Source organism: Seriola aureovittata, chromosome 16 (assembly GCF_021018895.1).
Source record: "Seriola aureovittata isolate HTS-2021-v1 ecotype China chromosome 16, ASM2101889v1, whole genome shotgun sequence".
Lineage (NCBI taxonomy): Eukaryota > Metazoa > Chordata > Actinopteri > Carangiformes > Carangidae > Seriola > Seriola aureovittata.
The window spans coordinates 21,545,774-21,689,952 of NC_079379.1; the positions used below are offsets into that span (position 1 = coordinate 21,545,774).

A 144,179-nucleotide genomic window follows, 5' to 3' on the forward strand; every position below is an offset into this window, starting at 1 on the left:
TTGTGTTGCTATGGTAACTGCAGGAGATTCTCTCAATGCAGAGAAAATGACAAGTCAGAGGAATATAAACATGAATAAATGAGCACTTTTGCTCCACCAGTTATGCAATAAGTTATAAATTCATAATGAGGTTTTTAAAAAAAAGTCACACAGTGAACATCATGGTGCTGGTTATCTGCATAAACAAAAATTATATTTCTGCATCAACATAACCGTACGCAGGTTTGTCTGCAGCTGTCGGAGACACAGTGGAGTGACAGACATTATACCCAATAACAGCTGCCTCACATTTCCATATGCACCACTCAGACTGGTCGGTTTCTTGTTTTGTGTTGTCTCATTTTCCGTAGCGTCCGTTCTGTCTTGATGGATACTGAATGAACACACTGTAATGGGCGGCTGGGGGACATGAAATTGGATGAGCGATAAGAGCCACTGGTGACAACTCCACTGTCATGAACAGAGTCATTACGGAATCAAGTCAACCATTGAAAAAGGAGATTTAAGAAGAATCTGTAATGAAAGAAAAACTCCAGTATAACTATTATTACAACAGTAAGAATGACGAACTAACATTTGATAATACTGCACTGGGTTCATGCAATAGATAGTTCAGCCAGTGGTTCCTCTGATCAACAGTTGGCGGTAATACACAATACACACCGATGCACCTCGATATTGATTGATTGATTGAATGACTGGTGATTTATCTAACATCCATACCTGTTGAGGTTCATGTCATGACACAATAAATGATTTAAACAGGAAGGAAAAACTCAACATTGTGTGACAGGGTGGAAATTTAACTTAAAGTCCGTCTCCAAAGAAAAGTTTTGCTTAGTGTGAATAAAAGGTCGGAGCCATCGCCGCTCAGTGCGGTGAACTATCAGCTGCTATTATCCAGCTTGCATCCGTCACACTAATTATTATAGCTGTTGGGTGCAAAAAGCCTTTCTCTCTATGACCCTAATGTCACATTTTGAATCAGAGGTTTTGTCACCTCGGCATGAAAAAGACAAATACAGAAATACAATACTTCATACTGATGTACTGAGAAATGGAATAAAATGTTTTAGATTTACAAAGAAATCTTTTTTATTATGTGTGATGTATTAGTCTGTGTCTGTGGTCTTTACAATCCTGACTGAGGAAAAAATGCTGCATAACAATGAGAACAAACATTTCTATTAGATTTTATTCATCTTATTACCTCTTAGAGTCTGAGTCGAGGCTCTGATGGAAGAACCTGACAAAAAAAGGATAATATTACTTTGACTGTTACTCATCAGTTCACATTATCGCCTCTTACTGTCTCCACAGTGGGTCTGGACATAAATTCTATCTTGACAACTTAACTGAAATCTAACCATTAAATATAATACACAGCTCTTTTCAACCCTTGCTGCAGGAATCCTCCAAAACTGAGACAAAAAAAAAAAAACATGATCAATGTGACTTTCAAACTTTCAGAGATTCAGATTTGCCCAGTTACGAACACAGCTACAAATAACTTAATGTGAAAACACTAAAAATTCAGGTTATACTAAATATAGTAATTAGGCAAGAGGCAGCTGCACAACACATGTGCATCACTTTAATTTATTCATATTTTCATTTGTCAAAGACATTCAGGCGAACAATGAATCGTGCGTCACTCGCTCAAGTGTCACTACGACGCTTTAGAAAAACCTAGGAAACAAAATATAACCGGAGAAATTATAGCTCCGACTGTGTGTGCGTGCGGCTCGCTGCTCCTTTCTTGTTTTGCTGCACCTCTGTGAGGCAGCGGTTCAACGGGCCGCACGCATTCATTAGAGGACACTGGTTTCTAAAGTCTGCTTTGCATAATTGAGGCACGGTTGGAAAGTAAAAGTGTAATTATAAACACAAATACAAATGATACTGTTCTCACTCCTCGGTGGTCACGTTTAATTTGCTCAGCGTGCATCAGAGAGGAATTATAAATAACACTAAGTCAATAACGCTGACATGATTTGATTTCATGACATCTGCTTTAATAATTACATTGCTCGACAGTTAATGCTTTCCTCTTTGTTCTGCAGTCGTTGTTTGACATTTTCGGAACCACACGTATGTTAGTGATATTATATCCAGGGGTCATAAAAAATTAACATTCAGATTAACAGCAGATGGGTGAAACAATATATAATGTATGAGAAAAATATTAATTGCGTTCTCTAAAATGTGAACATGTTTTAAGCTTAATTTTTTCTTCCGGCACAAATTAGACTCAGCGTTTGGACTGCTGAAACCATTATGATTTATTATGTATTTTGGGCAGCAGCCAAACGTTATTATGAGCTTTTAAAGTGTTTGTTCAGGAAGTCGCAGTGACATTCAGAGTTTTAATGTCAGACTTGTGTTCAGGCTTTAGTGCAAATACCTGTTGCCGTTTTAATGTTACCAAAAAAGGAGGCGTGTGATCGGGTGCGGGTCTCTTAAATGTGGAAAATAATTAGTTCCGGTGGCGGGTGGATGATTTATGCAAGCATGTGGATTTGGATGAGAGAGCCCAACATGCATCACTAACGTATGTGCTTTTTTTTTTTCCTGAGAGTTAGATGAGAATAACAACCACCTTCATGTCCGTGTGTTGAGCTAGAGCTGGGAGTCGATTAGCTTAGTTCAGCATAACGACTATAGAAGCAGAGGGCGACGGCTGGCTTCTCTCACCTGTTACCATGTTGTATGTCTTTGCATTACAATCCGAAGGGGTGTTAACATGCTGGAACTGGTGTCTCGTCCCGAAGCAGCGCCTCTAAAGCTCAGTAATTGTTACACAAACTCAGATGTAACAACAAGATGTTTTACAGGGAGTTGGACACTGTGTCTCGACAAGGAGCAGGACAGCGGCACATCCAGGAATCTTGTTGTCATTGTGAGGTTGCCAGGTTCCCACAACAAACAAGACACAACATGTTAATTATCCAGCTCTAGAGGTGCTGGTGAAGTTTTTAAGTCTGAGCAGAACCAGATTAGCTCTTAAACTAAGCTAATCAGCGGATCATAGTCTCAATCATCTTCTCTTGTGTTTCCTTAAATGTGTAAAAATGTTGTTGTTTTGTCATTTTTTGTGTATAAATCGTCTTTGCCCGTCTGATCCAGGCAGATTCTGACTGGTGATGTGTAGTGGAGTTGGATATGGTTGAATCCGGCTCGGCTAAACCCTGCTCATATGTTGTATGAAGAAAAAAAAAAATCAATCCATCTGATGAAGCTCTGTGAAGTAAAACGTCTCTGCCAGCGCGTCCGTCTGCTCTCTCCTTCCCTCCATCCCTTCATTCCTGTATTTGCCCACACTTTTATCCCCTCGATCTCTGTGGATCTGTCAGTGCTTAGCAACATGCCTCACCACTCTTTCACTGAGGTGTTCCCCTCCTGGATATGCACACACACTTCATGTGACACGTCTGTTGCACAGCCTGTGTTGTAATCGCCTCAGGTGTTTGTAGGTGGTCCTGCGGATGCCTCAACACTGTCTATACCTGTATGTATCTGAACAAATGTAAAGCTGCTGTTCTTCAAACACTTACTTACATTTACTGTTCGGTAAATATATGCCTTTTCCTAATTTCCACTTTTCACTTCCTGTCTGCCTTCGCATCCTCCTTTCATTGCCATTCTGTGGCTCTCAAAAACCCTCTTCTTCTTCCCCTTCTTCTTCTTCTTCTTCTTCTTCTTAACCTTTATCCTCTTGCATCTTTTCCCTTCCTTCCTCAACAATGGATAAGGTCGCCATGGAAACAAATGTATTGGTGACAAAACAGATTTTGTAAAGGCCAATCCATGTATTACTACTTACCTCAAACACACACACACACACACACGCACTACAACTTTCGTGTTCCCATCTCAGCTCTTATCTCTCTTGAGGAATAGCCTTAATCTGTTTCTATGGATACCGACATGGGGGGATGAATCCTGCTAGAGGAAACTTTGAACCACTTAAAAAGACATAAGCATGAAAGAGGAAGTGTTTTAAGGAGATTGTGCCGTTGGTCATATCCTCTCGCTGATAACACTCGTGTCAGGTGAGGGTTTTTCTTATCATCGCTCTGTTCCACTCCAGGTCTCTATTTCACCACCTTGAAGTCAAGTGTTCCCACCGTTCTCCAGCAGCCCATCACACACCGCTGCGCTAACACATCATAACCTATCATTTTAAATACCAGATTTTCGAAGGGTACTGTACAAAGCCTGAGGGCACAGCAGCGGCGGTCCTATCACAGTCAGTTCCACCCTGACGGTGCTGGATGTGAAAAGGTCGGTACACGTTTCCAGCCACAGGTCACCTCCATATAAGTACTGTATTATATTTGGAGGTAGGTGTTGTTTGGTAGCCGGTGTTTTTTTTTTACTGTGATTTTTAAAAATGGGGCAGAAAGTGCATAGAAACGAGGTCTGCAGGGGAGCTCACGATTCACCTATTGAACAAGGTGTTCCTTCAGTTGAACACTGAGAATCTGATTAAAACGCCTGAAATAAGTCTGTGACTCAGACAGTAAAACAGTTTGTTCTGGGAGCCAGTAACCTATTACACCATTTTGGAGCTTTCAGTGCCTTATTAAAAACTTACTGGCTCACTTTTTTTGTTAGAAAATAATGGTCCTTACAGTGTCTTTTGTCATATGATTACATAATCTCAACTATTTGTTTCTTTAAAATCTGCAATAAAAAATCTGATGAAATGGAAATGATTTAATTAATCAATTTGTTTTCCCCCGTTGTGGCTCTGGGATTAATGAAGATTATATTATGCATTAAAAAAAAAAACCCAAAAAACCAACCCAGAAAACCAATGGAGTGTGGAAGCTGAGTGATTAACATGCACGTCATTTCCTGCTCTCTTTCCCTGTCACTATCCAATAATGGCAAATAACAAAAAGACAAATAACAAAAATAATAATAATAATAATAAAAAGCTCATGAATATATTGTTTCAATTTAAAAAAAAATTAAAAGCTTAGTAATTTGCTAAAACAGCTGGGTGCTGTAGTTTTCAGCTCTAACGCACTTTTAACAGTGGATTAATGCACATTTGGTGAATATTTACAGCAGCAGGACGGACGGATTAACTCGAAATAAACTACAGCGCCCGAAGTTCATTAGAGTTCATTAGAGTTTTGTCACGGCACTTGGTTCACAACATGAAAAACGCACCAGATTTATCCTTTAATCAACAGCAGCTGTTATTTGTTTCTTGAGTTGAGTTGTAATTTCAGCTCCTCAGTCCTAACACACAGATAGCCCAAATAAAGACACACACACACACACACACATTACATTCCTGTCACCAGCTGCTTCTCTGAAATGCAGTCTGTGATGAGTTAATGAATACCAAGGCCAATACACTCACACACACACACACTTTTTGAAGCGGCTATTGATTTCAACAAGGATACTGCACATTACAAACCTGATGGAGGGTTTAAATGTTAAATTAACATCCTCGAGCCAGGTTATTAACTCTCACCGCTTCCTTTTCACTTTTAGAGAGTAACACTTGAGAGAGAGAGACAGAGAGAGAGAGAGAGGGAGAGAGAGAGGAGCCTCCTGAAAGGTGTTGACAGCTCAATAGCTCGTTAAAAACTTTGCAGCACTTTTCAGAAAAGTGTGTGCTCAGAGCTTAAGGAGCTACGGCGTGTATGGCAGACAAAAAACAAGTGATCAGATCAAAAACATCGTGTTACTGGTCTCACACGGGACACGAGTCCCACTGAGTCTGACCAGCGGCTCTGCCAAGACTGAGTGAGTCACCCATCTTTTCCCTCCACGGGTGCCGCTCCGCTTTGTAACTGAGCAGAAGGAAAACAACACTCCTCATATCTGTGTCTTTGGGGCAAGCCCATCTGTCTCTCTCTCTCTCTCTTTTTGCTCTGTCTTTCTTTATTGTGTTGTTATCCCCCCCCCCCCAGCACCGCTCAGCCTCTGCTCTGTAGGTCACATCTGGCAGTAAGACAGCTTATATTTGAGCTTATGGGCTGTTACATAACGTCTCCCATTTGGTCATCAATCTCTTGTCAGTGGAACATATCCCTCATCTGTGAAATTGCTCCTCTCTTCTGGAGAATCTGCTGTGTTTCTTTTCCTTTGCACTCCTGATTTTTGAAGAAGAGAAGCAGTTGTGATGAATGAAATGAAAATACACCTCAGCAATTTCCTCCTGTACTTCACTTGAGCTCCTTCCAGCAATTATCCACTGACTGCGAGTTGTTATGGTCATCTCAGTCCCCAGGCGCTGTCTCAATCTGGCATTCTCTTTCACTACTCTCCATCCGCAATGATGCTTATTGCCAGTTTATGGATACAGCTGGCATCCTGCGCATGTGTGCCATTATGAACCGTGCATAGGCTTTGCAGGGTCTCATCTCTCTGCCCCCTGCAACGCCACTGTATGCTGCTGGAGACATCATCTCGCTGCTGTTTTAAAGCTTATAAAATCCACACCAATGTCAATCCATCAGCGTTTACCAGCAGGGCCCGTCCCTGTGGTGTTGTTAGCAATACGGTGCCAGGTAGACCAGCGCTGGATGTTGGCGCTTTCTGGCTTTTATCACCCAGACTCTGCTGGGAAGATCCAATTCAGCTCTGAATGATTGGGAATATTAACCCATTTATCATAGATATGTGGATTGGGGAATGAAAGTGTGGGTAGTAATGTGATTCTGCTCAGTGCGACGAGAGTGAAATATTAGAGTGAAGGGAGAAGAAATATGAAAGGAATGAAGAAATATATATAAGTAACTTTAACGTGGATGAAGCTGCTAATCATTTTTCATCCTGAATAAAAACAACATGCGATGACTGAAGACCAGTTGCTGCAGCAGATCATTCATCACTCTGGTGCTGCCACTTAATGGTGGACCGAAGGAGTGCACATCAGTGACTCCTCATACAGGACCTCTGTGTTTATCCTCTTTATAGACGTCATTCAGTCTGTGGCTGTTTTCATTAATGAGTAAATACAAGCACTGTAATGTTTTTATTTTTTTTATTTAGTTATTGTTCATTTACATTTTCTTATTGCAAAGCCATTTTTGCTGTAGTCGTCGTAAACTTGTAGTTGAAATGTTCGTACATTGCTTCATTAATGTTCTCCTGAATGTCACCCTAAAGTCCAAACCGCCCCGACTGATTAGATCACCCGGCTGAAACTTCATCCTCCGACAACTCAGCCGTCATTTTAGGGCAAACGCCTGCCAAAAGACGCATCTGTTCAATTATGTGTTTTGGCTGTGAAAATGCTCGTCTCTGTGGTCCTCCGGAGCCTGATGAGGCGTAATGAAGCGTTGCTAAATATACACTAGGTGGAAGATTTCCTGGGCCCTGCCAGCAGTAACAGAGCGAGGTGAAGTGCACTGACATTTTCAAAAGGCCACCGCAGCCATTTTGCCAATGAACGAAAAATTCATGTTTTTCAATTGCACATAAATCATACTGATAATTAGTTATTGATTACCAATTGGGCATTGATTGCCAGATGCTGTTAAATTGGGTACATTTTACAACATCAATCACCATCTTAGCAGTGTAAAACTTTGTATTAGCCTTGGCATACAGGAGAGGGCGGTAAAATCACATCTGTGTTTCTATATTCTAGGTTCTATATTAATATTGTGAAAGTATCAAAGCGCTCAGTCCACAGAGAAATGCACACAGCTCATATTCAGAGACTGAGCCTTCAAACGGGCTGTCAGGACTTTTGTAGCTTTGTGATGTCACAACAAAGCAGTCACTGCCCCCCCGAGGCTCAGATCCTCTCTTCTGATTGGCTCACCGACCTGTTGTGCCTGAGAGAGGAGATGTAAAACAACATTGAGATGGTTTTTGGTTTTTAAAACCACAAATATATCTTCTGATGGATCAGCACTTCAAATAAAACACAGAAGAGGAAAATATGGGATCTTTAAACAAGACAAGCCATGCTAGGCCCTAGACTTTAATTAACTTTAAATTTTTGTTGGATATGGTAATATGGATGGAGTATAAAACTTTACTTTGCTTACCACGAGTTGAGTAAAACTATTGGCCTGAGCGAGCAAAGTCAAGTTGTTATACACATGAAGAGCAACAATATTTTAGGAACATTTCAGAACAGAACTCAATCGACTTTAATCAGTCTACCAAGTATTTTGTTAGCCTCAGGTGCACATAGGCTCAGATGGGCTTTGAGAACACCAACATGCTAACGGCGATGCAGATAAATTGTGAATTTTGGAGGTTTCATTGTCTGGCGATCATCAATGTCTGTACTCTACTTTACTGAATTCAATGGCGTTGCATCCAACAGTTGTCGAGGACCCAAGTGCTGCTCCACATGGCTGAAAATAGTGTCTTTGTTGAAACTAAGGCACCAACTGAAACTTATGGCTTCATCTATTTGTTCTGCACTAACACAACAGTAGATTATATTGCTATCTTCAGTAATATACAATACAGTTTGTATAGTTCCAAACAAACTCTGTGAAACGATTGACACTTAAACTTTAAATTATGACTCTCATGCTACAGCACAACACTATAACTTTAAACCTTATAATATCACTGCATTGTTCTTATGGCTCATTTGTCGACAGCATACAGTTCAGTCTCTGTGCTTTACTTGGACAGGAGTCAGTGAATCTATTCATTCAGTATCCTCCAGCAAACACTGAAGAGGTGTCATCTTTATGAAGACGAGTGGTAGTGAGTGAAACAGAGTTAGGTCACAGCAGCAATCAAGCACCTTTTGAAATTCCCATATAAACAGGGGTGCACATAACTGGTGGGCAGCGTGGTGGAAATAAAGGATGCGCAGCAGATGATAGGAAAAGAGGTGTTTTTGTGTACCAACACTTTTGGGTTTGGCGTTTTTGGGACACAGTTAATGACTGAAACATTAGGATTTTTCCACACATTACTGGTAAGATTATGACAAATGTGTTAAAGGGGCTATTTTTTAAGTTTTCTCTGCTGCTGAATGTAGTTTCTTGCTTGGGGTGGGTGGTGGTGATTGTCGTCTGAAAATAACTTCGGCCAACATTGGGGTTTACAAGACAAAAGGTCATAATACGCACTCTGAGCAGCGCTACGTCTTCAGGGGCAGATTGGATGCTACAGTGAGTCGCTATCGGAAAGTGACAAGACTAGCAGGGGCTAGCTGGTTAGCGTGCTATCTTCAGTGGAAGAAAAGACGTGATAGAGACAAGAGTTAACATTGGTGTTGCTTTCCACCTCTGGAGACAGCTCTTAGAGAGTAAAGCAATGAAGTTTGATTCTGAACTCGCACAGTTTCTTAGTAAGTAAACAGCTGTTAATGCTAACACTGGTTATGTAGCAATAGCAAAACTTACAGGTAGCCCCTTTAATGTTAGTAATCAGTTGTTGTGTGGCTTTTAGCCTTCTTTTTTAATTAAGTAGATGCATGTGAATTTTCACATCAAGTAAGTGCCGATCCTGCCTGTCAGACTCTTGCCTTCCATTCCTGATGCACATCCACTTAAAAAAGTAGGACTACATCATCACCTACCACAGACGGAGATAGTGAGGAGAGCAGTCAGGAGGGTAGTAGGATAACTGTGCTGCATACCAAGCAACATCTACAGGTGCTCCCTGGAGAACCAGACCAAAACAGTTATGTGCACCCCTGCATATAAAGACAGATCCGACAAAACACTTCAGTATTGAGTATATTGAGGCTTTGAAACATCATCTCAGGTTCTAGACCTCTACCTGACATCTATCCAGACCTGTGTCTAACTCCTAAGATGATAGCATTAAGCTGAGACAGTTTGATAAAACAGACTTACAATACAAATGCTACAGTGTGGAAATGATGCATTTCCACATACAATACAGTACAAGTTCATCTTTGCAAACTCTCCAAACTTTCTCCATCCCATCCTTCTTCTCTTGTTCCGTTTCCGGCTGAATGACTGTACCATTGGCACCTGAAGTCCTGCTGTCTACTTCCCCGCACTGGTTTTCTGTTTGAGGTTATGTTTCTGTGCAATGCCATAGGGCACATGGGCAGCGATGGTGCCCATCTGTGCTGCTCCCTCCACATGAAACATCTGATCATCGAAGTAGATGTGCGGCCTGATCTTCTCCAGCATGGGGCCCTTCGGTGCTCCTGCTAGGAACAAGGCCTCGTCGATCTCCAAGCCCCAGGCCCTGAGCGTCTTCAGTGCCCGAATCCCAGAACTGGCTGCGCTACGAGCTGTCACCAAGAAAGTCCGGATGGGACAGTCCAGGCGGTGGCCTTTAGCATAAAACTTTTTCTGGAGCTTCCCCAGTGCCTCCAGGAAGCCCTTCAGGGGACCCTGCAGGAGGGGAACAGATGATGATAAAGCAGAGCTGGTGATATTACGTGTTCCCTTGTGTTGCAGTGTCGTGTTTTGTGTATTTTATGCATCATTAGTTGTTATTGCTTTGTCATGCCACATCTTTAAGTGCATGCGGCACAAGCAAACCTTGATTGAATTAGCACCATTTTATTTTAATATAGCACAGTATGAAGCCTGCACAAGCTGAGTTTATAAATTGCTGGCTGTCTGACCGAATCACACACCAACTGACAGCATTTTGAAACCATTTATCATCCTATCATATAATTTATCATTTTGCATAATTTATTCATAGAATAATCAATTAATGAAATGGATATTATATCGTGAACATCTGCATAATTATTCACAGGTGATTAGGGCTACGTGGAAATGGCAGTGTGAAGACTGCAGAGGAGATCAGGGTTTAAAACCCACCTACCTTTAGTCGCCTCTGTTTCTATTATAGCCACGTTTTACTTTTTTAATAAATGACAAAAAAAACAAAAACAAACCTGATCCTTTCTTGGAAAGAGTGAAATGCAATTTGCACTTATGATTATTCAGCCTGAGGTACATCAGCACATTAGCTACTGTTCAGGAGGGAAGTTGTCCCCTAGACATTTCCAGTAAAAACTACACACATGATCCAATAGCGTGTCCTCGTTTGCCCTCTCGTGTTCGAAGAACTTGTCCAGGCCGTGGGCCTTGAAGATGCGCTCTGACTCATCAGAGAATAAGACGGCGTCACCGTCAAACGCCACCCTCAGCTGGGTCTCCGATACCTCCGTCTGCTTCTCTGGCATGAACATGGTGGCTGCTGCGATGCCTGAACACAAACACACGGAGAGATATTGGTAATAATGTGTTCAGCAGTACGTTAGCTGAAGGCGCGGAAGTTGTACAAACTTTTCTTTGTCTTTCTTTACTTCACTTCATTTCACTCAAAGCCATAGACACTTTAATACATGTAGATAAACACACGTTGATTGGATCAGAATCACTTTTATCACTAACTAATCCCTAATCCTAACCCTGATTTATCACTTCTAACACTAACCCAAAGCAAGAGACTGACTGACAGACTCTGATACCTGCAAATACTTTTTATTCAAAATTTGAACTTTAGTCAGAAGTGGTAAAAATTAACTTAAATATTGAAACTGTATTACCTTTTTGAATTCAAAATTTAGTTTATAAGCACAACAAAGCGTTTGAAGTAGTTTTCCCTCTGGTCCAGCAGAGGGCATTCACGATCAGTTTGACCTATCGGATGTCCTATTGGCAAAATGGATCTGAGAAATATTTTGGACTCCTCAATGGATGGTAAAAAGATGAGACTGTGCTGGTTGTCAAGTGAAGAGAAACACAGGAAAAGCAGTTCACTTCAGTTCACCACTTCATTTCCTGCTACAGCTAGAATGAATCAGGACGGTTTTCACACTCGGCTGCAGTGCTATTAAAAAAACTTATACTTATAGTGGCAGCTTACAGGAAGTATTAATAAATGGCTTTGAAACTAATTAAAATCGTTCAAGTTAAATGTCAAAGACACTTCCTTTGTTTGACTGTGTGTGTGTGTGTGTGTGTGTGTGTGTGTGTGTGTGTGTGTGTGCGTGTTTGTGTGTGTGTGTGTGTGTGTAGAGGAGGAGGAGGAGGGTTGATGGTGGGCGTGTGCTTCCCACAGATTCTCGTCATTAGTGACCTTAAGCTTGTAAGTCACATGAAGAACGTCCCCGAAGTCACCTTGAGAGGTTTGTGGTCACGTTGTGTGTGTGTGTGTGTCAGCACTCTTCTAGTTTTCCCTCTGGCTCAACATACACAGAGACAGAAGAAACAGTCGGTTGTTTTCTGGTTCTTACAGTGAGAAAGTGGAAATCTGGAAAATTTGAACAGGGTCAACTAATCCAATTCAAATTTTTTTTTCAACCTGGCACTGCAGCTGAAGAAGACACAGGCAAATACACACAACAAATCAACAAAAGCAAATACAGAAAACGGGCTGCAAGACTGCGCCCGTGTGGGACGCACTTGTTGTTCAATGCTTTTAACTCCATAAGTCACAAAGCACTGAACAACAAGCGTATTGTGTATAGTGAACGTTTCTGTGTTTGGATGTGTTGTGTGTATTTTGCAGAACGTGTGTTGTCAAATTGATGAAGATGTTTTCTGAATTTGCTTGTTTTGTATTACTCGCAGTGCGTTGAGCTGTCAGGGCCACCGTAGTCCGCCTATTTCACTGTGTTTTATTCCTCTTTGACAGCAGTAATAATGCAGCATGAAATGTTCAGCACTGAACAAATTTAAATCTTCCGAAGCGGTTGTCACTTTAAGTCTCAAAAATTTCACATCAGTATATTCTGTTCCCAGCTCCTTGTCAGCTGAGCATATTACCATCCTGTATTTCTTTGGCAGAGAGAAGCCACATGTTTTCAAATATTGATACACACTCAGAGCCACAGACAGAGCAAATGGGATGTTACTTCCTACAGCTGTTCCCTTTAGTGTGTGTCTTGATATGCTGTGACACGCAGGAGTCAATCAAGCAAATACAAAGAGAGGAAAATATTAATATGGTGATTTATGGTAATGTCACTGCAGCGTTGGAGAAGATGTCAGTCAGTGGTACTTATTATGCAAACAGGAGGGGAAAAAAATCACAATGTATACATCCAGAACAGTGAGCTTTGTGTGTGTGTGTGTGTGTGTGCGTGTGCGTGTGCGTGTGTGTGTGTGTGTGTGTGTGTGTGTGTGTGTGTGTGTGTGTGTGTGTGTGTGTGTGTGTGTGTGTGTGTGTGTGTGTGTGTGTGTGTGTGTGTGTGTGTGTGTGTGTGTGTGTGTGTGTGTGTGTGTGTGTGTTGCCTTTTAAATTGCAGTTTAAAGGCAGGACCGGAGTTTTATTCCATTAATCTGACATCGAATAAATCTGCCAAATCTGCCAACCATTTTTAAATTATTCTGCACTTACACTTATAATTACATAGACAACAGTAAAACCAAGCAGCCACGATGTTTGCTGTGATGGATTACCCATGTGAAGCAAGTTTATGTCTGTGCAAATACATTTCTTTGCAATAAGGGAAATGAATGAAAATCAGTGGATGCCTGGAAGGAAAGATATTCTCCAACTCCACTGCAGCTTTGTCACATGTAGTGCAGTTGTATGTAAAATAAATGAACTAAAACTTGCTAAAACAGTTGTTGCTGCATGGACACTACTGTCCTGGCTATGATCAAGTTCACAAAATCTAAATTGGTTGTTCGGCACTTGAGTAAAGCCTCATCAAGGTCTCTGAAACCAGAGGCCTGTTTGATTCAATTTACAACATGAAAGCTATTCCTTAAAAAAAAAAAAAAAAAAGTCAAACACTGTGCGAGAGCATGTTCTTTAATCTCCAACCCCCAGGATATCATGTTTTTTTAGGGTGACCAGACGCCCTTGTTTGCTGAGGCTGTCCCCGGAAATGTCTCCGTTTTTAGTTGTGAAGTCTATTTTTTTCACACATCATGAATGTAAATAAAATTAATTCAAATTAACTTAATGAACTAATAAAATATAAATCACACTCGCTTTTACAGTGGAACATAACTGACATAATTAATCATGAGATCACTTGAGAACCATTCTTAATGGTTAAAAGTAAGACTGTTATTCTTCACCTGTAGTAAGGAATCTCTTACTGCTGTATTCTCTTTACAGAATCCTTAAGTGTAATTCTCCTCATTTTTTGATAATTACAGACCACAAGTAACATCATTAACATTTATACAGGAAGATCAATAACATACACATAGTCGGCAGTAACAAAAGTTAGACTGTATCGTCCACACAGGTGTGTGTGTGTGTGTGCGTGTGCGTGTGTGTGTGCGCGTGTGTGTGTGTGTGTGTGTGTGTGTGTGGTCGTCACCTTCAGACAGTGCCTCCCTGACCTTCTCGGCATCAGCAGACAGGTAGAGGTTGGTCTGCCAGGCCTTCAGGTAGCCAGTAGGACTGCTTCCCCCCGTCATGCAAAACCTCTCAATGAACAAGTCTGAGGACCGGAGAGACAAACAGTGGTGAGGTTTTTAGTTTCACTTCGGTGTTTAATAGAATTTTAAAGGGTGATAGAAATAAAACACAGAAATCTTAATTTCTCCCAGAGACTGCAGATTGTTGAATGTGTCACAGAGTTTACGCTCAGGAGTCATAGGAGGTGAAGTGGGAGGACGACGGGGTTAGAGACAGGGTGACAGGATAAACTTACAAGTACAAGTGGAGAAGGGGTTTAACTAGAGGGGGAAGGAGGGGGCTGGAGGAGAGGCGAGGGGCTGTGCAGATAAGAGCTACAGGGATAAGACTGGTGGGAAAGTGTCTGTTTGCATTTTGGCTGAGGGAGCCTCTTAATAATGTGTGGTGGCCTGATCCAAAGATTAGCAGAGAGACGCTGTGTAAAGAACCCGGGGAGAGTGATATCAGGTCATTACATCCATGATTACAGAGCGATAGACTAATGCTGTGATGGAGACGTGATATAATGAATTTGAGCAGAGCTAAAGGTTACAATAGGTGGATGACACCCAGGATAGATGGAGATATAGTAAAAGAGAAGGTTAGTGGGAGGGAGACTGATTATTCATTATTAAAAGAGAAACTGCAAGGTTATAGTATTTATTTAAAGTTATATTAGTCTTGGCAAGAAACTTGACAATGTAGTTTGTATCTCAATGTAGTTTCACAGGCTCTGAGCCTCTCTTCTGATTGGCTGACTATTTTCCGAGTGATCAATTAAAAAATTTAAAATGGCTGAGGGCGGTGACTGGTTTGTTGTGACATCACAGAGTTACAGAAGTCCTGATGGCTGGTTTTAAGGCTCAGTTTCTGAATACAGGCTTTGTGCTTTTCTCTGTGGACTGAGGCTTTGATACTTTCCCAGTATTAATGTAGAAACTAGACCTGCTTTATAATCAAAAAAAGTCATGGAATTTTTCACTTTTTACATCATCATCGATACAGCTAAAGCAGAGGAGGGGAAGCGAGGGAAGAGCAGCAAATAAGTAATCGATTGATGGTCTGCTGTGGACTCATGACGATATTCACAACCTGGTATACTTTTCCAAGGAACCCTTTTGATTTTTGTGACCTGTGGACCATTACGGGCTAAAGGAATATAAACAACGGAGGAATGGAGAGAGAATTGGAGTTCTACATGTTACGGTAAGCAGTCACCACAGTCTGCTGGTACACCATGCTGTTAGATATTTATGTGCTTATAATTAGTGCAAGACAAACTAAATATTTGAATTCTTGAGCCTCTAACCGAGCTAACGAGGTACAGCCTGTGTATATTGACAAATGTTTTTACTCCCTCTGATTGGCCCGGGGACGGGCCGGTGGGCCGTATGACATTAATCACTTCGTGTCTGCGTTGTGTTTGGATGTAGAGGCCAACACCGGAATATCTTCGGAGGCGATCTCAATTAATTCTGACAAAGAGATGTCAATAACAAAATTATATAATATTTAATATATATTATATATATATTTCACACTGTCACACATATTATTACTGTATAATTTACTCTGTTATAAAGGCCCTATTGGTTTTGGGGATGTTGGGGGGAGGGTCTGTGACTTTTATTTTCATGGTTAAGTGTCTTTGGTCTGAAAAAAATTGAGAAACACACAAAAACAACAACGGGATCTTGTGGAGAAAACATTTACTGTTAAAGAGTCTCCACATTAGCATGAGTCAGTTCTCCATTCAGACAAATCTAATGTCAGCGGTGTTAAACTCTTGTATCCACTGGTATGAAGTGACAATACAGGCGGAAACAAAAACAGTTATTGTGCAGTGTGACTCATGGATGTGCTGGAGGCGGATGGAGCTGGAGATAGAAACAGAGAGACAGTGTTGCTTTAAACCCCCTGAGTGATCTCTCCATCATTCAAAGAACCGACTGTCCTCTTCACATTTCCTAAATGGTTTATTTAGCTTTGTAGTCGGGCCCTCGTGGGTTTGACCCCCACACTACCTCATCATTTTAAACCTCCCAAGTGTCCCCTGCCTTTAAGACGGGCGCTGGAGCGTGGGAGTCACTAGAGGGAAAATGTCCTCGCCACTGATGTCTTTGTACACCCCCCCCCCCCGCATAATGTTTTGATAGAATCCATCTTGTATGATTTATTTACTTGTTCCGAAGATCTAAAACATGGTAATAGGAGAACAGGAACTCAGCAGGACCTTGAAGACACTGCTGTCACGTCAAAGTACGAGCAGCTTCATTGCACAGTTTAATATTTTTACTCTCGTAGCCGCTACAGCAGGTATGTGCGTCCATGTTCAATGTTATGAATATTGATGCTTGTGTGAGTCCATGTAGTGGCTCCAGGTCTGATTTCCATAGAGAATGATAATGTCATCACATGAACTCTCAATTTACTGCACACGAAGCACATTACTTAGCCACCGGGTCTTACCATGTATACATGCTAAACAGATGGATGAATTGCTAGCAGTCACCTATATTTGTCATTCTGAGCTATGTGTAACTGTGTAGTTGTGCTCGGTCATTCGAACGCAAGGAGAGAAACTTTATACTCCATCCTGCAGCTGTTAAAAATAGCAAGTGTAAGTAGATGATGAGAAATTAATGTGTATTTAAGTGTTTCTCTGTGGCGATCATGTTGCACTTTCGAATGGGAAAAGCTAAAGGAGAAGGTAATATTAATCATGTCTTGTAGCTCTTATTTCTGTGACATCAGAGAGACCATGTTTTCCTTTCATTCTGTTGCAAAGGTCAGAGGTCAGGGGACTGTTTGAATGCACTGAGCCCTTCATACAGAGAGCCACCAAAGACATCTAACATGGAAGCATCTGGAAGGCCATCAGACCTGTTTTTGTTTCGGGCCTCTTGGATTATTCTTGCGTCCCAGAGGACGTCATCTTGAGCTCAACCCCGGCCCGGAGCTCTGAGGAACAGGAAGTGGTCTGTGAGGACGATGTCATAAGAGGGTCTAAGAGTACCCTGGGAAGGATCATGCCAGTCAGCTGTTCATACACTTTGTTGTTTGTCCCTCAGCTGAGCTTGCGTCAGCTTCGGTATCCGGACCGACTTGGATTATGTTATCTCTGTCTTAAAGTTGCATAAGGAAACAGTTCAATAAAAACTCACACGGGATGGACACAACAAGGTGTGCTAAAGATCTGAATACTAGTAAAAATAAAACTTCAGCCACTGGTTTCTTATATTTCTATTAGTTGTTGTTTCTGTCTTTGTGTCTTGTAGCTGCTAGCTGAGCAACAAGTTGTCTTTTAGCTTAAAAAACCTAAAACAACAACAAATATGTTGGACGGTGGTTCTGGGTGGCTGAGGGTGGTAACTGTAAAGTTGTGACATCACAAATTTACAGAAATCCTGACAGCTCATTTTAAGGCACAGTAGCTGAATGCGGGATGTGTGCATATAGAGGGGCATATGTTTTGTTTGGCTCATGGAGAGAGAGATAATGACCTTGTCAAACGGAAGTGTATGTGTGGGTGTAGAAACTTGATATCTTACTAACCTATCAACGGGCCGTTACCCTATGACAGGAAGCTATTTAAAGGCACTATCACTGCCTCATTGTGTATTTTGTCAGTGTCACTGAGGGTCACCAATGTCGTAAATTCTATAGTGGCTTTAACCTGATGCGTCATTGCCATTACTGTCTGCCACGCTGGGCATAAAGCACCTGATATCCCTGCATGGAGGCACTGAAGCTCGTCTCCCTCTTGATTAGATCTCTGTAAGACTCACTGTGATGGTTGATGGTGTTGATTAGCCGTATCCCTACGTGCGCATGGTTGTACGTCACCAACACGATGTCGAACAGTTCTTCACTTTGTGGGTACAGCTCCCGCAGACGAGTGTTGACGGCCTCCAGAGCCTGTCAGAACACAGCAGTCAGCTCAGGACAGCAAAAAAAAAAAAAAAAAGCAAAACCACCCGTCTGTCAGTCAAAGTCTGTGCTGTACGTCTGTTTGTTTGTGTGACTTTTACCTTGACGAAGGGGAAAGCAGGTCCAGGGGCGAAGGGTTCGTTCTCGTGTTCGATCTGGAATCTCAGATACTCCTCCACTCCTTTCTGCTCAAACACCTTTTGCTCACGCTCGGTCCGAAACAAGACGCGAGAGGAGACGGCGATGGTCACTGCGTTCTCAGGCTTTGGCTGCGGGGGGAAAAAAAAAAGAGACAAGATAGAGAACGGTATGATGAAGAGGAAGAGAAAAAAAAGGGGGAGATGAGCGAGGAGTAATGATGACTGGAGAACACAGGGGGGAAAGTGAGAGATGACGATCCTATTTTCTACCTGCGGTGTCCCACAAAACTGAACCCTGCTAATAATACTTTGAATGTCCAATTTTTACAAGAGCATGCAACTGCTGCTGTGACCTTTTTTTTTTTTTTTTTTTTTTTTTTTAAAGGGACGGTATGGAGAACATCATTAAAACTTTCTTTGGATGCAGTTAAAAGAAACTCTTCACGTCACAATACATGCTGGGCTACATGCTTATTGTCATGCCTGTTATCTGTTGTAATGTCATTAAAGTATCATGGAGCAGCAACATACTGTATGAATGGGGATCTTGTCATTAGTGGAACGGTGTCATCTCTAATCATGAGATAAGAAGACTACGTATGTTCATCCACGTGGTGACCCATAGTCCAATGCAGTTCACTACAGCTGAGAGCAATTTACAAATGTGTGTAAGTTCTTGTCAACTCTGAGGGAAGCTTAGCCCCACCTTTCACATTTTCATAAGCATTGTCGTCGGACGGTAACTTCAAAACCCGCCCACCAATATCTTAAAATAACATAATGTTATCGAGTTGGTAAAATTACTTTAATAATAAAAAACTAAAAGAGCAGAAAAGCATAAAAGAATTAAAGATCATGTATAACAATTTAAGCATTTAATTTAACTTTTTTTTTTTTTTTTACAACCAAAAATCATGGAAATGAAATTGAAACTGACAAATTTTGGAAAGATTTAAAGTCATCCATACAGTCAGTTAGTGAGGATCAAATGCATTTGTAATTCTAGTCACATGCTGAAGATCGCTGTGACTGTTTCGAAGTGAGGGGATGTGAAGATGCATTTCTGGATAAAGCGATCTACTCAAACCTAGTTCTAGTGATACCTCACATATTACACTATAAATATGGCTTATCTGACGACAGCTGATAAAACACGATCGTGGCTTGGCATTTTAATAGTCATAACAGCAGTTTGAGTGAACTACATTACATGGAAACTGAGACTCTGAATATACCACGGAGCAACAAAGACAGAATCCCTCATTCCCATTGGATTGAATAAGGAGATCTGAGTGCAAGTGATGTTGTTTTTTCTTTTGTTTGTCTTTTTATTTCTTGTTTATAAGCTGTTTTTTAGGTTTCAGTAATTTACATCATGTGAATGTGGCTCCCCCTGCTGGGACAGACCTGTTGTTCCAGCTGGATATCTATAATTAACCTTACCTGCGTCTATTGATTGTGAATTGGCCTGTACACACAGTGAGGAAGGGCGTCTTTCCAAAAACGTCTGTGTGGCAATTAGTGCTGTCCTAGTCTTTCATCACACATACCAAATATTCCAGCCCCTCCTTATATATGAAACACAAGATACTTCCTTCATTGATCTCTGTGGTATTCTTGGAGGTTTTAGTTTTGTTGTTGAATCATGCTGCAAAAAACCAAGAGGTGATTGTAATATTTAGTTTGTCGAATGGTCAGTGACACACTAAAGTCTGTGATGATTTTTACCCAAGCTTATTTCTCCATAGACTCAAATGAACGGTTGCTAGACGGCGTGGTGGCCTCGTGTTGTTCTCGTGTTGCCTAATGTGTGTGTTTACGCTTGAGTGTTGCTGTCTGGAGGGAGAGGGCAGCATTCCTACGGGGGCAACCGGCATCATTGCCCACAGTGGGAAGCTGAACTCAGATGGGGGGGGGGGCAACTAATTTAAAGTGCAATAATGTGCATGTGGAAGTGTGTGTGTGTTTGAAGGTTGTACCACTGCACACAACTCTGCCTTTGTGGAACATGGGTGCAAGTATCTTTTGTTCTGGTTAAATGTATTTTTCTAAAAAGCTTTAAATCGTGCATGTTTCCTGTAATGATTTAATTATAAAATGAATCTAACTCTAACTATTTTATATACTCAACTAACTTAATTAACTTAATATAACTTGACATGCAAATGCAAAAAAAGAAAAAGCACAAGATAACAATACATTCAAAAATTGTGCTTGTAGGTCAGTGTAAGTCTACATGCATTACACATGTGTCTGTGTATTGAGACACATGCATGTTTGTGTCCATGCGCCGATGCCTGTGTGCTGGTAAGTAGGCCACAGGCTGACAGAAGCACTGAGCTACTGTCCCTCTATTTAGCCTTGTTCCATCCCCGCTGCCTGCTGGCATGTCACCCACTTACCTGTTAACACACACACACACACACATGCATCGCCTTGTCAGGATTACTCCCGACCCACATCACATCACATCAAGTCAGATTAAAATTTGATAGAAAACATTTTTTGATAGAAATGTTGATTCAACTGTAATTTGTGTTGCTGCTGGACTGAACTGTATTTTACAAAGAGGTACGTCTGTTTTTTAGCCAATCCTCACTGATTTGAATGAGGCGGACGGAATAATAGGCACACCTATCAACACTATGATCATTATAACCTTCATTCATTGCATGATGTTGCATTAGAGTGCATTGGTTTTAGCTAGGTGTAGCTAACTACATGTGTATATAAACACGTCTGTGTAAAGGCAATGTTTGTGCTACACGCTTGTAAGACCAGCTTTATTTTTTGTCACCAGAGAGAAAAAGAGCTTCTCCCCAGGGCTCAGGTGAAGGTTGCAATCTGTCAGGATGAAACTAAATTAACACACAGGACCTTCGAAAGCGCAGGAGTAGGGTGAAGCTAAAAATAGGCTAACTACCTTCATTTGTTCGTTGCATGATTTATATTTTTACTGGAAGCAACCTTCAGGTGAGAAAAGCTGCTTTATTTTTAGTTTAAACTGACATTAAGATAATATGAAGGAAAACTAACGTTGAGCAGGAACATTAGCACGCTGGGTTAGCTAGCTTCTCCTTCCAGAGTGGAAGCTAGTTAGCCTAAGTTGCGATAGCTTCAACTTTTGAAATAACAGCATGATGGGTACTTCTAAATGTTTAATGGTTTATAGGGAGAGACAGAAAAACACATCGTTTATCAATGTTCCTGGACTATACAGGGCTGTGACGTGCTGCAGTCAGAATTACACCATGGTGCGTGCCTCTAAAGGCCGGCCCTCAAATGTCAGTCAGCCGCTGACATGGGAAGCGTGCCCACTCTAAGTTTAAAGCCTAGACATTATTTCCACAAATATGTCCAACAACAGTTTTATCCACTATTGGAAAATTTCACAATGACTCCAGTATGATTGTAGTTTATATTTCATTGCACAGAATGAGGGTTAGTTGGGCCTCTATAACACACCGTGAGGATAAATGTAGATTTTTTTTTCCAGCCTGTGGCAGAGCATGCAGTCTGTCAACTAATATCAAGACTCTAATATCACAGAAGCATGAGTTCACATATTAAAGAGCCATAACTCTGTGCAGCTGTCTGGTGACACAGCAAGCGGGTTCATTGGCTCAGTCCAGCCAGTGGTTCTCCGGCACAATATGAATGAACATGACAGCACACGAGATGATGCATCAGGTCAGGTTGTTGGTTAGTGGAGTGGGCGTGTCCGTGACCATGCAGGCACATTGTCAGCCGTCACAGGGGAGGTTAAAAGACGGTGAAAGGGCAGAGGTGAGGGTCATTCAGTAACCATGGACACAACCTGCGACCTCACGTGATGATGGGACATACTTACGAAGAACACGCCTCCCTCCACCTTCCGGGCTCGTCTCCCTGTCACCTTAGCAGAATGACAGTTTGTTTTTATTCAACAGAAAGAACTTCTCACATTTTGACATTCTCCTCAAACATAATGGGACCTGTTAGGATGGATGTTCTTTTTGCAATGATACGTTCACATTCTTTAAAAACTATGAAGATAAGTATTTGTGTATAACAGAGGTCTGACCCAGGTGGGTCAAACTGCTCTGTTTACAGTGGAACACATGGGTTTCTCCTCTGCACAGAAACAGCCTTGCAGATGTATGAGACCTTTGGTGCAGCTTATCCATTAGAGTCAGCTTACTCTATAATTAAAATGTCACACAGTCTGGGAGTGAACCCAGAGCAAGATGCCAGTTCTTCACTGTGATTTGATACTGGTAGTGTTAACTGCCTGCCCTCTCCCAGTGGGCCTCCTACCTACTGGGAATGCATCGATCACAAGGCTTCCCTTCGCAGGAACCCGCAGTGACCATGATCGCCTCCTACTTATTAAGCTGTGTGGTGGCAAAGGCATAATTTAACCTGCTGGGAGTGAAAACTAAACATTCATGTATTTATTTGAAGTTGCACTGAGGAATTCCAGCGTCCTTTATTGCCTGGTAAAGCACAGAAAAGGAAATTGTTGTTGAACCTGTCGCCCCCTCCCCCCTTCCCTTTCTCCCACTATATATTAATCCTGTCAGAGCTTTGCCAGATCAGCAGGACTGGTATCTGTGCATAACCCAGATCCATGAGTCATCTGTTATTTACATATCTGAGGCTGTGAGACATCCCTTCCATCCGTCTGAGAATGAAGCGACAAGAAGTGTGAGGGATTTCCAGACAACAGGTAGAGAAAGAGGAAAGGGAAGCAGTGAGAGCGTGGAGAGAAAGTGAGGGGGGGTGAGCGGGGGGGGGGGGGGGGGGGGGGGCTGATATTTATAGATAACTAAAGGCCAGTGATGATGCATTCTGTTCAGGCCTTGGCCTGATATGGTTACACAAGAGTGTGACTGAACACACTGCCAGTAACAGCAATGTTAATGTGCTGGTTTGTCTGAAATCTACAAACCTTGTCTGAAACTTGTTTTCTACTCTACTCTACTCTTTCTACTCTGGTCCTTTCTGTGTACCACAACCTTCAGGCGGTATTCAGTAAACAGAAAACCCTCACTATGCCTCCCTATCGTATTTACGATTGCGACATCAACCTGCTGCCCAGCACCCCTCTCCTCAGCCGCCTCTCCAACCTCTCCAACCTCTCCAACCTCTCCAACACATCAAGGACTCCTTGGCTGCAGGAATCATCCAAACATTTGCATCACCCTTAGTTGCAGGCTTCTTCTCGCCATCAGCTTTTCCTCTTGGTTTCATAGACAAACCACCCATCAAGCATAGAGGGCAGACCAAGAACTTGGTAGCGGTTGTGGTATACTGTATGTTTCCCCTCAGGGCTCACGGTAGATGCGTGCACTAACACTGCTGAGGCCGTTCGGTACTGCATGAACTCGCCTTGATTTGACTGCCGCTGATAGCGACTCTCCTACAGAGAACCCTCAACACTTGCTGTACATGTCAGACTGCAGCCTGTATGCTGAAGAACACTGAAGAGACTGCTTGTTAGCTTGTTAGCCTGTTAGCCAGTGGATATTACTCCTGAGTCCTGCAGCCTGCAGACTTTGGAGAGACTTGCTGTTGCAGTTTGGTTACATTACACACATTTTTGTGCCAGTCAGTGTTCAAAATACGTAGCATTAACACAAGTAAAAGCTCTTACTACCAAACTACGTCTTAATATTATGTTGGTGTGCTCTGTATTCTTTCAGCCTGAAATGTGCTTAAAAACTAAATCGTCAAAATGCTTAAAATACTTGATATATTTAGGCGTCTTCACCCGGTATATAATGAGAAAATAACAATTGAACCTCCAGACACTATTAGCCAATGCTAATATGCTCCTTGAAATAACGATGAGTTACGTTGCTACTGAAGGCATTGAGGTATTTAGCCAGTCATTGTCAAGTTTGCAGCTCACAGGAGAGCAGATACACGCTGCACCGATTCTGACTTTCTGTCTCAATAAAAAGTTAAATTATCTCACCTGCAGCCCCTGAGCCTCTTTGCCTTCTTCTTCAGTTTCAATGTGATTTAATATCGATTAAAATTGGCTTTAATTTAAAGTGAATGCTACCTAATTACACTGACCTGTTAATTAAAATGATATAACTACTACTATAAATTAAGTGAAAGAAGTATTGAACTAGTACTGCACTTCTTTTTATATTAATGAGGCCGGTGTTGTTTAGTAAAAACTGAAAAAAGTGACACCTTCCATCATTATCCTTTATTTATCTTTCATATTCATTCTCCTGGGCAGCTGGGTCTGTATAACGGGGCTGTCATCTGTGGAAATGTATCATTAGGGAAAGCTCTTCATTAGCTGAATTTGTTCTCTTGATTTTTGAGACAGCATCGGTCTGGGCTTTAGAGTCAATCAAACATTCAAACACTAAATAAGAAATTAAGTTTTTACAATGTGCCTGGTAGTATAGAAATATTAGGCCTCTAGTATATTAATGTAATGCCTGAAACGTGTTGAAGATAGAATATGCATCACACAAAGAAACAACAAGTTTCATATATCGATATACAGTATATTGTACTATATACCGTGATAACAAAAAACACAAACTGATGTCATCATGGCTTCAACTTCGTCCTGCTCAGTTTTAACTGTCATGTAACCATCTAATTTCAACAGGCTTTCATTTGAATAAAAGCCCTATAATCTGCCTGGTCCATTCCCCCTGATGAATAATCACATGCAGTATACACTAATGCTATTATTAAAACTCTAAATATGGTGCCTTTTACATGCGAGTACAGTTAAACCCATCCTTCAGATGAATGTATCTGAGCTGTCAATTTGGCCGGTGCTATATCTTTATTGCAGTGGTGTAACGCCGTATATTTGGATTGATAGTTAAGCGGTGTCACTGCTGCATGGTAATGGATGTTTACAGTCTGGAAATACAACACTGCGGCTGCACTAATCCTCAAGCAGCAGAGATTACTCAGCTTTTAGCTACTTTTAGTTCTCACTTAGCACTCACCAGTATTTTCCTTCTTATTTGTTTTTTTTTTATTCTCTTCTCTTTTTGTTTGGTTACTATGATACTGTCTTACCCAAATTATTTTTTGCATTAACTTTCAATCATTCTCTTTCATAGTTTCACACTCAAACTGGCTCAGAGGCCCGTCCCCCTGATTCCTTGGAAAATGCTACGTTGCCCTGTACAGTATGTTGATGTCCTGCACTGCTATAAACAGCACTGAACCCTGCCACTCACTGTGCCTAGCTCTCTTTTAACTCTCAGCTCAAACACATGTTAACCTTTTGCAAACTGGAGTTTTTTATTTCTCAGAAGTTTCTTAGAAACAAAGTTGTCTCTGAGAAGTTCAGATTGTTAAAGTTTTGGGATTTTAGCAATGCTCACAATAGAGACAAACTACTTAACCGAAGAACATCTGGTGTGTCGATTAGAAAATATCTAGTTGTGGCGCTTTCAGTGTCACTTCATCCAGTTGTATACAACAGTACTGTGGCGTGTTGTGTGGTGTGTTCTCCTTTTCATCTCCTATGAGTTTAGTTTCATACCTATATTTTGAAAGAGAGACTGTCATACAAGATAGAATTTAATTTATTGTCCTGATGAGTACAAAAACTAGTAGAAATTGTATAAACCCAGATGTCTCATTTAGACCAAAGTCCAGTGGGGAAAAAAAGCTATACATAAAACCATGTACTCCAGACAGCAGGTTATGTAGGTTAGCTTGTTAGCCTAGCCTCTAAAATCATGAAAGGCATGGTCATGAATGAATACTGATGCAAGTGAATTACCTTTGCTGCTTTGCTCTTTCATCCCTCACTTTTTTATTATTTTTTTAATGTCTTATGTGTCTCCTATTAAAATTGAATTCATAATCTGAAGGAAGGATGTAGCAGACAGAAGTTTGAAACACTCTCTCTCTCACACACACACACACACACACACACACTGTCTCATCTGGCCTCCCCCGGCCCCTCATTAATGAGCTGTGCTTAAAGCTGCACGTGGGCTATGTAAACATCTGACTCAAGAGGATGAGCTGGGGAAGAGAGGAGCAGCATGGCAGAAGAGAGGAGAGGAGGACAGAGGGATGTTTCGAAGAAACTTTTGTACTCTGGAAATTCCCAACTAACCATGACGTACTTACAGATAAACGTTCGGTGAGACTTACTGATTTTGGCTTGGTGGTGAGGCCCAGGTGATCCTGATCAAACTCTTCCTTCTCCTCCCATGATCCTCTGCTTTCCCCGTTGGACGAAGGGGCAACTTTGAGCTCTTTGACCTGTCCGCTCATCACCTGTACGGGGTCCAGACTCATCTTCACCATAGAGAATCCCTCTTCCTGTGCTCCCAGAGGTGCCCTGCGAACCGTCTTCCTCCTTCTGATAAAGACACAGTTCTCTTCTTAGGCAAAAAAAAAAAAAAAAAAAGAAAGGTGCAAGCGAATGAACAAAATGTCCCGCTACAGTCTGTAGCATTTATCGAGATTCTCCTGCATTGATAATAGGCTTACTACAGAGAAGGTTTGCTGGGCTTGCACCTGCCCTGAAAGCAGCCGAAGTGTGAAGAGCAAAAGTGTTCAGTCCTCTGCTTCCTGTTCACTTGTCTGTATCCTGTTTCTCCTCAAGAGGATTATTGCTCACTGCATCCAGTTCCAGAGCACATGAAAGACGCTCACTCATTCACAACCAATTTTCCTACTGACACACACACACACACTCCTCTGTGATCCATGCATACACACACACACAGACACACTCTGTCACTCATACAGTCTGTCCTTTGAGAGTGTGTTGCAGGCTGTGCAGCGGTCCATCTGCTGTTATCTCTCTGCCTGTGTCTTTCCCCACTCAGTGCCCCCTCTCTCCCTCTCTCCCTCCCTCCCTCCCTCCCTCCCTCTCTGTCCCATTCAATCAATCTCTCAGCTCCCCGGCTTGGTCCATTCCCCTCTGTCCTCGCGCTGACCAATCGCAGCTCTGCTTCCTTATTCAGCATGGCTCCGCCCCCACCCCAGCACCCAACACCCCGCTGTTCTCTGTTGACGGTGCAATTTGCCCAAGAGGCTCATGGGATGTTCAGGCACATACTAAGTATACAGCAGAAAATAGCCATGACAATGAGCCATTTAATCCAGAAAAGAACTGAATTTTTTTTAAAGGAGTGCGGTACTATGGATTGCACTTTTACTGCTTTAATTGTATTTTATTCTATTTTTATTTACTTGAGACTTTATTTTTATGGTTTTATTGTTTTTTACTGAATGCTCTCTTGCTGGTGACACTTTGGTTTATTTGCACCCCTCTAATACCAAGACGCTTTTGTTGTATTTCTGATTTCTCTCGTTTTAACTCTGTTGCCTTATACATAAGCACTTTGTAATGTGATCTTTTATTATTTTTATTATTATTAGGATAAAACGGTATAACCTCGCCTCCTATTGGCAGATTTTCTCTTCATTTTAACTTATTTCATTTTCAAATAAAGTTATTTGTCATCTTTGATGGTTAAAACATACCTAAAAGCAAAAAGTAACAGGAATAATTAAGGATAAGTAGGTTTCAGTTTAAAAGAGCCGAGGCCGATAACTCAGAGATGATGAGAGGGGGGTGAGTTAAATTAGCCTAAAGGATAGCAGATAATGGATGTAACCTTCATTTAAAACCAAGGTTGTACACCGAGTTGAACACAGGGCCATTAGCGTCCTTACTCATGCATGGGGAACACAGCACAGTGCCAGGGATTACGACCGCCAGATGCCTGTGAGGTTTTTTTGTCATGTGTCACACAGAGGTGGCTTCACAAATTTACCTCAGATCTTCAAGGCTGATGTCTCGGTGCAGGAAGAGAGAGCGTGGCCCTGTACCTATACACGTTCACTTCATTTCTAAAGTGTTCTCATTGTACCTCTGATCTGTGGAGCCGCAGTGGGTCAGTTTTTTCCTAATCTATCAGGAAATAAATAATCAAATGATAAGTTGAGTAAAATGAACCAGGAGATAGACAGTAGTATAGAACCACTAGAAGTAGCAGTGGTATAGTCTGTGTCATTATTTGTATTAGTATCATTAATAATAGCGCTGCTTTTGAAATGCTTGGTTAGATATTTTTGGCACAGTTGAACATTCAGATGTGATCTCAGCGTTGCATTGACATCACCTCTCTGCAGAAATCTGGGTCAGTAACAGTCGCCTTTGATTGACTTTTCAAACAAAGAGAGTTTTGCGACATCAAATAATCGCTGATGTCATGTAGCGAATCGGGAGTTGAGCAGAAGTAGAAGCAGTAACGCTCCCGTGGTGTGGTAGCAGTGTTTGTAGAAGGATTAGTTGCACTGGTAGTCATGGTAATAGTAATTAGTAAGTAGTAGGACTTTTCCTTCGTCCTTTGTTCATTCATTATCCTCAGAAAGGTAAAACCCCAAATATTAGCTTCACTTTATTGCTTACTAGTGCAGTTAAGGACGGATTTGAAACGTATTTTCACAAGTGAATGCAATATAATTTTTTAACTTATAGCCATAGACTTAAATCTGATGTTTTTGTTCATAGTCGAGGCTGAAAACTCACACTTATGGAACTTCTTACACTTAGTTTTATTTGTGCTTTAATTATCATTGTATGTGCATATGTCCTTTAGTGTTTGATTATGTTTTTTTATTTATATCATAAATATTTCTTGTTCTTTTTTTAAGTTATTGTATTGTATAATCAGCATAATAACAATAATAATAAAAAATATTGTAGTTATACTAGTTGTATTTCGGCACAGCAGCTGCAGTGACTGACTTTGTCTTTAAAATCCAAGATAATGCAATATGTTCTGCAGCATAATTTGTTGCTAATTACAGCTCAGTGTAATTAGCTCTTCAATGTAAGAAAGTTTTGTGGCCTCAAATAATTCTTGATAACCTCAAAACACACCAAGTACCATTAGTGTAGTATTAGCAGGAGCAGTTGTGGTGGTGGAGTTTTCTTCTCTCCTCTGCTCATTCATTAATCTCCTCTTGTCTACACGCTGTGGTTGTGTGTTTATCAGCTGGACACTGACAGTGTAAGAGAGGGTTGCTTAGCAGCCACATCCGTCTGACTGCTCACTGATAGTGACTGGGTTAAAGTGTTGTTTTGTAGTTGAGTTCCGCTGACTGTCTCCCTGTTTTCACCCAATAATAATTTAAGGTTTTCTCTTTGTGTGTTTCCACTCTGCTCTTTCCTCACTCTGCTGCGTTTTGCTTTCACACAGATTGTTGTGAGGGAACTAAACATCTGACTTTTGCTTGGTCCCTGCAAAGCCTTTGCAGTGAAAATGTCACAGACGGGACGTCAGTTCAGATGCTGGAGCTGAGTGTAACTGAGCTTACAGCCCCATCCTGTGGCCGCTTTGCAAAACTGCACCTCTTCACCGTGACCTCTATTGCTGCAGTGTGATTCACTGTTTCTCTGCTGCTTAGCTTCTGCGTGTGCATTTGTGATGTTTGGTTTTCCACTGAGCTGAAGCCTGATACAGCCGGGCTCAGAATAGATTTATATTGATCCATGACGGATGGCTGGAGAAGGGGCAATGGAAAAAAAAAAAAAAAAGAGTTTAGTCAAAACAGGAACCAAAGTTGTGATAAATCTGGATGTCTTTCTATTGATGTCCACACATATTCAGCCTCGGGAAAACACATTATCTAACCAGTGAAATTGAAATTAATTGCTTGGTATTGCCCTTTAATGAAGCACTTAAAAACAGGAAATGTGTTTGATTCTTCAGCACAAAATGTGTCTGTTAATGTTTCTGGCCCTTGTGTGAAGACAATGTCTTCATTAAAATTCATAAAGTCAGAGCTTAATCTTCATGAGTCATTTCATTGTGTTCAATTATTTCTCTGTCGCTGTCCGGCTGAGTAAATGAGTGTCCGCAGACACAAGAGGCAAAATTAATTTCCGCAGTCATTAATTTTCACTTTGAATTTTGACTGTGTGTGTGTGGGCATGGGTGTGTGTGTGTGTGTGTGTGTGTGTGTGTGTGTGTGTGTGTGTGTGTGTGTGTGTGTGTGTGTGTGTGTGTGTGGTGACATTAGGTTAAAGGTTAGATTTAGGTTAAGGTTAGGGTTCGAGTAAATCTGCAGCAAATGTAAGTCAATGTAATGTCATCTGAATTCACATAGACGTGTGTGTGTGTGTGTGTGTGTGTGTGTGTGTGTGCGCGCGCCTTGGTGCCTTTGTATCAATATGTGTAATAATGTAGGTGTGAGATGGTGTTTTGTGTGTTTATGTACTCCCTGCCTTGTGGCCTCAGCATGGTTACCATGAGAACAGCACAAGTGGTGACATCACTGCAGCAGTGTGACATCATTGCCAGACGATGACTCATACTCTTGGCTCACTGTTGTGTGTGTGTGTGTGTGTGTGTGTGTGTGTGTGTGACCATGTTTGAATGTGTGAAGATGCTATCGGAGGAAACACATGGGCCGAATCAAAACAGTTACTCAGTTGACATCCATGTGTTTTATTCTATGTAACAAAAATAATTACATTGTCTTTGTTCTAGCGGCCTACAGTAACAATATTGAAAAACAAAGAAAACAAAAGCGAAATCATCCGACGGGACAAATAGACATTTACATGAACATCATAGAGAAATGTTGAAGAATAGAATTATATTGCACAACTGAGCACAAATGGTCCCCTGTCAAAAAAAGTACAATATCTATGTTCATATTCATGTCACAGCTCAGAGCGCCCGTCCAGAGCTTTCTGCGGACTGACAGCTGATGGACTGCATCATGTGATCAATACAGCATAACCTCATGTTAAACTCCACCTGATACAACCACAGCAATAATATACTTCATTTTTCTAACGCAACACAGTCCCGTTCTTTGGCACATAATATCTGCAGAGTAAAATGTTGAGAGTCGTCAGTGTGGTTTTGAGTTGGATACAGCATGGGAAACATAGGATGTGAAAGCAATCAAAACAAAGAAACAAGAAAACCATTAGCGTCTGCAGTCTCGGGGAGGAAAGACGAAGTGGCTCTCTCGCTTTGAGCTGGTGATAATTAGGATGGACAGAAGCTAATCAGCGGAGGAGAGTGGAGATCAAAACATTGTGAAGCCACTCTCTGAGCCAATCTGTTCTAATGAAAGTGTTAGTATACCGCCCCACGTAAAATGGGACTTAATCAAAGCCTATTAATACAGTGAGTCAAAACACAAAAGGGGCAACAAAACACATTGACTTGTATGTATTTGTTCTTTCTGGTAGACCTACTCTTAACAGAAGTGCAAAATATCTGCCAGTGAACTGAGATAATTTTACTTACTAAAGTTTGGATTTTCTGAGTGGGAATTGGATCTTTACTTGTCTTTTTGATGCTAGCATTTTCTAATCCTACATGAGGGGCCTTTAAAGCTGCATTTACTGGTTTTTGCCACTTGGGGGCAGCAAAACAGCCAAAAATAAACGCAATATTATCATCGTATGAAGTTGTTACAGTGAACATGTGCAAGCAAACATGTATTTACACATTACGACCCAGGTCCAACACTCAATCTCTCTTTACCTGTGTTTTGATCTCCACTAACTCCTGAGGGATTTGTTTCTCGTTCACTGGCTCGTCACTGACTGTGTGTTTCTTGGTGTCGGATAGGTCGAGTACATTGAGCTGAAACAGGCTGAAAAGCTCCACACAGCTGATGGAGAACTGCAGAGTTAGTGGATATTTTCTGTGGGTTTGTCACACATTTAACAGCTTTAAGTGTGGCGGTTTGTACCAATAGTTTATTCAGTAACATGACAAAACCTGCTTAAAACTGTTTGTTTTGTCTTTCGCTTTTTTTTTTTTTTTTTACTTCCACATTTTTATTTTAAAATTTCACTTTCACATCCTTTTCCGTACCAACAATTTCATGTCTGGAGACATTTATCCTCTTGACTCATTTGTTTCAGTCACGGAGGTCTGCACTCTCGCCTCCTTTACATTGACTTTACACTCTGGCAATAAGGAGATGATGTTAATGATTCAAGAAAACCTACAAAACAAGTTGATTTGCACTATAAAAGTTACACTTTGTGCTTTTTGCACTTCTTAAAAGAAAAGATTGTAAGACTGAATGCAGCCTGATTAAGTTGTTTGCATCATATAATGTTGCTAGCTTTGATCTTCAGGCATGTTCATTACATAATAAACAAAGGAAGGCTGTATAGTAGTTGAGATGTTGTGAGGCGTGACGTCATACTTCTGTCCGCAGGGTGACACTGTGACACTGGACAGTTTTTTTTTTTTTACATCACTGACACCCTTCTCCTCACACCTCAAACTTCTCCTGGCAACAACTTCTCAACAATTTCACAAAGACACCTCCCCCCACCCCACCTCTCCACCACCCCCGCCCCCCCACCCCCGCCCCTGCTGGCTAACTCTGCCATTTTTGTGAAATCAGACCTCTATATGTGAGTATTACTTGTAGAACTGCAACAGTAGGCTACAGCAAACAAAACGACACGCCCCATTATCGGAGACAGTACAGACCGTTTACCAGCGGACCACAAAAGCAAGTGTAGGTGTGGGGAATAATACTCAGTGCTTCAGTGTGAGGGTTTACACTCAGATTTTTACAAAGTTAAACTAGACTGAGGCATCTCTTGTTACACAAATGATACAAATACAAAACACATGTGAGCACTCGCAAAAGTGTCACACACACCGAGCTTTCACAAGCACTCACAGTTACTCAGACTCACTCTGTCACTCTCTCACACGTGTACACACACACACACATACACACACACTCACACACAAACAAACACACACACACAGTAGCTGTGTCATCATATGAAATTAGGTCTACGCTAGTGGTACATTTACATTTACATATTATATTTGTTTATATTCATAAATACGATTATACAGTCGTATTGTAATGTACATGTAGTTTTATCATTACAAATCGCACAAAGGGGGCTCATTCTTCAGCTTTAGGGAGGGAGCGTGTTCATTGGCTCGGTGAGAAGGAGATAAATCTGATTCACTGACAAGAGAGAAGTCAAATGTTCTTGCTGACTTGCAGAGAGAAAGTGGGTGGGAAACTGATGAGCCACACACAAACAATACAATGATCTGCTCCAATGAGTCCTAACAAGAGATCCAGTAAACAAAAAAAGTCTTTTCACGGTAGTGGGGCTGCTAACTGAGGTAACTGTCCTGGAAATATCTGTCAACTTGCTAAGTTTTAAAGACAAGCTGCCTCCTTTCATAAATCCACAGGCACTGTTCACAGGTCAGTTCTTCACAAAGGGAAGATACAGCCCCCTCACAGGTCCTCACTCTAAAAGCTAACACACAGTTAGAACTAAGATGACCGACTTCGCATTAACATGAAACTTGTTGTAACATATCTTAAGCTGGATTCTCGTAGCTGTGTGGTTCTTTTTTTCTATAAATGTAAAATACTGTTTCTCTGTCGTATTTGTCCTTGACCTGATGTTTACCATAAAATGTGATAAAAACATTTATCAAACATTTTGGGAAAATCTGCGCATATCTTCCTTAGTGTGAATTAAATGAGGAGGTTGATACCACTTTCAAAGCTTTATGCTAAATATGAAGCTGCCGCCAGGAGGCAGTTAGCTTAGCTTGCTAAGCACTAAAAGCTAAGCTAGCTAACTTGGCTCTGTCCAAAAGGTTAAAAATCTGCCTACCTACACCTGTAAATCACTAATTATATCTTTCTGTTTCTTCACTCTGTATAAAAAGTTAATTAGCTAGCTGATTTCTGTTGCTTGGAGTCTTGTGCTAACATAAGCTAACAGTTAATATATGTAACATACAGATACTGTATGATGAGTGTTATCAATCTCCTCATCTAACTCTCTAATTTATTATGTAATGTAAAATAGTAGTGGACATTTGTTCCCCTGGATTTTTCAAGCTGATCCACCAGACTACACAGAGGTTGTAATTATAATCCACAAGCTTTCTGACTCTTCAATGTACAGGTAGAATAACACCTTAGTTATCTGCTTTGTGAGCACACGTACACGTACACCTACACGTACACACACACACACACACACACACACACACACACACACACACACACCAAGCTTCCTCTTCAACCTTTGCTCTTTTTCACATTGATTTTAGATCTGAGCTGAGTTCAGTAAAGTTCCTCTCCCTTCACATATTATCAAAGCGCTTCCTCTCTGACATTTAGGGAGGAGGAAGACAAAAAGCGGGGAGAGCAGAACAGTGGGAGAGGAAGAGACGGTTATTTCAGCTTTTCATGGAAGCAGGTTTGGCCTTTCGGAGAAATACCGTTTCTGTCATACAGCATGTAATTATTGTCCTGATTATCCCCACTTCACACTGTAGTTTCTATTGCTATAATTGCTGGTCTTACAGAGGCAAAACCACATTTCATATTATTCTGGATGTTTATCTTTTTCTCGTTCTGCTTCAGACTTCTAATTAGTTCAGTTTTGTTGCCAAAACTCACAATTTTACTTCACATGAGAGGCAGTTAAAACGTATCCAAAGCATATGCACCTGCAGATAATATAATAACTCATCAGAATTTAGTTAAAAGTCTCATTTAAAACTGAACCCATGCATGAAACAAATACCTCAAACAGTAACAGTCTTTTTAAAGTGAATTAGCTGCAACAGAGAAAGAACTTAATCTAATATTTTCTAACGATGAAACAACTCATAAGTGTGAGTTATTGCACTGTTGGCAAATTATATTTGTGCAAATTAATTAGACAGGTTACATCTTAGATACTGGGCGGGGTTCGGTTGGAAAAAGGTGATTTCATTTATTTCTTTCGACCAATCCAAGATTAGCAATATTTGAATCAGAATGTGACGGCAGTTGCAGGGTCGTTTGCTCATAAAGTTTGATGCTGAACTCGCAAATTTTCTTGGTAAGTAAACAGCTGTTACTGCTAATACTGGCTATGTAGCAATGGCAAAACTGACCAATAGCTAAACTTTAAACTTTTAAGGAAATTGTTTTCCAACCTTGAACATCGATTTCAGATTCTGTAGCCGTTAATATTAAATGTTTTAAAGAAATTCTGAAACCAATTTTTTGGGGGCTTTAAAGCCAATGTGTGTTGAATTTGAACAGACTTACACATTCACACAAGACTGTGCCAGTTTTTACAGCATTTTTCTCCCAAACAAAAACCTCGACTGTGAAGGAAACTATATCCTCATAAGAATTCTACACATGATGGCTTTAAATTTTACAAGCTGCTGTAATTATTTCATGTCATTCTTCTTCCTCTTGCGATCATTAAAATTAAAAACATAATGTAAATTTGTCACATTGTATGTTACCTCAGGCCATCGGCACACTGTAGCTGGTATGCAAATGTAACCTAAAATAAATCCCAATGAGAGCCATGCAGGGAGCATGTTAACCTGCTGGAGGGTCCAGATTACATTATGTAGAGGGTACGGCTTTATTTTAACCTAATTACATGTCCTTTTAATGAAATGAATGTAATCATAAGATATTGATTTTGCTAGCATATGTGGAAAAGCTTTACGTGCAGCCAGAAGTCACTGATTAGCACATCAGTATGCTTCACCATGCTGCGGGAGGCAGCCGTCTGAGACATTCATCACCTGCCTGCCTCATACTTAGAGTGTAAAGCATCTGGACACCATGCTGTAATCTATCGGAGATGCGCTCTTCAAGTGCTATTTGACTGATTGTGGATTGTTGAGGAACTAATGAATGCAACTGCACACACACACAAACACGCAGAGGGGGCAGGTTGATCTGGGAACAAGAATATTTTGCTCGTCACATTTATCCTCACACACATTCTTACTCACACACGGCTAATGGTAATATTCACTTACATAAATCTCCATCAGCATAACATTTGCTTCTCTCTTGTCGCGCTACATGAACCATATGGACCAAACAACAGGCTCTCAGTTGGTTTGATGCCATTCCTTTTTTTCAAGCTTTCCCACGGAGCACAGCATCCGAACACTGGGTGTGTTTCAAAATTGGCATTGTGGGTGCCAGAATTCAGACTGGTACCTGATAATACATTAAAGGAATAGTTTGATTTTTTTTTTTTTTTTGGAAAATATGTTTATTTGGTTCCTAAAACCACTCTATCACCAGTAATACCACTTTAACGTCTGTATGGTGAGTATGAACCTTGAGCCATGAGACGATTAGCTCAGCTCAGCAGAGCCACGGCATGGTTCTTTCAAAAGGTAAACAAAAGAAAAACAAAACTGCAGCTTGTTGTACATTTCAGTATTTGTACAGGTTAAACCTAAACAAAGGAGACATTACATGTTCATTGGTGAATTTTAGAGGTGCTGGTAGGCAGATTTTTCTTTAACTCACAGAGCCAAGCTGTTTTTCCCCCTGTTTTCACTCTTTATGCTAAGCTAAGCTAACCGTCACCTGACTCCAGCTTCAAAGGAGAGCGATATCAATCTCTTCATCAAACTCTCTGCAAGAAAGTGAATAAGCGCATTTTTCCAAAGTAATAAACTATTCCTTTTTAAACAAATAGGTGTGATTTGGGGAAATGATGGGAAATGGTAATACGTAATCGAATAATACATTCCATGTTAACTTACATCAAATGAAAACAACCTGCTCTGCAATTACTTCTTTTAAGATTAGGATCTTGGAAGGAGTAGCCAATGTACTTTACTTTACAAATAAGAAAGTTGGGTAAAACAAGAAGCATGTAGCCGTCGTAGCTGTAAGACAGCTGACATTTGCACTCAAGTCACCCTGCAGCCTTGTAGTCTCACATGCCAGGCAGCGAGTCTGACAGTGTGAAAGTGTGAGTGACACTTCCACTGACTGTATTTCCTCTGTAAATCCCTACTATATATCTTCTTTTTTTTCTTTTTTTTTTTTTGGCCTATTTCAAAATGAGCTGGCAGGATTTCCACCTTTCACAGATCACCAGACCGAATTTATAAAGAGACCCATCTAGACTGAAGCAGAAGTGCCGCAGTGCTGGAAGAAAAGAATGGCATCAATCAGAGGTCTGTTGTGTTCCAAACATGGTTCACTTCTAGTCATCACTACCTCAAAAAAAGCCTCCCTACCTGTCTCCTCCTCCTCCCTTTAACTGTACCTCCCCCCCTTTCATCTCTTGCCTCTCTGTTCTCATATCCTTTTTCCTTCTCTTGTTTCAGTTCAACTCTTTCCCCCGTCCCTCCCCTCCCTCCCTCTGTATCTCCACCCATCCCTCTCTACTTCTGCATGTCACACTGCAGCAGTAGGACGATGGAAGGGTCAGACTTGGCGGCCTCTTTGAACTCTTCCAGGGTGATTTCATCGTTGTGGTCCTTGTCCATCTTGGAGAAGATTTTGTCCACGCGCTGCTGAGGGGTCAGCCCGTCCTCGTTCATACGCATCATGATCACTGTGCCCACCATCTTGTAGATGGCCTGCGGAGGAGGGAAGGGAAAAGAAATGTTCTTAAAAATGTGGAATCAGCGGAGAGGATTTCCTACTAAATAAAACACAAACACACCTCTATGATCTCAAGCATCTCCATGCGCGTGATCTTTCCATCCCCGTCCAGATCGTACATGTTGAAGGCCCAGTTGAGTTTCTGCTCGAAGCTGCCCCTGGAGGTGATGGACAGGGCGCAAATGAACTCTCTGAAGTCGATGGTCCCGTCACCGTTCTTGTCGAATGTCCGAAACGCATGTTGGGCGAACTTGGAGGCATCACCGTACGGGAAAAACTGAGGTGTGAAAAATGACAAAAAAACAAGGCACACAACATAAGCAGCAATTCTTTCTCTTGAAAAGAAAGTGAAGACATAATATTTGTAGCAGCGTAATGATTTTTTACACTACGCTTGAACGGAGCAATATACATTCCTGTGAAATGCTACGCTGATTGAGCAAAGCTTTTATTCTGAAAGGCACAAACTGACCATTCGGGTGTATTTTCTACTTTTCTTTCTAACTGTAGCTAATATATTTTCTGGACGTACCTATGGTTAGTCTATCTTCCTGTGTTGTACATGTGTCACCACAGTGATTGTGCACTGACCATGTTTTGAGTATATTATTATCCTATTTCAGAATATATCATTTGATTAAATATCTGCGTAAACAAAAAAAATGTGCCGTGGTTATACTTGTAGTTGTCATTTCAACCACTCATATAAACATTATTTCTTTGTCTCTATGAAGTTTGAAACGTTGTCAATAAAGTTAGTACATGTGATGGACAGGGTGCAGGATTCTGTTTTCTTTCTGAGTCAAGACTTTGATCCTTCAGACCTGTCACTCAGACTTTATGGAGTGCCAGAACATTTCTGAAATTTCAACCATTTGAAAATGATAAAAAAAAAAATTCCATTTGACTGACAACAAGAAAAACGTCTTGTTTTTTGTGAGTCTGTCGACGTGACTGTGTTTAAAAATGACTGTTAAAGACTTCTTGTTCACAAAGTGAAAATACTACTTGTACAGGAAGAACCTCTTTTACAATATAGAAATACCTCTTCATAAAAGTAATACTTCATATCATGATGTGATTTGGTTTCATGAGAAACTAAGCATGAGTATTTATGCTTTTATCTCCACCACACTTGATTATTGTAGTGAATTTTATGTGGATCTCAGCAGGGGAAACATGCAAAGACAGTTTTTTTATGTTTTATATCCTGTGTTTCATATACTGTATGTACAGTACAGTGCTAAGAGAAGAAATCACATCCCACCACTCCTCGCTGCCTTTCACTGTCAGAACTGATTGTAAGACTGTTGTTGTCCAGGCCCCTCAACTGAGGATCTTACACATTCATAGTCTGTATCCTCTTCTAAGTCCCTCCTAAAAACTTATTTTTATCTGAAGGTTAAATGATGGTAAATAGTTTTCTTTATAATTTTGTCTTTCAGGTTTTGGATTCATTTACATATTTAAGTTACTATACAAAGTTCTTGACATCATCATCACTGCAGATTACCAGATACAAGCCACGGTCGTTTTCTGAGAAGTCAAAGAGCTTGAGAGGATATGCGAAACTGATTTAAAAATATCTTTAACCCCTTTGTGCATCCATGAAAAATCAGTCAGCCTCTCTCTGACGCTGTGCCATCTCAGAAAGCTCCAGAATAATCTGAGACGGCAACAGACACGGTGGCAGTATCACAGGCTCTCCCTCCTCTCTTTGCCCCAAACACCGGGCCATTAGTCACAGTAGCCACAGTATCATAAACTTTCTATGTAGCAGCCTAACAATGGTGTGAGTCATTTAAAAGGTTTAAAAGGTTTTTATATAAGTATGGGAAAAAAAACCGAGAGCACAGCTTTTGCTGTAGGCTATGTAAAACCTAATGTTACCCAGCTGTAAAGAAACTTTGTATTACTGTATAATCAATCATATAATAATATGATTTCACTTCCTCTGCTTCATGCCCCCCCTCCTCACCCTCACCTTAACATAGAGCTGCTGAAACTCCTCCAGGTTGAGAATGCCAGACGGACAGTCTTTGAGGAAGCCTTTGTACCACTGCTTGAGCTCTGCCTCGTTGAATTCAGTGTTCTTGGTCAGGTCATCCAGGACCTCCGGAGCCAGCTTGCTGTTGTGTTTCCCCATGATGCTTCACCTCTCTGAGTGGGAGGGAGGGAGAGAGATAGGGTGAACACAGGTGAGGAGGTGCTAGACAAATAACAGCAACAACAGTAAAACTGATTTCACTTAAAAAATGTAAATGTGCACATATTACTCTGATCCATAACAGTAAGATATCTCTCTCTCTATATATATATATATATATATATAAAGGCTAGTAAATGTCTGGAAAGTTATCATTATTTAATAAACACATACGTCTGCATTGGACAAGTGGAGTCATCTGTTAAATGATTGGTGGAAATGGACACTTTTAGAAGTGGTCATACATTGCAGAATAATCGTCCATGCTACAAAAAGGTCTTTCCAGTTCGATAATGACTCATATTATTCTACCTCCATAATCACTTTATGTGAGTAAAGCCCCTGGTAACATTGCTGGCATTTCGTCCATAAATTGGCCCATTACCCCGGCTCCTAACCACACACATATGAGGACCGCTGCAGCGCCGTCATGACGCCATCGCTGACTCACAGCCCTGTCTGACAGCGCTCGCACTTTGACACCAGGACACAGCTGACGCAGCCGAGCCAGGCGGCCACAAATCCTCCTCTAAATTGCAGAAAGAGTGTGGTGACGGTTTCATGGCTGAAATATCATCCTGTCATGCTTTATGGCGAGTAAGTCATGGAGAAAGGGGCAACAAAACCCTAAGTCACTGTAAACTGCACAAATATTTTGGACTTCCCGTGACAAGTGGGAGGCACCGCAAGAGAGCCGAGAGCTCAGAGGAAGAGCAATAAAGGATATCAATAGGAGCGAGGTCGTTCTCTCATTAAGTTGTTGTGAAAAGGTCGCCTGTGATCTCATCAAGCTGAAACACAAAAATTTACGTTTCTCTCTTCTCAGTTGTTTGAGAGAAAAGAAGGGACACAGCTTGAGCGTTCATGTGTTCGCTGCAGTCCAGTTCAATTCAAACATCTTTGACTTTTCTCTGTAGCTGCCGGAAAATAGCTTCGACTTTTAGCAGGTTTATAATAACACCCGGCGTGTGTCCTCCATGGACGAGCAACTGTTAAGTGGTCCGTTCCCACAGAGGAGTTTGTATTTAAATTGTGCAGTGACACGAATGAACCAAAGCAGAGGTGACTCAGGAGTTTTGAGTGTAGGAAAGCGACTCTACGGTGGCCCAGACAGGTCAACTCAAATGCTTTTCCATTGTTTTGACCCATCTGGGCCAACGTACTACTCCTTTGTGTTGCATCTCACAATATTTCTACATCAGTTTAAAAGAAATGCGTTACTTAAACAGGCACTTGTCTTCGCACAGACACAATTACACTCACGGAAACATGTGCGCACACACAGTTCAGTTTCACAAGGTTAACTGCTGCAGGATGGATGCAGACAGATGCTGAGGGCCAGCGGTGAAGAGGAGGATCATGTTGTGGCACAAACACCTGTAGCGCTGTTTTCCCCCCGTGGGAGAGGGTCAGTGTGAAGAGACCACCTCCAAACAGACGAGTTAGATTCATGACACTCTGCCTCAAGCTGCAGACGTGTAGAATAAAAGTTTAACTGCCTCTAAATAATTGACAGTGGACAGTCAGGTAGCTCTGTAAATAACTGACTGCATCAACAAAGACAACACACCACAAGAGCACCAACTTGTGCCACAGGCAGTGAGTTTATTTTGACACACACACACACACACACACACACGCACACGCACACGCAGCACAGTTGCTGTAGTAATGCATCTTGCCTCTGATTGAGGCAGATGAGATTTTATCCTTCTATTAGAGAACCAAATGTAGCAGATAATAGAGTTTCCTGTGGAAGATAGAGAGAGGCGCGACTAGCCAGGCGAGCCGACGCGTTGGAAACTTATCCCATCTGAAAGAATCAAAATAAACACTGCTCACGCCGGCAAGACAGGCGACCCATAGGTCCCCAGGTTGGATGCTGTCTTCCAGTGAGGCGCTCAGGTCTCTGCCAGCTCATCTTAACTGAGGCAGAAATGTGTTGTGGGGGAGTAGCTATTCAGTTGGTGGAGGTTATCTGAAGTTTACCCCCGGCTGTTTCTTTTTCATGGATTAGCAAATAAATCAAATCTCTGTGGAACCAATGAGATCCACTCATGAATACAGATTAACTGGCTTCTGTGCCATTTTCTCTTTTTGGCTGCCTTAAAGAAGGTGATGCTTATGTGAGCGCACGCACACCCATACGCTGTATGTGGAGGGTCTGCGTGTATTGCAATAAAGATGAGCTTGATGTGTAAAGAGAAACAGAAATGGATGGAAAAAATAGACTCCTGATGTACCTGTTTACGTAGTCCCGACAATTCAATTCCAGACCTCTGAACCTCTGTACACATCAACAGTTTTTTCAGTGATTTAAAAAGGTCTGCTGCTGCACTCACTGATGGCTGTTTCCTGATACTAGTTGCAAAACAAACTTTTCTTCCCTGAACCAGAAAAACAGCTGCATCCGTTGAAAAAAAAGAAGAAACAAAAACGTTAACGGGCTTTACTGAGATGGACACAGCCGTGCAGGTTAATGTAAGTTAACTTATCGCGGAAATAATTTGCACTAGTCAATATGTTATATTAAGAATGGATCAAATGATAATGTGCGATGGGAAAGGAGTCCCTCATAGAGTTGAGTATTTAGCAGCTAAAAATCCAGATATTTTTTCTGAAAAGTTGGTGGAGACCAAAATTGATCTAAAAGGCGAGTGGATAAATGTGAAACATGTTGCTCTGCGTCTGCTGGAGGTTAAATAGGAGGTACCGTTAAAATGTTCAGCATAACAACTTTAATGGGTGATGATATATGAGTGTTGTGTTTATAGATTGTTACGCTGCCCCCCCCCCCCCCCCCCCCCCCCCCCAAGTGGCCAAATAATCAATTAATGCAGCTTTAACTTGCCATATTTGTTTAACTGTGGTTGTAAACTAGACTGCTCCTAGCATCCGCTCTGTGTTATGTAACTCTCTAATGACTGGTCGGAGCAAAACAAAACAATAGAACCCCGGCTCCCAAACAGAAATGTGCATGAATGTGATAAGAGTCTGAATAATAAAGTGAAACAAAATGGAAATTTACACTGGTTATCAGGCCATGTTTTTATGTGGATCTCAGGGAGCATTGAATAGAGAAACAGGGATGTTAAGCACGAGCTATCTAATAATATCCATCATGGCTGAACAGATAAAGGAAAGAACGCCACCTACAAAACTCATACTTTACCGACAGAGCTGCATTGTCCAGGCGTCTGGAATCCTCGTATCTTTTGGATAGAGGTTATCAGCATGAAGTCGCAGCTATTTTCGGCTTTAATTCAAAAAATGTCAATTTTAGTATTGGCACCATAAACCCTAAACAGCCTGTGAGAGGATCAAATCCCAGGGGAGGCCCATTTATGCTCTCTAATGACAGTGCATTCAAAGTCCCTCCCTCTGGAGCTAACATGAATAGCTTTATTCCCTAAATGCTGCAATTTCCCGCAAATATACGACCCTCAACGCCTCTCTGCTCATTCCGCCAAAGGGATCAATTGGCCTGGCAACATGCTGTTGCTGTGCCCAATGACGTCTTTGACAATCCGTTCACGTCAACACGGCAGAGGCATGAGAACACAATTGCACACACAGACACACACACAAGAACACACACAAAAACGCTAGCTTCAACCAGGGGACAACCAGGACATATTAGTCCCACCACACACAGGCTGAATCCAACATTCTTCTACACGTAGACAATCACACAGTGACATGAAAATTATAAAGGAGGGGAAAAGACACAGCAAGGAAAGATGAAGAGGCTGTGTTTAGAAAAAAAAGAAAAAGAAAAGAAAAACACGAGAGGGAGGATGACTCAATCTGGATTCACACCTCTGAGGGACGAGGACAAACAGGGAGAGAGAAGGGAAAAGCAATGAAGATGGAAGGGGGGAGGAAGATGGGAGGCGGCAGGCAGATAAGCAGAGCTTGTAGAAAATTGTCTCAACAGGCGTTCAATAGAGAAAGACGTGTATCTTATTGAGTCTGAAGGGGCCTTAACGCATGTTCATTGCAGCTGTCAGACTGATAGTAAACACAAAGTCTAATCTGAGTTGTAAATGCGTGGGAGACTGTGTGTGTGTGTCACTGCATGTGTGTGTGTGTGTGTGTGTGTGTGTGTGTTTGCCAGTCCAGCATGATGGTGATTCAGCCAACCGGATAAGCTAGTTATAGTCTACATGTTTGTGAGCCACAGTCGGCAGTAACACACATTTTTTTGTGTGTTTGTAAACAGCGATGACATGTCTTGTGGGCGGAGCCTAATTTGTGGCAGAAAGTGACCGTTAGTGGTTTCGGACTTTTGGTCCACACTTGGTCCAAGCCTGGCCCGCATTACTGCCACATCCGGGCAGATTACGGCTGTTGTGCGCCCCAGATGTAGAAGTTGCATCATGCCGTATATGGGCCAGACTCATGCCGTGAATCCGTCAATGTTGGAGGCAACTGAGAGGTTAAATTGTGAGGATACAAGGAATTGGTTGTTGACTCTTTCTCCCGCCTCTCCTCGTTCTTCTTCCTCAATCCGAGGAAGTGACAGACTCTTTTCCAGACTGAGTAGCTCTTTCTTTTTTTTTTTCTCTGGGAGTTTGTTCTCAGACACTTCAGGTTGTGGTAACAGTTCTTGTTCTAGGTCCTGTAAAACTGTGAGAGAGTCCTCCCTTTGCTCCTTCAGCTCTTCCTTCAGCTGGGCATTTCCTCTCTGTAGGGCCTGACTGACCTTTCGGTCAGCCTTGAGATTGGTGACAAGCTTGAGGTTGTTTTGAGGTCAGTTCCTCCAGTTCTGTCCTACTCACTCCTCGGCCCCTGGATCAGCTCCTGATCCTCTCTCGTCTTTCCAGCTGCAGTCTCCAGGTCTCGCTGGGAAGACACTCTGCCTGTTTGGACAGAGACTCCTTCTCTTTCGTCTCCCGCCTGTTAGAGAGCCTGGTATTTTCACTCCGGAGGGCCTGACTGACCTCTTCCTCAGCTGTGAGCCCTGTGACCAAGTAAAGGTTACTTAAGGTCAGTTCTTCCAGTTCTGCCTTCAGGCCCTCCAATTCCTGATGGAGGGGCCCCTGGATAGGCCCTTGATCCCCTCTCACCTTTTCAGCATGAGACTGTTTCTCTTACTTGCTGCTGTGGGTCTTTTTGTGGCTGAAACTGCTCACTCACTTTCCTCTGGAGCTCTGCAATAAAATCCTCTGCCTGTTTTGACGGCCTTGATCTGTTCGGTCTCTGACTGCAGCTTGGTAGAGAGCTCACGGACCTTCTCTTCTGACAGGAGGCATGTTGCTCTGCTTTCTGGAAGGTGAGCCTTCAACACCTCCACCTGGGAGCCTAGAGCCTCTATCTCACCGTCCTCCAGCTGCTCTGCCCATTTTTTGGAGCCAGACGCTGATAAAAATCCGTCTAAAGGCCATTGTTGTCACTATCAACTGTCTTTTATCGTGTCTGTTCAAAGATCTCCATCTCTCAGACTGGTGTGTCACCTGTCGAAAGCCCTGAAATGAAACGTCTCTGTCTGAACAGTGATGATAATTTTCTGATTAATTTCTCCATTAATGTATTGATTGTTTGGTTTGTAAAAAGCCAGACTGATCCCGTCTGTACCTTTCAACTCGCATACACTCCCGAGTGGGGAACGTTTGTGTGTGTGTGTGTGTGTGTGTGTGTGTGTGTTTTTCCTTATGGGGTCAAATAGGCGTCAGTGTGTGTCTGTTTGGGAGTCAGAGGTTACTGAATGAACAGACAATGATGTAGCCGAGATGAGGAAAATTATTTTGAATAGCGCGCTTTATGAACATTGAAAGATTCACATTTTTTCATCAGTTATAAACGGGACTCATACGTTGAGCTGCATGGAGGGAGTGTGTCCTCGAAGATGGGGCGAACGTGTTTGCGTCCACATTTTTTGCAAACTGAATGTCCGACCTTGAGAACAATCCCACGTTTTTGTGTGGCGCCACTTTCCGAGTCTGACAGGCATCTGGTTGCATTTTGTTTCAGTACCGACAATAAGCAAATGTACACGGTGTGACAGCCATCAATTCTCATACCGTGGTATACAGTGAAACCAGTATACTGCCTCAACTCTAATGACATCATCTTGGCCTTCAGGAAACTGGGAATGTGATAGCTATATTTACTTTTTTCTGACATTTTGTCGACCAAAAGATTAATGGCTTAATCGAGGACAACCAGATGAATCAGTGATGAACACTTACATTAGCTGCAGTCCTATTTTTAAAAGATGAATGAATATTTTTTAAATTATTTAATGATAGAAGATGATAGCTGTAGAGCTGGGCAATTAACTGAGAGAGGATCAAAACTGACATTGAGAACCTCTCACAGACTTAGTCTTGCCCATGTTGATTAATTCAGTTGATATTTTCCCTAATGTGTGCGTTGATGAGCTGTCCCCTTAAAAAATAATAACTCATGTTCAGTCACAAGCCTCCGTCCTGTCCAACTAACGTCAGTCCTCCTTCACTCAGCTGGTGATAAGGATGACACAAGCGCAAACACTGACCCTCAGGCTCCATCCACAATAATAAGTTTTACGTGCTGGGACGCACTTGTTATTCAATGCTTTTAACTTCCAAAGTCACAATTAGCCAGTTTGCAGGGCATGTGTTGTCAAATTGATGCAAATGTTTTCTGAATTTGCAATGAGCTCTCAGGGCCACCGTACGTTTTAGTTTGAAAACGGCAATTGATCATGACAAAAACGAGTATGTTACAACCCAAAAATTAAATAACAAATCTGTCGGAGCCAAAGCAGTTCACTGTTAAGGAAATGCAATGTACGAGACTGATTGGCTTGGATTAGTTATCAAATTACTGTATGTTCTGTTGGATCAATTTCTTCAAAAATCTTTGAGGAAAAGTTTTTGAGGCAGCAACAAAAAGACACCCACCCCCTTGATCACTTGCACCATGTAAGATTTCAAGAGTGAGTTCAAAAAAACTAAAGTTGTTGCCAGAATTATACCTATCAACTTTAAAAACATTTTTTCTTTCTGGTCACTCGCAGCACGAGGGTACACGAGGAAGAAAAGAAGGTTAGAAAGCAGCGGGCTTACCCTGTCATTATTATGAGGCTCAGGCACTCGGGCTGTAACTGACTGGAGCCCAGAGGGGAAAATGTGTTGGTGTCCCCGTGACTGAAAATGATTAGCTGGCAAAAGCTGTAATTGAGTTGGAAAGAGAGCAAAAATAAGAAACTAGGCCTCCCATACAGTAGTAATTTCCTGTGCGTGTGTGTGTGCGTGTGTGTGTGTGTGTGTGTGTGTGTGTGTGTGTGTGTGTTGTCTGTTGTGTGTTTGCAATGGCAATAACCTTTGTGAGAGTGGAAATGTACAATGGACTGTCACAGCAAGGGGGAACAATCAATAGGATACCAGTCCAATGCCAGCCCTCACCGTGAACTACATTGTGGAGTGTGTGTGTGTGTGTGTGTGTGTGTGTGTGTGTGTGTGTGTGTGTGTGTGTGTGTGTGTGTGTGTGTTCCAGAGTGAAAGAATAGGAATACAGGAAGATGCCGAAATCTGATGAGAAGTGTGCAGCCTGCTTATTGACATGTGGCCGATAAACCGCTCTCTGAATGGTCTTCGTGGCAGCTCGCCGAAACCATCAAAAGCGAAATAGAACAATAAGTCGTCTTGACAACAGTTGCCCAGTTAACCGCCAAACAGCCGTCCGGCAGAGGATTAGGGTTTTGGCCAATCATTACAGTCGCTCTGCCAACTGGACCTGGCCAATTGACTTGCTGATATGTGGGTTTGACGAGGGGGCTTAATTGAAAATCTAAAAACTGGGCAGTGTCTTCTTCGTCCCACATGATGCTCTGTGTTTGATTAGACACGATCTGACCAGTGGGCAGTGGTTGCCAGTTAGAAACCTGCAGTCTGATTCAGTACGCCAGAAGCAGGACTGATATTGCAATGAACATCATTTTGATCACTTTACATGTAATTCTACATACATTTCCCACAGAGCTGCAAACTACTGGGAGCTATTTCTGGCACCCAGAAGTAAAAGATCTATTTATTTTCCCTATAGAAAAATGTCACATGACTCACAGCTGGATCTACTTCTTCAGCTTGTAAGGGCATGACACTGTCCTGGTTTTATCAACAGTGCAAAAAAACCAAACATATATATTGCAATTATTTTGGCAGATATCGCAATATGAATCACAATTCCAGCTGGAATAGTCATTTGTACTCTCATTTATGTTCTGACACATTTTACCGTCATCAAACAAATTACGCACTTGGCCCTATTGCGATTTCAATAATATTTTAGATTAATTGTTCAATCTTATTAAAAAATAATTGGTTCTTTAGTAAAAAAGTGAACTTGTGTGCTTAAAAATGTAACTTGTCACAACTACAACTCCCAAGGTACATCATGGTAAGAAACATCCAATCACAGATTTTAAAGTTCTGTTACATGTGACAGTAACAGCATTTGAAGATTATGCTAATTAAAGAGATGATTTCTTCAGTCATTTCATTTTTGGATTCTCTGTCAATTTTAAATTTATTCTGCAACGATGACGCTGTGTTTTTTCTCAAGTGCGACAGCAATATAGCATTGTATTTAAAGCAGTGTCTTCAAGTCTTAAATAGAAGAAATTATGCGGGACAGTGTTGCACAGGTCTTGCATAGTCACCCAGCATGAAATAAAATGAATCGATATTCATTTTATGATCAGTGAGCACAAAACACTCGACAAGACCTGTTACTTGACTTGGGCTCACGTCATATGACCCACTCACCCCCAAAAGACAAATCAATGAGCAGTGCTGCTTTAAGGCAATATTGGATTTACAGGATTTTGCATCTGTATTATTATATGTATTATTTCAACCAAAAACTTATTCTACTTTATCTATAAGGAAATTTTCATTGAATTTACATTGTACAATATACATATATTACAATTTATTCTGATATGACAATATAAAACTATGTATCATGCATAAACTTTATCCTTATTGCCCGCTCATATTTTCCATAATGTAATACAGATTATATTGACTGTCTAGCCATAAGTAATAGTGGGAGGAGAAGGAGGAGATCTAATCTAGTGGTTTCAATAGAAGTTAAATAAAAAGATTTAAAAAAATAAAATCCAGAAATGTCTGTATGCGAATTATGTAACAGTGACATAAACAGTGAAAGTCTTATTAATATAAAGTGAATATAATATGTATGAATATGTAAGTTCTGACAGAGTTATGAGAGGATGTGTTGGAGCTGAGATGTTGAGGTATGATCTAAATATCATTTTAATCTACATACGTCTCTGTGGTGACTGGAGCAGGAAGGATGCATCACTATAGAAACGCGGCTCACCTCAGTGCAGTTCAAACTCTAATTTAAGACCAGGCAGCATGTCGAGCCTGGGGAGGAACACGGGGGACAAAACGGCTGCATGCGTGTGCCATTATGAGTCAGTCTCCCTGCTAACCTTTGTCTCCCATATCTCCAAAACACCACTTATACACCTCGATATTTTATTTAATGCCATCATTTTTACATGTACACTCAAGTCTGGGTGACTCACGTCTGAGTGCTGCAATAATTGTTGACTATTGTTTCTATATGCACCCTATCAAACCTGCACAGCCTTTTAAATGTGGCTAATAATATTCCAGGCAGCACCTATAAAATCACACAGACACAATCACACAGACCCAAACACACACACAAACAGACGCTCATATGCACAAAAAACACATTTTCCTATATTACGTAAGGCCTGGTGGAGAGCTGTTTGGTTGTAAGGCTCAGGTGTTTCAGCATCAGACAAAAACAGTCTCTGGAACAAATATGCCCATTTCCCGTAAGCACACACTCACACAGAGACACACACACACACACACACGGTAGTGTGTTTATTGTGTAGTATGTTGACAGTAGTGTAGGAGAACAGGGGAAACGGAGCATGAGACAAATGCCTGCAGCACTTACCCCTGCTCCTGTACTGAAAGGTATCCTCTCATCACTGTCCTTTGTTAACATGAACATTTAATGTGTTCTGAAACAAAGACCTGGTGGAGGGCGGCAAAGCAACGTCGCACAACCGGCACAATCATGTCAGAACATTGTGTTTAAAGTTGCTCTGTGTCATTTTAAGTTAAATTAACACCTCTAATTCAGCTAGTGCCATATGTGTATCTGTGTAGCACTGAAACACATAGAAAACACACATCATACTGTACATGCAAAGGCTATGGTTTGATGTAGCTGATAATTTGTTAGAAAGCATTGCAATATATATATATATATATACTCATCGTTATTTTTAGATTTGAAAGCTTGTGTATTTAGTTAGTGTCTCCGGCCTTGAGATGGACTGTTTTCCTCATTTTGGCAGCGTTTCTGTTTGTCCTGGCACTGACATGGAGAAAAATTGGCCCTGACTTTTTCTTTTACTTCCACTAATCCTCTGGTAAGAATTTGGTAATTCCCAGCACTTAAGCACTCTCAGCACTTAATACAGAAATGTGACACAATTTCACATGTTAAAACAGCTGCAGCTGATCAAGGCTGGTCTTATGTAACATATGTCAACCAGACATCTATTAGCTTACTATGCACAGGAGATGTGTGATGGATTAGGTCATGATCAATAGTATCCATGTCAAATGCAGTAAAAAGGTAATGGGGGCTGTGGGGGAATCTGGAAGAACCTGCTTTCTCAAAATTAAAATGTGAGGATGAACAACCAAAATCACACATATTTAACCCTAATATATAAAACTAATATACTGATGAGTCTGAAAACACAGAGCTGGTCTCCAAACATGTCTGCAGGATGTTTAAATAGGTGGCTGTTTGCTAATGATGATAATAATAAGTATATCTGTTAAATACTGTGATTTGTTTTGCTGTCTTATTGCGTTCTATAACTCAACATTTGTCTAATGCAGTCTCTTTACCCGCCTTCTTTGTGTGCCTGTCATTTGGGGTGCAGGCCAGTACTAGCGGATGCGTCCAGTACTGAATTTCTTTTCCAGTCCAACCATGCAGTCTCCACCATTGGAAAGCCTCACCTATGTTCCTGCGGCTCTTCACCGTTGTCTGATTATAGCACTTCTTTTTCAGTTTTGTTCTTCTGGCCTCCTCCTCTTTGGCCTCAGCCATCTTTCCTTCTTGATAATGTGTTTATGTCGTGGAGTACACACCCCTGCCAAACCGCCGGTAGACATTGCTTCCATGCCCTTGCCTTAATGTTGCCGCTGATCTCTCGTCTACAGTCCCAATCAATCCCATTCAAAACTCCACACAGTCCGGTCGCAACAGAAGGGTAGACCACTCCTTCCCCTGGTTAAATTGGCGCTATCCCCTCTTCTTCTTCTCTCCCTTACAAATGCACCATTTGCTGATTGGCTGGAATAGTGTTGTGTTGCTCAGTCCGAGCCACTTTGTTTATTTCCCATCAACAGAGCCAGGGCTGTGTGGGAACACCGAATTCTTTTATTCTGCACACACACTGAACGGACAACTGGGTGACCGTGAGAAGATACTCACTGAATTTCACTTCAAAAAGTGTATTGAATTAGAATTACTTACTCAACCTTTAAGGCCACCAAAAAAAAACCCCACCACAGCAGGCATAACAAATGTCCCAGCATGCATCGGGCCAAAGGCAGGGTATACCGTGACAGATTGTCAGTCTGTCACCTCACCAGGTTGACACATAACGATATAGAAAGACCAACGCGTTCACACTTATATTCACACCTATGGACCATTTTAGAGTCTAGACTCACCTCACCTGCATTTTTTTTTATTAAACTGTGGGAGGAAACACACATTCTCACCCACGACTGTCTAGCTGTAAGACGACAGTGCTAACCACTGAACACACAGCCCTTTTTCTACATCCTTTATTCATATTTCCCTACAGTTTCTGGTGTGTGTTACATTTCCATTGTAATGTATTGTATCTGTCAATCCACTGGAAAACACCCTGTCAATGATGTCCATTGATAAATGTGGGTGTTCATTAGTTATCTTACAATTATGCCAAACTCCTTCACTCAACATGCCTTTGTTGTTGCTCAACCATTATTAGCCGGAACTCTGAGGAGCTGGTAGTGTATGTCGGAAACACACACACACACACACACACACACACACACACACACACACACACACACACACACACACAACACACACACACAAACATTTCCATATTCCAACATAAATCTCCTTGGGTAACAAAGCATGTGACATTAATGGCTGAATCAATCAGTCAAGAGACACACATGCAGCAGCACAAATACATGCACGCACACACACACACACATGCAAGCACACGCACATAATGATGCAGTGATGCGTGAGACAGATGCATAGTACACCTGGCGACAGGCTTTCGACAAAAAGTAAGCGATACAAAGGCAGAGAAAAAAGAGATGCACAAAAGTGTGGGGTGGTTGTGAGTGTCATTCATCCACTGCTGTCAGGAAAAAGACGAGACAGGAAAAACAAACAACACACACACACATATACACAGACACAGACAGGAAATTGTAGTGCAACATGTTGCTCCGAGCTGATATTATTGTACTCCACAGATTGTAGATCAATAGGTCTTTCCAGAGTAGAGGAAGTGGTTATAATCATCCAGTGATATGTCATTCAGCTGTTATGTGTAAATGAGCTTCTCTCTACCTCCTATTGTAAATAACAGGGGGTTAGCGTATGTGTATGTCTACGTTTAACGTCACTGCAAAGACCAAGTATTCAGTCTAGCCAAACAATATACCAGTGAGTAGCAGCATTGTAAACCCTGGAAAGGTTTATTTAGAATATACAGTAACAGTGTAATGTTTAAAAATGCCATAGAGGAGAAGAGAGCAATGGGAGCTTGTGTTAATTTAAAGTCTTAAAGTATAGGTCAATAAGAAAACACAAACACACAACACACAAAATATATCAGTGAAAGTTCTGTCCTCTTTATTTGGATTATCACTCAACAGAGTGTACTTGAGAGTTTTAGCATGGAGCACTGGAGCTAACGATCAGGCGTGATTTTGCAGCAACAGTTGGACGCACAATCCATGGAGTATAGCAGCGAGTGGAAAAACATCCGAAAGGAGCATTAAAGCAGACTTTCAGAATAAAATCCTGCACAAGTAATCATGCGATCACTTAAATTGGTGATGGATTGCGATTCCACCCAGAAATATTGTCATATGATCTTTTGGCCGGATCGCCCACCTGTAGCTTGCTGTAAAGTCAACCTCAACTATATATACGGTATGTGAACAATCCTGCAGTTTATATGCTGAAAACAATGACTGGTTGAGCATGTCAAGGTATATTATATTAGATATCAATAACATAATTTATAATAATATGCTGGTTTTAGTGAATATGTTGGAGGAGAAGGTCGTATGGACGAGATGTAAATTGTGCCACTGTAATATCACCCTTGTGGGATGCTCAGCACCACTTGAGACAGCCTGACTCTTGAGAACTCTACACAGTCTGTGGATAGTGTAAAAGTGGGTTTCAGTAGAAGTAAAGCAACTATTTTTCTGGCGTAATAAAAGCCAAGACTACAAGCAATCACTCTGCTACAGCACCTTTTGTGTGTCTGTATTAATATACTCCATCACTTTAAGTCAATATGCACTTAGTTTAAAAAACTACAGAGCTTAAAATGTGTACCCTTCAGCTCTGATACCCATCATGCACTAAAGACCTGCTCCTGTTCAGTTAAAGGCCGGCAGCCAAAGGGCTACAGAGCCAAACTGAGCTGTCACTGCCACCAGCTGTCTGTCATGGATGTGCCCATCATGGGTGAGTGTGTATGTGTGTTTGCATTTGTTTGTGTCTTTCCATTTTCACGGAGCCCTGCTTTGATGGCTTTGTCCTGTAAATGAACACTACATCACATATAGACCCAGCAAAGAATACAAATGCACAGACACACACACACACACACGGCCAGTCATTATGATGCAATAACTCATCTGATATGACCCTTTGATGCACAGCCGCATGAAGGCCACCGGTAATGTGAACAAGCTCACACACTGCACACATTGGAAGCTGGTGCTATTGATTGTGCAGATCCTGGTGTCATCCACAGAGGACTGGAATATGGTGACAAAACTAAACCACTAGTTCAGTCATCGGCTTTCTCTTCACTCACACAGGAGATGACTCTGAAGGCAAAACAGTTGAGACCTGCAACTCTAAGCTTCTTTTGCAAACACGAAAAGAAACTCTTGACGTAAACGCACTTGTTTGTAAAACACAAAGCAATTCAGAGGACAATCGGACCCCAAAGCTGCAAGTAAACATACATATGATTCATTTTACATCCATATATTATGCTTATTTATGCCCTGCATGTGAAAGACACAGCCAGAGTCCAGTTTCAGCGGTGCGACACACAGGTCGCCTTATTTTGTTCAACCATTAATTGCTCCCAGAGCATGAAGGACAATCTCTGACTTCCCTGCATTTTCTCATCTGTGGAGACTCTAACAGTTTATTCATCCATCCAACATAGGCTTTATGAAGCATTCAATAAAAATAACCCTCAAATTTTGACACACGCCAGCACAATATAAGCATGGTAATGTTTTTTCTGCCTCAGTCTCAGCAAAGTGTCTCTTTTCTTTTCCACATGGAACAATGGTCCCAGGTTCAATTGCCTCTACAGCCCTGAGTGTCCTTGAGCAAGACACAGGAGGCACAAACTGCTCAACAAGACAGTTCAGTATAAGTAAAGCCTTGTTTAACTCCTTTATAGTGCTAGATAAGTGCAACACTGACAGGCTTAAGGGTTCTGCCCCCCCCCCCCCCCCCCCTTCATGGTGCAGCACCTTGGATATTAGCCCAGCAAAACAATGTCCATGACTTCCTCTCTCATCACTCATTGCTTTTGCTAGTAAGCCAGTAAAGGGCATATTTGGACACATTTTTACCAGCACCTGCCAACATTAACATAACGACGAGAGACCGTTTACAAATAAAAAAAACAAAAATGTCCTCCACTTACCTTGTAATGTTTGGAAGAAAACAAACGCTCCTTTTCAGCTATGAATCAAAAGCGTCTTCTTTGCTTTTCCCAGTTATTCGCAGGTTATTATTGTTGCTCCAAAATAGTCCCTCCCTCATGTAAAATAACCTTCGTGTTAACTCACCTCTCTCTGGAAGAAGATGAATGAACCGCTGCGTCTCCCTTGCCAACACATTTGCATGAAGGTCGCCTCCCCCGCGCGCCGATTAGCCAGGGCACCGTTTAAAGGTGGATCCTTCTCATCTGATTCGACGGAGCGGCTTGTCAATAAAAAAAAATAATAAATTAAAAAAAGTAAAAAAAAATAAAAGAGCTCTGCGCGCGCACGCAGGCGCGCCTGTGCCCTCGCGTCCTCTCTCTGGCGAGAGAGGGAGTGGGGGTGTCAGTAAAGCTAAAGAGGAAAAACAAACAAGAGCAGACAAAACGGGAAAATACACATGATAATTGTATAAGAGGAACTTCTCCCAGGGGAAGTTACCTCTCCCTCTTCAGCCTTTGTGACAGTTGGAGACCTGAGTTCACGCTTTGGCTCATGTGCTTTGATGTGGTTTCCATTTACATGACAGATATTGCCAGGAAATGGTCTTTATAAGCTCACAGGGATACAAACAAACAACTGATCAGCCAATACAGTATTACAATCAATGAAAAATCATTTTAGACAAGAGCTCTGAATTAACCTGCTAAGTGACCGTGGGCAAAAATGACCCGCTGGGCCCCGTTAACGCCCTGATCCTTTCTGCACATTCCACATTAATTAAGGAATAATAACAGTGTTTTGGGGGTGCAATGTTAAATCAGTGCTCTTTTGAAACATGTCTGGAGGGGACCCTTATTATGTCTGCGATCCTGTCGCCCCAAAGCAATGTTAGTGAAGGACAATTCAGCTAGATTACGTTCACTGACAACATATTTATAATTCTTGTTTGTACAGTGTTTGTGCAGGGCAACTACAAAATGCTTAAAGGTAAGGTAAGACTGTAGTAAAATAGGACAGACAAACTGCTTAATATGTAATGGAAAGATCATGGTTATCAGATTAACTGCAGGTTACCTGTATATGCCACCTCACTACATACAGGAACACTTCTTCCTGCGCTAGCACTGAACATTGGCACTGGACACAAACTGTAAACTGCAGAACTGCAGAATCGTCCAATGTGAATGTGATTCCTATAATACTGGGCTGATACTCAGTTGCTTTTTTATTCAGTGATAACATCCTGCATGGTTATATAATGGTTTCAACTGCAGAGTGTGTATTGATTTCTTTTATGCTGACGTGGATTTACTTCAGCTATGATGTAATGTGTACAGTTATTCTTAGATGGTTATACTGATGAATGGTGTGTGTCTGGGTCTATGAGAAAGGGTCCAGTGGGGGAAGCATGTATATTAATGATTTTATTTTGGCATTTTGTCACCATTTATGTGGTTTCAATCTGCAGTTTGTACTGATAAACAACGCTTAGATAAAGACATTTTTATTATCGTTCTTATTTTAAGATTTAAAGTCAAGTAACTGATTAAAACACACATGTTCACACTTTAATCAGACAGGAAAACAGCAAATCCTGTTATGTGATGCTGTGACTGTGCAGCAGTCAGAAACACAGATACATATGTTAGTGTGTAACCTCACTGTGTGGCCGATATGGAAATGTTGCAGGGGTAAATACATATTAGAAAAAGACAGAAAAAAAAGAGATTATAACAGAAAGGAGGGAAAACGTTTCACAGTGTGATTAGTCAAGGTCAGCTGGGGCCTCTCGATGGGAGTGACATAACCTTTAGCACAAGGTAAACGTCCATCACCCTGCAGGACCACTGCAACACACACTTATTGTACTCTATGGTGTGTTTGTGTGTGTGTGTGTGCTTGTGTGTGTCCTTCAATCCAAGGTAAGCATCACTCACTCTGAAAGAGACTCAGATAACCGGATAAAACGACCAGTTTCAGCATGGATGTATGAAATTATACAGCAATATGGAAGGTTGGTAGGTTGAAGGAGGAAACAGTGAGCAGGACTTATGTAATCATTTTAAAGGGACAGTTAGATGTTCCAGGAGATACACCTTGTCATTTTCTTGCTGAGTTAGATGAAAAGATTGAAACCACACTCACGCGTGCTAAGCATTAGCTTAGCTTTGGCTCAAATACTGCAAAGAGCGGGAAAGAGCTAGCCTGGCTCTGTCCAAAGCTTAGTTGTTTGCTTAATCTATACAAAAAATGAGCCAGTGTAAAAACCACAGTTGTGTGCTTTTGTGCGACTACTTCTTTTATTACCTTTGGACAGAGCCAAGGTAACTGTTTCCTCCCTCGTTCCAGTTTTTGAGCTAAGCTAAGCCAATGCTAGCCAGCTGCTCTAACTGGCTGCTGTACAGGTAGCTTAACATTTATCCCTATTAACATGACAGTGATATCAATCTTATCATCTAACTCTCACATAACAACAAATCAGCCTGTTTCACAAAATGTCCAACTACTCCTTTACGTATTATAGCAAAATCTCCTTCCTCCAATTTGTCTTTCTGCCTTCCCTTCCTCCTCTCCACCTTTCTAATTTAAATATGTATTATTGAAACCACATTAATTGATATAAAATGAATCTCTTGGCCTCTAATTGAAATATGCTTTATTGAAAATGGCATGAATTTAGTATGAGCCTCTCTCCCTTTTACTTCTGTGAATATTCATGGGTGTGTGTGTGTGTGTGTGTGTACATCGGCAACACAGGGTTGCCACGGGAGACAACCCATCGAGCCTGTCCTCGTCCTCTCATCCCTCTTCTCTCTTTCATCTCTGCTGTCCTTTGTCACCATCCTACCATTAATCTCCTCACTTTGACACTGTTCAGTGTTGTACTTTTCTTAAGTTCTCTTTTACCTACTTATTATTGACATTGCAATTTTTTCATACAGATGTTTTTCTGCTTCATATCACCTGATTTAAGAATGTTCTCGGTGAAAAATTATCATCGCAATTATCGCTTCACAGACAGATTTTTGCTTCAATGTTGAGGAAAAATTATTGAGGACTTGCTAATATGAATTTTTGTTTTACAATGTACTGACAACATAAGTGCAGACCTGGGAGATACAAGGCTTCATCACAGCACGTAGCTGTGATTGCAGGCCGCCTATTCCCTCAGCGAGAGGTGATACAATCTTATTCATGCTAATTGATGGGTGAGTTGGCAGCCCGTTAATTTATTTATTTTATTTTTTTTATTTTATTTTATTTATAGAGCGCATTTCATGCACAAGGCAGACACAATGCGCTTTACAGCATACAACAAAACAATAAAAAAAAAAACAATACAAATAGCACAGAGTAGACAAGCGCACACACACACACACGCACACACGTTCAATCAAACGCTGTTAAGAGGAGAAAAGTTTTTAACCTATTTTTAAAAAGATTGACTGACGGGGCAGTCTTTACTGCCTCAGGCAAACTGTTCCACCTGCGTGGGGCATAAACAGAAAATGCAGCCTCCCCTTCCTGAGTTTTGGTGAGGGGAATGACTAGTGTACTAGTGTTTGTGGACCTGAGGGATCTTACTGGTGTGTAGGTAATTAGCATGTCTGTTAGGTACTGAGGTGCAAGACCATTTAGTGCTTTATAAACTAACAGGAGGACTTTGAAATCTATTCTTTTTTTGACGGGTAACCAGTGCAGGGTTTTAAGAACGGGTGTGATGTGTTGATATTTTTTTGTACCAGTGAGAATACGTGCTGCTGCATTTTGAATTAATTGTAATTGTCGAATGCTTGTGTTTGCGAGGCCAGTGAATAGGCCATTACAGTAATCTAATCTGCTAGTTATGAATGCATGAATTAATTTTCACTGTTCAGTGTTGTACTTTTCTTAAGTTCTCTTTTACCTACTTATTATTGACATTGCAATTTTTTCATACAGATGTTTTTCTGCTTCATATCACCTGATTTAAGAATGTTCTCGGTGAAAAATTATCATCGCAATTATCACTTCACAGACAGATTTTTGCTTCAAGGTTGAGGAAAAATTATTGAGGACTTGCTAATATGAATTTTTGTTTTACAATGTACTGACAACATAAGTGCAGACCTGGGAGATACAAGGCTTCATCACAGCACGTAGCTGTGATTGCAGGCCGCCTATTCCCTCAGCGAGAGGTGATACAATCTTATTCATGCTAATTGATGGGTGAGTTGGCAGCCCGTTAATGAAATTCAAACCTCCATTCATGTATAAGTGTGCATCTGAGGTTGTGTGTGTGTGTGTGTGTGTGTGTGTGTGTGTGTGTGTGTGTGTGTGTGTGTGTGTGGTGTGTGTGTAATTCTGCGCCATTGCGGCCTGTAAACTGTCTAATTGACCTTTCCACACTCCACAAAGGACGGCGCCTCTGCCCGCCTCCTTCCGCCGGCTATTCCCGCCTTCTCCTCTTTCCTCCGTCCTCCTTTTCGATTTCCCCCTGACACTTCCGCTCCTCCTGTCCTCCAGTTTCTCCTTGTGGTTTTTTTTTTTTTTACCCCTCTCTATTCAGTCATTCTTCTGCCATCATACGCAATATGCCTGATATCACTGATCTGATCTCAAATGTGGAAATGTTGCTTCTCCACTGATCAGGTTCATGTGTAACATATATTTAACATTTTAAAGGACACTGTGTAGAAATCCTATTTGAAATTACTCCGATGGCACACTTATTTTGACAAAAAGTGAGACAATGCTGGCATTTTTTAAAATGATATTTATTGGTCCAACTAAATATTACAGTTACATACAAATGTGAATATCTATTACTGATAAGTGGCATGGCCTGCCCATGGAAACGACTTCCTTGTTTGTCGGTTGTCTGTTTTACATCTTGTCTTGTTTTTTCCTGCCCCGCCATGACATGTTTCACCTGTTCCCAATTACCTTTGCCTCCCTTGTGTATTGAAGTCTCTGTGTTCCCCGCACTCTTTCTCAGCTCGCCTGTTTTTGTTCCCCTGGTGTTTCTTTGTGCTTCTCTTAGTTGCTCTTTCATGTTCCTGAGTTTTTGCCTGTGTTTTTGGGCTTTGGATTCATGGCTGCCCTTGACTGGATTGGTTTACCTGTTTTGTAGCGCCTTGTTTTGTTCTTCCGTTTTGATCTTTGACAGCCTCACCATTCAGTAAGCCTATCTTTCATTTTTTGGATAAATCTCTGAATTGAATCTGTTGATCTTTTTGTTTGCATTTGAATCCTCCATCCTGTTTCCCTGCAAACGTAACCATAAGCCGATGACAGTCATCTGTGAAGAGCAAAGGAATAAGTAGAGTGATGCTGCCACAAACAAACACTGCAACTCTAAGCAATTCGTGGTCCTTTTAACTGTAGAAATAAGCATCTGACTGTTTACACTCAGTGTCTTCAATGACAACAATATTTCCATAAAATCCAGTTTATAATTTTCATTTTAATTGTTCTGTATATTTGTCTAAAATCTAGATGCCATTTAATACTTTACACTTAGCCACACAGATGTTTCTCCACTAACCACATCATGAATCTGATCACAATCCGTCTCGATTACAACATGCAAATCAGGGTCTGTCCTCCTCCAGTCCAGGAGGAGCCGGTAACTCACCTGAAGCTGTTTCATAATTGGCAAAACAACAACACAAACACATGAATGATGTGTGAGTGAGGCAAAAGCTTTATAGTCTCCCCTCACCAACACAGATTAATGTACTCAGACCCACACAGATCCCAAATCAGCTCAGTCATCACATGCATTGAAATGGCTGGAGCTGCTTCTCTCTCCGTCTCAAGTGGAACAATCTAAATGTAAGTGTAAATGGGATTCCAGTAGTTGTAGATACCTGACTTTAACCAAAGAGGTAGGGCCTGTTGATCATTGGACTAGAGAGGGAGCCACAACATGCAAAGAAGATAACAAACAGTTTTCACTGTTATTGTTCCTTTTAGACCGTCCATATTTGGTCTGTATTCTTTGCTCATCTGTTCTTCTTCTCCACATTTCCTTCCAACCTCTTCTCTCTTCATTCCTCTTCTCGCTGGCTGTCAAGGGTGACAAAAGGTGCGTGAGAGAGAGAGAGAGATGGTGAGTGAGTGTCTAGGAGATAGGAATGTGTCCTAGCAGCTAATTACCAGCACTGATGATTAAACACAATGTGAACGCCGCGTGTGTGTGTGTGTGTGTGTGTGTGTGTGTGTGTGTGTGTGTGTGTGTGTTCCAGGTTTGTCGATCGATCCACAAGGTTCAGTCAGTCTAAACTACACAAGCCTGTAGTGTACTACAACTTTCAAACCTGCCGTAGAGTCTGAAACAGAGTCCAGTGACCTTTCAAAAAAGACGAGATTCCTCTAATCTCTCCTTTTTAATGACCTTTCTTTTCTCTCCTTCACCCTCTCTCCTTTTTGCATTTCCTCCTTTCTTCTGTCTGCCACAATGTAATGAGATTAGAGAAAATGTCTTGTGATGACCTCTCCATCGCAGGTCAACATCTGCCATTTTGTTTGATGGTGTAGATAGAAACTGGGAGTCAAGCTGCCTCACTTTGTCAATCTGTAAAATCTGCTGTGAAACCTGCTTTAAGGAATTTCGAATATTTCAAAGCCTATCTTCTCAACTTGCATTGCAGTGCAGGGCACACTCTAATCTAACTTTGATTTAATACCCGTTTTGTTTATGTAGTATGGCATGAAAACTGTCTCTCATGTACAAAGCGTGAAAGACCAGGTTCTGAATCTGGTTCCTTTTGAAAAACCTGAGTGTGCCACAAAGAAGAGCAATAGAAATAAAGCCACTACCAGAATCCAGCGTTATTATATGATGGTCAAACACAATTAAACATGATTAAACACAAATGATTAGAGTTTGACCCTCTCTAGGGATTTAAGTTGATACAGTTCTGCCTCTGCTGCTTCAATTTAGTCTTTTTTAAAATCTTTTGTGAGTCCCTCGACTTTTTGGAAGTGCAGTAACAGTAACTAAAAGTCACAGGTTCGACAGAATACACTTTTTAATCATAGACTGTAAATAAAGATAGGTGTAGCCTCCGTGACTCATAGGTTTCTGAAGAGCAGTTTTGAAGCTCAGAGTGAGCTGCTTCACCGTCGCCATCTTGGCAGTGCCTGACTCCGCCTATGTCCTGGCTAATCCAAAATGGGAAAAGGGGGTGGGTCATGTGTGGAGCCGAGACATTTAGCAGAAACTCGACGTAGACAATAATTATATGTTAACAGATTATTAGGTGAAGGGCAGTAGTTTTCTCTCTCTAGCTCTGAACGTTGGTAAACAACAATCATGTGAACGCTTTCTGGTTACTGCTCTTCACTTTTCAGATAATGAAAAGAAATGAAATTACTACTGAATGGCATACTACTCAGTGTTTAAAGAGATGGCTGGCAGTAACAGCTCTGCAGCAGTCACGCTGGCAGTGTGGACACACAGCAGTTCAGCGAGGTATCCCGCACAGGTGAGGTGTGACCCAGGCGTGAGAATCGCACTTGAGATCCGTCAACTCCTTCCTCCTTGCTATATTATCACTGGTCAAGTTGAGCGTTCACGGCGTGGGCCGGAACGACCCGGGCCATCGGGATCAACGCCATCTTTGTTCTTAGAACCAGCTGTCCTGTCAGCAGTGCAGCGTCTGAGCCGCTGAGAGGCCAGCAGGCAGACAGGCTGTCTTCGTGAGGCTGTGTCTAATATCACAAACTTTAATAGACAAAAATAATTTTAGTCCGGTGTGGTTTGCCCTTCAAATAAATGCAAATATCAAAGTTTATAAGGTTAAGTACGTCCTCTTTGCTGTATCTGATACTCTAGAACAGCACAGTCATCATCATCATCATCATCATCATTATCATCATCATCATCATCAGTAATCATGTTAGTGCACAAAGCTACACTGGTTTTGCTGTTTATCTGCGTGTTTTTGAACACACTGGCAGCTCTAGTTGTTTACATGTTTACACTTTGCCACTTGTGTGTTCCCACGTGTGTTTCATTTTTGTTTAGAAAACCTCCGACCATGCTGGAGCTACAACACCTCCTTGAATTGTCCCTCAAAAGGTGTCGTATAAAACCTGGGATATTACATCGGCACTGGACTTCCAAAATCCAATACTACCTTAGGCTTCTTTCATTGGTCATTCATATTACAGTATGAACTTCTTTTTTCTTGCCACTAACGACTAACGACTCTCACCTCTCTGTAGATTGAGTCCGCTGGTGTTAATGACCCTGTCTTTAAGCAGAGCAATGGATGTACCACCTTGGGCACTGAACCGCTTAATCATGTGGGGACCAAAAAAGGGAAGAGACGGGGGCGAGGAGGGGGCTAAGGCAACCATGACGATCACCTCGTGGCTGATCACCTAGATTCCACTCCAGTGGTTTCACATAGAGAGAGAAGAAGAGAAAGGGGGATGATAAGAAAAAAGTGGGGAGAGGAGAAGAAGGTGGTCTGACAGATTCTTAATTAGCTGTTATAATGAGGAAGAGAGGAGAGGGGGAGGGAGAGGATACGCAACGCTTTAATGCATTTGCAAGGGTTTATTATAGACAATTCAAGCAGGCCATGGCCCCCTTCGTTACGTTTACTGTTATTGACACGCTCTAAATTCAAGCACAGCACATATGCAGTTGATAACACTGGCAGATTTACCATGAAAATTTAAAAAAAAAGGATTTTATTTTTTGTTTCAGAGTGAACTTTATTTATTTCACAAATGCATTTTGGCACGTAAACAGCCAAAATCAGTTCTTTCTTTTTTAGTTGACTTTTATTTTGAAGTTTCTGTGCTGGAGGTGCAACATCCTGGATACTGGCCATGTATCTTGCTCTCTGGGTATGAATGCGAGTATGAATGGTTGTTTCTCTCTCTATATATAAGTATATCAGCCTTGTGATAGACTGGTGACCTCTCCAGGGTATACCCTGCCCTCCCCCAGTGTCAGCTGGGATTTGCTCAGTGTGTTTGGGAATTGTAACGATATCTCAAGTAACCTTGGTTGGGTTTGGTGGAACATTCACTTCCTCAAATCCAATTAAGAGTAGTTCAGGCTAACGTCAGCCTAAACTCTGTATTACAGCACGTGTAGTGTAAATATCCTCAGAATTTATTACATTATAGGGCGATATGTACCGACTTCTCACACAGATACACATGACCAAAAAACACACACAAGCACACGAACGTTCACACACCTCCTTTTCATCTCTCTGAATGTGTCTATTTCCAGAAGCCCCCCAACTTGCACACACATGTCACTGATTCACACAAACACACGAGCACATGCATGCACACACATACATGCACACACACCTAGATCTCCTCAGATTCATGAGGAGACACACAAACACACACACAGATATACACATACCTGTCGCAAGAGAACACATACTTCTGACTGCCATAGCTACCGTGAAGCTGACCCAGTTTCCATGGCGACAGAGACGGGGGTTGGTTGCTGGCTGCCATTCCCCAGGACACACCCATGTTTCGCTAGCACACACAGGGAAAGAGAGAGGGATGGGGAGATAGAAAGATGCCAGACGGAGGAAGAGAGCGATGAAAGAGTTGGAGGGAGGCAGACGGAGGGATGATGACTGATGAGGGATGAAGAGCGAGAAATGGGAGATATGGATGAGAGGGGGACAAAAAAAGCAGTCAAATAAAAAGAGGGACAGAGGAAGATGGTTGTGAGGAAAGTGGAAATAAAAGTCTAGAAAACACATCTGGAGATTTGATGAAGTGGGGTAGTAAACTATAGAGAAGGAATCAGGTCACCCACAGCTGCACTCACATCTCAAAAGTGAAACTGTGTGATATTACTCCACTAAAACTGGCTCCCGACAGTTCAATATTACTGTATGAAGACTCCATGGTTTTGGAAGCTTTTTATATATTTTTTTAAAGCTTATTTATTTGTTTATTTAGGTTTTCATTCAAATCTTAGTTATCTAGAACAGTCAATCCCAACTTTTTACCTTATGATCCTTAAAGTGAAGGGCTGTGTACATTGATGACCCCACGTCACGTGTATGATAATATGGTGATGTTAGGCCATGTGGATCTTTTGTTTATCAGTTCATGTCCTTGTCTTTTCACTGTCCATTAAGTGCAATTGTTCTTTTTGAACACTTTTGTACAGTTGTGGTTACAGACTCTCTCCAAGTCCCCGCACGCATGTTTAAGTCGAATTCATTTGCCAGAAAAGAGACAAAACACACAATAAACAAAATTAAAGATGAATTTGACTGATAGCATTATTTATTTATTAGTAGTAAAAACATTTCTGTAGATATTGTGATAATATTGTTATCGTGAATTCTTTTGGCCACAACAATCATGTAGTGAAGATCTGATAGTTCTCATCTCACTCTTGGTAAGAAAACAAATATATTTCCCAAAATATCAAACAATTCCTTTAATTTAAATTGATTTAAATAAATAAATGAGATAAATTACTTTCAAATAAATTAAATTCCCATCCTGTGTGTAAATGATGAGGGTAAGGGTTAATAATAAATGTAAATAAAAACCTATTATCATTTCTTCCCTCCTCTCCTGCAGAGCTTTTCTCTTCTGGTCTTCACCCAAACCTCTGTCTCCTTCCTCCGTCCATGAAACGACTTCTGCGGCAGAACAAGTTGAAAATCAGTTTCTATTCCTGTGGATATAGATGTATCACCGCAGACAGACGGTGATGTATGTTACAAAGGCCCCAAAATAACTGCTGGGGTAAATTTAGGCACAGCTCTCCGCCAGGACAGTGGATGTGTGATATACATATATGAATGAGAGCTGGGCTCGTGGATGAGTCTGAGTCTGCATTTATCATGACACAGATAACAGGTGGTGGCCATTTGTGTTTTGTTTGTTTGTTTGTTTGTTTGTTTGTTTGTTTGTTTGTTTGTGTGCAGAGAGGGAGAGAGAGTGAATGAGGGCGAGGGAGGCGAAGGTGACAGGGATTTTCACTTCAAAGGCCGGCCGGAGCACAGCACAGATTAAAGCACACCAGGAATCAAAGAGCCTCAGGTGGTAGGGAACACACAGGTGTCCCCCGTACGTATGTGTGTGTGTGTTTGTGTGCACATATGTGTGCATGTGCATGTTTGTTTGTGTGTTGCAGAAGAGAAAGTCCATCTATTTTTACCTCTTATCTCTCCCAGCACCTCTGTGGGTTCTTGTCTGTGCGATTCACGACTTTCGGTATGGAAGTGTTGTCGAAAATGAAGGGAAATCTCCCACAGACCAGAGCTGCTCTGTGTGTGTTCGACCTTGTAGATGTGCACAGAGGGCGCAACATGTGAGGAGCACTTTGCAGCGTGCAGCACCCTGTGTTGCACAGAAATCACCACTTCCACTCGTGCTGCTGCTGCAAGGACACGTAGCATTAGTACTGTAACGGGAAAAAGACATATTCAGAGCTCTACAAAAGAACTAATACAACAATATACAAATAGTTAGACTTAGAGATTTACAGTGTAATTTAATTGTATTATTTAATCAGGTACTAAAATACTTAACTGTTCCTACTGATACTGACAAGGTACAGAGGAAGAAAATAAGACTGGGGAAGAAGGAAAGTACCAACTGGGCATTTGAGAGAAAAGGAGAAATAGATTATACTCAGGTATACTTAAGCATTTTTGTAAATACTGGATAGCTACACTTGTACTGTGTAACAAAATGAAAGAAAGACTTGGTCAAGGCCAGTGGTGGAAATTGAGGATGTAGTTGAAAACTGTTGTGGAATCGCTGTAAACAACTCTCATCATCGCGTCGTATTTGCCTTCTGCCTTTTTATCTATTTTCTTCTCTACTACTCTCTGTGCTCACATATACACTGTTATAATACAGACACATTTCCAATAAAGCTTGTTCTCATTTACTACATGTTTTTTCTGTTTCTGTCGTCAGTAACGGAACAAGTGTGAAATAGTGACTGAAAAGAGGCTCATTAACGTTGAGCGTTAAGCTGATGCTCTGCTGCTAAAATCCTGATTTTATAACCGCAATTATTGGTTACACAGTAAGAACCAGGGTGTTAATTTTCCCCAAACCTGTTTTACAAAGAATTACAAAATTATTTTGCATATAATCTTTTTGTCTTTTCCTCTAAAATGCCCAACTGTTACTCCCTCGTTCCCCAAAGTTTTGTTTCCTTTCCCTGTACATTTACTGTATGTGTCAGTATATGAACCAATAAGTATTTTATTGCTCAGCAAACTGTAGCCTGAACGTTAGCAACAAGATTTCACCAAATTGTTGTTGTATTTGATTTGATCATCAAAATGAAGCTGAATAATGGAATCTTTAAAAGATCTACATTTGAGCTCATAAAGTCTTTAACTTTGATTCATCCACTTTTGATTTGTTATGAATTTAGATAAAAACTTCTTCATTCTCTTAATTTCAATAGATTTTTCTTACCACAGATAAAGATGCTCCAGACTTTGCAGAATGGAAGAGTCTCATCTAAAATGATGCAAAATTAGCTTTTTTTTTTTGGGCAGTTTTATATCCTCTCACATTCACATGCACACACGAGGCGCCTCTATCAGAGCACTTTTCCCCATCAGGCCAGGTCAGTAATGCCCAGCAAATGGATTTAATGGATAGATGGATACAAAAGACAGAAAATATGAAAAGAGGAGGCTAAATAGGAAAATAGGAGAGGAAAAAGTGAGAACTATGTAAACATGAAGGAGGGCTGGAGGTGTCCTTCTGACGGAGATTTCGACTTCAATATGTAAATATGTGCTATCATAGATAGATAGATAGATAGATAGATAGATAGAGCAAGTATCCGTGGATAATGAGAGAAGAGAGGAAGCCACTTTAGACTATTGACATTTACTTTGTGTTTCACCTCGTAAGTGAAGTGTGCAAAAGTAGCATCAGGGAGAGGTAGAAATAGGGTGAACAAGTGTACACACCCACATGCAATCACACACATACACATACACACACTCTCTGAAGTGCTTCCCCCTATCCAGCGCGCAGTGCTAACCATGCAGACAGCCATTAGAGGCCGTGCCTCCTCGCCTCCCTCCCGGTGGAGAGCACCTGGCGTGGGCCCACAGGGCTGAACCTCTTAGCCCCCCGTCAGTGCCGGCCACGGCTCTCCACACACCCACTCACCACTCCACCGCGAGGAGAGGAGTGTGTGAACTCGCACACGGCCCCAACTGCTAAAGTAGTATCGTGCAATGCTAAAAGTCTCTCTGTGGCTCCAACTCGCGCTGTGCAAGGAGCAGAGTACATCAGCCTAACATACTTTTACCCCCCTCTCCCCTGTGCTGGCAGTCCTCCAACTACACATAGCCACACACATGGGTACACACACACACACACACACACACACACACACACACACACACACAATAATTACACTTACACAATCTGACAAGTGTCTGCTCCAGCACAGGTTGCCATGGCAACACGGTCAGCAGCATTCTTGCTCTTTGGCTTCGTTGAGCATGACAGTGAGGCTAGTCAATATTTTAAGTACACTCATGCACATTCACATATGTACCCCCCCCCCCCTCCTTCCCCTCCTTCCCCTCCTTCCCTTCCTTCCCCTCCCATGCACATGCATTCACATTTACACAGCATTCACTTCTTCACTTCACATCTCACAAAGCCAAGCTTATATGAGCTGTATTCTCTGTCACAGAGAAGGAGACGCTAGTTCAGTTCATTTATAAAATTTCTGATGATCTTAGAGGTGATTTGGTGGCTGTAAAAATTAAATTTGTCATGAGTGCAAAATATTCCATTGATTTATACTGACATCTACAGCACAAACAGTGCAAGTGCATCAAGAACCACTATCACTACATACCATGTACATTACATGACCACAATTTGTGATAGGTATAGGTAGTAGGTTTTAATATGCTGGTACAACAGGCTGGTTTCAGGCTTTGCATCAGATTTTGGAGCTTGGCTGCAGGGATTTGCTGCCATTCAGATACATGAATATTAGAGATATTAATCAATGATAAGGCCTGGATCACAAGCCTAGGGATGTTGAATGGGGGTTGAGGTCAGAGGTCAGTGAAAGTCAAAACAATTTACTACAACAGCTCTGCCGTAAATTCTACCTTTACAGAGTTTATAATGTTCAGCTTTTGCTGACATTTTCGGAAATGTGTAAACAATATGTTTATTACTGAGATCACAGTTAAAAGGTGGTGTTGAACTGAGCTACAGTACACTGAGAGGTTTTTCTAGTTTTCAAATTTACATACAAGAGGGGGCATACTATTAGAAACTTTATTAAATATATGCTACCCAGAACACCACCAACACTGTGACCTCTATGTTAACATAAAATGTAATTATCACCTCTATGACAGTGTCAACAAAAAGATTAGAAGATTATAGGCGGAAGAGTTGTATTGGTTTGTTTTATATTGTACAGGTGTTTGCAGTGGCCACTGCGGGTATAGGCTGAGCAAAGAAAGTTTCAGGACCACGGTCAGCGCCATACAAAGTCAATGTAATGAGCACATATGGCCACTAGAGGGGGATACAGCTGTATATCAGCAGCATTTAGCTCACAGATGTGTCTTCTGTATAATACTTTGTATTGGAATCTAATTTTTCAGTCTTGCTGAGGTTGAGCAAGGCACTGAACCCCAGCTCTGTCCAGGAGTGATGACGGTGACCTCTGACCTCTGAGCAAGAGAGAAGAAAAGTTGATCCTACCTGTGATGATAAATGACAGGTGAGAGAGTACTCACTCTTCGTCTGCTCACAGCTTTTAATCTTTAATCTCATTTTCATCTTTCTTTTATGCATAAAGGTTTTAAAGGTTTATGTTTGTGCAGTTACTACATGTGATGATATTTACAGATTTACATGAGTTCACAAAGGCAAATTCTCAATTATGTTAAAATGTCATTTAAGTATTGAATTTTGAATCTTGTGTGTTCTTTATACGTCTTAAGGCCTGCATTTTTAAACAAATTGAGTATATAAAAGTTTGTTAAAGCTTTCTGTACAGCCTGTTTCTTTTGTTTCCCCCTGACACGGATAATATAATTGATAAATGTGTTAACAGGTATTACAATCTCAATGAGGTTTAACAACATGATTAAGTAAGAACTGGAAATTCGACAGTCACTGCCAACATTTTACATTTTACATTTTTCTGCTTCATGGTTTACGTTAATGCGCAGTAAAATAAAAAATAAAAACTGTTGATAATAATATTAATATGATGAACGTGATCATTTTTGTATTTGCTTCCCTCTTTTCTGCCACAGGATGGAGTTAGACTGCTGGAAAGATTAATATGAAACTTCTTCTTAGGAGAGAAATCAACCAAACTTTGATCTACAGCCACACGTGCATTTTTTAAATTCTCAATAACAACATTAATCACATCATCCTGTCTGATGGTTTCTAATCATTTCCACTTTGTCATACAAGGCTTATGATCACTTAATGGCTGATTAAGCATGTAGCAGTTAGCTTCATGCTCCACTGTACATTTCAAGAAGGTGGTTTATGGTTAATGAAGCCCCTGACGTTTCTATTAGAGATCAGAGCTCACATTTATAATAACCTGCTTCAACATATATCAAAATTAAGAAAAAGAATGTAAATAAAATCTCTCATATTTGGACCATCTTGAGAATGTGACAAGGCCTAAAGAAGGGATCAGCTCTTCCCTGATCTGTAAGTTATGGTAGACAGATTGTAAAAGGTTGGTCCAGAGGATCTTTTTGAATGTAATTTTGTGTTCAACTGATAAACGACTTCTTTAGTGAAAAAAACTCAGCTAGTTTTTCAATAAAAACATTGACACCTTCAAAAACCCTTACCCTTACTGGTCTGTTATGATTAACAGTAAAGTAATAAATTAACTATTGGTGCACTATTGAAAAAAAAAACTTACTCTGAGGCAAAACATTATTCAGAAATTTCAAGAAGCAACTACTGAATATGTTCAAAAAAATCTTTATTCAGCTATTTGCAATGTTAACTTTGGTGCAGAGCGAAAAACAGTCCCAGAACTACAGTATATATTAACCTTTAGGTTTATCTGATGGCTACTCTTTGTGCAGCACCATGTGTATTAAACAGTGTTTACACAGGTAAGAGGAAAAAGGAAGACACATAATATGATATACAGTTGTATGTTATATATTATTATACTCAAGAATAAACTGCATAGTTGTGATCAACAATGTATTCTCTCAGAAATCAAGATAAAGTCCTCAATAAAAAAACAATAACACAGTATGTAGTATTCAGCAGTGTCACAACCTATGGGTAATAGTCTCAATTTCCACCATACACTTTTAAGGCCACTGGATAGCTGACTTTATATTGCATTTTTGAACTGTTTTATGGAGACATAAGGAATGAATAATCAAAGAGTCCCCTATCAGCCACCACTGTGGTGCAAATGATCCAACACTGCATTTCTTTGGACATTATACAGTATTTTACAGCATTTATGCAGCAGTTTTAAACAGGACCTTTGGTGGTTTTGGCTGCATTCCAGCAGTAAATGGTCTATTCTGTGAAAATGTTGGATCTTAGGTTAACACATTTCTAAAAACTGGGTTTTTTTCATTTTTTTCCCAATAGTAATGTCTAATTTTAGATGCCAGAATGTGCATAGTTACTGGATTTATACTTCAACACATGATGATCTGGCTTCATAGGCAGGTTTGGGTTATATTACACAATAATTTTTCTTTGGTGGCAAGATTTTATTGTCTCCTTCCTCCATGTTTAATGGTAGCCTGTTGAGTGTTTGACTAGTGTAGGCACTGACAGGCAGGTCCCTAAATGTTCACATAATGTGTGTGTGTATATATATATATATATATATATATATATATATATATATATATACATACACACACAGACATGTTGGTGGCAGTAAAAAGTGGCAGTGTGCCAATAAAAGAGGAGGAGAGCACAGCATGTAAACAATACAGGCTTAAAGACTTTTTAAAAAAAAGGCTTTGAAAATATTTTATATGAGGTAGTAAATGCGTTAAATGTGTTAGCTGTGCCTAAAGAATATGAACCAACATTTTTGGTTAAGATATTGACTGTAAAGAAAACATGTTTGTTTACAATAAATCTCTACAGTTCCCTTATGGCGCAGTCAGACTGAAATTTGCTTCGCATTCATGTCTGTGTGGAACGAGGCGAGACACGTTCACTTCTGGTTGTGGACTTCCCGCCTCCTTCACACTGTGCAGAGTTCAATCTGATTGAAATGTGACCTGCGAAATGTCACTGCTGTCCATTTTTTGAGAGATGGGGAAGGACTGACCTCTCATTCAGGAAATATTGTTTGTTTATATTCATATAATTGCACAGCAAAATAATAAAGCAAGCAAATAAGAAGGGATGCTGTTTGGCTGTAGTGAGCGTAGGGACATAGACTCTGTCATGTCTGATAAAATGCTGTATAATCTGCAGCTTATATTTTAAACCCCACCCACCCCATTTTTCATCTCCCCTGGCTTTTGGCCACACCACACGAGTAAATTTTGCCTGGCAGATTTCGGTCTGACTGTGCCATCAAGCTTCTTGGTCAGCTGTAATCTGACGGGATATGTTTTGAAAACCCCCCCACCCCAAAAAAAGCGTTCACTTTTTGCAGTAATGATGATGACATGGTGTATCAAGGCTCTTTAGCCTGTGATTAGTGTTGGTACTGACACATACACACACTTGTTAAGAGCTTTGTAGCACCTTGGAAGACATTTGGCTAAAACTTTGAAGTGATATCAACTGTAGAGGTAAACTGACGTCAACCCATAACTCCTATTTCAGGACATTACCCACAAGTTTTGGAGGTTACATGTAAAAAAGAGCTTCATCTGACAGATGAACCGTGGGCCTGCTGTCACTTTGAAATGGCCTGCTCCTCCATACCAGCTTGTGTCATCAGATCAGACACGTTCTTCTCAAGGTCGTCGATGCGGGTTCCCATCTCATTGAGTGTGAAAGTGAAGGAAAAATCTGCACATGTCCAGTTAAGAGTCAGACAGCGACAACACAACACAAAGTGTAATCTCAAAACTAAATGGTTTATATTTTATTAATTATTTTACAGCCATTTGTATTATACCACATCCAAAGATGTTGTCCGTGCTAAAGAGATCCACTAGCTGTACTGTAGTGTACTGTAAACGTTTAAATGAAGTGGTCATAAGAGTAATGGGATTGAACTGCAAGGCTAAAAACACATTTTGACATGTCACAGGTGTAATTAATACAGCTAATGACGACAGAGTAATCAGTAACACCTGTGGTTTTCCTACAGTGACAAGTCAAAACCCCGACATTAAAAAGGCATTATGAATGCTTTTAGTTTTCTCAGGTTCTGGACCAGTAAAGTTGGTCCAGTTTTTTTCTACTCAATTTTTTTTGTGTAAATTGCATTTGCATTATTCTTTTTATTATACCAGATGTGACAGAGATGACACTGACTCATTTTTGATTAATAGGTCTCACTAACTGGACACCGTTTCCACTCAACGCCACAGACTACACTGTATCAGAAAAGCTTGCTGCATTATTTCTAAGGGTTGGTCTCCATTAGAGATATGTAGTCCTGGATGTTAAATACGTGGAAATAGCTTCACAAATAAAAGGATATTTTTGGACTCCAGCTGTTCAGATACTTCCTGGAATCTCCCTTGAAGTCGCCGCATCGTTTCCTCCATCTACAGGTCACGTCACAGTATTTTCACAAAGTATTTAAGCAAACATTGTTGGGCTTGTTTTCAAGACACACAACTAGCTCACATCAGACAAACTTACCGCCTCTGTCATGTCTTTAGCTGCTTTGGAGTCTGTTTGTGACATCGTTTTGTTTTTGTTTGTTTGTTTTTTGTTCGACTCCACTCCACCAAACTGTGACTGTATGTTTGGTCAAACTAGGACGTGACCACGACGATAAAAAATCACAACTCACTTTGCCTTCGGTAGCTTCAGCTGCGACTCCATAACTTTGCCGTAAGTTGAGTCGAGCGACTAAAAACAATGACTTCCGCTTGTAGTGCTCGTCTTTTCAAAATAAAAGCCGTTTTACGAACGCATTGCTACGGATTTTTTTGTTGTTTTTTTCTCCAGTGCAATCGTATTTGAAGTAATTTGTGATGAACTGCTAACGCAAACAGTTAATTACACAGTAATATCAATTTATTACCAGGCCAAATTTGTCTACAAACATACATGTAAATCATAGACAAAATTCAAAGTTGTACTAGTATCAGCCACGGACGTGAAAGGTTAAATATTTTTGATTTAGACTTACAAATATGCCACAATGTCTTAGTCCTCAAAATAAGCACAGTCTGAAGCCATTGTCAAATATCCCAGAAAAGGTAGCTGCATGACATATTACAAAATTTTCCAAGAGACAATTTCTTTAATTAATTTCTTTAATTTATTTCTTTAATGTAGTTTTAGTGTAAAGTTTTATCATTTTACCTGAATCTGCAGCTACTTCTAAGTTTTGGTGATTGAAATGAATTTGATCTTATCATAAGGCTGGGATGGGTGTCTTTAATACTTAACAGGACATTCCACCAGGGCAATAACTATATAAAATAGTTTTTTGATTCATGTCTGCAACACCTCAAAGCCCATTTCCCACGCGATATGTTGAACGCTTTTTATTATGAAGGTATCTTTTGCGACATTTCCGGTTTTGTGTTATCTTACTTTGACGGGCTTGACTTTGACATCCGCAGTGATTTGTATGCATATGGGAAGAGCATTTTTGTTAACTCTTTGTAGACTGGTTTGGCCTCTCTAACTGTGTGCTCTGTGTAATGTAGATGAGCAGGAATAATCCCTTCTCCCCTCACTGAAGCTTTGGTTTTTATATAACAGATTATCCTGGATCATAGTGACGGATGACAGATGAGAGGTTGTCTGCCGAGCGAGTTATATAACTTTCATTAAACCTTTATAATCTTTATAATCTGGATTTTGTGTCTGCGACAATCTGCATTCACTCCCACTGAATATGTTGAACACTATCATTAGAGAGGCCCCAGAAATGGACTTCAAAAGGTATAGTGGTGTGTCTCCCAGATATTTAGGAAGATGGTGGTTCAAGATGTGTCACTACAGGGCCCCTCCTCTAATGGAAGTTTCTCCTCAATACAGTATTTATTGAACAGATTAATCAACAAGGGGCTGAGCTGAGTGAGGAGGTGTTAGGGAAAAAACTAAACTATAGCACAGTAGTGAGAATGAATTAGATATCCCATTTACTATTGGAGAGTGCACCGAGAAAAGATGCAATATGTTATATAATGATTGAACAGCTAAGTTAAAGAAGTTTGAAGAAGTTGCTGTGGTTATTCAATAAGTTTGCAAGGATAGGAAAATCCCTATATGAGCTGGAAGGAAGCAATTATACTTCGAATCGGAAGACTTGTGAAACAACAAACCCATTGCTGTAACGTCACATATCTGTAAAGTGATGGAACGGATGGTTAATTGGTGGCTGCATATCATAATGGATTTCAGAGAGTCATGAGCAAAATGGACCCAGTTCTGTGTTTAGATGGTGGTTAATAAAGAGACAATGGCTGCAGAGAAGGGTTGTTGATCAAGCTACACTGCATTGGAATTGTGGGAAACTTCTTCAATTGTCAGAGCTCTCGGAAAAACATGTTCCAGTAAATGGTACGCCCCAAGGAAGTTTTATAAGACAGGATATATGATATATTTGAAAATCTACCATCAGACATCTCTGTTTGCAGCTGATGGAGCTCTGTGGAAGAGGAGAGGCAATGTAAAACTTAAAGTTAACAAACTATAAAAAGGAATAAATCAAGTGTAAAGATGGGGAACAGAATGGAGTTTTAAATTCTCTTTGGAAAAAACTAAAGTTATGTTCTTCAGAGAAAAGAAAATCAGATAAGGCATGAGTCTGAAGTTATGTGGAAATAATCCAGAGAGAGTAGAATGCTATTGTTTTTTGGGAGTTAATTTTGCCCCCAGGCTCAGGAGCCAAGTCTGTGCTGTCAGACCTGGATGTTATTCAGAGTCGTGCTCTGAGGATTTGCTTGGGGGCAGTAAAAAACAGCACCAGGAGAAATATCACTTTGGCTCTGCAGGAAATGGCCGATGGCCAACTACAAGATAAGTCTGAGGGGACACAAAGGAAATACAAAGACAAGTTTTGGATGGATAGTCAAGAACATAGCTGAACAAATGAAAGTTAATGACATTGAATTTTGTCCAGCTGTGCTGTTCAGCAGTATTACAGATTTAAGGATAATAATTAGAGTGACTATATAGAGCTTTGTACAGACTGGGGTTTGGTGAACATCAGAGGAAGTGAAACAATCATCTGTAGTGACCCAGTGTCAGCACTGTCGAGCATTAAAACAGGATCAGCCTAATTTAATGCTAGCCAGTGAGGGAAAACATAACGTTCATGTGGGCACCAGCACACCCAGGAATCCTGGGAAATGAGAAAGCAGGCAAGTTAACGAAGGAGGTGGTTAGGAGAGAATATGTGGATATTAATATTAAACTTTCAAAATCAGAGTGGCTTGGAAACAGTATAGTGCAACAAAAGGAACAATACAAAGGGCGCCAACTACAGTAAAACCACATAGAAGAAGAAGCAGCTTTTTTTAAACATCTTTATTGATAATAGACATATCATAGAACACAGACAAAATAATCACATATAAATAAAGAAGTCATTAATACACACAAAACAACAGTAGCCTACACCCAGGGGGAATGACAAAAATAAAATAATTTTTTTTTGAATTAAAAATTGTTTTAATGTAGTGTTTGGGTTCATTTTCAAATACTATACACAAAGGTATAAAATGGATGAATTTGGATATGGACAAATTTTGCCAAACTGATTATATATAATTATTTTAAGTTTGTTATTATTACTGAAGATACCCACAGTAGCCTACATTTTCCCAGTAGAGAGAGTCCGATAAAAAGTCAATGGTAGAAGAAGAAGAATAAGAGGAAGCAAAAGAATAATAAGAAGAAGAGGAAGCAGAAGAAGAAGATCTTTGTTTGAACCATCCATGGTTAGAGCGCGTGACGTATGACGTTTCCGGAAGTGTGGGCTGGCTACACCATAGGAAGAAAATCAAACACTGAATATGGGCCAGTCAGTGATGAAACAGTTGTAGTAAAAGGACGCTGCGCTAGTATATAGTTTTTGATTCAAATTTCCTGTCAGTTTCAAGAGCTTTTAATACAGTTTCAGGAACCCTGGGAGTTTTTCCTCTGAGTAAACTGCAGCCTGTCAAACAGCGCTAGCTAGCATCAACAGAAGAAGTGTTGAATCAGTTTATCAGCTACAGCCGGAGAGTGAGCGATGTTGTTGTGTTGCTTGTCGGTACAGTAGCTAACAAATTCATGTTGTCATTGTTAGCTCAGTTGTTTGTAGCGATTACTGTAACGTTAACCCTCGGCTCATCGTCTCTGATGCTCTGCTCTGCTTATGATGGCGTGGCAGTAGCCGCTGCTTTGTCTGCATGAGCCGTGAAAGGAGTATGCACAGCAAACACGGATGTTTCTCTCTTCACCCTCTCAAACTCGCTACAAGAAACCAGAGGAGGATAAACACCGTATAACAGTCTCCACAGAGTCAGCTACTGCCAGCTGACATCACTGTGTAACTTCTTTTCCCGGGTGTTGGACTGGTGAGCAGCGACTGAACATGGAAGATGAGCTGTTTGACCAAATTGTGTCCGTGTTTAACCAACTGGTGTCGTGGGTCGCTGCTGGTGCCATGGTGTTCGGTGGGGTGGTGCCGTACATCCCCCAGTACAGAGACATCCGCCGGACCCAGAATGCAGAGGGGTTCTCTACCTATGTGTGCCTGGTCCTCCTGGTAGCTAACATCCTACGAATACTATTCAGGTAACAAATCACTCCCTGGATGTTTTCTAACGCCAGACCAACTTCTGTTGCCACTTAAATGCTCTACTGGGTATCAGCCGTAGTATAAACATTGCAGAACAAGACTTGATGTGTTTCAAGAATCATTGAGATATTCTCTGAAATTTAGCATATAAATTACCCATTTAGCAACTTGTATAGCATTTAGATATCAAATTTGGTTTTCACTTCTTGTTGCCACCTGTCATAGTACCAGAATTTGATCAAGAGTATGTATGTCAAATTAGAGTAGTCCTAAAGAGATGATTGCATCTTATTTATTAAGTTATGTCTGAGTTTTAACCAGCTATGTAACAGCACATTGGCCTTGGGCTGGGCTCCCTGAATACAGGGGCCTGAAAAAACCCTTCCTAAGTGTAAATTCCCTAAGAACAAACTGCTATCTACTGCAGCTATCTGACTATTTGTTGTTTACTTAATGTAATTGCTCAGGCAGCTGGAGGGTGAAACACTGTGGGGGCCCATATTGGCCACAGGGACCCTACTGAGATAATCCTGGCGAGGGTAAACAAAGTGATATTTGCTATATCTTCTTAAGTTATAAATAAAAAGACAGCTTGCACACACTGCGGCTGAGTACCGCCACAGATACTGTAAGAAAACAGGAAAAAGAAGCAAGTGCAGCTGTGTTATCTTAAATATTGTTTACACATTCTTCTTGTTTTTCTCCTTCAGATTTGGCCGCTACTTCGAGACGCTGCTGCTGTGGCAGAGCATCATCATGATCGCCACCATGCTTATCATGCTGAACCTTTGCACCAACGTCCGCATGGCCACCGAACTCAACACCAAGAGGCGCTCCTTCATAGGTCAGAAATCCTCTGCAGGGCCTCTTTACAGTGCAAATAAAGCTCAGTTACATCTGCACTGTGTGAGTGAATGGGTCAGTGTATCCTACAGTATGAAGTGAAATAGCGAGTATGTGTGGGTGTGTACATGAGCGACAGAGAGAGAGAACGTGTGATAGAGATATGATTGTGTTTAAAAATACCTGAGAGCAAGTGAGGGTGAGTGTGTGTAGGCAGGTGCATGCGTGATCGTTGAAAGAAATGTGTGAGTGTGTGAATGGATGTGCATTAGAGAGTGTGAGCATGCTGTTCACAGGTCACCTTACCTGCCCAGTGATCCACAGGGCCACTCCTTAAGTTGGTCACGTTTGAATAATCCAGTTTCAACACTTGCACAGGTGCTGCAACTATAATCACAAGTGAAAAGTGTTGCCATTTAACTACACTGGAGATTGGTGGCTGCAGAATGGTGTGCGGGACGTGTTTGTTAATGCAGGTCATTCAAAACAAACAAATAACTTTGGTATCATATTGCACCTCAATGCAAAACACAAACTACAAAGGTTTAACTGTTGTTTTAACACATATTTAATATACATAACTGTTAAATGAACTGGTATTTAGTTATTTAAAATGATCATATCCATCTTACCCAACATTTTTTCTTGCCATTTCCAAATTTTAATTAGTAGGCAGGTACCTGTCTAATAAGGTGATAGATACTTAATTTATTGACTGTGAAATATCTCAGAGTACATTTAGTAAGATAAAAATAGTTTTCGTTTTAGACAGAGAACTTTTTTCTTCTTTTTTTTTTTTTTTTTTACAATTCTCTTAATACTAATACTTGCATTACAGATTAGATATTAATAATGGATCCAAATCTGTCTGACTCTTATGCGCCCTTAAGAAAATTGTCCAAAATGTCTGCAGTTCAAAACCCACTGCCACTGCTGCCTAATGTAATCTACTTTCTCAGTCTTGTAGAGTTATTCAGTAACCTGCATGCTGAAACACAAGATGCTATTTGTTCAACTTACATCCTTATGTGCACAAGTGTATAGGGAACAGCCGTCAGTTGTTTTATAAGTCATGCGTTTTAAGGCTGTGTCACATGTTGTAATCAGAGCTGGGGTTTTCCATCATACATACTGTATAACTCCAGGACGGGATGTTGAGCCGTCTGAAGACAGGGAAGGGCAGGATACAGTAGAAATGAGTGATAAATATCTAGAGACTCAGTGTCAGATTGCAAAATGGAATCGAAGGGGAACTCTGGAATCACAGAAACTAAACAAGGACAGAAAGCACAAAATACAGTTTCTCCATTCAAAGAGGAAAACATGGCACCTTAGGTCATTTAGCCATATTGAGACATTGTGAGTTACGACACAAGTGCAGCAAATAAAAACAAACATTTGTTTTCAAATGTTACAGATGGTTGAATGAACTAACATGCAGCTGAGGTGCTTTCTTTACATGAGAACGTCTCATGTCTGTCTGAAAATATGCAGCAATATTAGCTGATTAGCTCAGCTTAGACTGAAATTAGAGGTAAACAGCTATCCTGGCTCTGTCTGCAGGTAACAGAACCCACCCACCTGCACTTCTAAAGCTCACTAACATGTTATAATCTTGTTTGTTTAATCCCCGGAAAACTGAAGTGTAAAATGTTAAGTTTTAGTTTTATGTGGGGTTGTGTTCAGGATAATTTCTTGGCTGAGAGCAGTAACTTCGTGAAGTCACTGTCATGTTGCCAGCTGGTGTTTCCCCTACTGTTGCCTTGGAATGCAGCCCGCCCCCCCCAAGAAACCAAAGGGGGGAAAAAAGTAAAAAAAAAACAGAATATTTTATTTATGTAAATTACCTAATTTATGTGCTCTTGTTCCATTTCAGCTCAGTGTGAGTCTCTGCGCTTCTCTCCTCTGCTTTCTGTTTGACCTCCACACACACAGAGCAGAGGAGAGACAGGTTGAGAACTCGTTATTAAGTGCAATCAAAGCTTTTCAACAAGTGTTATAAATCCCTCTAAAACCAAAAATGGACAGATGTCAACCCCAAACTGTCTGAAGGTCAGGCCAAATATATCCCCGGTTTTCAAAAGTACACAATCTGGCTACAGTGAAGTGGATGATAGCAGCTCTGCTGCTGATGGCAGGGGAACTATAGTCCTGAGAGTACGTGCAGCAAAGCAGCCAATGTAGGGGAAACACTGACCAGCAGAAGTGAATACGGGTATTTCCAAGCTTGTGAAAGCTCAAATCAAGTTTGTCTTGATGGCATTAAATGTTCATGATTAAATAAGCTGAGTTAAAGTTTAAAGAATAAAATCCTACTGTAATATTTAGTATGAGTTAACTATGAAAACTGAAGCACATCTGCTTCATCAGGACTGTGTGGGGAGTGGTTTGATTGACAGTGGCCTGGAAAAATTCAGTTCAATTCAGTGCAGTTCAGTTTTTATTTATGCAGCACTGAATCATAACCAAAGTTATCTCAGGACACTTTTCATGTAGAGCAGGTCTAGACGATACTCTTCATATTATTATTTACAGAGATCCAACAGTTCCCCTTTGGGGAGCACTTGGCCACAGTAGCAAAGAAAAACTCCCTTTTATCAGGGAGAAACTTTGAAGAGAATCCGGCTCATGACGGGCGGCCGTCTGCCTCGACTGGCAGATGGAAGCAAACATCCTGAATTCTGATTGGTGCACTGAAGCATGGGACATCACCTTGTTCCAACTGAGCCCCGCCCTTTCGGACCATTTAAGAATAGCACAGGAAAAAAAAAAACACAAAGAAATCTCTTGAAAAAAATCTGGTGTTCATGTTGGGCCACATGGCTAATAGCAAGGATAGCAGGATGCTTGCAAAAACTCTGCCATTGGGAACTGCTGCCCTTTTATGATCTTTTATGCCAAATGCTCTATAATCAGTGATGTAACTAATCAGGAAATCAGCAGTTTTGCAGTGTCACCAATTACTCATGATGACTTGAAATGTCTGAGCAAATGTCACAGAGTATTACAAAGTCATGCCCACATTCAGTAACTGATCAGGGGTCAGCTCTGGCTTTGCTGAAAAAATGAAGAAAACCAAGCTCTTTCTTTCTTTCCCTCTCTTCCATGTTTTTTTTTTTTGTCCTTTTATTTATTTTTTTGTCTGTAGCAACAGACAGTAAGGACGAGGAGGTCAGAATCCCTAAGAGGCTCTTTCTGGGTATGTACAGAACTTAATGTGTCTGCCATGAAACATCAGTTGTAGTTCATCTGCCTGTCCCCCTCCATCTCTGTGTCTCATGCATGGCGACCCGGCTTGGCTGTCCCCCCACAGTCCAGCCGACACTAACTGACGATGACTAACAACATTTACAACATGTTTAGATGAAACATGTTGTCGTGCTGTTTTGTCCACATTCACTGTCCGACCATTGTAGCCACTGCTGTGATGCTTTCAGTGCATGTTACCCTACACACCCTCAGTACAAGTGACGGATACATTTTCACTGAAAAACCTGTGTGGATTTGATTTTGCATGTTATTTGTGCTTGAAGGAGCTATTTGTAAGTTATTGCCATATAGCTAGCGTTAGCATTAACAGCTGTTTACTCACCAGTCTAGAAGAAACGCTCAGCATCAAACTTCATTCCTTTACTCACCAAGAGCTGTCTCTAGAAGTGGAAAGCAACGCCAATGTTAACTCTTGTCTCTATCACGTCTTCTGCTGAAATTAGCATGCTAACCAGCTAGCCTCGACCCGTCTTGTCACTTTCCGATAGCAACTCACTGTGGCCTCCAGTCTTCCCTGAAGACGTAGTGGTGCTCAGAGGGCGTATCATAATTTCTTGTATTATAAAGACGATTGGTGAAGCTCTTGTCAAGTGACAATTAACTCCAACCACTCCCTGAAAGAAACCACGTTTGGCAGCAGAGAAAACTTACAAATAGCCCCTTTAAACCTGCCATTTCTATGAAATGACAGTCCAGGAAGAAATCAACAGCTCATGTGTTCTGAACTCACTCATTCTAGTCTTTAGTAATCAATGATTTACAGTGGACTAACCTGTGATAGTACAGTTTCAAAGCACTTACTGACATCTTCTAATTCAAATTTTTCTAACTTTCTGTTTATGTTTTTACGGTGTGATATGCAACAATTGTTTTTGATATAAGCTCTCAAACCAAATGTGTTTTTATGTATGTTTAATGACCCTTAAATTAATGCATGCTTATCTTATCATGCCCTGAAATATGAATGTAATGTAATGTAATGTAATGCCTGATTTTTGCTAGTGGCTTTTAATCAGTGTTGCCTTTTAACTGGCTTTTTAAATGTTCTTTGAACTACACTTGGTTTCACCGTAATACCTCTTTTACAATTTATAAGTCAAGAAATCTGTGGTCTGGGATGTGCAGAGAAACTGCAGTTATTAGTCTTTGTGTCTCTATCTGTACTTTAAGGCAGATTTTGTCTTTTCTCCACCAATAGTGTGAGCTTGTTGAAATGATCAGTTTATCTTTCTTGAGAGGATATTGAACTTTAAACATGAAACCTGCTGGTGTCTGATTTAGAAATAAGGTTTGTGATATTCTATATTCTTTTTTTATTGTCAACAAATCCCATGAAAAGATCCAAATGAACAATGAATTGTTTTGCCTGTGATGCCAAAGACTGGTTTATCTTATTCCTCCGCGCTAATGAGCTCCATTGTTGTCTTAAAACTTTTAAACTTGCCTTGAGAAGGCCAAGCGGTCAAAATATCACTGAAGCTCAGTTTGCAGTCATTTTCATAAACTTTTGAAAACACATCAGTGGATCACACTGTTACGCTGATTCCCATGTTCCTTCATTACCATAAACTTAGGAACTCTAGTTTAATTTAATTCCAAATACACCATCCTGCTGCTGTGAGCACTCACTAGAGCACATAATGCATATTAATCTGCAGCTGAAAATAGTCCCCAACATATTCACTATTTATTGCTGTCTGAGTAACCTTTGATAAAAACTATAGTTTCCAGCTGTTTTGGGATGTTGATCACTGAAACTATGTGTGTGACCTGTTTTTAAAGATTTACATCTTCAGAAGGAACAGGTAAGGAAGTAAGACAGTACACTGTTTTGGTCTTTGGTCAACTTAATATTTAGTTACCATAGGGCAGAAATCTGCTGTGCTGCTCACTTTGGGTTCAGGCTGTTAATGTTGCACTTCAGTGGTCCACGGCCAGTCAGTGACATCACAACCCGTGTTCTCCGTCAGCTGCTCACAGGCCTTTTTTCACAGCACTCGTGACAGTAGGAAAAGCACATACTGTTACTGATACCATTAACCCTGGCTCCGTTCTTTTAATGTCCCAGTGAGGCAGCGTGCACAATGCCAGGACCCTGAAGCAGCTAAATGGAATTCAGCCATCTTTATTTTTTTATTATTTACATCGGTGGTTTTCCTGCTGTGACAAATCACAATGTCTCCAGTGAAAAAATGCACGTTGAGAGGCGGCTTGTAGTGCAGCAGTCACGTTTGATCCTGTAGAGAAACTTGCTTTAAGAGGCTCAGCTACACTACATACCAGGCTTAACTTCTCCAGTTTTACAAAGGCAAAGCTTCACATGATTTGAATGAAAAAGAAATCTGACCTGAAATTCTTAAGCTGTGCCCCAATTCTTGACTTCATACTTATTATATCGAAGCAGCTTTGGATTATGTATGTCACTATGTTTACTAAAAACATAATGGTTGTGTATTTTTAGGTTTGCTATTGACTTCTGCACCATAATACTATAATTCACCAAGGGAGTACTCACAGCTGAAACTTTTCTTTTTTCTTTGTTAAATGTCAGTGACAGTGGCATTCTGAAGTTTGGTTTCTGATGATGCATGTGTTGTGTTATTTCCTGTTTATATAAAACTGTAAAATATATTTATTTTTTATATTCCACAAACTAAAACAGTCAAAAGCTCAGTATATAGTGGACACTGTATACCATATGTATGCATTATGGATTTGGGAAACAACATTACTGAAGAAAAGGCTGTTGTTCCTGGTATGGACACTAGAGGGCAGTAGAAAACAAATATTTGCATGATGTCAAAAGGCACAGTACACTGGGCTGAGTGTGTTATAATAATAAAAAATTCTCCTCTTGGGACTAGTTAACGCAAACTGGTATGGAAGAGCTATCTTGTAGTCTTTTGTTGGATGTTTTCAATTAGATAAGAACAGAAAAGCGTTAGCAGGTTTCACCAATGTTGTGGCTTTCTGTGGTTCAGAGGCACCAGAGGAGGAGCAGGGTATTTGCTTGTCTCCAGTGCCCAGATGTGGTGCTGCCGGCTCGGTTTGCCCACATGTTGAAGCTGGCTCCGGATGGTCATCGATCAGTGAGCTCTGCCAAGAGTCATTACAACTGACAGAAAGTCATGTTCTTTGATCGTAGCTTTGCTGGTGTGCGCCTGCTCATTGATCTGCTAGAGGAAATATCAAGAGTGAGCATGTTGTACTCCACGATAGAAAGCATTAAAACACCCAGGTAGAGGAAGGGAAGACATGGGGGGGGGGGGGAGCAGAGCTGTGGGCTGTGGATTGGTTAGACAGAGTTTCACTGGAGCATTTGCGGTTGGTTTCAGGGCTGTTAGATTGATGCAAGATCAGAGATGCTGCGAAGAAAAGGCAAGTTATAGAGATCCTCAATGTGCAGAAACGTCAAGCATCAAACTGGTGTCAGTGTGCAGGTGGACCAGCTTCATTGTGGCTTTCTGCAGGGACACCATAGTATTTTTAAGTCGGCAGGACAAATTTCTCTGATTGTTCAGTTTGTTCCCTTTATGTTCGCTGAGCCTTAATCATGTCACTTTTTTTTTTTTTCTCATAGCACAGAATCATTATCTCACCAGGCACTTTTATCAAACAGCTGGACGCTTGTACTCAGAAAGAAAAACACAATGTAGCTTACTTTTAATAGAACTTCATAGGATGCCCAAATAAGGATGATTTATAATAGATATGACTAGCTGTGAGCATTTCACGTAAAGACATTGTACCTCGTAATTTGGCAGCTTTAGATAACATCCTGTAACTGAGAGTGTACATAGTCTCCAACAATGTTTGTGGTGCTGTAAATAGCCTACGGTCACTACTAATGGCCACATCTGTGCTACACAGTAAGTCTTTTGGAGCATGTGTAGTTTTAGGTCCAAGACAGGGGATAAATCCTGGTGTAATAGCAGCTCAGTGTGATTTATATGGAAGACTGCCTGCTGCAATCCTTTAAGGAGATTAAAAGATCAGATCATTTGGCTGTGTCAGAATCAGACATGCTGGTGATCGCTCAGGTGGAGGTAAAAGGGTTTGGGGGGAAAAAGTAAGATGAAATATTTCAGGTAAAAGTTTTGGCAGTGACAGTAGGGAAAGTTTCACTATGTGTAATGTGGGCTTGGGTTAAACTTTACTTTTAGTTATTCGAGAGGCCTGAAAGAGGAAAACCCTGATTAGATTTTTCAAAATCTCCCAACAGCATAAAAATGAATTTGTCTGAGCAAGCAAACCGTCAAACAAGGCTCTGCTCCATGATTGAATTTTTTTTTTTTATGCAAACTTATGGGCGTCTGCGGTTTCAGACTCCCGGGTAGCTTTACCTGTTTATTCCCAAGAGGCACAAGCTCTGTCTTTAAAAACCACATTCTCATTCACTTTCCGCTCAATTAATCTCAGGTTTTGAGATTATTTTACAGCCGTAAATAAACTGTGAATTGAAATTGTAGCATTTATTCCTGTCACCGCCTCTAAGGTTCCCAGGATTGTACACACAGGAAAATATTTTTAACTAGAGAAAAATAAAAAGGATCAACTTTAACTGGATCTTGCAGAACTTTTGCATTCTTTAGGAAAACTTTTGTGAAACCTTGAAAACCTTTGCAACTTTTGTTTGAGGCATTTCTCACAGAAAAACCCAAAAGTTCTCTCAAAGGGTTTGCGAGAGTCAGTGTACTTCCCAAGTACACTTGGGAAACAGGGAAACATCAATGGAGTGGACACATCGATGGGAGCAGTTCATAAAATTTTATTCTACCATAATGTTGTGTTTTTCTGCAGCTGTGGAAATCCGCCTCCGTCTTTTTAGACTTGGATGTTGCTTGGATGTTAGAATTGTATTTGTCATTAAAAAACAGCGACTTAAGAAAGACAGCAAGCTCAAAACAAATGTCACCTTGTCACTCGAAACAGTAACGATAGAACATACACCACATTTTACTGTGAAATCTCATCTGGTTGTTCTGCAGGGCTACAGATTTTTTTTTTACTCCATGTCCAAGTCAAAGGACATGGAGTAAAAAATCATCTTTATTAGTTAACAATATTTAGGTTTAGTTAACTGAGCCGCTCAGAGGCCACTGACAGCTGCTGGCAACTTCTAACTTGTCTGAATGTTTTCTTGCATGTTACTCAATGCATGAGTTGACGCTGTGAATCCATCAATACACCTTAAAAGTCTCTATGATAGCTTTGACCAATCCATTTCTTTTTAGTGGCTCTCTTGCATGGCATACACTTTAGGGATGATTGGATTTTCAAGAGCTTAAAGGAATGTATTTGAATTTCAGAGGATTTATTGAACTGTGAATATTCTGTCTCCGCACTTGGAGAAAAAAAGTGGCGGAGAGTCATTCCAGTGCGCTCTGGCAGCACTACACCAATGCTTGAGTGGTCCTGTACCGCATAAATGTTGGTGTAATGATGTTACAGAGCTACATGGCAGTATAAGAGATTTAAATTCATTTCTACGGTCTTGTAACGACTCATTAGTCATTCTGCTCCCACAGGGCGTCGGTACCTGTGGCTTCATTGGGTTTGCCATCTCAGAATAAATCACCTTATCCCGTAGGTGCAGTTATCTGATCCCTAAGGGGAGGTAGAGGCCTCACTTTTACCCTGGGTCCGTTTTATAGAAGAGACATAGCATTTAGTCTAGGTGGCAGTGCAGAAACGTTGCAGTGCTTTGGCTTGGCAGTGAAAACCTATTAATCATTTTGACAAAGCTCCCAGTCCAAATTTCAGAAAATGAAGCCTGTTGAAATCCAAGGTTCAAATTCCCTGGTCATTATAACTGTCTTCCATAGTAATGTTCCTGCTTCTCCCACGGCTGCTTTTGAGTGACAGCAAGCCATTATTGAAACTCCCCCCGTAGACTTTTCCAGGGCCTAACTGAAGCTGACTGGGAACAGTTGGTAAACAAGCATTGGAAATCTCCATCTCCGACCTGTGTCTTCCTACACATGTACCACGACTCTGTGGGTCTTCAAACTGAGCTGCATGCAAGATGTTTGGCCACCACAGGGAGTCTATTGTATGCAGCTCCAGTCTGTTCCCACACAGCGCCACCGCCGTTGCCACACAGTGCAGAGATTAAAGAGTGAGGAGGAGAATGCTGCAGGGTATACAAGTGGCTCAGTGAGAGATGGTGTATGGCAGGGTATGGCTCAGGTACAGTGCTGTGATACGCATCCCCTTCGTGGTCAGTGTGAAATGAAGTGACACACTGCTCTGCTCACAAGATACTGTTCTGACAGAAAAAAATTACTCAGAATTGGAGGTGTATGCGCCCGCTGCTGTCTTTGAACATCTGCACATACAAGATTAGGAGATGATGACAGTTGAGCGCTGGCACGAAGGAGTGTAATTACTGAAACATGAGGCTGAGACAAGGACTGCATATACTTGAACAGCATGTCATATTCACAATGCCTTTTTTTATTTTTTTTGTTAAAGGCAAAAGGTGTTCAGGAGAAAAGATGTTTTCTTCCTTGCAGCCACCAAATTAAGTTGCAAGATGAAAAAAAAAAAAAAAAATTTAATTCCACCACAGAGGAAATTTCATGTATTATCTCTCTCCAGCCACAAATCCTTCTGCTGCCCTGGAAACTGTGGGGAACGTCAAGAAAACAACCAAAAGCCATATCTCAATACATTTCAAGGTGACGTGTAGTAAATTAAAATGTAGGAAGAAATTACAGTAGAAAACAATTATAGTGATCAGTCGCTAATGTGGGTCAAAAAATTTGCGACAGATGTGATCACGATAAGCGGTTTCCTCTGTACCCACATTTAAAAAATGCAGTTGTATTTTAAGCAAGTTGCTTTTTTTTTTTTTTTACAGACTTCATCTAAATGCATCCCAATTATATTTAATACTCCACTTTATTTATATCAGAACCTAAGATCACAACTATGACATGTTATTTGTTTAAACAAGCCAACATTTTATGGAGTACAGCTAAAAGCACAGCTACATTTTAGAGTTAATAATTTAACAATCCACAAGAGGCCAGTTGTAATATTCAATACTTTTATTCTGTTTGCAAATGCACAAAATGTGTGTTTTTACTATTATCTGAATGGTAAGCAACATTTTGTTTTGCCATTTGGGCGCAGAAGAGCTCTGAAACAAGCTATCAGACACACAGCGGAGTCGTTACGGCTAACAGGGTAGCTAACAGGTGCTTATTTACACATTAGCATTAATTAACACCAGACAAATATGTGTTGTCAGATGTTAACACGTGACACTGTTCTGTTCTATACCTCATTCTCTACTACATAAATCAGCTTAGTTAAGTGGAACATACTGTTAGCTGGCTACGTAGCCACCAGACTAGCAAAACAAAACCCAGCATTAACAAATGTTAGCTGCTGCCAGGTGCTACTACTGTGTGCATTTACAGTCTAAGCTCACGCCCAGTCGTATCATCACTTGGACACATACATCACATGTATCGCATGTGTTTAGTGTAAAGCTGTCAAGGCCTTCAGCAGCAAGGTTGGCACTAAACGCTGCTCTTTTGCCCTTGATTGCTTCCCCCCCTGTGTTTGGCTGTTATCACAAGGCACCAGCCTGGTGCTAGCTGGCCCAGACACATGGTCCTCTGGCACTGCTGCCAGCGTGGAGCCACAGTAACACTAGGCATCTGGCTGCAAATACTGATTTACAGTACACATAACAGCTCTTAAAGGATATTGTGTTGATTATACTCAGAACAGAAATGATACTGGTTTTATACCTTTTAAAATTATAAAGGATGCTGCGTTGCATTACCATCCTACATGGTTGTGAGATTTTGCCATGGCAAAACTCGGTGTATGGTGGTGAGTTGACAGACTGCTGTGACCTGGTTTGAACTGCTCTTTTAGATTTATTCAGTTACATTTATGGGATTTGTTTAACTTGTCTGTCAGAAAGGAACAATTGGATTGGCTCAATATTACAAAGCCAGGTTGCGTCGCACGCAAACGTGCCTGCCATGCATATTCATTTAGAAATGCCATCTAAATGTCAGAATCGGTCACTGCTAATTCTCTGATGAAACAATATTTAATTCAAACATAAACTCAAATGTCATAAATGCTTATGAAAAAAGTCTTGAAGAACAGCAGCTTTGTTCAATGTATTTAGTGGTGAAGTCATTCCAAACATTTTTTTTTTATTTTACTTTATTTATTTGCTATATCTGCTGTATGGGCCCTTTCCTGGAGATGAGCCTTATTTAAACGTGACTGAATGAATCGTCTCTATTGTATTTGAGGCTTGTAGAATTCCCATTTAAGATACAGCGGTGCAGCAACATCTTCCGCTCTTAGCCATAATTAGATTTTCATGATTAACTCTTCCAATGTCCTCTGCTCTCACATTAAACCAGGCAGCTACACATGTGCTATTGTCACATCCCTTGTATCCTGAAGATATGTTGAATGTTTTAGCATCGTATAAATTACAGGTAAAGATTTCTTAGTATCGCTTATAGTGCTCATTCCCTTTTTCAGCCGCAGTTAAATCAGAACCCGAGGCATTCAACACTTTGCAGCTTTGAGATATTATCATAGTTTGATTATTATTGGCTCTATTGCTTATTACAGGAAGCCAGTGATGTTGTGCTCAGAATCTTTATCCGATCATTTCCTTGGAGAAAGAGAGCTCATGAGAGGTGTTAGGGCATAAAACCGGGTTTAAATCATTCATCAGTGTCCAAATTGCCACCCAGCCTATTACTACTGGGTGGAAAATACTATTACCTCAACTTACTGTCACTTTCCCTCGGGGGCTTTTCATCACCTTCACTTTTTCTCACTCTCTTTCAAGACCCTGGATTTACAAGCTTCTGTTTTGCAAGAATCTGAATGAGAGCAAGTCCAAATTGTGCGCAGTGTGAATGGCCTATTTGTAGCTGTGACATAGTTTTTTCTGAATATAAGAAGGGGGTTGTGGGAGTTATGTGAAAACTCGCAGATCAAGTGTGAATTTTCACAATAATGGAGTTTTTGCGTCCTTTTATTAACTAGATAAAAGCTCAAAAAAGAAAAAGAAAGAACAGACGGGGTTAGTGGATAATTATTTCTTCCAGTGCTGGAAAACAAGATTTGATGTAATTGTATTTTGGGAAGTAGTGAACATTGCGTCCTGTAGAAACCACAAGCTTTTGACTTGACTCCCAAGGCTGCTGGGAATGAAACTCTTCCACTGTGATATGTCTGGAAAAGTCCTTTGATCCAACCAGGAGCAACATTACTGTATTCTCTTACAATTACTTTGCTTTACTGCCTTTATTTTTACAGGAACAGAGCACATCAAGTAATGTTTCCGTTACTGAACCGATACTGACCAGCTGGTTAAGTGCTCATCTGTAATCCCTTGAGTGGCTAGTTGTTAAAAGTATTCATTTCTGTGGACTTATTTCTGGTTTCTCCATGTTGTGCACCTGTAGACTTTGACTGGAGCTACTTCTGGTCATGGAGTCACTTCGTGGACTACTTGCAGTGTGTGGTGGCCTTCACGCTGGTGGCGGCCTACATCACCTACCTCCTCCTGGACTCTGCGCTGTTCGTGGAGACTCTGGGCTTCCTGGCTGTCTTCGCTGAAGCAATGCTGGGCACACCGCAGCTCTACTGCAATTATCAGAACAAATCCACTGAGGGCATGAGGTATGGATTTAATACTGAACATCCCAGCTTGTTATGTTCTCATACATGAATACAATACAAAAATTTAGGGCGCACAATAGAAACAGATAGAAAAGCCATGGGTCAGGGTTTGGAGAGTGATATTCATTTTGAAGTTACACATTACACACTGTAGGAAACTGAACTTCCAGGATGCTTTGTTTTACTCTCATATTAAACAAGTTATAAAGGCATTGAGATATGGCAGAACAAAGTAGCACTTAACTCTTAGATGTTTTCCTTCACATGAGCTCAAAGCTCAGTCACAGTGGATTATCGATTCCTTAGGCTACATCCACACTAACGTTTTAGTTTTAAAATGCATCACTTTTGCTATGTTTACACCTGGCATCCACCCTACTGAGTTTTTTAGCCTCTAAAACTGAGACTTCTGGAAATGGGGGGAAAAAATGTTTGGAAAAATTCCAGGGTTGCGTTGTAGTCTGGATGGGCGGAAACGATGACACAGACACCCACTTTCACTCTCTGGGTCTGGGTCTTATCAGTCACGTCTACCAGTAGTCAAAGCAACATGGATAACGAATTACAAACATGCTACAACTGCCCTTGCTGTTCCTCAGTCACAGAGTCGACATCATGCTTCCTGTTTACATCAGCACGTCGGTGTTTCATATACTCTAACGTGCATTCAGCAAGTCTTGTAAACGTTTAATGCCGTTGCTGTCAGAATTGGATCCTAAGTCTGACACTGCCAGAATTTTGGTGTCAACTCCAAATCAGCTGTCAGTGGACTTGTCTCACAGTGAGATCCAGGACCGACAGTTTGGATTGACAACCATAGACTTTACTACATTTCTTGTCACAGACAGCCCGGTCGCCATTTCAAAAAAAAGTTTGGTCGTGACTTAGTACGTAGAATACAAGTGATAGACAGTGTGTGGGATTCTGTTTTCTTTCCAAGAATGCCGAGAGGTTATTTACTGCCCCTGTTTTTCTCAAATATTTAGGCCATGAGTATAATTTACCAAGAGTCATTCAGATGGAAATCAAAGCAAAGCTTGTTGTATCCGTGATTAATGATAACGTCTTCATGCTGATGAGTGCGGCTTTATTTATGAGCGCAACTTCCATCACAGGCAGCTCTGAGGGTGTGTTGTACTGATGCACACACTTGTGAGTAATGTCTCCAGATTATATTGTCTCTCATATGATCATTAGCACTGACACGTGCTTATTAAGTATTATTACGGCACCTGTTGAGCGGGAAGTAAGGACAGGGCTCCTGACATCTATTTATTATGCTAACATGACAATTGTCCCTCTGAAGTTTCTGAAAATCAATATGGTAATGAGGTTTCTGTCTTGCTGTATCTATTGCTAATGTATCATTTTGGCTCATTAATGTTGATTTGCATCAAGTCTCAGGCTGTAATTAGAGGCTTTGAAGTAAAATTGATTTTTGAAAGCGTACACAGTTTCAAAATCAATGCTGGTAGTTTTCCGAGCTTTGGCCAGTAAAGTAAACTGCTTCAATAGTGTACACAGTTTTAGTAGTATCGTACCAGTGCGACATAAATACATTTAAAAAAAGAACCCGACAGCATTTTGTATTATTAAAAATAGATTCAGCTTAAAAGAAATATGATTAAGAGAAATGTGTTGTAAAAAAAGTAATTGACAAGATTAAACTGATAATGTATTTATTAAAAGACGTGTGAGTTTGAGATTGTCCACAGACCACACAGCCTGATAAAAAGCTTTCTCGCAGTGTGTGTCCTGCCTCAGAGCAGTGCGTGCCCCCCCCCCTCTCTCTGCTGGTTGGCTTTCTGCAGCAGGCAGATAACAGAGCTCCAGCAGGGCTGCCTGTCCACTTAAACGGCCATGACAGCTCCCACACTGGGCCTTTCCATACCCTCTCTGTCCCATGCCTTGTTCATTTTTTTATTTATTTATTTTTTTGGTGTCTCCTATCCACCCGACACTTTTTTTTCCTACCGCCCGCATTGTGCATGAAGCCGTCTACAGGATGTGCTTATAGAAGGAATTCACCTCTTTACCTCTCTTACACTGGCTGCCGTGCTTTTCTTGTCCTATTTGGTGTGTGTGCCACTTCCATGATGGATTTTTCCTTGTATGATGGTTGAGGCCACCAGAAAAAGTACTTTCGCTTTTACTCTGAAAGCCCAACAACGAAACCTAATGATTACCGTTGATGTTTCAGAAATAGGCCAACAATTTTTTCTGTTGTCAGACCCCGCAGCAGCAGGAAGTATCACATGGATTGTGTCCAAAATCACTCTGGTTGGTGTCCATCAGTTGTACACTACTTTTCAGGATGCATTGTTGGATACTATGAGTCCACTGCATAAGGTATAATAATTCTCACTATGCATTCATGTAGCACTACAAAATGGCAAATCCACTATATAATGGACTACATGGGGAGTAGTGGAGTATTTATCCAATTATCTATTGGAATAAAATGTACGGCTAAACGATGCGACTCATGCAGAAATTAAAGGCGTATTGTCAGTAGTTGTTTTTATGATGTTCAGTGTTTTCTATGTTGATTATTTCTGAAATGCTTTATAGTATTTCACAGTTGCTTTGGCTCAGCTCTCACAACAAAGTTTCAGTGTGCAAAACTCCTGATGCAAGGAGCCAAAATGACTTATGTAATTCTTTCCTAAAAGATGGCTGGAGACGCCCCTTGTTTCTGTTGTAACTCCTTTAGCAGCCAATTTGTCAGAAATACAACAGAAGAAGCCTGTTCTGTTTACAGTGCAGCCAAACAAACTATGTTTCAATAAAGAAGTCGGTCAATGTTCAGTTTGCATTAGCAGCGACTTAATACAGCTCTGACACGGTGTAAAGAGAGTGAACAGTAAAGATTCATGCATCAGATTCTTTTCCTTTGAATCCCCCGTGCTGAGGTAAGCAGTCTGAATCCAGCAAAGGAATAGTGGACTCTGCTACGAACAATAAAAACAACTGTATTGAGAGGGAATTACTTAACTGAATATAATTTGAATGGGTACAACAGACTTGATTTCAGAAAAACATAAGGATTCTAACTACAAACCGTAAACAAGCTTAAACACAACACACTGTCCTTACAGAGAGTACGGCCTCGTATCAGCTCACTGCCACAGAGCGTACAGACAATTCAATATATGCAACATGTGCTTGCGGGCATTTGTCTGTGTTTAATAACATCACCTTGGTGACGAGCTCTGCAACATAATTGCTAATGATGTCATCATCAATGGTTGTAATTTCAAATGTCGGCATGTTAATAAGAAAAAAGGGAATGAAAATAAATTTCTTTCCTGTCAAAATGTTGCAATATTCTGTATTTATTACAGTGGTCAAAATGTGCTTTCATGTGTTTTCCAGAATTACTGTATTGCTAAGTTTTAGATGCTTAGACTTACAAGTTATTGAAATATATGAGGTTTTTGTGCCCAGCATGCAGCGAAGTACAGTCACACTCATTCTTTTGTAATTATTTAAGTCTGCGTTATTGTAATACCCAGCCAGTATGAAACATGAAACTTCACGTCAGTCCTGTTTCTTGTCAGTTCTTTTGTCATATTCTTCCAGCCATCAGAGCCAGTGCAGATCATGTGGTGACTGTGGTTCAGATAAAGCCTCCATAGAAGGCAGAGGACATTGTCATTTCCACTTCTGTTTATTGTTTGTATCCTCCCTCTGTGCACAACCTGTTGAATGTGGCAAGCAGTTGCTAGGTTACTTTACCTCAGCACTCCGTTCAAGGTATCTCTGTGTGTGTGTGTGTGTGTGCGTGCGTGCGTGCGTGCGTGCGTGCTTGCTTGCAGGGATAGGAAGCCAAATCCTGTAAAGTGAGGCTGTTTTGCTTTCAAAGTGCATTTTTTAAGGTTAGATCTTGGGTGCAGGGCTGCGATCGCTGCGTTTTTGAGCCGAGGCTACTTTTAGTTATGCAGAAGTGAGAGAATGAATGAATGTACGCAAGTGTGAATGAATAAGTGCACACATTCATTTTGCAGGGACAAAAACAAACAGACAGGAGAGGTAAAGCAGAGTGCCCTTTCCTGTACGTGCCTGGAACAACAGAAAAAAAATAACACATCAGGTCTCACGCAGCACATCAGTGTGGAAAAACATCACTCTGACTTCCTCCTAATTAATGGTCCAGCCAGTGTGCCCACACTCCGACTACAGTAACATTTTAGGTGTTAGACTGCTTCCCAGTGCTTCAATGTTGAGGTTCGCAGCAGGAAGCTTCAACACCTTATTTACCCAGGGGATAGAGTCGGAGCAGGGTGAGCGTTGCCAGTAGAATGAATCTTGTTGGATGTCGTCCGTTTGTATACACACCAGAACCGCACCGTGACACACTGTCGACAGGAAGCAGCAAAGCAGTTTTTAATAATGAAATATGGAAGGAGTTCAGAGAGAGGCCGATGAGTCTTGTTTTGTCCCATGAGGATGTTGTTGAAGGAATTTGGCATCCGTCTGATGTTAATTCACCCCTGAGGTTTTCTGTTAAAGTTCCCATATCGTAGAAGGTGAGATTTCCATGTTTTTTGATTTTGAGGCAGGTGTAGGTACTATGTAAACTATCAAAACAATCAATCCACTGAAAAATGCACATGTAGCCCATACTCAGAAACTGCCTTAAAACGAGCTGTCAGGACTTCGGTGACTTTGTGATGTCACAACCTAACAGTCCTCACCTCAGATATGGCCCCAGCACACCTCACCTAGACCCACCGTCCAACCTTGCAGGATTGTGTTATAATAGCTGTGTGTGTCTGGACTGCAGACTTGCTTACTCACAGTTCAGGGATGATGTCCACCACCTGGAGTCGGAGCGCCGAAAAAAGGATCAGCTGCTTGGCGGCTTTGTCTCCATAGCGGCTGCCCAGGCAAATCATATTTCCACCATAATTTTTCCCACATACGCCAGCGGTAGACGTTCCTTCCGTGCACTCGCCTTAATGTTGCCGCTGGGCTTTTGTCTGCAGTCCCAATCAATCCCACTCAAAACTCCACACAGTCTGGCAGCGATGGAAGCGTAGACTGCTCTTTCTCTTTCTCCTGGTAATCTACTCATCAGCTGTCTCAGCTGCCCAATCTCCCAACTGCCCAAACTACAGCTCCATGCGCAACACTTCAGCATGTGCAGAGACAGGACATTCACTTTTTGGGTTAGAGATTTATCGAACACTCCAATGTATAAGACTTTCTGCTTCCACCAGCATCAGTGTCAGCAATATGCACTGTTAAACAGTGATGCATGATGGTGGAGTTGAATATAATACATTGGTATAAGCGCTGAAGCCTTCACTAGTAATGATATTTGAAAATGGACGTTGTTAATGTACCAAACCTCAGACAACGCACTCTTCTTTTTTTGTACCATAGGGCTGTCCAGCTGTTCGGTTTTGGTTTTTGGTGGTGTAGCATTTAGCACTGTTGCTTCTTGAGTCTGACTCTAAAACTGAGTAAATCCCCATAGACTCCCATGTTAAAATGTCCAACAGCAGAAATAAATGTTTACAGCCTGGTACAAAAAACGATTTTGGTCTCTACAGCTAATTTCTTCCTTCATGACAACTGTACGGGGGGTGAATTGTTATATAACTCACTCGTTTCAATTTTATTAAGGTTGTTAAAGTTCTGCAAAATTGAGGGCGTGGCCACTTTGAGTGACAGCCGAGCGAGCGTATGCTTGCCACAAGCCAGGATGCACCGAAGTCTCTGCACCACACAGGCTCCTCCTCTTTGCACATTTATTGATTGGTTAGGGGCGGAGTCAGGCACTGGCAGGCACTGTTTGCTGTGATTGGCTCCAGTTATGTGGTTTGGCTAATGGATGGAATGGATTGGTACATTATAGAGTAGATTCTTGTGGGTTCAGAAAGTCTGTTTCTCGGTCGATATGTGCCTCCACTTACGTTAACCTGCCCCTAAACGTAACCAGTGATCTCTGCTTACGTTTAAGCTTTGAAATCAAATATTTACCATTCAGTTTTAAGCATCCAGCCATGGGCCCTGCCCTTTTTCACTCTGCACTCTGATGCAGTTATGAAGCCCATACAGCTCACATAAAGCCATCTCATTTTACAGCTCATCCACCCTGTGACAGTGGAGCCTTTTAATAAGGACAAGGGGCAGGAATCATTTACTTGAAAACAGAGACAGCAAACAATTATGATGTATGGTATGATGAAAATGCAGCTCAGAGGTTCAGAGAGGCTGATCGTGTCTTTGGGAATAGACTTGTTTACTTAGTGTAATTAGTTGTCATAATTTGCTTCAGACATTTTTTTTAATAAGTCTCCAAGCATTTAATTTAAAAAAGTGTCTCTAATGCTGGCTGTGTTATTATGGCCCGACTTTTCATTTTTATTGTTTTTATTCTGTTATTTTCATGGGTTTTTTTGTTTGTTTTTTTTCTTTCTTTTTCAATGTAAGTCAACATGATTTAAAAATTTCTATGAATCCCTGAACTAGTTTAAACTTTGTTTGGAACCAATCTCCTATTTGGAAACTATCTCAGCCGGAGCAACCACAAAAACTTGTGAAGACAGATACTGTGTGAGGGACATTAAGCCTGTGTGTGTGTGTGTGTGTGTGTGTGTGTGTGTGTGTGTGTGTGCGTGCGTGCGTGCGTGCGTGCGTGCGTGCGTGCGCAGTGCGTGCGTGCGCAGTGCGAGGGGGATGAGAGGGTGTTGAAGATTTTGTGTTAATAGTTTTCAGGTTGCAGCTATTATTAGCTGGTCCTGAGCCTGCAGAGCCAGAGGTACATACCGATACTGACCAGCCTGCCATAAAACAAATAAAATACAACAACACAGACAGAAAATACACACACACACACACAGACACAGACAGACAAACACAAAATAGGGAGATGGGACATCCAGACAGCCAACTCGCAGCCTTATAAGGCTTGTGGTGTTGAGCTGCATCCCAGTATGACAGATAAGAGTGCCAGAGCCTTATTTAGCCTACAGGCTGCTGTCACACACACACACACACACACACACACACACACACACACACACACACACACACAGAGCCATGTGCTGGGATAGATGTGTATTGACTACTGATGGTACCGGGCCGTCACCCCTGTGGCCGGGTGCATGGTGCTGCTGTGTATAGCAGGGCTGTAGCACAGAGCAGCCTCAGCTCCCTGAAGCGGATCACTGCAGCTGGAGAACCTTCCAGACCATCTGTCCAACCCGTCCACCCGCCATCTGCTCTCATCACTCAGGGGCCTGCTTTCTCCTTCTTGCAATAGATGAAAATGAATCCGTTTGTTTCTATTCCTTCAGGGTGGAAATCCTGTTGAGATTTAGAGATGAGAGCGAAATCTTGTTGTGTGAAGGAATGTCTTTGCTTTGTGAATGTTATGTGTTTTTCCCCCAACAAAACAAATTAAACATAATTCTGCAAAGGCAACAGACAAGGTCCACAAAGACCTGCGAAATGAATTTCAAAAAGTGGCACAGACTCATAAGACAACACAAAAAAGTGAAACCTAAAAGATGTATCAGATTACTTTTTAGGGGAAACTCAAAGCAAGTGCAACTGAAGTGCTTCATCCGCAAAATAATACATGCTGTTACAGCCCGGACCATGTATATTTGAAGCAAATGGATAGAGTTTGGAACCTCAGCCCTCTGCGAATATGATGAAGAGTTTTCTATTGTTCAAAATGCATTCTTCCATTTTAATTTCTCCTTAAAGGAAAGGTGCAAAAGATCTTTCTTAAAACAATACTCACACAGCCATATGAAAGAGTTCTGTTGTCTCCTGCCCGTGGTTTCATTGTACGTGGTCAAAATGCAGATAGTGACGTAAATGAATAGAAAAGCCAACCACAGTCATTTTAGGGGCAGATCATGATGATTATAGTGTCGAGTTTCTAACTTTTTATTATAATTATAATAATAAGAATGACAAGAATGTTGATAATAACAATGTAGAATTTCAAAGAGCAAAAAAGTCTGGACAAAATGTTTTTCTTACAATAAACAAGGAGCAGGATGGGAATTAAATTCAAAGGATTCTAGTCTTGTAAATAGTGACCTTGACCTTGACCCTGCAAGCACTAAAAACTCTGCAACTAATGAGACATTGTCTTTAGATGTCTTTTCAAAGTCTTGTAGTGCATGGTAGGTATTAGGACACTTTGGGATTTCCAGTATAATTTATAATCAAAGCATGAGTTTGTACTGACTGTCCCAGCCAACGGGATTGAACAGTTTAAAAACCTTGTAGACTTTACTGTTGGGGATAGATAAATTTATTCCTCTTATCCCTTCAAAATAAATTCCCTCTCACTTTACTAAGCTCACCCCTGGTTGTACCTCCCAGTTCCGAAGCCTTTTAGTAGGTGTGTGATGATTCGGTGGTGCACTCTCCCTCACCCTCCACCATGTGCTGACTGTTGTATCAGAGCAGAGTGGAAGCGAAGCAGAATCACAGCTGAATCCAAAGAGACACATGCACTAAAATGCTTCACAGCTGGAGAGAGCCGATAAGCTAAAGAAAATGAATAGCTGTGGAGTGCAGACTACACTAAGTGTCTTTAGTAAGATATGACTACGTATGAAAAAGTAACTCCTTATTAAATGAAATATTAATACACCGGATTTTAGGATTTAGCTCAGTAGCTAGTTAATCCAAAAAGACTGAATAGCTTCTGTGTCACTGGGTCAGATTAGTTATAGATATTAAATGAAGATAGTTTAATAGAGAATGGGAAAGAGGTATATGTACACACACACACATACACATATATATATATATATATATATATATATATATATATATATATATATATATATGCTATACAATGCATCTGCAGCCTATTGTCCAGCCGAGCTCTACTCCACCACCACCCCTGAGTTACCTCTTATTAGGGAACCAGCAGAAGAATTGATCAAACACGAATCCTGCCTCTCTCATCATTACCTGCAGGTACACATCGTCATAACTCTAAGACAGCAGCCACTGAGGAGTGTGGAGGAGGAGAGGAGGGAGGGTCTCTTTCCACAGAGCTAACAAGCTCCTTACTGAGCTGAGAGAGAGGAGTGTGAGGATGGCGGCGGGGGGGGGGGCAAGTGCAAACAGGTATAGAGAGACGAGGAGACGGTGGAAGGAGATTGTGGGAAGATGAATGGACGGGGAGAGGAGGAGAAGTATTGCGGAGAGTGCGGTTGTGAAAAAAAAAAAAAAAAAAGTGCAAATAGGAGCCTGTACAGAGACGTACAGGCTGCAAGGAAAGAGCTGGCAAAAAGTAAGAAGTGAAAATAGGAAGGAAGAAAACGGGGGGGGGGGGGGGGCTGGATATGGCAAGGTTTGCACAAATTGGCCTTGCAAATGAAAAGGTGAAGCTGGTGGAGGCATGAATAATGCAAGAGGAGATTGGGCTGCAAAGCTTTGCCCCCGAAGAGGCTAAAAAAGCAGTTGGAGATACAGTAAACCCAGTGGGGGGGGGGGGGGGCACTAGATTACCTCTCACCCATTCTTTACATGTGTTAAGAGGCTTATAGAAATGTAGCGAATCTGCTAACACAAAAGACTCATCCCGCTTCCCTTATCGTCTCACCACCACGTTTCACCTGCTGCACGAACCACAGCTTTGTTTTGTGACATATTTATTTCAGTTTGTTCAATCAGAGGGTCCACGGGGGGGAGGGGGGGGGTCGAGTCACGTGGCCAAATTCAGTTAGGAATTTACAGGTAATGCTTGACCCCGCCATGGATTAATGTTTATGACCCTGTTATGAGATTACAGCTTTGACTGATGATTACAGTAGTGGAATATTAAATTGAATGTGGTGAAATATGTCATGAACATCAATCTCCGGTAGAGCACACAGCTGTTGAGAATAAAGGGGATGAAACAGACTAGATCTCCGTTACCTTTTCCCTCACCTGTGCAGTCTCACGCTAAAAGAGTCAGGAGACCGACTTGTTCAAGTAATTGCTGCGGAAGGGGCGTCTACATGATGAGTATTTTTTATCCATTTAAAATTAAATCTACAACACAAAAGAGAAAGGGGTCTGAATACTTTGTGAAGCCACTGTAGAGTTATGTATTATTCTGCAGAAAATAGTTCCAGTGAAAACTCTTGACGTTAAAGTATGTGGATCATCCAACCCAGAGTAACATGAACACTAAATATAGAAAGTGATGAGGGTGATTTCCTTTTTTTAAAACTAATTTTCCATTGGTTAAACCAGTAGCACCCACCCTGGGCTGCCTTGAGGATGGATGCATTTTTCTTCATTTTTTTTTCTTCAAATTTATTTCATATTAAATTTTCAACATACAAAAACAGAGGCTGTAAACTGAATAAATGTCTAAATCACTACATCAAAAACACAAATAATATGTAGCTAAGACTACTGAGAACAGTTTATGATTGGTGGTTGTCATAGTAACACAACACCTCTTAAGTTTTATTACCTCGGCTAACCATTTCCTAAGGGAAACCCCGTCTTGTGTTGGGTTGGACGCAGAAATCTCAAAAATATCTCAAAACCTGGACAAATAAAGCCAAAGCTATCTTGCACTGAGCCAAACCTTTAAATCCAGAGCACAAATAAAAATGTCCTGCGAAGCTTAAGTGAATAGTTCAATTCAATTCAGTTTTATTTGTATAGCGCCAAATCATAACATACATTATCTCAACTTTACAGGGTAAAGTTGAGACCTGACAGTATTATAGAGAGAGACTCAGCAGCTCCTGCCATGAGTAAGCACTTGGCGACAGCGGAGAGGAAAAACTCCACTTTAGAAAAGTGCTGACCAATCAGAGCGACATGCTTGAGTGAAACGATTTCAAATGTCTCAGCATGTGTTCGTATTGTTGTAGGCAGGTTGCTTCAGGAAGCACATCTGAAGAGTCGTGCGTGTGTGTGTGTGTGTGTGTGTGTGTGTGTGTGTGTGTGTGTGTGTTCGTGTAGACTGCTGGCTCAGTCCTTTCTTTGTCAGCATTGCCTACATGTATCCATGCCTCAAGCAAAAAGTTTTATGAAAAAAAAAGAAGATTCAAACACAGGTGAACGTTTGCAAAAGTTGATGTGTTGATGCTGTCAGAACCTGGTACAAAAAAACACCCATAATCACCAGCACCAGCACTTTCAATGGAACTCTGGAGGACTTTTAGAGGTGATTCCCATGTTTCCTGTGTGTGCAGCAGTACACTGTGTGTTTGTCTATTTTTGTGGAATACAACATGTATATAAAGTTGGACCTCAGGGCCTGGTTCTTTTCCAATGCTCCTATCTTCTATCGTTAAGACTTCCTTTTTTCCATCTCATTAGTTGAGTTCACAGTGTTTCTGAGTGCCAGCGAGAGGACAAAGATTATGCTTAAAGGAACTTTGCCCTCACAAATCACACAGGGGCGCTTTTCTCCAGTCGCTTCTAAAACAATAACTCTTTTATGTTACTGTACAACTCACACCCTGGATTGTCTCATGAGCCATCCTATAAACAGCCAGCTCAGTGCGTGCCAGAGACGCTCATGAGTTTCATAGTTAGAAATGTGCCACAGGATGTGGAGTTGATGAGAAGCCTGCGCCCTGAGAAGATTCATTATTTCTATTTCCCATGGTTGTTATTGTGGCAAATTTGCTATTCCCTTCTTCTTCTGACCCCTTTTCCTGCTGTCATTAAAATCCACTGTTGGTGACCAAACTGATTATTTAGCAAAAATAAATAAAAAAAAAAAAAACCCTGGTGGAAATGTATCCAAGACGACGTAAAGGTCCGGTCAAACAAAGTCGGGTAAGAGATGCCAGATAGAAATGTATGGAAAGTGTTATTAATAATCACATAAATAAATCCTGTAAAATGCGTAAAGGAAGGCAGTTGTTGAGCTCTCTTGATTGAGAGAGCAAGGGACCTGTAGTTGACTAAATGGTGAGGGGGCAGTGTGATGTCATGAAAGGTGATATAATGAAATGAAATTATAATATGGAAAAAGGCCATTGCATGTTATTTTGAGTTCTGTTTTTGGAGTTTTAATCCTTTATTTTTCCTTTCCCCATCCTTTATCTCTTTTACCTTCTCCTCTCAGTATCAAGATGGTGCTGATGTGGACGAGCGGCGACACCTTTAAAACCGGCTACTTCCTGCTCACCCAGGCTCCCGTGCAGTTCTGGACATGCGGCCTGCTGCAGGTCATCGTGGATGTCGCCATCCTGTTCCAGGTTTACTACTACAGCCGCTACCCGCAGAAACCAGTCTCGCACACCGTCTCCCACACCACCAGTGCCAAAGCCCTCTGAGATCCCCTGCAAGCTCTAGGGGGGGGGGGGGGCATGTACAAAGGAGCTGTGGACATGTACAAACTGACATGAGTACCAAAGCACCTTGAGATGACACAGGCTGCTCACTGTCACCTCTAAGTATACATAAAGACACATACACACCCATAAATAAGGTATGAACATACACAGACACTTGGTGATGTTGGGGTCTGCAGCAATACCTGAAGGACACTTGTTACACACAAACTCAACCTTTTTGTTTTATTTATTATCCTACTGACTTCTTCCCAATGCGACGGTATGCTCATGTCTTGGAATGCAGACTTCACAAAGAATATATCCTTGAATCAGCCTGTGCATGTGGAGAATATTATGCACATACATGAATATACAGAATATATAAACTGCAGATGTATGCACTGAAATCTGTGCTCAAGGAAAACGTGGACCAGCTGTTTTTCGTCCACATACGTTGATGATTGTTGCATGGACCCTCTGCCTTAAAACACACACATTCAGACATGGTTTGCTGCATTACCAGCAATATAAATGTATGAGTCAATCAAAAAAAATCTTGATATACAACATTACTGAATGTACAAAATGGCATTTGTTATTTAGTTGTTTTTTTTCCCCAACACAGTGGAGAAATGCTGGTCAGTCTACCACTTGTTGGACAGATGGTCACCATGTGCTGTGACACAGGCTCTATCCTTGTGGGATAAAACTGTAAGAAACTAGAGGCAATCAAATTTTACCAAAAGAGAAAATAATCCCAAAGGTTTGGGGTGCAGTGCATTGGCATCTGCAAAACAATTCGTCATAAACATTAGTGGCCTTCAGACTAATGGACAGATGAGAACTTTGTAGAAGACAGACGAGCAGGCTTCTGTTTGAAACCTGTGTTGCTGGAATCAAAGGTGTTGAGTCACAGGAAACATCATGTAACATCATCAGCATCATCATGGCCGGTGTTTGACCTGCGTGGGTTTTCAAAAAGCAAATGCCAGCATTTTTGTATTGAAGCTGTTGATGACATTTTGTATATAATTTTGTTCATTTTCATGTCACCATTTCCAAAAATCCTCACAGGAATCAGTTTAGATCCCAAATCCCAGTATTCTTAAGGTGCGTTCAGACTGAACACAAAGTGAACGTTAGACAAGGCACAATAGCATACACAGTCATTGAAGCGTGTTGAGCGCACATTTACTCTGGGACAAGGACAAGTCATCGAGAGTTGAAAACGGGTTTAAGCCGTTTAAGCCAATTTAAGCCAAACCGTGCTTTTGCTCTGGGTTTACGAATCCACTCCAGAGATCAGAGTATGAGCTGTCACACAAAGAAAACAACAGACACACTCCACACATACACACAAGCTGTGTAGGCTTCTCGCTAGCTACAGCCAATGTCTGTAATGTCTGTTTTATAATGTCTGCTTGGGCCGATATAAACGAAAACATTCCAGGGGTCAAATAACCCCAGGTGAAGATGAGCTTCTCATTCAGTCTGAACACACCTTGAGAATGAAAACAGCATTTATACCACAGGAAGTGTCACGGATTTGATTTTGATAGGTTAGCACCTCCTTAAAAGATAACTCTGGTTTATTACAACTTGGGTCTTCTGCTGCGTTTATGTAATGTTGGCAGAATGGGAAGAACAGAGAAACCGAGGGTTGTCCGTGTAGGGAGTTAGGGAGTTGGCAGCTTTTGTTTCGTTGCATTCATTAACAAGTGAAATCAGATAATGACAAACAGTGTGCAGCTGCTGAATCAACTGTGAGTTGAGTTAATATTGGATTTTATTTGGAAGTAACTGCCAGCGTTGGCAGTGGGCTTTGTGGCCAGTTTGTCACCACTCTGTCGACACGTCTGTAGTTCCTTTTCGCCAACCGGGAGATGTCGTAACTGTCCAAATTTTCCAACTGAACAATATGAGGTAGAAGTGGTGTTGTTTTTTTTGTTTTCTTCTAATTCTGGCCATTGGAGTTGCCTGTAAAAAGGATAATATAAGACCCAAGTTGTAATGAAGAATTAATGTTCAAGAGACAGATGCTTCTGAATATGGTCACATCTTCACCACCTTCATGTTGCCAACAGGAAACACTGACTGGCCAGTTTATTATTCATATTGCAAATCCAATAACATCCTCCTGATATCCGTGCTCATGACTCCACTTCACTGGGCACCGCTTTGGGCAGGTTGTACTCATCACCATTTTGTCATAAGAAAGAAGCTGCAGCCACATATCTCAGCCACAGTGAAAACTTTCTTTCTTATTGATGTTGCTTTGTAATGTTTCTCTGGGGAGAGAAGAAATGCCAAACCAGGAGGTGTATGACTGTCAGCCCTTCAGTGAACTGTGTACCAGAGCAGACCTGATTCTGTCCTCCTCCTTTAAGCCTCAAGAAACTTCCCTCTTGTTCCACCGGGACATGGCAGAAGTTTTCTATGAATATTTCTTCCTCTTCTCTTAAATATTAAAAAGACCCAGTGGATGACTCCTTGGTATCTTATCTTGGTGGAGGTGTACTTTTTGTGTTTATACCTATTTAGCCACCCTATTTATTTTGTTATTTTTTTTTATAGTCTTCAATTGTCAGTGTAAAGTACAGTATGCCTGTTCTTTATTCAGACTGCTGTGAGGTTGACTGTTTTGTATGGATAATGTGAGATACCTGATACATGTTCTTGTTGTGCTCAACAGGATCAAAATGACCTCAGAGTTCCACTTTTTTCACTGTTTCATTACATTTCCTTTCTTTTCTTTTCTTTTCTTTTTACCTTGTTTTATATGGTTTGGTTTAATTATTTCATCATGTGAAGGTATTTTCCCGTAGAAACTGCCAGGTTTTGCATTGCCCTGTCTGTGAAACCCACACCTAGTTTGTTAATGTACCAAAAATACCATTACAAGGATGTTTTTTATGCTATTTTTACTATATGTGTTTGTTTATGTTTCTTTTTTCTATTAAAATGCCAGCAGCTCAGCTCAGCAAGTAACGACATCTATCAACACTTGAGGCTGTTTATACACAAAGTATTGTCGAGAATCTTGGCATTGTCACCCAATAAAGAGGACGGGGAGAGACCGATGCATCATGTCTTGTTTGATGTGTGTCAGTTGTGCAAGACATCCACCGTTGCTCCCGTCAGCGGTGCGGCTCTGGCAGACGTCAACTGTCAAAGGAAGCATAAGCCCACCAGCCATGGTCCTTCTTTGGGCTTTGGGTATATGCCATTTGAAGCAATAATAAGCACATAAATTGTAATGTGCTGGGCTTTCGCATAAAGCACTCTCCGCTGATACACAGAGGAGGCGGTAAACAAATAATAGATGTACCAGCCAAAAAGGGGGAAAAAAAGATGGATTTGAAAAGGCATTTTCTAAATGCAGATCCAGATTCATAATGTTGTCTTTTTATGTCTTTCAATGTGCCATTAAACTAAGACGTGTCTGTCTCTTATAGATTAGGCCTAAATAACATTTGTGCATTGGTTTTTCTTTTTTCTTATTTGTTGACGCAAGTTCTTTTACACTATTAATCTGTTCAACAAAATCATGAAATAATGAGAAAATCTTTACCAAGCAGAAAAAAACGCTGAATGTCTTATCTACAGTGAAATACATATATGAACAGAACCACATGGGCCCTTACTGACAGAACTGTCTTTAAACTTTATCTTTAATTTAAACTCAACATCAGAAATCAGGAAGATAAATTCTGAATTGAGCACAGTGCCTCAGAAATGTGAGTGGGTGTGAGAAAGCTTCCCTGCATGATAAATACTGTAAAATGTCTGGTGCAGACTCCTGCACATCCTGCAGTGCCTTGAACTGAGTGTGTATTAGCATTGTCACCTCAAACCTCTTCAAAAGTCCACCGCTGCCTGAGAACCAGATGTGATGGTGGGAACTCTTAACTGACACACTTCTCCAGGATAACATTTACTTTTAAGAACCTTAAACATTTCAACATATTAAACTCAGTGACTCTGCTGGAGAGTGTTAGGAAAATGTAATCTCTTGGACAACAGGCTGCGGTTGCTGGTTGTAAACCTCCACAAATCCAATAAAAATAGGAGAGAGCAGCAAAGGTTTAGCCTAGAGTAGCATCCAGGACTGGCTTCCACACAGAACACTCATCACTAGCAAACTGATAGCAGTGGGCTTTTTACCTAACTTATACTACATTTAAATTAAATAAATGAATTTTTCCTTCCACGCTACTACATTATAATTTTAAAACACATCTATTTAGCGGCTAAATAGATGTCAGGCTAAATTTTAGCCAGATTAATGCCTAGCGTTCACACTACTCCGAACACCTCTTGGAAATAAGGAAGCTGAATTAGTGACTAGCTGGTGAACATAATGCAGCATTCACAAGCTGAAGAGCCAGACATTGTTTTCAGGAGTTGGCGGAGACCAAAACAGCTAAAAGAGGAGTGAATATGAAACATACATCATATACACACTTCAAAACATGTAGTCCCTGACTTGTTATTCATGGCTGTGGCTTTACAAACTGTGAGTGTGGTAGTCTGAAATGAACTGCCTGATCCATCGGACCTGCACAGTGTGAACACGAGGACCCTCTGAACAGAATGAATCTAAGTTGAACACTTTCATTGAAGCACTGTCGGTATTAACTGAGCGCTGAGCCAACATCACTCCTGCAAACGGAATTAATTTATTATTAATAACAGATGTGGGGAAAAAAACAAAACACATGTACCGAGCCACAGGCCGACCAATTCAAGATGTTCTAAGTGCAGAGGTGCAGCACGCAATGTCTTGCAAATTTGAGAGCGTCCTTGTGTATAATAAATTGTTAAATCAAAGCCTCTCCACATGGGACTGTGTTCATTATAATCTTTATTACATTTTTCAAAAGAAGCTGTTCCTCAGGCTATTGATTCATGAGGCAAAGCACAAATCCATTTAAATTGGGTTTCTATTCAAATGATGTCCCATTGCAACATCCGCTCCTCATCAAAACAATAATTTCATATATTGTAGATATAATAGTTTTAAGAGTGTTCAGTGTGATATTTTCATGCTTTTTAATGATTCAGTTAATACAGTGACTGCGATTCAGAGTTGGCAGACTAAACAGATCCTTCCAATCTGTGTGGCATATTAAAAATATCTCAACCTAATTTGCACTCTCAAGCACTTACACTGCATTGATTGGTTCCAACTTGACAACAATTTGCGGAAATGGTTTTTTAATGTGTCACTTCAAAGTACAAGGCCCTCAAGCCAAAGAAAATGAAGTTCTGTATTTGCAATTATATGAGGAAATCATGTAAGACTGTGAAAGGAACCTGAAATGAACCTTTTGGCGAGTGCTTCTCTGGCTTGTTTAATGTAGATTAAAGATTTTTTTTTCAGCCACCAATATACTGTAATCTCAATTTGTCACACTGATAACGCCACCTGTGCCCATTCATCATCATCAAAGATAGTAAGTAATCACAATATCATATCCAAAAATGAAGAAAATGCAAACTTGCAGTTTACTACAGTGACACATTGTGTAACGGGGGCATCAAAATCCCTACGATTCATCTTCCATGGATGTTGAATAGCCCAGCAAATAAACAGCTGGAGCAGATTTCATAATAGTTTTGGCAGATGGACAAACAGACTAGCATTGTATCTTTTGCAAAGCAACAACCAAACCCCAAAAATCTTTGGTTTTTTTTCTGGAGTTCCCCACAATTGTCATGTCACATACAACTTATTAGTTTTTTTTCTGCATCTTAAGTGTCTTTATTTAGGTCACGTGCTGAGCCCAATCCATTACAACTGATTAAACTCTGTTAGCTGTTTAAGAGATGTGGTTACAAGCTCTGAAGAAAGCCAGTAAGTGGTCCTTGAGTTTCTAACTACCAGTCCCCAGGCCAGGAAAGGATGGTCACATAGAAAACCAATTCTAAATTCTGAAATGTTTATCTTCACACAGTTCTAGTTGTACATGATCGGTTATCACGTTATGTGTTATAATTCAACAATTTGAGAAATAAAATTATTTTCTTTCTTGCCAAGAATTACACAGGAAGATTGATGCCACTCTCAAATCTTTACAGTAAATAAAGCTAAGATGGTTAGCTTAGCTTTGAATAAAGCAAAAACAGCTAGCTTGACTCACTCCAAAGCTAAAAGAGACCAGATTACCAGCACATGTAAAGCCAGGTTATATCAAGTTTTTTTAATCTGTACAAAAACTGAAATGTAAAAAAACGACAAATTTGTGCTGAAGTCCTGACCTTACTCTGCGGTTGCCAGGCAACCAGCGGAGACTTTATGCTAAGCTAAGATATCCTTGGCTGTAGCGTACTTTTTAGCACACAGATATGAGAGTGGTAGCAATCCTCTCATTTAACTCTAAGCAAAAGAGCAAAGAAAATGTCAAACTATTCTTTTGAAGCATCAGCACACGAGCTATTAGAGACAGATGAGAGTGGTATCAACCCTCTTAACTCTTCCCAACACACTGTATAGCCCTTTGACAGATTCATCAGTTTTGTGTTATTACATTGGAGATTAATTAGCTCTGCTTTATTGCAAATAAATATGATGACATCATTGTGTACATGTATGACACTTATATAACCCACCTACAATAAGTTATTTGGTTTGCCCAAATACAATACAGAGTGAATGGAGATGATATTTCACATCAATAATAACCTGCATGTCTGACATCTCACCTTTATTTGACATAATCCTCTCAAATGCAGCTACACAAGGAACATGAATTATTAGTCTGAAGTCTGAATAACAACGTGTCATGGTTTGGTGTTAGGTTCCCTTTTGTACAGACTTACTTCAAGTCTGAATCGCAGTCAGTGACAGTGCTGTCTTTGTCAGTTTTTCAATCTCATTTGACTTGAGTTGTTAAATTGTGAATATTGTACTGTTAGCCATCTTTTAAAGTCAAATCTGCAGCTCCTCTGGAAAACTTAGGAAACATAGACACACTTTGGTGCTCAAGCGCTTCACATGATCAAAGCTGAGACCTCAAACTCCAGAGAAGAAAATCTCCTCCCTGTTCCCAGTTCTGTCATCTTTTCAGTCCCAGCGCTGGGTGTCACGGCCTCCCAGGCTGCCACTTGAACACTGATAGACAGTCGGAGCAGCTAAGTCTGCATGGCCGCTCTAATCTCAGCAGCCCTCTGAGCAGCCAAGGACTTCCTCCGCTGCAACGCTGAGGCTGTGGCGTCCGTGATGCCGTGGTAGCTGTCCGTCTCCTGAGAGTCCTCGCTGTTCTGGGACTTGGTGCTGTCCTGCGAGTCCGGCTTCTGCCTCAGCGCCCGGTTCTGCTCCTCCTTCAGCTCCACGTAGGAGCGAGAGAAGGTGTGAAAGATGGACGTTACGGGGAAGGCCATGAGGAGGATGCCGCTCAGGATGCTGCTGAGCGCCACCACCTGGCCAGGGATGCTCCTGGGCACCATGTCTCCGTAGCCCACCGTGGTCATGGAGATGACTGCCCACCAGTAGCTCCCGGGGATGCTGGTGAACTCCTGCTTGGCGCCCATTTCGCTCTCAGCTAGGAACACTAGTGGGGAGAAAAGAGCCATGGCCACGCACAGGAACAGCAGCAACAGGCCGAACTCACGTGTACACCTCCTCACCGTCAGACCAAGCGTCTGCAAGCCTAAGGAGTGTCGGGCCAACCTCATCACGTAAAAGATCCTTAGAGCTCGCAGGACTCTGAGGACTAACCCCACCTTCTCCAGGTAGTTGTTCCCTGATCCCACAGGTTTCCCTCCCACCGACAGAGAGTCCACGATGAGGGTGATGTAGTAGGGTAGAATGGCCACCACATCGATGATGTTCAGAGGCGTACGCAGGAACATACACTTGCTCTGCGTCTGAATGAATCGCAGCAGGAACTCGAGGGAGAACCAGGCGACGCACACCGTCTCCAGCACGAAGATGTTATAGCACCTCTGGGAGCACTCACCCTGCGGAGAATGAAAAGCACATAAAGACAGACATTAAGGGTTGTGTTACATTATGCAACAGCTACAGCAGCATTCAGCGAGCGAGATACGTGAACTCCAGAAGCGCTTCAGTTAGAGGTGACGTGAAGACGCAGCATGAAGTCAGTAATTAAGAATTTCTTTCAAAGCCTGGTTGATTTGTGGGTTTGTCACTGACAGAAGAGGTTTGTGCGTTTGATCTCGCAACAAAAAGGTGAGTCTATTCTTTCACGGACCAAAACACAACAGAGGAGGCGCTGAAAGATTCATGAAGTGTAAAACAAAGGCTTTGATTATCTCATCCAGTGAATCTCACTCATAGATCAAACCTGGGCGATCAAGGGGTGAAAGCTGTACGAGATGTACATGTGCAGATTATCTTACATAATACATTAACTGTCTTCACCAGGGTCAGTCATATCTGACTCAAAGGACGCCGCACAGTGGATTGTTAAAGCTACCACAGCTCAATTGTTCTCTCTTTTAATCTTTTAATGATGATCTATTTTTTCAGGACTGCTGAAATAGCATTCATAAATATTTGAAAATATAATTATAAGAGATTACTTGGTTATTAAGTCAAAGTCACCCCTGGAGGAGACTGAAAAGGGAGTGTGAGTATGCTTTCATTTACTTAAGTGTTATTAATGACCGACAAATAATCAGTGCTTTATTTGTCAGATAATTATGTGTGGATTCATTAATATATGGGGAAACAATCTAACAGTTGAGAAAACTTTCTTTACATTTCCTCTTTAAAGTTCCCTCATTTTACACTTTTCCACTGTTTTATTTGAAATGTTGATCCATAACAAGATATGTTTGTGGTTTTTAAGTAATTAAACCATCTCAATGTAGTTTTACATCTCCTCTCTCAGACGTCTCTCTGGAGCTCTGGTAACAACAGGTTGGTGAGCCAATCAGAAGAGAGAATGTAACACTCTTCTCATTGGCTGACTATTTTCTGAGTGATTGAATCAAAATATAGCAGATATCGGGTAAACACTCAGAGAAGCTAAATCCTACAAGGTTGGACGATGGGTCCAGGTGGGCGGGGCTTGAGGCATGGCTTAGGGTGGTGACCGGTTTGTTGTGACATCACAAAGTTACAGAAGTCTCAGTTTCTGAATACAGGCTGTGTGCATTTCTCTGTGGACTGAGCGCTTTTATTCATTCACAGTATTAATATGGAACCTAGACCTGCTTTATAATCAAAGAAAAGTCATGGAAATCTACCATATAATAAGTTAATATAATATGTTGACCTTTAAAACTTTTTCGTAATGTCATACAATACAGTGAAACAGATATTTCTAAACCATCTTGAATGCTTTCAGACTCAGTTCCCTGCTGTGTTGGGTGGCTCAGATATTCAAGACAACACAGGATAACTTTAGTGAGCCGGGGGATTACCCCTACAAGCAACATAGTGGTAAAAGGTTGTCTGCAAGTGTGAATGTGCACAGCTGCAAATGTATGAGCAAACAATTTTTTTCCTTTATATTTGCTCAGTCAACAGCTCTGCTCCATGGAGACATCATTCCAGCTGACCGCCCGCACAGGAGAAAAAGTCCTCTAGGATTCAGTCTCATGCATTTTTAAGCACATACACTTAGTTTTGCATATAGCACAGTTTTTGCCCTCGGGACGTCAAACTTGCTAAACCCATTATGGACCGTGTAAAATCACTGGTCTGCAAAGCTGAGGTTGCAGTTTTTCTCACAGCAGCAACAATAAGCTACTAAAGTGAAGGCTCACAAGTGAAATGATAGAAATTAGTAATAATATTGAGTATGGGGACTTGAAAAAGTAGCTATCATCAAAGTGTGCAGAATATGTGTCTCTAGCAATGCTGCCATTACTAATTTTCATTGACAGTGAAAGCACAGATGTTCGGGTTGATCATGGTCAAAAAGCTCCCTCTGAAAGATGAAGGTACGAGTTTCAAGTACGACCACCCTTTAGTAGTAAATGTGTTGAACTTGATTGGTTCTGATGGAAGCTTTGGGAAAATCATTCCTGTCCCACCTCCACAGGCTGGATGTGAAAGTGCTGTATAGTAACCGCTGCCAGCCTTACTTGTCCTTCAAACTTATGGTTCCAAATTTTTTGCATAGTAATTTGATAAAAATCTGGGTAACTTGGTCCACTTTAATGTCCGCTTCAACAGTAGTAAAACTGAACGCTGACAACACTCACTGCCTCACATCATATCACTCCACCAGTCTTAAACATCAATAACTTTACAGGCAATGTGGATTATGTAGTAAATGTTTGTGTTTATGTAAATGTGACATTTAGTTAGTCTCCTCATCGGTCCACACATGCCTGATGTTCTCAGCTGCTGCCATTTTTCTTCTCTCCTAGAGCAGACGTTTTAGTGACATTTAAGTCACATGATTTCTGTACGGCATAATTTCTTCACTGAATCTGAATTTTCACGGGGTGTTAATTTACTCCTTAATGACTAAAACACATTCCTTAACTATGTTGCTTTCTTATCCGTATAATGTTTGGCTGAAGTAACGTTATATGAGCTTGAAGATGTGATTTATAATGTTATAAGGCATTATGAAAGTCTTGAAATCAAGACATATATATATATATAATATATATATATATATATATATATATATATACACCACCTACTTACTGAGGAATGAAAACAGAGCACACAGACATGTTATTTTCATAAAATGTGCATTGGCTGAAGTCCACAATTAAATTAAAATAAACAATAGGGAGTCAGTTCTCTGCCTCAGCACAGCTCCATAGGCCCCTGGCCAGCTGCTGCCAAGCCTAAAGTTTGGCTTCATGCTTTTTATTTTCAAATGTGAAATAATAACTATGAGGTTATGAGAGACAGATTGAGCCTCAGTTTGAGACGATTTAAGCCAATTTGGATCAGAAACAAAAACCTCTCCCCTTTTATAATACCCAAAACATTTGGATAGTCTTTGTCATTTCATCTGTATAATATCAGTAAAGTATTTTCTCTTTCTCTGACCAGCCCTTTTTTCCAAGTCATTTTATTCAGCTGTAACTGTGCGCCACTCCAGTTGCTCCTGTTTTCAATCCATCTTTGAATCGCCAGGCTCCTGTGGCAAATCTTTTTTGGAGCTAGAAAAATATTTTTCTTTCTATCAATTTTCCTTATAACAGCGTGGCACATAGCCATCTTGAAGCTCGATGTGCTGTTGCAGCACGACGATTCAAATGTGAGGTGAAATACACCATCTAACCCCATGCTGTCATTTCACATCCAGAGGAAGATTTAAAAGCCAGAGCAAATAAAAGTGCTACTGTTCAAATCCTTAGGGAGTTCACTCATTTTAACATGCAAACCAGTATGTTTCACACATCCTCTGTCATTCTGCTCTTCTTCATCCACAAGGGAGTCTTGTCTGCTTGTGCTTGTGTTTGCAACTCATACTGTCCCTTTCCTTGAATTTGAGCGGACTTGTGTTGTTCTCTGTCAGAGGTTTTCTGGCTGAGTGCTTTCTCCACTCCCTCCCGCTCCGTCCTCCACCTCGAGCAGCCTCTGATGTACACAGAGCAACGCAGGATCAAATTAAAAGCACACAATTATCCGTCTCAGCGATCAGGGGACTCTGACCCTGTCACAGCTGAAGACAAGCGTGTAAACCAAACAATGCAGGAAGCGACGGCCTGACCTCTGAACCCTGCGGATGAGTGGGAGTGGGTGTGATTCAACAAACAGGCAGACTTCTGATACTGAGCTGGGTCCGTTTTCGACAGGCTTTTAATTGATTTATTTGCCCCCTCTCATTTGTGCACATCACTGAGCTCCACTGTGTAGACTTGGTGTCTGCCGCTATATTCCAGAAACCATCTTAATATACGTCGTCACAAAACCAGACTTGTATTACAGAACAATACCATGATTGTGTGTGAATCCTCATGATTATTAAGGTCAAGCATGGACAGCAGTATTTCCATTCATGAGATAAACTGGCAAATTTATGAACGTATGTGCTAGAAACACCAAGTCAGGGTTTCACCTTTAGCACTGGTTGTATCTTTAATGTTATTACAAAGAAAAAAAGAGTATGTCTTGTTTTGCTGTTGATATAATTGGATGTTCTTTCACGTGAAGTTATGGTGGAAGTTGTGTTCAGTCATAAATATGTAAACAGATTGAAACCATAAGGGATAATAGATTAAACAGCCTCTATTACCAATGCCTGCTGCTACCACTGTAATAAAATGTAATAAAAGGCATATGCTTACTATACTATGACATTTTTTATGTCTTGCTATATGATGACTTTTTTTGATGTTTTTATGCCTTACTTTACCATGATGTTTTTATGTCTTGTAATACAATGGCTTTGTGCTGCATGGAGATCAAGTGGTTAGAATTGCTATCTCACAACAAGGAGGTTGTGGGTTCAAATCCGGTCCTGTGCCTTTACGGTACAGTTTGCATGCTCTACCTGTGGGCTTTTTTCCGAAACTCCGGCCTCCACCCGCAATCCAAAAACATGGACATTAAGTTAACTGTCTGCTCCAATTACTTTTTATGCCTTACTATAGGCTATTATGATGTTTTTATGACAAATTTCTACCTATGTATACTATGATGTTTTTTGACGTTTCCATAATTTACTATAGTATGACGTTTTTTTTTTACATTTTATGCCTTCCTATACTATGACGTTTAATGCCTTACTACACTATGACGTTTTCAAGCCTTATAATACAATGTTCAAATCCTGTCCTGGTTCTTTATGGTAGAGTTTGCAGGTCCTCCCTGTTTTACTTTACTATGATGTTTTTTTTACGTTTTTATGCCTTAATTTACTATGATGTTTTTTGACATTTTTGTTTCCTTACTATACTTAGACATTTTTATGTCTTATTATACTATGACGTTTTTTGACATTTTTATGCCTCACTACACGATGATATTTTAATGCCTAACTGTACTGTGACGTTTTTAATGTTTTTATGCCTTACTGTACTATGATGTTTTTATGCCTTACTTTGCTATGATGTTTTTATGTCTTATTATACAATGTCATTGTTTGACGTTTTCATGCCTACGTCGTTTTTTGATGGTTTTTTTCCTTACTATACTAAGACATTTTTATGTCTTCTTATACCGTGATGTTTGTTGACATTTTTATGCCTTACTATATTATGGTGTTTTTTTGACTTTTTTATGCTTTACTATACTATGACGTTTTTATGTCGTATTGTACTATGACGTTATTTGACTTTTTTATTCCTTGCTATACTATGGCATTTGTATGTCTTACTATACTATGACGTTTTTATGTCATATTGTACTATGATGTTATTTGACTTTTTTATGCCTTGCAATACTATGACATTTTTATGTCGTATTGTACTATGACGTTATTTGACATTTTTATGCCTCACTATACAATGACGTTTTTTTTACATTTTTATGCCTTAATATACTATGATGTTTTCTGTCTTTTTTTATGCCTTACTATACTATGTTGGTTTTTAATGTTTTTATGCCTTAGTATACTGTCGTTTTTTGACTTTGTTTGCCTGATTATTCTATGACATTTTTATACATTTTAATGCCTTAGTATACTATGACGTTTTTTGACGTTTTCATAGCCTACTATACTATGTCGTTTTTTTTTACTTTTTTATGCCTTGCTATACTATGATGTTTTTATGCCTTACTATACTATGAAATTTTATGCTTTACTGTACTATTACGTTTTTTATGTTTTTATGCCTTATTATACTATAACTTTTTATGACATTTTATGCATCATGATACTATGATGTTTTTTAACAATTTTATGCTATATTATACTATGACATTTCATTCCTTACTATACTATGATGTTTTTTTTTTTACGTTTTGTGCCTTAGTATACTATAACTTTTTTTTGACGTTTTGATGCCTTACTATACTATGACTTTTTATGCCTGATTGTACTGTGACATATCATTCCTTACTTTACTTTTTTCCATTTTTTGACTTTTTTACGCCTTACTATGTCATTTTTTTTTTCACTTTTTTTGGCTTACTATACTGTGTCGTTTTTATGCCTTACTATACTAAGACATTTTTATGACTTTTCATGCCTTGGTATACTATTTCTTTTTTTTCCTTTTTTTTTGCCTTACTATACTGTCGTTTTTATGCTTTGCTATTCTATGATTTTTTTTTACTTTTTATACCTAACCATACAATTTCGTTTTTATAACGTTTTTTGCCTTACTATACTATGCCATTTTAATTACTTTTTATGCCTTACTATACTATGATGTTTTTATGACTTTTTATACCTTACTTTACGCTGTCGTTTTTTTTTGGGGGGGGGGGGGGGGTTTGCTTTTCTATACTGTCGTTTTTATGCCTTACTATACTATGACATTTTATGCTTTACTGTACTATTACGTTTTTTATGTTTTTATGCCTTATTATACTATAACTTTTTATGACATTTTATGCATCATGATACTATGATGTTTTTTAACAATTTTATGCTATATTATACTATGACATTTCATTCCTTACTATACTATGATGTTTTTTTTTTTACGTTTTGTGCCTTAGTATACTATAACTTTTTTTTGACGTTTTGATGCCTTACTATACTATGACTTTTTATGCCTGATTGTACTGTGACATATCATTCCTTACTTTACTTTTTTCCATTTTTTGACTTTTTTACGCCTTACTATGTCATTTTTTTTTTCACTTTTTTTGGCTTACTATACTGTGTCGTTTTTATGCCTTACTATACTAAGACATTTTTATGACTTTTCATGCCTTGGTATACTATTTCTTTTTTTTCCTTTTTTTTTGCCTTACTATACTGTCGTTTTTATGCTTTGCTATTCTATGATTTTTTTTTACTTTTTATACCTAACCATACAATTTCGTTTTTATAACGTTTTTTGCCTTACTATACTATGCCATTTTAATTACTTTTTATGCCTTACTATACTATGATGTTTTTATGACTTTTTATACCTTACTTTACGCTGTCGTTTTTTTTTGGGGGGGGGGGGGGTTGCTTTTCTATACTGTCGTTTTTATGCCTTACTATACTATGACATTTTTATCACGTTTTTATGCCTTACTATACTATGTCGTTTTTATGACTTTTTATGCCATACTATACTATGATGTTTTCATGACTTTTATGCCTCACTATACTATGTCATTTTTTAAATTTTTTTCCTTACTATACTATTTCGTTTTTATGCCTTTTTGTGCCTTACTATACTATGATATTTTTATGACTTTTTACGCCTTACTACAATATGTCGTTTTTATGCCTTACTATACTTTGTCGTTTTTATTACTTTTTATGCCTTACTTTACTATGTCGTTTTTATGCCTATGATATTTTTATGACTTTTTATGACTAAGCATACAATGTCGTTTTTATGAAGATTTATGCCTTCCTATACTATGTTGTTTTTATGACTTTTTAGACCTTACTGTACTATGTCGTTTTTATGACTTTTTAGACCTTAGTGTACTAGGTTGTATTTTTGATTTTTTAGCCCTTACTATATATACTATGACGTACTGATATGTTACTATGAAATGACTGTACAGGCTCGGTAGTACAATGGTTACAGTTTTGTCTCACAGTCTAGTGGTCATTGGTTCGAAGCCTACCTCTGGCCTTCTCCAACAACCTCAATGTTTTTATGCCTTACTATACTATGATATTTTTATGACTTTTTATGCCTAACCATACAATTTCATTTTTATGACTTTTTACACCTTACTATACTATGTCGTTTTTATGCCTTACTATACTATGTTGTTTTTATGCCTTGTAAACTATGTGTTTTTTTTTTTAATTTCCCTTACTATACTATGTCTTTTTTATGACTTTTTACGCCTTACTATACTATGTCGTTTTTTTGACTTTTTTTTGGCTTACTATACTATGATGTTTTTATACCTTACTATACTTTGTCGTTTTTATGACTTTTTATGCCATACTATACAATGTTGTTTTTTTGGGGGGGTTTTTTTGCCTTACTATACAATGTCATATTTTTTACTTTTTACACCTTACTATACTATGTCATTTTTATGCCTTTTTATGCCTCACTATAATATGTCGTATTTATGCTTTATATGCTTTATTATACTATATCATTTTTATACCTTACTATACTTTGTCGTTTTAATGACTTTTTATGCCATACTATACTATGTCGTTTTTATGACTTTTTATGCCTTACTATACTATGTTGATTTTTTTACTTTTTTGCTATACTATGTCATTTTTTTTAGCTTTTACACCTTACTATACTATGTAATTTTTATGTCTTACTATCCTAAGACATTTTTACGATGTTTTATGCCTTACTATACTATGTCGTTTTTATGCCTTATAAACTATGTGGGGTTTTTTTTTAAATTTCCCTAACTATACTATGTCATTTTATGTCGTTTTTTTGACGTATTTTTGTCTTACTACACTATGACATTTTCATGACTTTTTATGCTTTAATTTACTATGTCGTTTTTATGCCTTACTATACTATGATATTTTCATGACTTTGTATGCCTTACTATACTATGTCGTTTTAATGACTTTTTGCGCCTTACTATGATATGTGATTTTTTTGGGGGGGTTTTTTTGCCTTACTATATATACTAAAATGTTTCTATGTGCTACTATGAAAATACTGTACAGGCTCGGTGGTGTAATGGTTAGCGCTTTTGTCTCAAAGTCTAGAGGTGGTTGGTTCGAAGCCCACCTCTGCCCTTTTCCAACAATGATAATACACGAATAATATGTGGAGACGCATCTTTATTGTGCCTTATGCCTATGACTTTTTATGCCTTTATGCCTTATGCCTATGACGTTTTCATGACTTTTTATGCCTTACTATACTATGTTGTTTTTATGCCTTACCATACAATGTCGTTTTTATGACTTTTTATGCCTTACTATACTATGTTGTTTTTTTTACTTTTTTGCCTTACTATACTATGTCGTTTTTTTTACTTTTTACACTTTACTATACTATGTCCTTTTTATGCCTTTTTATGCCTTACTATACTATGTGGGGTTTTTTTTTTTTTTTTTGCCTTACTATACTTTGCCGTTTTTATGCCTTATATACTATGTCGTTTTTATGCCTTATAAACTATGTGGGGTTTTTTTTAAAATGTCCCTTACTATACTATGTCGTTTTTATGACTTTTTACGCCTTACTATGCTATGTCGTTTTTTTGACGTATTTTTGGCTTGCTACACTATGATGTTTATATGCCGTACTATACTATGACGTTTTCATGACTTTGTATGCCTTACTATACTATGATATTTTTATGACTTTTTATGCCAAACTATACAATTTCGTTTTTATGACTTTTTATGCCTTACTATATACTATATTGTTTTTATGAATTTTTACACCTTACTATACTATGTCGTTTTTTTTACTTTTTATGCTTTACTGTACTATGTCTTTTTTATGCCTTACTATACTATGTCGTTTTTATGATGTTTTTATGCCTTACTATACTATGATATTTTTATGACTTTTTATGACTAACCATACAATGTAATTTTTATGACATTTTATGCCTTACTATACTATGTCGTTTTAATGACTTTTTACACCTTACTATAATATGTGGTTTTTTTTTTTGCTTTTTTTTTGACTTACTATATATACTAATATGTTCGTATGTGTTACGATGAAAAGATTGTAAAGGCTTGGTGGTGTAATGGTTAGCACTTTTGTCTCAAAGTCTAGAGGTCGTTGGTTCGAAGCTCACCTCTGCCCTTCTCCAACAATGATAATACAAGAATAATATGTGGAAACGCATCTTTATAGTGCTTTTTATGCCTTACGTTTTCATGACTTTTTATGCCTTACTATACTATGATATTTTTATGACTTTTTATGCCAAACTATACAATTTCGTTTTTATGACTTTTTATGCCTTACTATACCATGCCATTTTTTTTTACTTTTTTTTGGCATACTATACTATGTCTTTTTTATGACTTTTCATGCCTTACTATACTATGTCTTTTTTTTTTTTTTTTTTTGCCTTACTATACTATATGGGTTTTTTTTTTTTTTTTTTGCCTTACTATACTATGTCCTTTTTATGCCTTTTTATACCTTTTTATGCCTTACTATACTATGTGGGGTTTTTTTTTTTTTTTTTTGCCTTACTATACTATGTTGTTTTTATGCCTTATATACTATGTCGTTTTTATGCCTTACTATATACTATGTTGTTTTTATGAATTTTTACACCTTACTATACTATGTCGTTTTTTTTACTTTTTATGCTTTACTGTACTATGTCTTTTTTATGCCTTACTATAGTATTTCATTTTTATGACTTTTTATGCCATACTATACTATTATGTTTTATGCCTTAATATAGTATGATGTTTTCATGAATTTTTATGCCTTACTATACTATGTGTTATTTTTTGTTTTTTTTCCTTACTATACTTTGTCATTTTTTTGCCTTATTATATTATGTTGTCTTTATGCCTTACTATACTATGATATTTTTATGACTTTTTATGCCAAACCATACAATTTTGTTTTTATGACTTTTTATGCCTTACTATACCATGCCATTTTTTAAAACTTTTTTTTGGCATACTATACTATGTCGTTTTTATGACTTTTCACGCCTTACTATACTATGTCGTTTTTTTTGGGTTTTTTTGCCTTACTATACTATGTGGGTTTTTTTTGTTTTTTTTGCCTTACTATACTATGTCCTTTTTATTCCTTTTTATGCCTTTTTTTGCCTTACTATACTATGACGTTTTCATGACATTTATGCCTTACTATACTATGTTGTTTTTATGCCTTACCATACTATGTCGTTTTTATGACTTTTTATGCCTTACTATACTATGTTGTTTTTTTTACTTTTTTGCCTTACTATACTATGTCGTTTTTTTTTTTTTTTACTTTTTACACTTTACTATACTATGTCCTTTTTATGCCTTTTTATGCCTTACTATACTATGTGGGTTTTTTTTTTTTTTTTTTTGCCTTACTATACTTTGTCGTTTTTATGCCTTATATACTATGTCGTTTTTATGCCTTATAAACTATGTGGGGTTTTTTTTTAAATTTCCCTTACTATACTATGTCGTTTTTATGACTTTTTACGCCTTACTATGCTATGTCGTTTTTTTGACGTATTTTTGGCTTACTACACTATGATGTTTATATGCCGTACTATACTATGACGTTTTCATGACTTTGTATGCCTTACTATACTATGATATTTTTATGACTTTTTATGCCAAACTATACAATTTCGTTTTTACGACTTTTTATGCCTTACTATACCATGCCATTTTTTTTTACTTTTTTTTGGCATACTATACTATGTCTTTTTTATGACTTTTCATGCCTTACTATACTATGTCGTTTTTTTTTTTTTTTTTTGCCTTACTATACTATGTGGGGTTTTTTTTTTTTTTTTTTTGCCTTACTATACTATGTCCTTTTTATGCCTTTTTATACCTTTTTATGCCTTACTATACTATGTGGGCTTTTTTTTTTTTTTTTTGCCTTACTATACTATGTTGTTTTTATGCCTTATATACTATGTCGTTTTTATGCCTTACTATATACTATATTGTTTTTATGAATTTTTACACCTTACTATACTATGTCGTTTTTTTTACTTTTTATGCTTTACTATGCTATGTCGTTTTTTTGACGTATTTTTGGCTTACTACACTATGATGTTTATATGCCGTACTATACTATGACGTTTTCATGACTTTGTATGCCTTACTATACTATGATATTTTTATGACTTTTTATGCCAAACTATACAATTTCGTTTTTACGACTTTTTATGCCTTACTATACCATGCCATTTTTTTTTACTTTTTTTTGGCATACTATACTATGTCTTTTTTATGACTTTTCATGCCTTACTATACTATGTCGTTTTTTTTTTTTTTTTTTTGCCTTACTATACTATGTCCTTTTTATGCCTTTTTATACCTTTTTATGCCTTACTATACTATGTGGGGTTTTTTTTTTTTTTTTTTTGCCTTACTATACTATGTCCTTTTTATGCCTTTTTATACCTTTTTATGCCTTACTATACTATGTGGGGTTTTTTTTTTTTTTTGCCTTACTATACTATGTTGTTTTTATGCCTTATATACTATGTCGTTTTTATGCCTTACTATATACTATATTGTTTTTATGAATTTTTACACCTTACTATACTATGTCGTTTTTTTTACTTTTTATGCTTTACTGTACTATGTCTTTTTTATGCCTTACTATAGTATTTCATTTTTATGACTTTTTATGCCATACTATACTATTATGTTTTTATGCCTTAATATAGTATGATGTTTTCATGAATTTTTATGCCTTACTATACTATGTGTTATTTTTTGTTTTTTTTCCTTACTATACTTTGTTATTTTTTTGCCTTATTATATTATGTTGTCTTTATGCCTTACTATACTATGATATTTTTATGACTTTTTATGCCAAACCATACAATTTTGTTTTTATGACTTTTTATGCCTTACTATACCATGCCATTTTTTAAAACTTTTTTTTGGCATACTATACTATGTCGTTTTTATGACTTTTCACGCCTTACTATACTATGTCGTTTTTTTTTGTTTTTTTTGCCTTACTATACTATGTGGGGTTTTTTTTTTTTTTTTGCTTTACTATACTATGTCCTTTTTATTCCTTTTTATGCCTTTTTTTGCCTTACTATACTATGACGTTTTCATGACTTTTTATGCCTTACTCTACTATGTTGTTTTTATGCTTTACCATACTATGTCTATTTTATGACTTTTTATGCCTTACTGTACTATGTTGTTTTTTTTACTATACAAGCATAATACCTGGAAATGCATCTTTATTGCACTTTTTATGCTATGTCGTTTTTATGCCTTACTATACTATGTCGTTTTTATGATGTTTTTATGCCTTACTATACTATGATATTTTTATGACTTTTTATGACTAACCATACAATGTCATTTTTATGACATTTTATGCCTTACTATACTATGTCGTTTTTATGATGTTTTTATGCCTTACTATACTATGATATTTTTATGACTTTTTATGACTAACCATACAATGTCATTTTTATGACATTTTATGCCTTACTATACTATGTCGTTTTAATGACTTTTTGCTTCCTACTATGATATGTGGTTTTTTTGGGGGATTTTTTTTGCCTTACTATATATACTAAAATGTTAGTATGTACTATTATGAAAATACTGTACAGGCTCGGTGGTGTAATGGTTAGCGCTTTTGTCTCAAATACTAGAGGTCGTTGGTTCGAAGCCCACCTTTGCCCTTCTCCAACAATGATAATACACGAATAATATGTGGAGACGCATCTTTATTGTGCCTTATGCCTATGACTTTTTATGCCTTTATGCCTATGACGTTTTCATGACTTTTTATGCCTTACTATACTATGTTGTTTTTATGCCTTACCATACTATGTCGTTTTTATGACTTTTTATGCCTTACTATACTATGTTGTTTTTTTTACTTTTTTGCCTTACTATACTATGTCGTTTTTTTTACTTTTTACACTTTACTATACTATGTCCTTTTTATGCCTTTTTATGCCTTACTATACTATGTGGGTTTTTTTTTTTTTTTTTTTTTTGCCTTACTATACTTTGTCGTTTTTATGCCTTATATACTATGTCGTTTTTATGCCTTATAAACTATGTGGGGGTTTTTTTTTAAATTTCCCTTACTATACTATGTCGTTTTTTATGACTTTTTACGCCTTACTATGCTATGTCGTTTTTTTGACGTATTTTTGGCTTGCTACACTATGATGTTTATATGCCGTACTATACTATGACGTTTTCATGACTTTGTATGCCTTACTATACTATGATATTTTTATGACTTTTTATGCCAAACTATACAATTTCGTTTTTATGACTTTTTATGCCTTACTATACCATGCCATTTTTTTTTACTTTTTTTTGGCATACTATACTATGTCTTTTTTATGACTTTTCATGCCTTACTATACTATGTGGGTTTTTTTTTTTTTTTTTTTGCCTTACTATACTATGTCCTTTTTATGCCTTTTTATACCTTTTTATGCCTTACTATACTATGTGGGGTTTTTTTTTTTTTTTTGCCTTACTATACTATGTTGTTTTTATGCCTTATATACTATGTCGTTTTTATGCCTTACTATATACTATATTGTTTTTATGAATTTTTACACCTTACTATACTATGTCGTTTTTTTTACTTTTTATGCTTTACTGTACTATGTCTTTTTTATGCCTTACTATAGTATTTCATTTTTATGACTTTTTATGCCATACTATACTATTATGTTTTTATGCCTTAATATAGTATGATGTTTTCATGAATTTTTATGCCTTACTATACTATGTGTTATTTTTTGTTTTTTTTCCTTACTATACTTTGTCATTTTTTTTGCCTTATTATATTATGTTGTCTTTATGCCTTACTATATACTATGATGTTTTTATGCCTTTTTATGCCTTACCATACTATGTTTATTTTATGACTTTTTATGCCTTACTATACCATGCCATTTTTTAAAACTTTTTTTTGGCATACTATACTATGTCGTTTTTATGACTTTTCACGCCTTACTATACTATGTCGTTTTTTTTTGTTTTTTTTGCCTTACTATACTATGTGGGTTTTTTTTTTTTTTTTTGCCTTACTATACTATGTCGTTTTTATGCCTTATATACTATGTCGTTTTTATGCCTTATAAACTATGTGGGGCTTTTTTTTAAATTTCCCTTACTATACTATGTCGTTTTTATGACTTTTTACGCCTTACTATGCTATGTCGTTTTTTTGACGTATTTTTGGCTTACTACACTATGACGTTTTCATGACTTTTTATGCCTCACAATACTATGACATTTTCATGACTCTTTATGCTTTAATTTACTATGTCGTTTTTATGCCTTACTATACTATGATATTTTCATGACTTTAGGTTGTATTTATTTTCCAACAATGATAATACAAGCATAATACCTGGAAATGCATCTTTATTGCACTTTTTATGCCTTACTATACTATGTCGTTTTTATGATGTTTTTATGCCTTACTATACTATGATATTTTTATGACTTTTTATGACTAACCATACAATGTCATTTTTATGACATTTTATGCCTTACTATACTATGTCGTTTTAATGACTTTTTACACCTTACAATAATATGTGTTTTTTTTTGTTTTTTTTGCCTTACTATATATACTAGTATGTTCGTATGTGTTACGATGAAAAGATTGTAAAGGCTCGGTGGTGTAATGGTTAGCGCTTTTGTCTCAAAGTCTAGAGGTCGTTGGTTCGAAGCCCACCTCTGCCCTTCTCCAACAATGGTAATACAAGAATAATATGTGGAAACGCATCTTTATAGTGCTTTTTATGCCTTACTATACTATGACGTTTTCATGACTTTTTATGCCTTACTCTACTATGTTGTTTTTATGCTTTACCATACTATGTTTATTTTATGACTTTTTATGCCTTACTGTACTATGTTGTTTTTTTTACTTTTTTGCCTTACTATACTATGTTGTTTTTTTTACTTTTTACACTTTACTATACTATGTCCTTTTTATGCCTTTTTATGCCTTACTATACTATGTGGGTTTTTTTTTTTTTTTTTGCCTTACTATACTTTGTCGTTTTTATGCCTTATATACTATGATGTTTTTATGCTTTATAAACTATGTGGGGTTTTTTTTTAAATTTCCCTTACTATACTATGTCGTTTTCATGACTTTTTACGCTTTACTATGCTATGTCGTTTTTTTGACGTATTTTTGTCTTACTACACTATGATGTTTTTATGCCGTACTATACTATGACATTTTCATGACTTTTTAAGCTTTACTTTACTATGTTGTTTTTATGCCTTACTATACTATGATACTTTCATGACTTTGTATGCCTAACCATACAATTTCGTTTTTATGACTTTTTAGACCTTACTGTAGTAGGTTGTATTTATTTTCCAACAATGATAATACAAGCATAATACCTGGAAATGCATCTTTATTGCACTTTTTATGCCTTACTATACTATGTCGTTTTTATGCCTTACTATACTATATTGTTTTTAATGAATTTTTAAACCTTACTATACTATGTCGTTTTTATGCCTTACTATACTATGACGTTTTCATGACTTTTTATGCCTTACTATACTATGATATTTTTATGACTTTTTATGCCTTACTATACTATGTTGTTTTTATGACTTTTATGCTTTACTATAATATGTCGTTTTTATGCCTTATATGCCTTATTATACTATATCGTTTTTATACCTTACTACACTTTGTCGCTTTTATGACTTTTTCTACCATACTATACTATGTTGTTTTTAGGCCTTACCATACTATGTCATTTTTATGACTTTTTATGCGTTACTATACTATGTTGTTTTTTTTTACTTTTTTGCCTTACTATACTATGTCGGTTTTTTTACTTTTTACACTTTACTATACTATGTCCTTTTTATGCCTTTTTATGCCTTATATGCCTTTTCATACTATATCGTTTTCATGCCTTACCATACTATATAGTTTTCATGCCTTAGCATACTATGTCGTTTTTATGACTTTTTATGCCTTACTATACTATGTTGTTTTTTTTTACTTTTTTGCTATACTATGTCCTTTTTTTTTACTTTTTACACCTTACTGTACCATGTCATTTTTATGCCTTACTATACTATGTTGTTTTTATGCCTTTTTATGCCTCACTATAATATGTCGTTTTTATGCCTTATATGCCTTATTATACTATATCGTTTTTATACCTTACTATACAATGACGTTTTTTGACTTTTTTATGCTTTACTATACTATGTTGTTTTTATGCCTTACTATACTATGTCGTTTTTATGACTTTTTATGCCTTACTATACTATGCCGTTTTTTTTTATTTTTTGCCTTACTATACTATGTCGTTTTTTTTACTTTTTACACCTTACTATACTATGTCCTTTTTATGCCTTTTTAGGCCTCACTATAATATGTCGTTTTTATGCCTTATATGCCTTATTATACTATATCGTTTTTATACCTTACTATACTTTGTCGTTTTTATGAATTTTTATGCCATACTATACTATGTTGTTTTTATGCCTTACCATACTATGTTGTTTTTTTTACTTTTTACACTTTACTATACTATGTCCTTTTTATGCCTTTTTATGCCTCACTATAAAATGTCGTTTTTATGCCCTATATGCCTTATTATACTATATCGTTTTCATGCCTTAGCATACAATGTCGTTTTTATGACTTTTTATGCCTTACTATACTATATGTTTTTTTTTTACTTTTCTGCTATATTATGTCATTTTTTTTTACTTTTTACACTTTACTGTACTATGTCATTTTTATGCCTTACTATACTATGTTGTTTTTATGCTTTCCATAGGCACCCATGACAGCATCGGAGAGCAACGACAACTCCTATAATAAATGTTGCAGACAGTGTGCACACACCCTCCACACAGAGCATTGAGTTTTCTTTTAAGTTTTCCTTGCCTCATTCTGGTACACCAAATCCTTGTAGGTTCATTATCGTTCCCTGTGGATCTACAGTTGGACAGAACTGCAGTTGTTGTGTTTGTTTTTCCCTCCACTCAAAAACAAACTTACCCACAAAAAAGTGAGATTTACGCTTTATAACAACTGTGTTATGTTTTGGTTTTACAAGAGAGGACTTAAGTGATGACTGGTTGGTTTGGCAAATGCACGTCTTTTTAACCGCCCCACGTCCAGTAAACTGAAACACACACCCAGCCAGCACTTTTGAATAGGAAGCATCGAGGACTGTCTCCCACACAGCAGATGAGAAATGGGATGTACCAGCCACAGCAGTGCTATGTGCCAACACAACCATGACAATATTAAAAATACTGATACTTAGCAGCTAATGTTAACCATGGTCATCATTTTAATTTAGTGTGTTAGCATTGCAACATCTGCACTGACAGAGTTCTGGACCAGTTGCAGTTTAGGTGAATTGGAAAATAGCTTATAGGAGTTAATGTCTATTTTTAGCCCTGTGACAGACTGACGACCTTTCCATGGTACAGTACACCCTGCCATTAACCCAGTGCATGATGGGATACACTCCTGCTCCTCACAGTTAACGATATATTCAATAACCATCAGTAGTTATTTAACTTCTGACATTTCACCATCAGCACGAGGCCTCGCGCCCTTCTACTGCACATCTAAACACTGTCAGACAAGTATATTTCTCTTCTCCCACAACCTTAAACTGACATTCATTCAATTTCAAATATGTGACGCTGAACGCTGGGTTTGAGATTATTGCAAGTAAACTAGGATGCCTGAGAAAGTGGAGACAGCAAATCTGAGGAGCAGGATGGTTCAGAGAAACCAATCTGAGGGAGAAATGGGACAAGATAGAAGCAATTTCACACAAATTATGACAAATAAGATCGATCCCACTAAGTCAATAGCCTAATGACCTGGTGTGAGTCTAAACATATCTCTAAAGGAACAAGTAATAATATCTTATCAGTCATTTGTCCCTAAAATACAGGATGTCTTAGCTTAAGGTTTGATGAATTTCATCGTTATATTTGTGTCTGTGTATGATTAGGCTGAATCTTGATCAACACAATTCAATAATTATATAATCACGGTGACTTTGTCTGGAACTTTTTAAAGATCATCTTTGAAGAAGATCCACCACAGCCACAAACTGTTTAATCATTTCATAAATTTATTTATTTTCAATAGTCTGAAAACTGCCATAACTCAAACACAGCGTTGGCCTCTACCCAAGCAGATTTGCAGCTTGTCAATATGTATTTATTACAGAAAGTTCTTCGGGGAGGGCAGGAGAACTTTACGACCGGTCTTTGCTGGACAAAGATGTTTTATTTCTTCGAACCTGCAATCCTTCTACAATCTTTTGCAGCTTTCAGAAAACATACATGCTGTTCCCTTTGTAAAATACCATACATTCAGCCTGGATCCATGGATCCACGTGACCCGTATAGCTACTGCTTTCCTAATAGCTTGCACTGTGTATTTGCACTTCTGGACACACATAATGTACTGCTCCATCTGTATGCCTGATAATGGTACATCTGAATAGCAGGCCATCCACTTCAACCTGCAACAATAGGAACAGGGAGTCTTTACACTGTATGCCCATATAGACTGTTATTTATATCCTCCTCTCTGCTGCTGTGACAACACAAATCCCCCTTGGGAGTCATTACAGTTTCATCTAATCTAAACTAATCTAAAGTACCATCGATATTGACGGCTGTTGCCTGACAAGTGTATGCTCTCACTCTCTCTCTGCCCTCCCCCTTATGTTAAAATACACCACTATGACTGATGGACAGAAAGCAATGGAAATGAAGAATGAAATAAGAAATAATGAGAAACTGCGATCTGCTTTCAATACCTAGTTTTAGATCTTTATATCTTTATATGTTTGTACAGGGTCTTTTTGATTTAGCAACTAACTCTTTCACCACTGTTTCAGCACAAAGCCATTACAGGCGGACGTTATTGGCATTAACATTTATGAGCAAGGCTAATGCACCTCAATTGGGCTAAAAGTGATTGCTGTAAAAAACATATTTTGAGTAATATTCCACCAGAGCAGAACATTTGGACTGTGTGTTTGGAAGTCTCCTGGGCCTGAACTCCTCTACATGTTTTGATTAGATTTTGGCACAACTGTACCCTCATATCCCCAGAGAATCATCAGTCAATATCCTTCATCTATTCCACACAGCAAAGTGCTTCCTTTGTGGTTATATTGGGAAAAGAAACATTTTAAAAAATATTGGGTATTACTGGACAATATTTCAGTTAATGGCAAACTACTCTTGCTGAAAATGTTTACTAATGCAAATGCTTCTATGGTAACAGGAGAAGCATTTTCTAAGCATCTATGTCAATCCCTCTTCATGTGTTGAGAGGCTGTTCAGCTGGGTGTGCCTGCAGCTCCAGAGGGAGGAGCAATTAGTGCTGGAGCATTTTCTGTAAGTATCCAAAAGGCAGAAGAAAGACATTATTTAACCTCTTTTACTCTCAGTTTTTGTAGTTTCTCGATTAATCTTGAATCCAAATGGCAGTGCACCAGGCTGCTAAATACTGTGGAGGAAAGGAGAGATAACTGTGGTGGTAAAAGCTTGAATTGAGCCGTAGCTGTTGTTAAAATAAAGGCAGTAGTGGGGTGTAATCGGAGCAATATTAGTCTTCAAAGATTTAATCTAAAGTTGTACATCCACGACAAAGAGATGGCCTCAAATGAACTATTGGTGTATAGTCATAAATAAGAGCCATTAAAATTTCTTGTCATTTTTGGCCTCCAAAGCCCTGTATTAATAATTACATACAAGAGTGATTTTGAAGCTCAGAGTGAGCTGCCCCGCTGTCGCCATCTTGGCAGTGTCTGACGCCGCCAAACTCCCAGCTCCAAAAATGGGCAAAGATGTGGGGCATGTGTGTCATGTGTGGAGATTTTGGTGCATGCCGGTTTGTGGCAAGGATACACTCACCCACCAGCCACACCCTCAATTATACATAACTTTAAGCCTTAATAAAAGCTCACAGTAGAGGAGGTATGCTAAAGTTCTAGCATAAAACATGAAAATATTCCCATGGGGGTTTACAGTTCGTACTGTAGAAAAGATATCACTCATTGACTCACCGAAAATTATTCACCAAACACTGGAACAGAAACACAAATTATCACCGCCAAGGTGGATTGCACATTTCTCTGAGCATGAACAGCAGTTTGTCTAGCTCACAGTCAGGAGGGATGACTGCACGTCCTATTTTCAGCACAGACGAAGACAAAATTCTCTCTATTTTCTTACATTTGCACACATTTCTCTTCCATCTGTCCCCACCCTCTGAGCTCTGGCTCCCCAGTCCCCTGTGATGATATATGGCTATGGTAGGGGTGTACTTTAAAGCGGCTGAGATTTACATCAAAATCGAGTGTTTGAGGCTGTGAGGCATGAGCCGAGTCAATAAAAGGTTAGATCCATAGCTTGGGCTATAGCAGGAGATAAATGGGACAAGAACACAGTTTCCAAAGATGCTTATGTGAACAGAGTAAGCAATTCTGAGGGAAGAAATCGACAAAACACTTGAGATGTTTAATCCCCTATTCATCCAGAGAGTGAGGAAGAGGGACCATAAAATGTGAAATGCAATATAGTTTCTTTTTTATTTTTTTTACTTGTGAGTCTGTGTGTGTGTGTATGTGAGAGAGAGAAAAAAAAGGTCTCTCAGCAGCTGAATGCTTCACTTAGAGCCACATTATATTAGACAGACAGGCTAAGTGCTTTCCATTGTAGGCAGCTCCTTAAAAACTTCTGGTTTCTGCCCTAACTCGCTCCTCCGGCTCAAGTGACCAAGTGCATTTTAGTGGCCACTTCCTGGGTTTAGGTTGCATTGCCCTCATGCCTCACAGTGCAATTTAATTTAGGATGGAATCAACATTTCAGGCAGCTTCATAGCATGACTTCATTTACTGGCAAATAAAAATGTTGAAATGCTTGGAACGTCTGGGCTAGGACTAATTTTTGTCCAGTAATCCTAATTGAGCAAGTATCAGTAAAATCAATATTTTCAAACTAACAATATGTTTAATGACTACTTATTTGTGAAATGGATAACTTTTCACTCTTAGTGATAAACCCACAGAGAGAATTGTCAACTCACAGCTACAGCTCTACGGAGCAGTTTAGCATCTTTTAGTGCATTGTTTTGGTTTTCTAGCCCACAAATTTACCGTTTAGACTCACTGTCACCATTGTCATCAAAAAAAAAAACTGATGATAAACCGAGTGTGTGCTACCTGCCCAGCACCACACAGGAGACAAAAGTTAATACCTAGCTTGCAGCTATTTCCTTTAAGAGTTGAGACCAAAACAAAGCTAGAGGGAGAGTGAATATAGACTTGCATTTATCACATGTTCAGACACAACTTCAAAATAAACAATAATGTTGCTTTGTGTCTGCTGGATGTGTAACAAGGTGGCTAACTGTTTGCTAACACATTCACTCTCATGGCGTTGCTAGGCAGCTGTTTTCAGTTAAATGTTTTCAGTGACTGTATGCTGCCTGGCCAGCAGTGCTAACTGTCAAGCTAGCTACTAGCTGGTGAACATAGAGAATTACATTTAGTTGCAAAAGAGCTTTATTTAATCTGGGAGTTGGTGGAGTTCAAAGAAAACTGAAAATTTCTTTGAATCTGCTGAATGTTAGCAACTGTTTGCTAACAATTCAGCCACACCAAATTAAAAGGAATATGTGTTCACGTCTTGTTTGTGCTGGAACCAACTTGCCAAGAAACTGCAGGTTTAAATTAGAATTACATTTAATACAATTCAGTGTTCGGCACTGGTCCAGTCAGAAGCTTTTGAATGTGGTAAATGTGGTAAGTAGTATCTAACATGGAGTGCTTTGCTTCCTTCATCTTGCCATCACTGGAGTCTCAAAAACATTATACATAACAAATATACAATATATTGCAATCTGGAAATGTGTATCTGATGAAATGATCATTTCATTAGTTTCATTAGTAGATCCGTGCAGATGTAAATGGTGGTTATCAAAGCTAATGGATATTAGGACGCTCTGTAATGGAAGAGTGCGAGTGGGCGGACACGACTGAAAAAGACGTGGTAATTAGCAAAAGCAATTCACTAAGTTGAGCCGGATTCCATTTAAGTGTTCAGCCACATAAATGCCTCGCTTGACATTAGTGCGAATGAAGACAACGCAGGAAGTAATGCACACACAAACTCCTCTACTCACAAGGTGATGAGGAGAGGAGACGCTCCACAGCCAATGCTGTCTGACACCTTAGTACACATTATGACTGCTGGGAACATAGCAGGAGGAAATCATTGGCATTGTGAGAAAGTGTTTGATTCATTTATGTGCACATGGCCCAGTGTAGCTATAAGCTGTAAGCAAAAGTGCAGTTACACTTTTAGGGCAAAGTTTTAGCCACATTTGAAGAGACTTTGGCATTCTGGGATGCCACTTTGTTTTAATTCACCGTCTCTAGTGTTTATGGCAGTTAAGAATATGTGAAGAAGTGGCAGATTGTGGTTTGCCTTCCTTCATTTTGTTATGCTCAGTGTCCCGAGAATGGCACAGCCATCTCATTATACCCATAAACCCTTGCGTTTTGGGGTTTCCTCCCATGGTTGGTTCAGATTGGGTTCTCACTCCTAAAAGAACCACCACCACTTAATGTTCCCTTGGAGGAGGAGCGAAATCTCTCAGGCATATCTGGGTGGTTAATTGGTGCCATGATGATAGTTTTCAGCTGTCCAGAGTTTGAGATATAGTGTGTCATTAACCATACCTGTTGCTCTTCTGATTCAAATAATTAAAGCTGCATTCATACAGGCATGTAATGATAGCTGACACTTAATTGGAGGTGAGACTAATGTTTGAGCCGATCTTCGTTCAGCTTTCAGTCACTTTGTTTTCCTGATTGATTTCCCCTTTGAAGCTCACACACTTTATACTAACAACCCCCTCCCAGCCTGCTGATGAAGACATACAGCATCTTTGACAGAGGGAGAAGCTTCAGGGCTCCTCTAATCATTATCGGGTCTGCTGTTGTCATTCAAAAGGAGAATTGGCCCGATCTGGATTCAGATCTCCACAGCTTTCTGAAGTCTCCAAGGCAGGGGCAGACATGAAAGGGATCAGGAGTAAGACATCGTCAGCTCTAATATGCTTTTTCGCTCGACTTGTCAGAGCAAAAAAAAAGTGGGAACAAAAGCCTAAGGTAGCAATATTCCTCTTCCTGTGAGATGAAAGCTAAACACAGCAACAAGTAGATGTGTTCTGCTCCCACTTTCAGCCCTAATTAAAGACTAGAGACTGTAAGTTATGAGTATCATCATTTGGGGCAGCTCTGTGCATATTATCGGCCATGTTTTGTTTAAATTGCCAATATAGTACTTAATATAATCATACACATAATTGTGCAACTGTACTGTACAACTATACTTAAGTTAAAAGAACAGATCAGCATTTTCCTGAGGGCAAGATGAAAAGATTGATACGTGTCTGTGCGCTAAGAACAGATATGGAGTTTGGATTCGAGCTTCCTGCAGCTCTGTAGAAAAGACAGACAGCTCTTCTGCATGACGGCTAACTGTTAGCATATTGACAGCTTCTACCAGAAAAAACTTTGCCAACTTTGTCATCATCATAGCGCCATCTGGGCGCCAGATACTGTGCGTCCAGGTTTTGGCTCCTATTAGTACAATGCTGCCAAACCTTGAAACCAACACATTTATCAACTTCTTGGGAAGACATTAGCTTCTGTCCCTTGAAGACACTACATGAACAAAGGAATGTACTGTAAATGAGCTGTGAATGTAATCTGTAATCACAACCATTAATCATTAATCCCCTATTAGCCCAAGGAACTTTTCCACTATTTTATTTATAAGAGTTTGAGAAGATTAGTTTATTCCTGAGCTCTGTAGCCTACATACAAAGTTGGAGAATTTCATCAGTATATTTAGATGAATGCTAATGGCAGGGAATTAAAATTCTTAAATACAATTTTTTATGGATATGCAAATCACTGCGTAATGATATTATGTATTTATGTATTTATGTATTTTGACTTTGGGCAACTTTTTGAGCAGGCCGTTGCAACTTTTCATTGAAAAAAGTTGACAACACTACTGTAGATTATTTTTATGCTAATAGCTGTTAGCATAAGAATTATAATAGCATGAAACTCACCCTAAATCCACAAATTTGATTGATTTTGAACTCAATTTACATTTCTGTCCATTTCTAACTTCTTTTTTTTTATTATTATTATTTTGTGAAAAAAACAATTCAATTCAATAAAATTGATTAATTGGAAGAACCAACATGTTACAGCACAGGGTCTTCATCTAGGTGATTCTGTGCTTCCACCATTGGTCAGCTGAATGCCATGTGACTGTGTTGCCAACTTTGTCACTAGATTTAGAGACTTTCTCTTTCAAAAAAGCACCTAGCTACAAAGCTAGCAACTTTTTGGACAACCCTTGGCTACTTAGAAATCCTCAACTTCATACATTGACCATAGGCGGTCCAGCCATATACTAGGTTTTGACTTGTCTTGTTTCACTATGGACATTCAGGCTAATTGTTTCCACCTTCAACCAGTCTTTAGGATCACCATGCCCCAGCTCCAGCTTTCTTAAGGCACAGACAACAGATTTATGTTTCATCTAACTCTCTGTATTTTCCAAAATGTTCAACTTTTCCCACATCCCCTGCAGAAGTAATAAGTCTCTGTCTTGTTCTTCGTGGTGAAAGGTTTGTGTATGCACAGAATCTTTGGACTACAACATCAAAGGTGCATCACAAAAAGCCATGTACTACACAGCAGTTAAAATCTGTCTGTTTAAATTAAACATCAAAGGGAACACGACACACAGTGTACTGTAAATAACAGTGTTTTCCTTTTACCTCATTTTGCTCACCGGTCAGCAGGTCTAGATAAGGTTTGGGTAAACAAGCCTTTAACTGTACGGATTAAGATTTCACGGCTTCAATTTGCATAATCATAGTGTTACATAACTATAATGAGCTTATATCACATTCATTTAAGCTCATTTCATATTCGTTTTTGGAAGCAGGTCAAGTAAAATCAACTGTACGGGGGAAACATCTGTGGGATTTTTGCAAATACCAAACCGAAGCCGAAATCTGAACACCATTTATTTAAATGTGCGAACGCATGGCCTTTTCATGTTGTGTATTCGCTGTCAATTATCACATACATGGGAGAGTATGGATCTCATGTTGCTACGAAGGAATGTATGCTGCTGCAACAGCGAGGGGAGCTACACAATAATCTGGTATTCAGGCGCACGAAGAGGAAGCCTCGTTGTCCCTGAGCCTTCGCCTCTGTGTCTGTGTCACAATGATTTACAATAAAGCTCAGGAGAACTCGGTATGTGGGCTGCTGCATCAACATAATCTGAATTCGACTGTAGCAGCTGTAAAGAGCACACGCATCCCTCAGCTAGAAAAAAAAGGAATCCTGAGACTGGCGTTCCTTCCCTTTATAATTATGTGTGTTGTATAAATTCATGACTACGGTGTTCCTCATGAAAATCTGCTCTGCATGTGAAGGTTTTAACATTTGTTCTACTATTACACACTACTGAGACCATGTTTGACAGTTGCAGGAAATATGGTCACAATCTCCCCTTTCCAGAGTTACAGCTTTGAGTAATGGCGAGAAGTGTTTTTGCAGAACATTATGATGTCACAGTGAAGCTGACCTTTGACCATTTGGACATAAAATGTTCATGATATATCGCATTCAACAAGAACGTGAGATCACAGTGACTTTGAATTTTGAACTTTGATTCACCAAAATCTAATCAGTTCATCCTTGAGTACAAGTTGACATTTGTGCCAAATTTGAAGTTCCTTCAAGGCTTTCCTGAGATATTGGGTGCACGGGAATTGGATGATTGGACGGAGAACCTGAAAATAATATGCCTCCAGCTCTGGCTGTCACCGGTGCGGAGGCATAAAAAGTAACATTCCTCATTTCCTTTGATTTATTTTAGGATTATTTTACTGGGAAACATAATTCATGATATTTAACTATACTTCTCTGCTTTATTGTTTTTCTAAAATTGGTAATTTCCATCCTGTCTTGTCTTTTAAAGTTCAGATATGCTTCTGTGCCTCTTTGTTTAATCATGGTTTTTTAAATGATTTCACTGCCCAGTGCTGCTGAATAAAAATCCAATAACTCAAAAGACATTCCAGAAATTAAATATGAGAGAAATGAGTCTGAACTTTTTTTGATAATTTAAATCCAATCTGTGAATAAGGAAAAGCTGAGAAAATGTTGTTACTGACAGAGAGAACTCACCCTCTCCTCCTCCTCCCTGAGGTCAGGCATGGTGCTGACACACAGCGTCACAGCAGTGATGGCTACAAATATCACTGACAGACACGCGAAGATCTTCCCTGGTAGGCCGGAGTGGGGGTTCTCCACCATGTCCCTCAGTCTCCGCATGCAGCCCCCCACACGAGTCTCTTCCAGTGCTGCCACTCCAGGAGTCTGCTGGCTCTCCTCGCAGGACTGCGGCGACGTGAGCTCGGCCTCCTCTTCGTCCAGCCTCTGCTGCTCCTTGTACTCCTCCTGCCTGAGACGCAGCTTCCTGAGGCAGCACCAGTCCAGGTTGTTCTCCTCCACCCCCCAGTAAAGCAGCTCCTCCTGGAAGGACATGGCGCACATCTCCCTCAGAAGCCGCAGTTTACCTGCCGCCAAGAAAGTGACAATGGTGCGGAACGCCAACGGGCTTCGGTCAAAGAAATACTCGTTGCGGCTGCCGTCGTAGTCATCACACACGTCCATGATCTCGGCCTCGTTGCTGCAGCTGCGCAGCTTTCCAAGCCTCGATAAGGGAAACTCCTCCAGCGTTGACCAGGGGATGCGGTACTTGATGCCCCCCACGTTGATAATGGCTGCCCCGTCAGCCAGGCCGATCTCGTCTCCATCCTGTTGGCGGGGCTGAGGGTGGAGCAGGAGCTGGGCTCGCTTGTAGAACACACCCTTCTTGGAGGTGACCTCTTGTGGGTTCTCTACTCGGTTGAAGTGGAAGGTGGTGAACTGGTGCTCAGTGCTGCCTGCCAGGAAGGCCACCTCCTGGTACATCCCTGCCACTCTGCTGGGGGAACCTGTCCTGTGCAATGCAATGGGAGCGGGGCTTCACAGGTATGTGAGGTGACTGGGAGCCAGTCACCCAGTCAGCAACACAGCGCGTCTCTGTAGGACAGAAACGACAAGTCACTGGTTACATTTCTCAATGTCTTTACACACTTTTTAGGATTGCAGTGCTCTCTATATCTCTGTTCTTCCAAACACTCCAGACAAGTCCCTGCATGAAAGGCTTCAGTCTGCCTCAAATGAAGTGCTTGTTGGATGGTTGAAAAGTTGTCTGAAGCCTTCTCCCTCCACACCTTGCAGGCAGTAATGCCGTTCTCCGTACAACAACTTTATCACTTCTCATGTGTACAAACAACACGATACAATTCTGTCCAGACATGTGCACCTCTGTCCCTGTTTGTACGATCATGGTGCCAGTTGTCGCTACGTCACTAAGCTTCTGGAACCAAAGATTATGAGAAGATGTGCAGATTACGTTTGCTGTGCCGCTTTCTGATGTGACCAGGTCTTTAAAGTGCATCTTCAAGTGAGGCCATTCCTGCACCAGGTCGATGTGTACTCACTACCATTCAAAAAATATGACGGAGATACAATGTGTAATGCAAAGAAATGTGATTTTCATCTAAAAATCACAGCAATATCTTCGTCTTTTTGGTTGTGCTCCTTATTCATGGTTTTCGAATTAGAGAGTTTGCCAAGTTTTTCTTAATTATTTAATTTCTTTATATCTTCCTATTTTTTTGAATGAAAGCAATTTCAGGTTACAGTCTATGTTGACTGGTTTTCAATTCCATCAAATTCCAATTTCTTTTTGTTTTCATTAATGGACAAGGTCTATTTATTGAGCATTTTCACAGTGTAGAAAATACCAAGCACCCACAGGACCTGCATTACAGAAGAAAAGTCAATCATTTCTGACGATTACCAAAGAAAAAGAAACATAGGAAATATTACAAGGTTACATTCTCAGCTTCCATTTTTTTCTACAAATGGCAAGAATGGCTTTGCATGTGAACAGTATGAGCTGACAGGCCAACTCAGTGCAGAAGGCCAACATGTTGCACTTGTGTGATCATTTAAATGCACATCCTGTGGTGCATTAACGGACAGATTTAACACCGTAGAAATTCTCATTTAATCCTCACACAGGTGAAAAAAAACAAAAACATTTCTACTGTATTAATTAAATCCACAGAATCCCAAAGTCATTGGCTTTTAACTACACTTCTGAAAACAGAAATAAACAGTCTGTAAAAGAAGACCCACGAGTCAAAACAGCCTGTAATTTAGAGGGAACTGTCAAATACCACTTTTCTGCAGTCTAATTGCAATGCAAGCACAAAGAAAAAGCAACCCCAACATCAAGTTGTGGTCTGAACTCACACTGAGGAATTAATAATGTTGTTTTTCTATTTACAGCATCACCAGGCTGCGGAACGAGATGATTTAAAGCACTGTTTAACAAACTGTGGGAAATCACAAACTCAATAACAGACTTATCACAACACGCTGAGCCAAATATGAACTGAAGGAGAGTATCAACTGCTGTACAAAAACACATGTGACGTTAACATATGTTCAGTGTTTCACGTATGTGGTGATGCTTTATTCATTCTTCATTTCATATGAACAGCAGCTGCTGAATCAATGTATTATTCAGAACAGGCTTGTCTTGTCAACATGAAAAATAGCCTTTGTTCTGAAGAGGAAAAGACAACAACTGTAGGCATTTCTGCCTATATGGAAATGTTCTGTCTAAGAGCAGAATCCAAAATAAAAGCTTTAACACAGCTATCTAACACAACCCACATTTATTATATTTCTGCACTAGCTATCGATGTGATAAAAGACTAAAGAGAGTTTGAAGTGTTCAGCGTGTTTTGTGAGCCATTCTTTTCTTTGGCAGTCATGAAAACCTTTCAGCCACAACAATTTGTGAGAAGAAAGAACTAATAGCACAAAATGGCAACGTAACAAGGAGGAAAAACTTCAGATGAAAATGATTTCCCCTCGGATGCACTTAATGTTAGTGTTGGGGGGGGGGGGGGGGTATGGTAGAACAACTCATATATTCATTTTATTTAAAACATGATTTTCAGATGGTATTCGTGCTTCTATAAAGGCTGACGAAACCTTTGTACTAACAAATCTTTCTGAATGTTTAAGAAGCTGCAATGAATAATAACGAAGCAAAAGAAAAATAAACATGTATTATTCCAAGTTTTGGAGTTTTTCAATCCATCCAGACAGTGATGTCTCACTCTGCTGTTTTTTTTCTGAATGAGACCACTCATCACACCCTGATTAAACACTGTGGCAGTCTGTGTATATTGGCTTTTCACTTCTTCAATCACAAGCACTTTAGATCCAATTACACATTTCTGAAGCCATGCTGTCTTAACAAACCTAGACATTTTCTTGTTTAATCAACACGGGCATCTGGATACACAATCCAGATAAGGATGACTGTACTGGGCCAGAGGCGGTGGGGCCGATGTAGGGAGACTGGGCACATCATCACAACAAATTAAGAGTGGGACCCCTCCAGCTATCCTCAGAGTTTCCTCTTCTATTGTGAGGCCAATCATTTTGAAACAGGCCGCTTTCTCTGGGGGAGGAGGGGGTCAGAGAGCGGCACCTCCACAGCGACTCAGCAAAGTGCTTCTGACAGGAGCAGTTTATTGAGCATGACACTGCACCCAGGGGTGGCTTCAGGAGCACAGAGAGAATGAATTCTAGTCTAACAGGAGGAGATAAAACCACAGAGGAGCAACATCTCGAATAAGGCTTGTTGAGTCGTGGAAATCCTACATTTATGATCATATAAATGCAGGATTAAGTTATTTGCAGCAGGATTGACGCATATCTTTGGTTTAGTAAGTTCAGTCCTGATTACTGTGGTATTTTGAAACTGAATGATCAACACCACACTCACGTCTGTGCATTAAGTGTAAAGCTATAGCTGGTAGACAGTTTACAGCTCAGCCTAACACAAAGTCTGGAAGCAGGGGGGAAACTAGGCAGCCTGGCTCCGTCCAAAATTAACAAAATACACCCATCAGCACCTCTAAAGCTCACGACCTTATATCTTGGTTATTTAATCCATACAAAAACCAGAAATGATAGGTTGCAGTTTTAAGGTTACGTCTTTGCCAGGTGGACTGTTTCTTGGCCGAACAGAAAGCTGTTAGTGAGCTTTAAAGGTGCTGGTGGGTGGATTTTTTATTTTTTTTAACCTTTGGATGTAGCCTGGCTAGCTGCTTCCCCTGCCTCCAGCTTTTATATAAGCTAAGCTAAATGTCTCCTGGTTGTAGCTTACTAATGTTTACTGAAAACTCAACCATCCAGCACTTTAGACTTAAAGGGCCACTCTGGATAAATGTGCAACGTCTGATAATTTGCTGTAAGTGATGTCACTTGAGTCAGTGTCGGTTGGGAATGAAGACAAAAAGAAGCAAGCTTATGAGACCCTATTAGCACAACACTGGTCCAGTTGCATTGTGGGTAATGTATGTTCATGGGGAGCTTTTTTGAATTTGATCCTTTTTTTTTTTGTCTGAGTCCAACAGCGTTACAGGAAATCATTTCATCAGCTTTAAAGGCCCTGCACACCCACACAATCATTCTGTCTAATTTGACCTCCACTCAGGTGGAAGTTGGATGGAGCAACCTACCAATAAGAATGATTGGCAGGTGCAACAGGAGAGTGAATGAGATGTTCTGTGAAAAGTCTAATCAGGTATAATAAGTGAAAACACCGGTGTAAGGGGCTTTTAGGTCTCACAGGTTTAGACTTTTTTGAAAAGAAGTGGATTATACATAGATATGATTCTTCCTGTTAGAGGAATGTGTGAATGTACAATAGTTCAGGGGTTTGAGAAAAAAATTACAGAACATCTTATCTAAAATTAGCCCATTTGAAATACCTGTGTGCCCACAGTTACATACTCTGAAGGAACACAGACTGACAAAAGGGAAAATACCAATTAGTTAGTTGAAGGTTCAAACAAAGAGCTGCTTTTAGTCTGGCTAGCAGCATGGCTCTAAGAATGGTAATGTAATGGAAGGACTTAAAGAGATACCAACTATTTCACAAGAAAAAAACAGTGCCATAAGTGTTTATTTATGTATTTGTAAAATCCAAATACAATAAAATACTTTGACGCACAAAAACACATTTTCTAATTTAATAAAGCAGGTCATCAATGCAACAGAAAAAGGGTTTCGTCTCAAGTACTTTTCATCCCTCTCATCCTTATTAGACGAACTGTGCGCAGCTTATGAGGTCATTTTCACCACAAGAAGCTTTTCCCATAGAGCTGTGACCATCAGTGCCTGTGTGCTTGTGTTTCACATGCTGAATATGGATCTGCAAGCAAATAGTCCATTAAAAACATTTCCTGGAT

The 144,179-nt window shown here is 39.7% G+C and overlaps 4 protein-coding genes across 8 annotated transcripts in view; 1 reads left to right on the forward strand and 3 right to left on the reverse strand.

Moving 5' to 3' along the window:
• Positions 1-6,995: 6,995 nt before the first annotated feature.
• Positions 6,996-27,222, reverse strand: nt5c1aa (5'-nucleotidase, cytosolic IAa). 4 transcript variants are annotated; one of them, XM_056399785.1, is made up of 8 exons: positions 26,865-27,220; positions 26,523-26,733; positions 22,234-22,278; positions 18,345-18,512; positions 18,102-18,231; positions 14,234-14,356; positions 10,970-11,154; positions 6,996-10,322 (listed from the first exon to the last, which is right to left on the reverse strand). In XM_056399785.1, the coding sequence occupies exons 2-8, from the start codon at positions 26,676-26,678 to the stop codon at positions 9,966-9,968; spliced, it is 1,164 nt and encodes a 387-aa protein (XP_056255760.1). In that variant the 5' UTR covers positions 26,679-26,733; positions 26,865-27,220; the 3' UTR covers positions 6,996-9,965. The 4 variants fall into 4 exon arrangements, with proteins under 4 accessions (XP_056255760.1, XP_056255758.1, XP_056255759.1 ...); XM_056399783.1 differs by having other exon boundaries at positions 26,523-26,752; XM_056399784.1 differs by having other exon boundaries at positions 26,523-26,755.
• A 3,599-nt stretch (positions 27,223-30,821) lies between these two features.
• LOC130183973 (hippocalcin-like protein 4) lies at positions 30,822-55,216 on the reverse strand. Its single transcript, XM_056399685.1, has 4 exons — positions 55,019-55,216; positions 39,790-39,965; positions 37,867-38,082; positions 30,822-37,780 (listed from the first exon to the last, which is right to left on the reverse strand). The coding sequence occupies exons 2-4, from the start codon at positions 39,949-39,951 to the stop codon at positions 37,583-37,585; spliced, it is 576 nt and encodes a 191-aa protein (XP_056255660.1). The 5' UTR covers positions 39,952-39,965; positions 55,019-55,216; the 3' UTR covers positions 30,822-37,582.
• Positions 55,217-76,612: 21,396 nt separating this feature from the next.
• LOC130183419 (solute carrier family 66 member 2) lies at positions 76,613-107,099 on the forward strand. 2 transcript variants are annotated; one of them, XM_056398798.1, is made up of 5 exons: positions 76,613-77,936; positions 78,651-78,784; positions 81,932-81,982; positions 91,515-91,731; positions 103,802-107,099. In XM_056398798.1, exons 1-5 carry the CDS (start codon positions 77,734-77,736, stop codon positions 104,010-104,012), a joined length of 816 nt encoding a protein of 271 aa, XP_056254773.1. In that variant the 5' UTR covers positions 76,613-77,733; the 3' UTR covers positions 104,013-107,099. The 2 variants fall into 2 exon arrangements, with proteins under 2 accessions (XP_056254773.1, XP_056254774.1); XM_056398799.1 differs by lacking the exon at positions 81,932-81,982 and having other exon boundaries at positions 76,615-77,936.
• A 1,759-nt stretch (positions 107,100-108,858) lies between these two features.
• kcng2 (potassium voltage-gated channel, subfamily G, member 2) overlaps positions 108,859-144,179 on the reverse strand; it is a 39,751-nt gene continuing 4,430 nt past the window's right edge. The window contains exons 2-3 of the mRNA XM_056398797.1: positions 138,973-139,872; positions 108,859-111,974 (exon numbers count right to left, since the gene is read on the reverse strand). Coding sequence (XP_056254772.1) covers positions 111,147-111,974; positions 138,973-139,761 — 1,617 coding nt within the window. The 5' untranslated portion in view covers positions 139,762-139,872 and the 3' untranslated portion in view covers positions 108,859-111,146. The remainder of the gene's footprint in view (positions 111,975-138,972; positions 139,873-144,179) is intronic.

Bases quoted from the DNA above. Each gene is read 5' to 3' on its own strand.
- nt5c1aa (XM_056399785.1), bottom strand. From the start codon at position 26,678: ATGGTGAAGATGAGTCTGGACCCCGTACAGGTGATGAGCGGACAGGTC. The intron at 18,513-22,233 runs GTAAGTATGTCC...TTCCCCCCGCAG, and splicing joins TGGAGGGAGGCGTGTTCTTC to CCAAAGCCTGAGAACGCAGT. The intron at 14,357-18,101 runs GTGAGTCTTACA...TCCGGTCCTCAG, and splicing joins CAACACCATCAACCATCACA to ACTTGTTCATTGAGAGGTTT.
- LOC130183973 (XM_056399685.1), bottom strand. From the start codon at position 39,951: ATGGGGAAACACAACAGCAAGCTGGCTCCGGAGGTCCTGGATGACCTG. The intron at 38,083-39,789 runs GTGAGGGTGAGG...TTCACACCTCAG, and splicing joins TTCAGCAGCTCTATGTTAAG to TTTTTCCCGTACGGTGATGC. The intron at 37,781-37,866 runs GTGTGTTTGTGT...CCTCCTCCGCAG, and splicing joins AGATGCTTGAGATCATAGAG to GCCATCTACAAGATGGTGGG.
- LOC130183419 (XM_056398798.1), top strand. From the start codon at position 77,734: ATGGAAGATGAGCTGTTTGACCAAATTGTGTCCGTGTTTAACCAACTG. The intron at 77,937-78,650 runs GTAACAAATCAC...TTTCTCCTTCAG, and splicing joins ATCCTACGAATACTATTCAG to ATTTGGCCGCTACTTCGAGA. The intron at 81,983-91,514 runs GTATGTACAGAA...GTGCACCTGTAG, and splicing joins CCCTAAGAGGCTCTTTCTGG to ACTTTGACTGGAGCTACTTC.